Source organism: Hyla sarda, chromosome 2 (assembly GCF_029499605.1).
Source record: "Hyla sarda isolate aHylSar1 chromosome 2, aHylSar1.hap1, whole genome shotgun sequence".
Taxonomy (NCBI): Eukaryota; Metazoa; Chordata; class Amphibia; order Anura; family Hylidae; genus Hyla; species Hyla sarda.
In genome coordinates this window covers 282491238-282635416 of record NC_079190.1, presented here as the reverse complement: position 1 = coordinate 282635416, position 144179 = coordinate 282491238, and the positions used below count along the sequence as shown (strand labels likewise).

General features: G+C 43.9%; 3 protein-coding genes, 1 non-coding gene and 1 pseudogene across 12 annotated transcripts; 2 read left to right on the top strand and 3 right to left on the bottom strand.

The window, feature by feature from the left end:
- The first annotated feature begins 1801 nt into the window (after positions 1 to 1801).
- On the top strand, positions 1802 to 5412 carry LOC130357892 (protein spinster homolog 1-like). Its single transcript, XM_056560634.1, has 2 exons — positions 1802 to 1912; positions 3816 to 5412. Exon 2 carries the CDS (start codon positions 3841 to 3843, stop codon positions 5353 to 5355), a length of 1515 nt encoding a protein of 504 aa, XP_056416609.1. The 5' UTR covers positions 1802 to 1912; positions 3816 to 3840; the 3' UTR covers positions 5356 to 5412.
- Positions 5413 to 28752: 23340 nt separating this feature from the next.
- Positions 28753 to 47069, bottom strand: TMEM200B (transmembrane protein 200B). 3 transcript variants are annotated; one of them, XR_008888798.1, is made up of 4 exons: positions 46540 to 47069; positions 32030 to 32264; positions 30574 to 30688; positions 28753 to 30189 (listed from the first exon to the last, which is right to left on the bottom strand). XR_008888798.1 is itself a non-coding variant. In XM_056557262.1 (4 exons), the coding sequence occupies exons 2-4, from the start codon at positions 32044 to 32046 to the stop codon at positions 29371 to 29373; spliced, it is 894 nt and encodes a 297-aa protein (XP_056413237.1). In that variant the 5' UTR covers positions 32047 to 32264; positions 46540 to 47069; the 3' UTR covers positions 28753 to 29370. The 3 variants fall into 3 exon arrangements, 2 of the variants coding, with proteins under 2 accessions (XP_056413237.1, XP_056413238.1); XM_056557262.1 differs by having other exon boundaries at positions 30631 to 30688; XM_056557263.1 differs by lacking the exon at positions 30574 to 30688.
- Positions 47070 to 48102: 1033 nt separating this feature from the next.
- L3MBTL3 (L3MBTL histone methyl-lysine binding protein 3) lies at positions 48103 to 132671 on the bottom strand. Of its 7 annotated transcripts, none has more exons than XM_056557258.1 (22): positions 132079 to 132098; positions 123023 to 123125; positions 122782 to 122908; positions 122640 to 122697; positions 120628 to 120793; positions 119940 to 119994; positions 118417 to 118526; positions 117471 to 117575; positions 115894 to 116029; positions 113507 to 113598; positions 113205 to 113368; positions 112684 to 112760; positions 106134 to 106219; positions 105422 to 105532; positions 104014 to 104128; positions 97861 to 97960; positions 92863 to 93030; positions 83089 to 83184; positions 77673 to 77728; positions 68830 to 68996; positions 67999 to 68061; positions 48103 to 48995 (listed from the first exon to the last, which is right to left on the bottom strand). In XM_056557258.1, exons 2-22 carry the CDS (start codon positions 123110 to 123112, stop codon positions 48873 to 48875), a joined length of 2265 nt encoding a protein of 754 aa, XP_056413233.1. In that variant the 5' UTR covers positions 123113 to 123125; positions 132079 to 132098; the 3' UTR covers positions 48103 to 48872. The 7 variants fall into 7 exon arrangements, with proteins under 7 accessions (XP_056413233.1, XP_056413232.1, XP_056413231.1 ...); XM_056557257.1 differs by having other exon boundaries at positions 132039 to 132081; XM_056557256.1 differs by lacking the exon at positions 132079 to 132098 and adding an exon at positions 131875 to 132027.
- LOC130359901 (U2 spliceosomal RNA) lies at positions 78158 to 78280 on the top strand (annotated as a pseudogene).
- Positions 102346 to 102532, bottom strand: LOC130359797 (U2 spliceosomal RNA). Its single transcript, XR_008890470.1, has one exon. It is a non-coding gene; the product is annotated as a U2 spliceosomal RNA (small nuclear RNA).
- Positions 132672 to 144179: the final 11508 nt, after the last annotated feature.

Sequence of the window (144179 nt, the reverse complement as noted above, 5' to 3'; positions counted from 1 at the left end):
TTGCAGTACTGAGTCCAACCACTCGCATAGGTGCTCGTTATGGGATCCGATCCCCGCCACGATCAGACGCATCGGCGGCGGGAATCGGTCCTTATGCAGCTTGGGTAGCGAGTGGAAGATAGGAATAATTGGAGCAGGCACGAAAATATAATCCACTTCTTTTTGGGTCAAAATAGATCTGGCTTTCCCCTCTTCCAACAGAGTCAACAGTTCTTTTTTAAAAGGCTCAGTGGGATCCCCACAAAGTTTAAGGTAAGTTTTATCATCAGATAGTAGATTTTCATTTAAATTGATATATAGTCCCGTGTCCATACATACTACCGAGCCGCCTTTATCGACGGATCGGATCGTCAAATTTTTGTTTTTCTTTAATTTCTTTATGGCAGCAGCCTCCTTTTTATTCAAATTAGGACATTACTTTTGATTGTAGATTAACCAAACCTTTCATGATAAGGTCCTGGAACCAATCAAAAATTGCTGGTCTGGTCTGTATGGGGTAAAAATTTTGGTTTTTAGTGGAGAAGGTATGTGCAGTATTCACTTCATCACAAATTGATATCCCACTATTTTCAAGGAGACAGAGATCTCTAAAAGCAATTTGTTCTGCTAACGTATGCATTAGTGGTAAATCAGGGTTTATAGAAAGTTGAGGTGGGTCCGATGGTTCATCAGCATTTTCCACAAAAAATTTTTTCTTAACTGTTAAAGTTCTCACAAATTTATTTATATCCAAAATTGTCCGATAAACATCAAAATGATGTGTAGGAGAGAAACCCAGTCCTTTCCACAGGACCGAGGTTTCTTCATCTGTAATGATTTGTGCAGAAATGTTAATGACTTGAAAATCCTCTTTTATTACTTTTTCCGTTTGTCCTTGTTACGCTCCGAAGCTCTTCTTCCTATGTTTTCTGCCACCGCGCCTTCCTCGTTTTTTGACTGTCTTCTCGCATTGCGATTCTTGTGAGTGTTCACATATTGCGGTTCTGAGTCCCCGCTAGTGTCCGTGGTATCTGAACAATCTGAATTTTCAGTAAACTTCTGGTCAGAAGAACTAAATTCACATGGAGCGATTCTCTGTTGTGGCTTACTTGCGACATTGAATCGCTCTATTCCAGTATTCCACAAAACCTGGCATTATCAGCTATCTCGGAAAAAAGGAAAACTATTTATTCATCCCAAATGTGCAAAGAGCAACGTTTCAATGGTCTCACACCATCATTATGAAGCCACTTGATAATGATGGTGTGAGACCATTGAAACGTTGCTCTTTGCACATTTGGGATGAATAAATAGTTTTCATTTTTTCACCATACCTTGAGTGCCACAGCATTTTCCTTGGAACTACGTATGCAGAATCCTGGACACGGACCCTAGCTGGAGGCAGCTACTCACGCTTGGAACTATATATATATATATATATATATATATATATATATATATATACACAAATCAAAAAATATGTTGCAGTCTCTTGTAATACCTTTTCTATTGGACTAACAGAATTTTGTAGAGACAAGCTTTCAGGATTCCTCCCTTTATCAAGTCCAATAGTCAAGGACTAATGATCAAAGGACTTTATAAATTATCAGGGAGGAATCCCGAAAGTTTGTCTCTACAAAATTCTGTTAGTCCAATAAAAAAGGTATTACAATCTGCATCACTGGACTAATATGGCTACTCACATTTACTATACAGATATACACATACCTGAAGATGGTTTAGAACCCTGTGATGTCACACATGCTTGTGATGATGTCACCGTAAGCTGTACAAGGAGGTGCGCGCCGGCTGCAGTCTCTTCAGTGTGTTTTGCATTCACAACCTGTGGTGCAAAGTGTTTGTTAGAGAGTTTCTATTTGCAATAGAGAATTCCAGATTTTGACCGTTCCTTGTCTGAAGAGAGAACCACAAGGTAAGTCTCAGCCTCTTCTATTCATACATACACAGGGCTTTTTGTTTGACAGATTTTTTTTATTGTTGTTGCTTTTTTTTTTTTTAGCAAAAAAAACCAAGAAATTAATTTCCAAAAGAAATAACAAAAGTTATATTTCTCATAGCATTGTGACAATACTTGGCTTAGGCATTAAACATAATAAAACGCACATATAGTATCATGACCAGAGCTTTTTCTTGCAAAACTGCTAAAATGCAATTATGTCCAAAAAAGCCCCCAAGAAAAAGAGTCCTAATTCATGAAGTTCTGAAAGATATAAGTCTATGAGAAAGATTTGGTGGTGTAGTAAAAGAATAACAGAAAAATTAGGGCAGAAATATAATATTATATAATAGAATTCTGTGTGTACTAACAATAGAAATACTCTGGGTACTCCGAAAGGGAAAATTTTCAAATCAACTAGTGGCAGAAAGTCATATAGGGGACGGATAGATCCCAATGAGGTGGGGTAGGTTCATTATTAGTAAATGTATATAGCAGGATAGCCCAATTGTATCTACAGTATGAAGTTCACATGGCCCAGTGACCATACAGCCAAGCCCTTATAATCCGCCATTACTAGGACAGATTCAGGGTTGTCAGATATTACTAGGACCGGACAGGTTTAGGGTTATCAGATATCACTAGGACCGGACAGGTTCAGGGTTATCAGATATTACTAGGACCGGACAGGTTCAGGGTTATCAGATATTACTAGGACCGGACAGGTTCAGGGTTATCAGATATTACTAGGACCGGACAGGTTTAGGGTTATCAGATATTACTAGGACCGGACAGGTTCAGGGTTATCAGATATTACTAGGACCGGACAGAATCACGGTTGTCAGATATTACTAGGACCAGACAGGTTCAGGGTTATCTGATATTACTAGGACCAGACAGGTTCAGGGTTATCAGATATTACTAGGACCGGACAGATTCAGGGTTATCAGATATTACTAGGACCGGACAGGTTCAGGGTTATCAGATTTTACTAGGACCGGACAGGTTCAGGGTTATCAGATATTACTAGGACCATACAGGTTCAGGGTTATCAGATATTACTAGGACCGGACAGGTTCAGGGTTATCAGATATTACTAGGACCGGACAGGTTCAGGGTTATCAGATATTACTAGGACTGGACAGGTTCAGGGTTATCAGATATTACTAGGACCGGACAGGTTCAGGGTTATCAGATATTACTAGGACCGGACAGGTTCAGGGTTATCAGATATTACTAGGACCAGACAGGTTCAGGGTTATCAGATATTACTAGGACCGGACAGGTTCAGGGTTATCAGATATTACTAGGACCGGACAGGTTCAGGGTTATCAGATATTACTAGGACCGGACAGATTCAGGGTTATCAGATATTACTAGGACCGGACAGGTTCAGGGTTATCAGATATTACTAGGACCGGGCAGGTTCAGGGTTATCAGATATTACTAGGACCGGACAGGTTCAGGGTTATCAGATATTACTAGGACCGGACAGGTTCAGGGTTATCAGATATTACTAGGACCGGACAGGTTCAGGGTTATCAGATATTACTAGGACCGGACAGGTTCAGGGTTATCAGATATTACTAGGACCGGACAGGTTCAGGGTTATCAGATATTACTAGGACCGGGCAGGTTCAGGGTTATCAGATATTACTAGGACCGGACAGGTTCAGGGTTATCAGACATTGGTAACCTCAGGGAAGTGGTCTCCTTATAAAACACTTATAGAGAAGCGTCTTCTTCTGAGGCTGCGATGGTCTTAGTGTTATCTTGTGGTTCTGTGCTGGACATTTCTGCTCTGTATGAAGGATCTATTGTATAATGACAGGAATGATGACATGTTGTCTAATGTGTTCACTTATCTCTCTCTCTCTAGTGTTTTCAGGCTCTGACCTGTGACCATGGCCTCTCCACAAGACCCATTGCTGAAGGAGGAGGAAGAAGCAATGGAGGACCATAGTGATATGGATGTAGAAAAGGGCGATATCCCTGAGAGGCAGAACCTGCCATCTCTAAGCGTGATGTCCACCGCACGTTCCATCATCACCGTAGTGATCCTCGCCTTTGTTAATTTGCTCATCTATGCAAATCGCTCCAGCGTGGCGGGGGTGCTGCCTTATATACAGAAAGCATATGACACCAATGCTAGTCTGTCCGGCTTATTGAATACATTGTTCATTGGAAGCTACGTGCTGGTCGCACCAATTGCCGGATATTTGGGCGACCACTGTAATAAGAAATATACTGTTTGCGCAGGAGTCATCGTTTGGCTGAGCATGACACTTACCCTGTCATTCATCCCTGACGGGTACTTCCTGCTCTTCCTGCTGACGAGTGGACTGGTTGGGGCCGGAGAGGCGACTTTCTGCACCATCGCCCCCTCCATCATTGCAGACCTTTTTACAAGTGACCAGCGGACCCGCATGCTGAACGTGTTTTACTCCGTCATACCTGTAGGCTGCGGACTAGGATACATCATCGGGCCCAAAGTGACTGATGCAGCAAGGGGCGATTGGCACTGGGCATTTCGGGTCACCCCTGGCCTGGGCCTCATAGCTGTGGCTTTGATGATTTTGGTCACAAAGGAGCTTCCAAGAACGACTACAAACGGGAAGAAGAACAACAAATCCCAGAAGTTTGCCCAATGGGCGACAGATCTGAAAAAACTATTTAAAAATCGAAGCTTCATGTTAACCACCATGGGATCGACGGCTGTATCCTTCATAGTGGGAGCCATAGGTGTATGGGGTCCGTCATACCTGACCCACGCACGAACACTCCTACAAGAGAAGGACCCTTGCCGTGCTGAACCGTGTGACTATCACGACATCCTAATATTTGGTGTGGTTACAGTCGTTTCCGGCATTCTGGGAGTTGTAGCAGGGACGGAGATAAGTAAAAGATATCGCAAATCCAACCCACGGGCGGACCCGCTTGTGTGTGGATGCGCGATGATGCTCTCCGCCCCTTTTCTTCTGTTGGCATTGACTTTTGGCAACATCAGCCTCGTTGCCACCAACATCTTCATCTTCATCGGAGAGACGCTTCTGTCAGTAAATTTCACCCTCATATCTGACATTATACTAAAAGTAGTAACTCCGTGGAGGAGATCTTCAGCCCTGGCCGTGCAGATGACAATCTATCACCTCCTAGGTGACGCCGGCAGCCCGTACCTCATCGGCCTGATATCTGACACCTACGAACGAGGATATGCCAAATCCCCTCTTCTGAAATACCGCAGCCTGGAGTATGCCCTCATGACCTGCACCATAATGGCAGTCATCGGAGGGGCCTTCTTCATGGCCACGGCCCTATATATAGAGAGGGACGAAAAAGAAGCAGAGATGGAATCAGAACCTCCGTCATCCTCCTCCTCCTCACTGCTTCCTGCCGATGAGGACCGCGCTTCAGACTGAGGAAAAGTCATTGCTTACCTTTATCTCGTTTACTTCATTAAAAAAAAATTAAGAAAAAAATAACTGCATTTGTTCTATGTTCCACTTTACCCCTTATTCTAGACCCAGGAGCGGACACAGACAGCAGAGGGCCCTTGTGCAAAGAATGTGCCTGTGCCCCCCCCCCCCCCCCAAAACAGCAATTGTTCAGCACCCCCCCTCCATGTGTCACTTACTCAGGTGGACCCCCATATGTCACTTGCTGTATAAGTTTCTAATTATTTATTAAGGCCTCCCATATGCCGCAGCTCATTCAAGCCCCCCACATTAGGTAGCATAGATTCCCAACATTAGGTAGCATAGTTTCCTCACATTAGGTAGCATAGTTTCCCCACATTGGGAAGCATAGATTCCCTACATTAGGTAGCATAGTTTCCCCACATTAGGTAGCATAGTTTCCCCACATTAGGTAGCATAGTTTCCCCACAATAGGTAGCACAGATTCCCCACATTAGGTAACATAGTTTCCCGACATTAGGTAGCATAGTTTCCCCACATTAGGTAGCACAGATTCCCCACATTAGGTAACATAGTTTCCCCACATTAGGTAGCATAGTTTCCCCACAATAGGTAGCATAGTTTGCCCACATTAGGTAGCACAGATTCCTCACATTAGGTAACATAGTTTTCCCACATTAGGTAGCATAGTTTCCCCACATTAGGTAGCATACTTTCCCCACATTAGGTAGCATAGTTTCCCCACATTAGGTAGCACAGATTCCCCACATTAGGTAACATAGTTTCCCCACATTAGGTAGCATAGCTTCCCCACATTAGGTAGCATACTTTCCCCACATTAGGTAGCATAGTTTCCCCACATTAGGTAGCACAGATTCCCCACATTAGGTAACATAGTTTCCCCACATTAGGTAGCATAGATTCCTCACATTAGGTAGCCATAGCCCCCCCAAACACACAGACAGACACAGACACACACAGAGACACACTTACCTGCCCTGCACAGCGCTTCTCCTCTCCGGCAGCGGCCTGACAAGTGACGTCAATGATGTCCTCCTGAGCGGGTCTGCAGAAGTACGTCACTTGTGCGATGTCCCTCGTCAGACCCCGGTCGGCCGGTGGCAGACTCACTGTCTAAAGTGCCCGCTGCGCTATTATACCCCGCAGCTGCTTTAGAACAGTGAGCAGCGGCGGCGCCAACCCTACCATGAACCTACTAGGCACAAAAAAAAAGGGGGCAGCAAAATGCCGCCCTTGAAAAGTGCCACCTGGGACCAATGGTCCCACCGGGTCCCATGGTAGGGCTGACCAGAGGCGGCTCTAGACTTTGTAAGGCCTTAGGCGAAACTTGAACATGAGGCCCTGCTTTATTTTCTGCTGAAATTACATGGTGGTCCGGCTGTAACATCACTGTGTATTATCCCTGTACTGTGACATCACTGTGTATTATCTCTGTACTGTGCCATCACTCTGTGTATTATCCCTGTAATGTGACATCACTGTGTATTAACTCTGTACTGTGCCATCACTGTGTATTATCCCTGTATTGTGACGTCACTGTGTATTATCTCTGTACTGTGCCATCACTCTGTGTATTATCCCTGTACTGTGACATCACTGTGTGTATTATCCCTGTACTGTGACATCCCTGTGTATTATCCCTGTACTGTGACATCACTGTGCATTATCTCTGTACAGTGACATCCCTGTGTATTGTCCCTGTACTGTGACATCACTGTGTGTATTATCCCTGTAATGTGACATCACTGTGTATTATCCCTGCACTGTGACATCACTCTGTATTATTCCTGTACTGTGACATCACTGTGTATTATTCCTGTACTGTGACATCACTGTGTGTATTATCTCTGTACTGTGACATCACTGTGTATTATCCCTGTACTGTGACGTCACTGTGTATTATCCCTGTACTATGACATCACTGTGTATATTATCCCTCCCTGTACTGTGACATCACTGTGTGTATTATCTCTGTACTGTGACATCACTGTGTGTATTATCTCTGTACTGTGACATCACTGTGTGTATTATCCCTGTACTGTGACATCACTGTGTATTATCCCTGTACTGTGACATCACTGTGTATTATCCCTGCACTGTGACATCACTGTGTATTATGCCTGTACTGTGACATCACTGTGTATTATCCCTGTACTGTGACATCACTATCTATCTCTCATATCTATCTATCTTTCATCTATCTTTCATCTATCTCTCATCTATCTGAGATAGATATGAGATAGATAGATAAATAGAAAGATAGATAGATACATAAATAGATGGAGATAGATAGATAGATGGATAGATAGATATGATATAGATAGATAGATATTAGATGGATAGATATGATATAGATAGATAGATATTAGATAGATAGATATGAGATGGATATGAGATAGATAGATAGATATGAGATAGATAGATATGAGATAGATAGATAGGAGATAGATAGATAGGAGATAGATAGATAGGAGATAGATAGATAGGAGATAGATGGATAGATAGATTAAAAAAAAACTCCAGAAGAGCAGCAGAACAAAATGAAGAAAACCAATGCAATGGTGCACGCTGGGTGTGGACCTTGGTGAGAGCTTCACTTGTACTAGAAAAAATCAAGAGACCAGCAGCACACAGAAAAATGAGTGCAGAAAAGGTGGAGATTTATTGCATTATCCCAGTGTACAAGCTCCTTGAGAACGGCGACGAGAGGTCGCTGAAACGTCGCTTCTTTTCTACACTGGGATAATGCAATAAATCTCCACCTTTTTTGCACAAATTTTTCTGTGTGCTGCTGGTCTCTTGATTTTTTTTTTTTGGATAGATAGATAGATAGATAGATAATAGATATATGATTGATATAGATCAGTGTTTCCCAACTAGGGGGGCCTCCAGCTGTTGCAAAACTACAACTCCCAGTATGCTCATAAAGCCAAAGGAATGCTGGGAGTTGTAGTTTTGCAACAGCTGGAGGCCCCCTGGTTGGGAAACTGATCTATCTATCTATATCATATAAATGTATCTATATCATATCCATCTATCAATATCATATCCATCTATCTCCTATCTATCTATCTATCTAATCTATCTGTCTATATCATATCTATCTATCATCTATCTATCGATATCATATCTATGTATCTATTATCTATCTATCGATCTGTCTATCATCTATCTATCCATCTATTTATGTATCTTTCTATATATCATCTCTCTATCTATATATCATCTATTTATCTATCTTTCTATCTATCTCATATCTATCTACATATATATATATATATATATATATATATATATATATATATATATATATATTTATGTATCTATCTATCTATATATCATTCATCTACCTATCTATCTCTCATATCTATTTATCTATCTATCTTTCATCTATTTGAGTTAGTTAGATAGATAGATAGATATGAGATAGATAGATATGAGATAGATAGATATGAGATAGATATGAGGATAGATAGATAGATATGAGAGATAGATAGATAGATAGATATGAGATAGATAGATAGATATGAGGATAGATAGATATGAGAAAGATAGATAGATAGATGCATAAATAGATGGATATAGATGGATGGATGGATGGATAGATAGATAGATAGATAGATAGATAGATAGATAGATAGATAGGAGATAGATATATAATAGATTGATAGATAGATAGATCAGTGTTTCCCAACCTGGGGGCCTCCAGCTGTTGCAAAACTACAACTCCCAGTATGCTCATAAAGCCAAAGGAATGCTGGGAGTTGTAGTTTTGCAACAGCTGGAGGCCCCCTGGTTGGGAAACACTGAACTACCTCCCACTGTCTCCTACAACTTTCCCCCTCTCCCCCAAGCAAGTTACTTACTTTAAAAGGGCAGCATCAGCAGTGGGCACTGGGCAGGTAAGTCTTCCATACTGGTGGTGTCCGGGCCTGTATACACACAGCGGGCCTGCTCCACAAGGTCCAGCAGCAGCATACAGGGGAGTGAGAGAGGGGGAGGAGCTTCCTGTCTGCTCTTCCCAGTCTGCATAGCGCGGCCCCTGCGGGGTGACAGGGCTGCAGGCTGAAGATTTATTTAAAAAAAGGATGGCGGAGTAGATGGTCCAGGGGGCGGGGGGTGCAGCGGGGGCTCGGGCCCCTTACTGGTGAACTAGCTGTACCCCCCTGATGGCCATGAGAGCTGCTAGTGACCTACTGCTGCTAGGGGGGCACAAGGGGGGGGGGGGCAATCATGATGTAGGGGGGGCCGTGGCCCCCTCTGGCCCCCCCTAAACCCCCCCCCCCCCAGAGACGCCACTGGCTGCAGGGGTGGTTGAACGCAGCGTCGATCCGGGTTCTGTCAAACATGCTGTGGTCGGGGAGTATGCGGTGGTATGTGGCCTAATGCTCACCTCTGGGGCCGGACCTGGAGAGGGCAGCGGGCCCCCTCTCACGCTGGGCCCCTGTGCAGCTGAACCGGCTGCACAGGCGATATGTCGGCCCCTGCTGTACCCTCTGAATATAAATCTGGTGGTGTTGCTAGTGGATGATGCAAAGTATCACCCCCATCATCCATCGGCAGGATCATCCTCCTGGCAGGAGCACCGCCATCATCCACCATCAGGATCTGCTGATGGAGGTGCTGCTGCTGGGGGGTTTTGCTGGTGGATGATGAGGGTGCTACTGCGAGGGGGGGAGCATTAGGTAGGCAGCAGTTCCCCCACTTAAGGTAGGTAGCAGATCCCCCACATTAGGTAGGTAGCAGTTTACCCACATTAGGTAGCATAGATTCCCCACATTTGGTGCCAGTTACCCCACATTAGGTAGTAATTTCCCCACATTAGGTAGCACAGATTCCCCACATTAGGTAGCACAGATTCCACACATTAGGTAGCAGTTTCCCCACATTAGGTAGCACAGATTCCCCACATTAGGTAGCAGCTTTCGCACATTAGGTAGCAGTTTTTCAACATTAGGTAGCAGTTTCCCCACATTAGGTAGCATAGATTCCCCACATTTGGTAGTAGTTTTCCCCATTAGGCCGCAGGTTCCCTTGCATGTTCCCCACAATAGGTCAAAGTCTCCCCACATTACATTGCTGGTTCAAACAACCCCCCTCCCCCCACACAAAAAAAAACCACACACACACACAACACAGAGACACACACACAGTCAGAGAGACACACACTCACAGACAGAGAGACACACACACACACAGACAGTCACAAACAGTAACACACACACACACAGAGTCACACAGAGAGCCATACACAGACAGAGATAGCGACAGACACACACACAAACACACATACAGAGAGACACACACACACACACACACAAACAGAAAGTCACACACAGTCACACACACAGTCACACACACACAGTCACTAGTGTTGAGCGGCATAGGCCATATTCGAATTCGTGAATATTCGCGAATATATGGCCGAATATTCGTCATATATTCACGAATGTTCGAGAATTCGTAATATCCCCGTTTTATTTTCGCATATGCGAATATTCGCGCATGCTAAAATTAGCATAACAGAAAATTCGCATATGTGAAAATTAGCATATACAAATTTTTGCATATGCGAAAATTCGCGCCCCAGTCTCACATAGTAGTATTAGAGCCTTCTTTACACCACATAAGTTGAAAGCAGAGAGGGATGATCACTGTGATGTGTACTGTGGGGAAAAAAAAAAACAATATTCGTAATTACGAATATATAGTGCTATATTCGCGAATTCGCGAATATGCGATATTCGCGAATAAAATTTGCATTGCGAATATTCGTGAGCAACACTAACAGTCACACACACACACACACACACACACAGAGAGTCACACACACACACACACACACAGAGTCACACACACACAGACAGAAACACACAAACAGAGATAGAGTTGAGACAGACACACACTCACCCATCCAGCGCAGCGCTCCTTCTCTCCGGGCGCTCTGCGAGAGACGTCACGTCCTCCCGCGCGGCCCTGCGGAGGCACGTCGGGCCGGTGCAACAGAGAATGTGGGGGCGCAGGCTGGTTCACTGTGCAGGTGACGGAGGGGGGGATGGTCCTACTAGTATGGAGACAGCGCAAGTGAGGACGGGGGGGGACAGGGGGTGCAAGTACAGAGACAGCGAAAGTGAGGACGGGGGGGGGGGGGGGTGCTGCTAGTACGGAGACAGCGCAACTGAGGACCGGGGGCGTACTTGGTGTCACCCCATCAGGATGTTGTCACCCGGTGCGGGCCGCACCCCCCGCACCCCGGTCGCAACGCCACTGGGTATATGCAGAGCACCCCTCTCTCCCTCCCTTTCCCATAGGTATATGCAGAGCACCCCCCCGTCTCCCTCCCTTTCCCATAGGTATATGCAGAGCATCCCCCCCTCTCCCTCCCTTTCCCATAGGTATATGCAGGGCACCCCCCCTCTGCCTCCCTTTCCCTTAGGTATATGCAGAGCACCCCCCCTGTCCCTCCCTTTCCCATAGGTATATGCAGAGCACCCCCCCTCTCCCTCCCTTTCCCATAGGTATATGCAGAGCACCCCTCCTCTCCCTCCCTTTCCCATAGGTATATGCAGAGCACCCCTCCCCTCTCCCTCCCTTTCCCATAGGTATATGCAGAGCACCCCCCCTCTTCCTCCTTTTCCCATAGGTATATGCAGAGCACCCCCCCCTTCCCTGTAGGCAGGGTTAAAAAAATAAAATAAAAAAAGGATGCTCACCTGATATCCCACGCCGCGATCTCCTCAGCATGGGCCCGCATCTTCTCCCCTCCACAGTACATGCGCCGGATGAGTGACATCATCGGCGCCTTTGCTGCGTGGCGGGCGGAGGTCACGTCTCCTCTGTGTAGCTGCAGATGCGGCTCACACAGAGGGGAAGCCTTCTCCTGTATGTGCGTGTATCGCGCATACAGGAGAATGTAGCGCTGTAGTTGCGGCGGCGGGTCAGTCCGCCCCTGGCACCCCCCTTGAGAGTGGCACCAGGGGGGGGGCACCCCCCCCCCTTGGTACGCCACTGGCTGTAGGTGTCCCTCGCATGGCAGAAACGTACTGGGTGCTATAACCAAATTTCCTTCTGCTAAGCTTCTGGAAATGATCTTGACAGAGACAAGGGTGTGTTATGAAGGTACCACCTATGCATGAATTGTGGACAAGGAAACTGTAGGATCTGCTTGTGCTTGTCAGATCAAACAATTCACTCTACTGGTAGTCTGTCTGGGCTGGCCAGAGCCTGTTTTCCTGTGAACCTGAAATGACCATCCTGTTTCTTTTAATTATCCCCCTTCTCAAAGTATATCAACTGAGTAAAATGCCTTCAAGTGCTTTATTAAGGTATGTCTACCAGTCAAAGATTCCTCACCAAGATGTACACTACCCAAAAGAAGCATTTGAGAGCCTTTTTTCTGGGGCAGTGGGGAAAACCCTTTGTGCCCTCTTGTGGTAAGACCCAGTGTCTAATCATATCTGCCTGATACAATAACTGCCTTCCTTGTCTTGCAGCAATCTAGACATTGCTATCAGGAAACATTTTCTTTTGTTAATTAATGTACTTCTGGACATACTTCCTTCCTACTGGACATACTTCCTTCCTACTGGACATACTTCCTTCCTACTGGACATACTTCCTTCCTACTGGACATACTTCCTTCCTACTGGACATACTTCCTTCCTACTGGACATACTTCTGCCTTTGGCTTAAAAAATGAATGAAAAACTGCCACCAAAAGTTGTGTGTGTGTGTAAAAAAATTTAATGAGGCTTCCCTCTGGTCCTGGTTCACTCCGCTATCTGCTTCAAGGACATCTTACCTGGATGCACCCAATCTTATGCATCACAGCTGGGCCAAGTAGTGGTGTAGGACCCCTGCGAGGTACAACCCAGAACACAACTGGGAAGATTCTGAACAGTAAGCCCTAAAATGTTATCTTGAGCTAGAGAGCCCCAAGATCCTAAGTCCTACAGAGTACAGGAATATGTAAAGCTATAATATACTAGGGACCAAAAGAAGTCTTAGAATAGACTCTACCACTGAGTCTGTAGCTCTAAAATCATTCCTATCTACATTATCTCTGCAAGTTTTTTCAAGTAAAATTTGAGATTTTCCTACCCTTGATGATGGAAAATATAGATTTTATTAACCCCTTAAGGACCGGGGGGTTTTCCGTTTTTTCATTTTCGTTTTTTGCTCCTTGCCTTTAAAAAATCATAACTCTTTCAATTTTGCACCTAAAAATCCATATGATGGCTTATTTTTTGTGCCACCAATTCTACTTTGTAATGACGTCAGTCATTTTGCCCAAAAATCTACGGTGAAACGGAAAAAAAAAATCATTGTGCGACAAAATTGAAAAAAACCCGCAGTTTTGTAACTTTGGGGGCTTCCGTTTCTACGTAGTACATTTTTCGGTAAAAATGACACCTTATCTTTATTCTGTAGGTCCATACAATTAAAATGATACCCTACTTATATAGGTTTGATTTTGTCGGACTTCTGGAAAAAATCATACCTACATGCAGGAAAATTAATACGTTTAAAATTGTCATCTTCTGACCCCTATAACTTTTTTATTTTTCCGTGTATGGGGCGGTATGAGGGCTCATTTTTTGCGCCGTGATCTGAAGTTTTTAACGGTACCATTTTTGCATAAATGATATAAAAAGTGACCAAAAATGCACTACTTTGAACTTTGGAATTTTTATCAGGAGAGCAGGACCAAGGGCGTACCTGTACGCTCTTGGTCCTTAAAGGACATCTGCAGTGCTGGGCAAAAAACTTTTTTTTTACCTCATTTAATAGGTCTTTGAAAGACCTTTCCAACGATGTCTCCCCCATCAAAATTGGCCCAGTCTTTCTCCCGTTATCAGCACACGAATTACGGAGGAGAAGTGAAAATAAAACTACATCTCCCATCATGCCTTGTGCTTACTTCCTGTAAGCAGCTGCCCTCCCCCTGTTCTATCCCCCCGAGCAAATTATTATATTGTAACGCCCACATCTCCCTCCCCTTCTGCTCATCTCCCCCTCCCCATGCTGCTCCTGTCCAGTGATGAAGCAGCTGCCTCCGCACTCACTGTAGTGTGGAGAGTGGAGAGTGAAAGGAAAAATGGTAAAAAAAACATAATTGTTTGTCTATAAAACTGTCCTGATATTGGTCCCTCCATCTTTTTCACAACTACAACTCCAAGCATGCCCAGTTATTTTATATGCTGTTCGGGCATGCTGGGAATTCCAGTGGTGCCTCCAGCTGTTGCAAGACTACAAATCCCAGCATGCCCTGTCAGCTTTCTACTGTATGTGCATGCTTGGAGTTGCAGAGGTGACTCCAGCTGTTGTAAGACTATACATCCAAGCATGCCGTGTCAGCTTTCTGCTGTTTGAGTGTATAAAGGAGTTGTAGTTCACCAACACCTCTACTGTATCAGGAGACTCCTGGGAGTTGTAGTTCACCAACACCTCTATTGTATCTCTGTAGTCTCCTGGGAGTTGTAGTTCACCAACACCTCTATTGTATCGCTGTAGTCTCCTGGGAGTTGTAGTTCACCAACACCTATATTGTATCTCTGTAGTCTCCTGGCTGGGAGTTGTAGTTCACCAACACCTGTATTGTATCTCTGTAGTCTCCTGGGAGTTGTATGTCACCAACACCTCTATTGTATCTCTGTAGTTTCCTGGGGGTTGTAGTTCACCAACACCTCTATTGTATCTCTGTAATCTCCTGGGAGTTGTAGTTCACCAACACCTCTATTGTATCTCTGTAGTCTCCTGGGTGTTGTAGTTCACCAACACCTATATTGTATCTCTGTAGTCTCCTGGGGGTTGTAGTTCACCAACACCTCTATTGTATCTCTGTAGTCTCCTGGGAGTTGTAGTTCACAAACACCTCTATTGTATCTCTGTAATCTCCTGGGAGTTGTAGTTCATACACCAGTGTTTCCCAACCAGGGTGCCTCCAGATGTTGCAAAACTACTACTCCCAGCATTCCCTGGTTGGGAAACACTGGCATACACACACACATAACAGGGACTACAACTCCCAGCATGTGTCATTCAGTAGTCCCCCTCCCCCCATCTCACACACAGAATCATCTCCAGTATGATATTTATTCCCTGTAGTCTATACACCACCAGCCCCTGCAGTGTAATATGTCTCCCTCACACACACGTCCTCCCCTCCCTGCTCTGTGGTTTGCTCTGTGTTTCCCCCGTGATAACTTGAATCCTCCCGGTGATAAGTGAGGTCCTATGTAGACAGAGCAGGGGAGGGGGGAGGAGCTGGGGACGTCCTCATTCTCCCCCTGCTTGAATCTTATAGATAGGGGCGTTTCTGAGGATGAGCCTATGGCTGCCTCAGAAAGCACCCGCTCATGCATATGCATAAGAGGGAGGAGCTGACAGAGGCTAGGGGGAGCACAAACACTGCTGGGAGGAAGAGATCTCCGTCCCCAAGATGGCGGCTGCAATGTAATGAATAGGGGACGGACGCAGGACTACTGGGCTATGCTGGCAACTCTAATATCTCAGAAATGGCTGCATATAGGTAAATAGGACTAATTGACTGAATTGTATAACTTTTGTTTGGGCAACATTTGGGCAGGGATTTTTGACCACTACAGTTGTCCTTTAAGAGGTTAAAGACAGGAGACGAACATTATGCTATTTTTTCTTTACTGTTTTCTATAGCAGCAAACAAAGGGTTAATAGTATATTCCAAGAAAAAAGTTTAACAGGTGTTAACTAATGTCTAGTGTTCGGTTAACAATGGTATACTCCAAATAGATATAATGGCTCATCAGGATAGGCTCCTCCTCTTTCTTTGCTGTAGTGTAGAATAAGGAATTCCAAACAAACTCTTGACATAAATGGCATTCTAAACTGTAATAGTGAACTGGAACGTAGGATCATCTTGGAATCGATTAGATTAAGTGCCAGAGAAAAAGGATCCAACTTGGAAATATAATTTCAATGGAATCCAGAAATAATATTAACAGATAGGGTTGGGTCAACTGGGTGGGATAATGTTCATCTCCTGTCTTTAATAAAATCTATATTTTCTGTCACCAAGGGTAGGAAAATCTCCAATTTTATTACAATCCTGGAGACTCACATTATGCTTGTTCAAAGCTTATAAACAATTGAAACTGATAAATGTAAAATATGTTCTAAAATACAGTCATAGAAACATGAGTACTGGGTCTAAAATAAAAAGTAGACTCTGTGGACCAATTAGCAGTTTTTAGTATGTCTGATAAAGAACCACCAGCTTGTCTAACCTTAGTGGACATGGCACCTCTGGTAGAGGGGGCTCCAAAAATGGATGTATCTATACCTGCTAAGGGCATGACTTGTTTTATCCACCTAGCAAGAGTTGGAGGGGATACAGGTAAGTGAGGTTTACAATATGAAATAATTAATTGAGAGTTTGAGGGGTTTCTAATAGTGTTGAGTGGCATAGGCCATATTCGAATTCGCGATATTTCGCAAATATATGGACGAATATTCGTCATATATTCGTGAATTTCGAATATTCGTTATATTCGAGTTGATTTTTAAACATTGCGAATTTTCGGCAATTGCGAAAATAACTGATTGCGAAAACTCCGTCGCTCGCGCGCATGTGCGCTATTACATCACGCGATAACAGAGATCGTTTCCTGGACGCTTGCCAGTGAGATCGCGAATAAGCTAAGCGAAGCGAAGATGGTGGGAAGTAATTTCAGCGAAAGTGAGGAGAGAGTTCTGATTTGTGTAAGTATTTTCACCACTGTTAGTTAATTTTATTTAACTGCATTTTAGACTAGATTAAAAGTTATGAATCATAACTTTTAATCTAGTCATGATATAAGATCATATAGCGGTGTTTCCCAAACAGTGTGTCTCCAGCTGTTGCAAAACTACAACTCCCAGCATTCCTGTACAGCTGGAGGCACACTGGTTGGGAAACACGTCTGTTGCCTGGACAGTCTGGCCATGCTGGGAGTTGTAGTTTTGCAACATCTGCAGGGCCACAGTTTTCAGACCACTATACAGGGGTCTCTAAACTGCGACCCTCCAGATGCTGCAAAACTACAATTCTCAGCCTGCTAAACTATATGTAAACTAAAACTTTTTTTTGCTTTTCACAAAGACAAGGACACAGACAACAACTACTAAACTGGAACTAAAACTAAACTAACAGCTAAAACCAAACTTTTTTTTTTAAAGCTAACAGACAGACGCTGACACGGACGATGAAAACAAATACTAAACTAATATAAACTAAACAATAACTCTACTTACACAAACTAATATATGACTAAACAAAACTAAACCTAATTTTTTTCTTCTTTTTTTTTTTAACACAAAACACACAAACTAAACACACACTAAATTAACCTACCTTAAAGAAATTTACACCTAACCTAACTACACAGAAATCTAACACTAATCTACACTAACCTAGACAAAAAAAACAAAGATATGTGCTTTGAAAAAAGCAGTTGGGTCTAAGGTAGTACTATGAAGCACAAAACTCAAAGCTCAAAGGACGCTGGAAAAATGACAGAAGCCGCTCCACTCTCAAAACCACCATGTGAATCTGCAAGGAAATACTGCTGGGAGTGATCTTATATACTGGTCGTGCCAGCAAGTTTCCATTGGTTGCTAGGGAGGTTGCTAACCTCTGACAACTGTGGTCGCAGAACTATCATTGGCTCAGAGGCATAAGAAGGGCGTGGAAAATATTCACGAATATTCGCAATACGAATATTCGCATGCACAAACTTATCGCCTTAGATTCTCCCCCCCATGGTCTCTAATCATACCAGCAATGCAATTATCCGTCGATGGAGATCACTATAATGTGATCTGTGTTTAAACAAGTTTGGGAAAAAAACGAATATTCGTAATCGCGAATATTATTCGCAATGTTCTAAATATTTGCGAATTTGCGAATATGCTATATTCGCTACGAATATTAGTTTCTAATAGATTCAGTTTTATGTTCATAGGATTCAAGACAATGAACTACGCAAAGATTTTTGTGATCAGGAAAAAACGGATAAAACGCCTTCTAAATAGTGTTAGTTTTTGTACGTTTATGTATAATAAAAAAACAACTTGAGGAGTGAATTGTCTGTGGGAAATGTCTAAGGCTTTAACATCAGATACTCGTTTGAAAGATATTAGACGTAAAAGCATTGTAAGTTTGTAAGATAGAAGTTTTAATGGTAAAAGGTCATTATCTCCCAAAGAATTAATTTAAAGGGGTACTTCGGCGCTAAGACATCTTATACCCTATCCAAAGGATAGGGGATAAGATGCCTGATCACGGGGGTCCCGCCGCTGGGGACTCCCGTGATCTTGCACGCAGCACCCCATTATAATCAGTTCCTGGAGCATGTTCGCTCCGGGTCTGATTACTGGAGATCATGGGGGACGGAGCATTGTGATGTCACAGCCCCGCCCCCGTGTGACGTCACGCCCCCCCCCCTCAATGCAAGCCTATGTGAGGGGGCGTGACAGTTGTTCCCTGGAGGGGTGCTGGAATTATAGCTTGAATGGATGAGTAGAGCAAGCCTACAATCCAAGTTATCGTGCAAAAGGACACTTATTGTTTGTTCAGAACTGAACGTATTTCCCTTCTGATTGTCCTCAATCTCCTCAAGGGAAGTGCTGATGTTGGTGCTGGTGCTGAAGAGAGACCGAAAGGTAGGCATGTAAATTGCCATTTCTGATTTTCCCATACAAACTGAAGGTATGGCTGTGATGATGGGTGCATGGGCACCGTGAGAGAGGCGTCTTTTAGGTCTATTTTTGTCAACCAATCGTTTGGTAATAAGTCTCTCAATAGATGGATACCCTCCATTTTGAAATGTTTGTACACAACAAAATTGTTGAGGTATCTCAGATTTATCACTGGTTGTGGCCCCCATCTTTCTTTTTTACTAAAAATAAATTGCTTAGAAATTGAGAGGCATTGGTATGATTGCTATTCTGTTGCTATCTTGTTTTGAAAATTATATCGGCTGAGGGTTTTGAATTTGATAAGGAGGGGAAAAAATTCTATTTGATATCCCGGAATTGTATTTAGAATCCATGTGTCCGCCGTGATCATAGACCAGACGTGGATAAAATGTGGAATTCTCCCTTCTAGGGGAATGTGAGAAAAATATGGAAGAAGTCTTACCTGCAGAGCATCTCATTCTCAGATATTCTCTTTGGCCTCTAGCCCTCCAGGGCCTTCCTCTAGAAGGGAAGAATGGTGTGAATTGGTAAGTGGTTCTGACACATTGTCCATCCTGGGTGGTTGGTGGCCTCTATAAGATTGTCTATCTTGAGATTGACGGCTGGGGAACCGGATTCTTCGTCTGCCAGCCTTGCTACATTCTTTGCACAGGGACCCTCTGTTGTCTGTGTCTGCCCCTGGCGCCAGGCATTGGCTGCATCCCCCCCCCGCCCTATTGCCCACCACTTCAAAAAGAAAAAAGCGCAGTTCACATGGCGCTTCTTTCATCGCTGCTCCTGCCCGGCAGGACTGTGTGCGCCATTAAGATGCACACAGCATTCAAATGCGCTGGCAGCTGGAGCAACAGGAAGGAGCCAGCAGCTTCATCCTGTCACTCCAGCCTGGGCTTCCTGTGTGGCAGCGGCTTAGCATGAGGCTGTCTGCATAGGGAGCAGAGAGAAGAGGAGCAACAGCAGCTGCAGGGGAACGAAGGAGAGGTGAGTGTTTTTTCTTCATGAAGACCCAGGACAGATGGAGAAGAAAGAGAAAAGTGAACGACTCTGATCAGAGAAGACGCCCCCATGAGTATGTAATTATAATGACTTATATGGTCTGCAGCACCTGTACAGCTCAAATCTACTTCTATATAGGGGTTATTGATCTTTTGTATAGTGGTTTTTATTCAATAACAATATAGCAGTGTAAGGCTGGGTTCACATCACGTTTTTCAAGTACGTTTCCTGTATGCGTTTTCATTATTGGGGAGGGGGAGCCCAGACTACAAGCCGTGTAAGGGGCCCCAAAATTTCTGATAGCAGCCCTGTGGGTCTAGGACATTCAGACTTTAACTTGCTCCTTGCCGCTATGTCAAGTTTTTATTTTAACCCATTTGCAAACAAATTTTGACACCTGTGGGTTGGGGACCCATTCTTTCGACCACAGGTATTTTATATGTCCTGGGTAGAGATGAGCGAACTTACAGTAAATTTGATTTGTCGCAAACTTCTCGGCTCGGCAGTTGATGACTTTTCCTGCATAAATTAGTTCAGCTTTCAGGTGCTCCCGTGGGCTGGAAAAGGTGAATACAGTCCTAGGAGACTCTTTCCTAGGACTGTATCCACCTTTTCCAGCCAACCGGAGCACCTGAAGGCTGAACTAATTTACGCAGGATAAGTCATCAACTGCTGAGCCGAGAAGTTCATGACAAATCAAATTTACTGTAAGTTCGCTCATCTCTAGTCCTGGGTCGAAGTATGGGTTGCACCATCAAGAATAATCGGTTCAGAGGAATGATCTTCCAACAGGTCATCCTCTCCCTCTGATATGTCTTCGTATTCTGAGTCATCAGAGTTAGAAATTATACTTTCCTGAGATGAGGAGTGATCAGAGGATATATTATGAGAGGTTAGTTTAATCTTAGAAGATACCTTAATTGCCCCTTTTTTATGTGCTTCCTCTAGGGCTGAGGGTTTGGGGGGTAGACTAGATACCCCTAGAAATGAGCTTTTCTGAGAAGCTTTAATTTCAACCTGATCCCCTGGATGTATAAATTTTTTCTTTGATTTTGTCACAGAAGGATCGGTATTTAGGTTTTGCCTTTTCTGATGCACCTTACCTCTTTTTAGACCTGCCATCATGTGGAAGGTCAAGTCTTCAGCAGACCAGAATATATTAGAAGGGGGTGAAGGACCCTTCATAGGAGAATCATGTGGATTATTGTGATTTATCGCAGATTACACTGATTTGGTTATCACATCTTGTATTGAAGACATTGCGGATTTGACTGCTGATTGTACAGATTTATTCAATGACTGATCCACCAATGATTGCAATAAATTCTCATCAACATAATCAAAATTTTGTGTCTCAGACATCTTAGTGGTTTCTTTGTTTGCCATGACACTGAGGCTGATATCTATGTAATGATATATATATATGTAGAAAATATATCTAACCATTTATATAAATATACACACACATTCTGTGGGTGCAAGATGTAAAATAAATAAATAAACTAAATAGATTAATAAGTATATATATATATATATATATATATATCTATATCTATATATAGATATAGATATATATAAATTATAATCATTAATAGGATTAATTAATTTATTGTACAAATGAATTCATAAATATAGGAAATTAATTATTGAAATTTATTCTCTAAGAAATAAATTATTCAGAATCATGTATTATGAAATAATAAGTAGTAGTTAATTAGTTAGCAGTTCATTTGTTATTATCAGTTAATATGATATATCACAATCAGGAGGGAGTAAGCCTGTAAATTATAGTAACAGAGTCTAGATATACATATCCTGTACATGAATTAGAAGTATACTGGTGATAAGGAAGGTCCCGGGCAGTGTTTATTATTGTCGAGGAGAAGGAGAGGCAGAACAATGCTGAGGTAGCGTTCCGAGCTGATGACGGGACTCAGTGGGAGGACGCGCGTCTGAGGAGAATGACAGCGCGAGCCAGACGTCAACCAACTGGGGCGGGAAATACCTCAAGGATGCGGACAGTGTATGAGGTATTAAGATGAACAGAGGATAATGGTGACGTAGGTGATATAGAGTATATAGATATATCTATAAAGTATAATAGAAAGAAAATAATGAAAATTAAATGAAGTAATGAATTAGATATATAATTTACAGATATGAATATAATGTAGTGACCAATGGACTGAAATGTACATATATACTGTAGTGAAATAACCAGAATATATGGCTATTATGAGAAGGTGAAATGCATGGTGGTTGATGGCCGATATGTGTCACCAAGGCTCCTGGCCTTGGTGACATAAGAGCCGATATTTATTCAGTGTCTGTGCTGTGATGCAGATTGACACTGTAGCCGTAGTTTGGCTGGAAGGCCAATCCTGGATGGCTCTCACTGGGAATGGTCAAGTGTAGGGTGGGGGCCATTCCCCACAATCCAGTCCGCCTTTTGTTGGCCTTAAAGGCAGCTTGCTTTACCAGCTGGAGGGATTTGCTAGTTGCGGCTTACACTGCCAGAGGGAGCTGAATGTGGAGTTCTTCACTGAGAGATTAACCCCTTAAGGACCGGGGTTTTTTCCCGTTTTTGCATTTTCATTTTTTGCTCCTTGCCTTTAACCCCTTAAGGACTCAGCCCATTTTGGCCTTAAGGACTCAGACAATTAAATTTTTACGTTTTCATTTTTTCCTCCTCGCCTTCTAAAAATCATAACTCTTTTATATTTTCATCCACAGACTAGTATGAGGGCTTGTTTTTTGCGCGACCAGTTGTCCTTTGTAATGACATCACTCATTATATCATAACATGTATGGCGCAACCAAAAAACACTATTTTTGTGGGGAAATTAAAACGAAAAATGCAATTTTGCTAATTTTGGAAGGTTTTGTTTTCCCGCCGTACAATTTATGGTAAAAATGACATGTGTTCTTTATTCTGAGGGTCAATACGATTAAAATGATACCCATTATTATATACTTTTATATTATTGTTGCGCTTAAAAAAAATCACAAACTTTTTAACCAAATTAGTACGTTTATAATCCATTTATTTTGATGACCTCTTACTTTTTTATTTTTCCGTATAAGTGGCGGTATGGGGGCTCATTTTTTGCGCCATGATCTGTACTTTTTTTTGATACCACATTTGCATATAAAAAACTTTTAATACATTTTTTATAATTTTTTTTTTAATAAAATGTATTAAAAAAGTAGGACTTTTGGACTATTTTTTTTCGTTCACGCCGTTCACCGTACGGGATCATTAACATTTTATTTTAATAGTTCGGACATTTACGCACGCGGCGATACCAAATATGTCTATAAAAAATGTTTTTTACGCTTTTTGGGGGTAAAATAGGAAAAAACTGACGTCTTACTTTTTTTATTGGGGGAGGGGATTTTTCACTTTTTTTTTACTTTTACATTTTTTTACATTTTTTTTTACACTTGAATAGTCCCCATAGGGGACTATTCATAGCAATACCATGATTGCTAATACTGATCTGTTCTATGTATAGGACATAGAACAGATCAGTATTATCGGTCATCTCCTGCTCTGGTCTGCTCGATCACAGACCAGAGCAGGAGACGCCGGGAGCCGCACGGAGGAAGGAGAGGGGACCTCCGTGCGGCGTTATGAATGATCGGATCCCCGCAGCAGCGCTGCGGGCGATCCGATCGTTCATTTAAATGGCGAACTGCCGCAGATGGCGGGATCTGTATTGATCCCGGCACCTGAGGGGTTAATGGCGGACGCCCGCGAGATCGCGGGCGTCGGCCATTGCTGGCGGGTCCCTGGCTGCGATCAGCAGCCGGGATCAGCCGCGCATGACACGGGCATCGCTCCGATGCCCGCGGTTATGCTTAGGATGTAAATGTACGTCCTGGTGCGTTAAGTACCACCTCACCAGGACGTACATTTACGTCCTGCGTCCTTAAGGGGTTAAAAAATCATAACTCTTTCAATTTTGCACCTAAAAATCCATATGATGGCTTATTATTTGCGCCACCAATTCTACTTTGTAATGACATCAGTCATTGTTCCCAAAAATCTACGGTGAAACATAAAAAAAAATATTTGTGCAACAAAATTGAAAAAAAAATGCAGTTTTGTAACTTTTGGGGGCTTCCGTTTCTACGTAATACAAATGACACCTTATCTTTATTCTGTAGGTCCATACAATTAAAATGATACCCTACTTATATAGGTTTGATTTTGTCTGACTTCTGGAAAAAATCATAACTACATGCAGGAAAATTAATATGTTTAAAATTGTCATCTTCTGACCCCTATAACTTTTTTATTTTTCCATGTATGGGGCGGTATGAGGACTCATTTTTTGCGCCGTGATCCGTTGATAGGTATTATTGATCGCTTTTTATTCATTTTTAAATTATATAAAAAGTGACCAAAAATGCACTATTTTGGACTTTGGAATTTTTTTGCGTGTACGCCATTGACCGAGCGGTTTAATTAATTATATATTTTTATAATTCGTACATTTCTGCACGTGGTGATACCACATATGTTTATTTTTATTTACACTGTGTTTTTTTTTTTATTGGAAAAGGGGGGTGATTCAAACTTTTAATAGGGGAGGAGTTAAATGATCTTTATTCACTTTATTTTTTCACTTTTTTTTGCAGTGTTATAGCTCCCATAGGGACCTATAACACTACACACACTGATCTTCATCATTGATCACTGGTTTCTCATAAGAAACCAGTGATCGACGATTCTGCCGCATGACTGCTCATGCCTGGATCTCAGGCACTGAGCAGTCATTCGGCGATCGACAGCGAGGAGGCAGGTAGGGGCCCTCCCGCTGTCCTGTAAGCTGTTCGGGATGCCGCGATTAGCAGCGGCTATCCCGAACAGCCCGACTGAGCTAGCCGGCAACTTTCACTTTCACTTTTAGCCACGATCGGTGCTGCGCGCTATTAGAGGCGGGTCCCGGCTTCACTATGACGCCGGGCCCGCCGTGATATGACGCGGGGTTACTGTGTAACCCCGCGTTATATCAGGAGAGCAGGACCAAGGATGTACCGGTACGTCCTTGGTCCTTAAGGGGTTAAAAGTTGTGAGCAGCCTGCCTGGAGGCTTGGAAAAGACTTTCTTGATGCCGCATGGCATGGACTCAGGCATGGCATGGCATGGACTTTTGTTACGTTTTCCTTTGTTCTGCATTTAAAGACTGTTTGCTGCTTGCCAAGTGTGAATAAAACACTGAACTTTGTTTCCTTGCCTCTATACTGCAAACGCATCTATCTGCAAGAGCGAGTCATCACACTATGTATAATATATTAGGATAAAATGTAATGAAAATAAATGGAAATAACATTAAATATATATATGGAATTATGAAAAATTGTTATGAGGTATATGAAATAGAAAACAGTAAAGAATGAATAGCATAATTTGAGTCTCCTGGATTGTAATAAAATTGTGTTGCATCTTCTCCTCATCTCTCTGTGTCTGGTTTCCTGTACCCACAACACCAAGGACACCCGATTTCATCAGCCATCCACGGTACAGAGGGGTGTGCCCCAAGGGATCTGGTTTATACTCTAACACCCACTGCAGGCCCTTCATTGCAAAGGCTGTTTGTAGTCTGAGGGAGAGTTACATTACAAAGCCACACATGATCTAACAATCCCATCAAAGTACCCCAAGTCCCAGCAGACCCCTGGGGTGGCATAGCAGAATATGGTGCATTGTGGTAATGTGTGGACTTTTATAAAATACTTTATAATATACTGTCTTACCAACACTCAATTATTATTGAATACATATTAAATGGAAAGGGGTATGCTGTCTTCATTCAATTGTGGTCCTACAAAGATTGGAGGATGCATATCACATCAGAGAATGGATGTTATATTAAAGAGATATTGGGGAGATTTATCAAAACCTGTCCAGAGGAAAAGTTACTGAGTTGCCCATAGTAACCCATCAGATCGCTTCTTTCATTTTTGAAAAGGTCTCTGAAAAATAAAATAAGTGATCTGATTGGTTGCTATGGGAAACTGAGCAACGTTCCCCCTGGACAGGTTTTGATAAATCTCCCCTATTATCCCTATATTATAGTTGTATGGAAGAACAATAAGTATATACCCAGCTGTTTACACTTGTATCCATGTTTATACTTGCTTTTAAGGGCGTGAAATAAAAGTTGGAAACACTTTCTATGGACTGAAATGCTGGATATTTTAGGTTCTTAGTGTTAGTGGACATTACCCTCTGTAGTCGGTTCTGGCATCAGCCTGTGGAAGGTCCAAGGTGGTAAGCTGAACTAGCTGGTTAGTTCTATTTTATGGTGAGTACCTATTGATTCATAAAATATACCAGAAGTCACACTGTATTCTGATGTACAGGTTTAGTGCATGAAACTATGGCCTATGTATAGGCCTAGTGTTATTCCTATGTAGCTCTTGCTTGACATTAGTTTTAATCTGCATTATTTTGTATTAACTTGCACAATGCAAGGGTTACCATATTAACATATCATGACATATTAGGAGTGATGTCCATAGACACAAAGAGCATAGTAGATCACACCAAAGCTATAACTGTATGGAAGTGTAGTAGAAAATGAATCAATTGATTCAAATCATACAATATATAAAAGACTAAACTTTAACATACCATTGCACAATTGTTTCTCTAGGACGGTAAAAAGTTTTTTTGAGATTTGACATTTTTGTGGAGTTTTAGGTTGATCCTATGTAGATACTAATAGGGAGATCATTGGAGTAACCTGTATTAAAAGGCATATGTTTATGTGTCAGGTTTATTAAAAGGTACAGAGCTATTTATACATTTGACAAATTGTGATCTGCTTAAGGAATCTGTCACCTCTAGATCATGCTTAGAGCCCAAGTGTCAATAAGGCTATTTTGAGGTGCAGCATGCACGCCTCCTCCCTCCCCCACCCCTCCCTGCCTTGACTGACTGACATGCACAGCTCAGTGCTGGAATAGGAGCCTTGTACATCAAATAATCAAAACAGGGAGAAATGGGGGAGGGAGGAAGTGGTCATCTTGCATCTCAGCTCAACCTCTTTGACACTGGAGCTCTGAGCATGATAAAGGGCTGGCAGATTACCTTTAAAATCACCTGCTATGAGCAGGTATAGAGTAATGCTGCAGTTTATAAAGATCGTACCCACTCTTTTTGAACCCAATACTCTTTAAAAAATTGTTGAGTGGTGAGAAAAGTAGCATATGTTTATGAAAATATTTCATGTGACATTATGTGTGCCTCTTTATGCCACGAAACTGGCAACAATCACTTGATAAATCTCTTCTTTCTGTATGAAAGGACCAAACCAAAAGTATATACATGCCAATATGAAATAATACATTATGGCATACTATCATAAAAGAGCTGTGAAGCTGAAGTACAATAATCATTCTGTATTATTGTTGGGTAAACACAAACACAGCCAAACTATAGCACACATAAACATATGAAATACACAAAAGAAAAAATAGTGGTATCACATTCCACATTTCTACATTAGAATTTTTTTTTTCCGGGAGAACACCTCTGTAATCTTGAGCCATTCAGAAGAACCATACAGCAGTACATTAAATACCTACATCTTTATGAATGCAGCTCTGTATGCACGACACTTAGGAACCCAAACACAGGACTGATGCAGTGTGATGCGTGTATATATATATATATATATATATATATATATATATATATATATATATATATAATTCTTAAAAAGTGCATGGCCTTATTAAAAAAAAAAGTACAGAGAAAAAAAATATATTATGATGTAACGTCCTTTAACAGAGTCATTACAAATGACACTTTCCAAAATAGACACAGGTCTATTTGGTGCAAATTGTTTAAGATCTATTATAATGGCATATATGACATAATGCACCTGACTCCACCATCAAGTGATACAGATATATTATATAATCTTTTCATAAGTACAAGCAAACAGGGCCAATTCAAGAATAGGTGCAATTGGTGCTCCTGCAGTAGACCCCCTGGCAGCGTCACCACATTCAAATTTATCATGGTTTGTAGGACAACATTTGTTCCCTGCCCCTCCCAAAACTAATAGTGGTCACTTTGCACTGGGAAATTCAGGCCACAGATCCCTAGGTGATTTACAACCACAGTTTTACAACTGCAGGCATGACTTAAAGATGATCATGTAGTTAAAACTAATGAGCATTAGGGCAGTAAGCAACTGGCACTCTACCCTGCCTCTTAGTCTTGTAGACCGCAGGCTACTTCAGGTCTGCAGCCTACAAAAGCCAAAAGGAAACATGTCTGCATGATGACCTTATAATGATATCTGCTTTGAAGGAAGAGGAACCAGCAGAGTTGTAAAAAGGAGGTAAGTTACAGAGGGTTTTTGTTGCACAGGTAGCACTATTAAGAGGGGGTGCCTGTCTACCTAATAGGGTTGTCTGCCTACTTAATGGGGACAAAATTATTGTGTGGTGGGGGGGGGGGGGGGACACTCAAGGAGGAGAGGAAATTAATGGCGGTCTACCTACTATATGAGGAAGGTATACCTATCTACTGTATGGCGACACAAAAAGGGGCATATTTTTAAGTAGTAGCACAAAAAGAGGCATTATTAGTGTGGGGTTACTGTGTGCACTTTTCTTGTGGGGGCACCAAGGGGGGGGGGGGGGGGGGGGGAATTATTACTATTTGGGCCCCTATAGATGGGGAGTTTGTATAGAGGTGGGGAAGCTGTTGTAAAAGTGAGTAGTTTAAGATGTTTGTTTGGCAATTCTGAAAAAAACAAGTCATGGCTTGAAAAATCCTGGTGGTCTGGGCCAGGTGGGAAAGAAAAGAAAACAACATCTGTGAGTTCAAACCTTTCCAAATGAGGGCACTATTACATGTAGCGTTTGCAATCAAAAACACGTGTTATTCAACAATATAAATCATTATCATTGATCAAGACACATAAAACACATTTGGAAAATGTATTGGAAAACGTGTCTGTTGAAATAGTTTGTGTTTTATTGGGTTTAAGCACAATAGGAAACACTACTAGTAATAGGACTCTAATGTGTCTAAAATTGCCTCATAGAAAAGCTCAGAATTTTGCAGCACTAATAAAAACTTTGCACTGGGCTCAACAATGTGTTACAACTGCCCTGCCTGCATGTACCCATGAACATTTTGCATGCCCATTCAATTGTTTCATTCAGTGGTTAACTTTTGCCATGATAAACAGGGGTAGCTCATATAAGATGTAAAGGGATATAGTCCAGGGTCTTCATCACTTCCTGTATTGTGACATTTTATGCCACTTCAGGTACAGTCTCCTGGCTACTCTCCCTGCTCTCCTTTAACACTTCCCCTGAGGCTTCATGTAATTTTGCACAACCATCATCAACAATTTCCAGTCTTGGCCAACTACGACACTTTTGACCTCTATGAGGAACCTCCAAGATGCCTTCTTTTACTGGTCTCATACTCATATTTAACTTGACATCAGAGCTGTAGCACCTCTCTGCTGCTTCTTTGAGTTTGACTCTCTCCCCCATTGTTGGTAAGGATGAAATACAAGGATCAGAGTGTATGCTTACAAGAGAAAGAGAGAGGTCATTAATGGGTGGACACAAAAGCTGTGCCCTGATTAATATATTTCTCCTGTTGTCCAGTTCTCCAGAACTGTCACTCCATGTATTCTGGGTTTGAACTTTTACCCCACTATTAGCAGATAAAGCCATGTCAGCATGTCCCTGGGTGACTGCGCTGATTTGGAGGAGCCTTCTTGTTTCCATATCCCGGTTTTCATACAGAAGTGTGTTAGCACATATGAAGACAAATAGTCCAAATCCCATTATGACGGGACCAATCAGCTTTAGTTTTTCTACTGATTGGCTGTTGGATTTGTGAGGCCAGTAGCCAATAACGGCCACGGTTAGGCCTATTAGTACTAGAAATATACCTACAAATACAAAAACTCCAGGAAGTGAGCGAAGACGTAGCTTCCCTTTAGGAGGTGCATCAGGTGGTTCAGGAGAAGATCGACATCTTCTAAACAGACTCAAAAAACAGGGGAAGAAATGCATATGCAGATGGGGAGTTCTTAGACGCTTCATGACTAAAGAGAGCTATATGGAGAAAAGAGAGAGAAGAAATCTCTAATAATAATGTGAGGACAGTAGACTTGTATTTAACTTGACTGTAACAATTGTCTAGACAATCAAACTAACATGTATCATCCTAGTTTATTCTCAGGAATCACCACCCAAAGTTCTGTTGTTGGACATCCTCCAAGGTGAAGTAAAACCTGGTTAGTCTCCTATATATTTCTACAATTATAAAACCTTCTGCTACAGTGACCACTTTGCTCCAGTACAGCATCACTATAGGTTACTTATAGCTAGTTATGAAGTATATAGGAAAACACAGAAAAAATCCCTTGGGAGCAGTTCTAATATTCTCACCCCCAACACACCTCAATAAAACAAAAAAGGCTTGTAAGATAAACTTACACTTGGTGAGTGTTTTTTTTACAAACCACTCACACTCTTCAAACGAATGTGTCTCACAATCTCTAATGTAGATCCTTCGTCCGCTTCAATCCTATTCGGCAGGCTCCAAGCCGCCCTGGGAAAAATAGAAAAAATAAAAAAATTGGAAAGCGGACGATTTCCCCTTAGCATATGCACAGATTCATTAGATAAATTCTTGGCACTTACTTCACTGAGAGGGGTATATACGTCTGTTACCCCCCTCAAATCCTACCAGCCTTACTATAAGCCTCCCGAGGTCTCCTCAACATTCTGACTTCAGCCACAAGCCGATCCTCCTTTCCTCCACACGTGCCGTTCCCCAGCAATCGACCTCCACACACTTATTTTTCAGTATGGATCATATATCAATTTATTACCAATTTTTTCAATACAAAAATAATAAAACCGTACTAGTACATCAAGATCCGACACGTTGCTGGGATTATTCCCCTTCAAGATCTGACGCAACGCGTCGGATCTTGTTGTAAAGGAGGATCGGCTTGTGGCTGAAGTCAGAGTGTGGAGGAGACCTAATAGTAAGGCTGGCAGGATTGGAGGGGGGTAATGGACGTATATATCCCTCTCAGTGAAGTAGGTGCCGTTATCTAATGAATCTGTGCATATGCTAAGTGGAAATTGTCCCCTCGCCCATTATTGCATTTTTTGTATTTTCTTTTATAGCTAGTTATGACAATTTTATAATGTTATAAAGTTTTATCTTTATATGTCGTGGATGAGTTTATAATTTATTTAAGTTTGAAAAGCCTCAGTAAAGTACAGCAGTTGCTACAGGGTCTCAAATGAAAGGTAACACTGAAAAAGCAATGGAGGCCAAAAAAACTCTCTAACTACCAGCCATTTATCTTTGGGCATAAAACATTCCCACACAACGAAGGTCAGCTGGGTCCAGGGAAGCACCAGATAAAGGACCTTATATGGCATTAAAGAGTGCAAGAAACGGGATGTAATAAAAATAGATAAATGTGAAAAAACTTCAATAAGTGAGATCTAAAACTGTGATCAGGAGATACCAGTGCTATGTAACCACATGTTATGTACAGTCAGGAAGGGTCTCCCACCACATACTGTACATATGGCCTAGGATGGCAATCTTGTAATAACAGAATACTGCCCTAAAGGCATAGCCCATCTTACAAGTGCAATAATGTAAAGGACGAATGTTGTATGTCTTTCTTTTGTTCCATTGTGTAGCAATGATATAAAAACTCATGGCGAAAACCAATTAATGTAACCATAAATCTTAATCAGTTGTTGACAACTCTATAAGCAAACAATACGTACCCACGACCTATTATTACTTTATGGTATTAATAATCAACCTTTTAAGGAACATGCAGTGTCTAGTCCTGACCGAAAATTACAGTTACTTTGTCTACATATTCAGAAACGAGCGCATACACAATATTGTACATACCTTAGTGTGTGATACATGAATCTAGTCCAGATTGTGTGCCAGCAGCTGGTTCTCTTGTAAAGTACTATACAAAGATTTATTTTGAAATTCTATATATTGTTACTTCTTTCCCATGTGGAGTATTCATATCCAGGCAGAACAAAGACATTGCTTTCTTTTATTTCTTTTTATTTTGTTTCCGATCTCTTGTAGCAACTGTCCCAGGACTGAAGGTTTGGGTTAAGAATCAGAGTTTCTGGAATTAGGAGGAGGCGAGAGATGGGGGAAAAGGGAGGAGGGCAGTGTTAAAGAAACAGAAACACATATGGTTTTCTTCTGTGTTGTAAAATACTCCATGCTGCTATAGTCTCCACACAAAAACTCTGATCTAAAATCTAGAAATGGCCTGACAGATTGTGAACAATTGTGCTAAAATAACAGGAGTAATAGAAAAGAATATACAACTTTATTTGCAAGGGTGGTGAACCTCTATGAAGACAGCTCTAAAATGTGATAATATAAAACTCTCTCTATTATTCTGTCATTAGAGTAGTTAGGCCAGATTGGGCAGTATATCAGCTTATTATGGGACCATTATGTCAGAAAAAGAGGGTCAGATCCTGGTATGACATGTACTAAAAAAAGGCTTTCCCAAGCTGTACTACAACCACTGAAACACACAGTTCCACCGGACAAGCTCAATTATTGCAGTTACGTAGTTTCGTCATAAATTCTGGAGTCTGGAAAATACCACTATGTACTGTATTAAATTGTGGTGGTATGTGTTTTAAGACAATGCTAGAATGTTACATTTGGTCTATATTAAGACAACAGTAAGGCTAGGTTTCCACACAGGTTTCTTTTCTGGTATTTTTTGGGAAAACTGCCACTGCAGTTTTTGAGCCAAAAAGGAGAAGTATAAATCCTTCCTTCATATTTCCCATTCCTTTTAAATACACTTCTAGCTTTGGCTTATAGTGGAAATGCAGCCTAGGAGATATAAAATAATAACATAAGAAAGCATATAGCAGAGGATGCCAGTTAACCGCCCTTTGGTTAATAATGCCTAGCTTGCATTGTGGAGTCTCCGCAAATACTTCAGATTTATGCCTTACTGTCCATACCAATGTTGCTTTTAACCTTAGTACAATCCTATGTGTTCAGCCTGAGTACTTAGAGGTGGCATTAAGCAGACCTGAACTGGGACCAAAAATTGGCCTGGGCATTTTAGATTAAAGGGGTACTCCGGTGGCTAATTTTGTTAGTGAAGTAGCTCCCTGGTTTTTCAATGTATCCGTGACTATCGTCCACACTGGCAGCCATGTTCGCTTCATGCTGTGGACAACACGTAGCTGTTTTTTTTCTTTTCCCGCCTCAGAGAGTGGGCGTTCTTTCACAGGCCCTACTTTTGAATACGTATGTTGTTTGTTTGCCGGGGCTGCCTTGATTGGTGTTCCGTTTTGTTCGGCCATTTAAAGGGTTACTCTGCTACCCAGCATCCGGAATATTGAGTTCCGAACGCTGTGTGCTGGCTTCCATGTTCAGGCCTGCCCCCTCGTGGCTTCACACCCCGTCATGTGATGTCACGCCCCCCCCCCCCCCCAATGCAAGTCTATGGGACGGCCGTCACGCCCCCTTCCCTCAGACTTTCATTGAGGGAGCAGGCCGTGACGTCACGAGGGGGCGGGCGTGAACACGGAATCCTGCACACAGCATTCGGAACTCAATGTTCCGGACGCTGGGGAGCGGAGTAACCCTTTAACCCCTAATGTATGCCCCCTGTGCATATTTATAATAAATTACTGGCCCCAGTGTGCAAAATAAGTTTATTCCATTTATTTTATGTCATTGTGCGCTGGAGCACAGAGCAGAGGGGGAAGAGAGGACTACTAACTATGGGAGACAGGTGAGTATCTTTGTCATTTTTTTTTTTACCATTGTGAAGGGGGCTTCCGCTGCTGCCTAAAGGGGGCGGCTGCTGCTGCTACCCAAAGGGGGCTGCCGCTGCTGCTAACCTAGGGGGGCTGCTCCTGCTTTTACCCAAGGGGGGCTGACACTGCTGCCTAAAGGGGCTGCTGTAACCTATCGGGTGCTGCTGCTACAAAAAATGGGTCTGCTGTTGCTGATGCCTAAAAGGGGTTGCTGCTGCTACCACTACTACTACCTAAAGGGGCCTGCTACTTCTGCACCTAGCTACCTAATGGGACACCCAGGGGGTTAATATTACTGTATAGAACGTTATAACTGCTGGAAAAGCGTAGGCTCTGAAATGTTTGTCTGGCAGGTTCTGTGGAGACGAGTTGTCGATGGAACAAATCGTCATGACGGTCTGGGTCGGATGGAGAAGATAAAGGAAAGTTAACCACTTCAATTAGAGAAGACATCACCTGATGTAACTTTATGTAATCACATATATGGTCTGCAGAGCCTGTGTAGAGCCAAGATCACTTATGTCTATGTACAGTGGTTTATTCAGTATCAGTATGGTAGTATTATCCTGTTGCTATGTGAAGGTAATGTGTAGTCATGGTGTGGTATAATTATTTGTTCCTTGTAAAGTGGTGTCATTGGTGATACTGGTTTGTGTATAGTGGTGTTATTCAGTATCTGTATGGTGGTATCATCCAAGTCACTACATGGTGGTAGTGGTGGAATTATTTGTCTTTTGTATAGTGGTGTTGCTGGTGATGCTGGTCTGTGTAAAGTGGTGTTATTCAGTATCAGTATGGTGTTATCATCCAGTCACTACATGGTGGTAATGGTAGTGGTGGAATTATTTGTCTTTTGCATAGAGGTGTTATTGGTGATACTGGTCTGTGTATAGTGGTTTTATTAAGTATCAGTATGGTGGTATTATCCCGTCACTATATGGTGGTAATGGTGGTGGTCATGGTGTAGTAGAATTATTTGTCTCTTGTATAGTGGTGTTATTGGTGATACTGGTCTGTGTATAGCAGTTTTATTCTGTACCAATATGGTGGAATTATCCTGTCACTATATGGTGGTAATGGTAGAAGTCATAGTGTTGGGCAATTAATTATCCATTGTATAGTGGTGATATTGGTCTGTCTATAGTGTTTTTTTTTATATAACAGTATGAAGGTGTTAGCAGGAGTAATATGTCATCCTGGTGTGGAGGTATTATTTTGCAGGAGATTTATCAAAACCTGTCCAGAGGAAAAGTTGCCAAGTTGCCCATAGCAACCAATCAGATTGCTTCTTTCATTTTTGAAAAATCCTCTGAAAAATATAATAAGCAACTTTTCCTCTGGACAGGTTTTGATAAATTTCCCCCTATTAGTTTTCAAACCTCAACCTATGAGAAAATCCTGTGTGTGTCCTGGTGAGCGGCGATAAATACACTGTAGGCTCCGCCATTCTCTTAAGTCTGTAGGCTGGGGGGAGGGGGGGGTTCATGATTGAGTTTCGCCTAAGGCCTCACAGAGTCTAGAGCTGCCTCTGTTCATTACCGCTAGAGATGAGCGAACTTACAGTGATTCGATTTGTCACGAACTTCTCGGAAGTTGCTGAAATTAGCCTGCATAAATTAGTTCAGCTTTCAGGTGCTCCGGTGAGCTGGAAAAGGTGGATACAGTCCTAGGAGAGAGTCTCCAGCCCACCGGAGCACCTGAAAGCTGAACTAATTTATGCAGGCCAAAGTCCGCAAACGCCGAGCCGCGGGGTTCCTGACAAATCGAATCACTGTAACTTCGCTCATCTCTAATTACCACTATAGACCATAAAAATGATTACAAGATTGAAGATGTTCACATTCCTTATTCTTTTCCATCCAGCTCAGAAAACAACATTCTAGGCTCAGAACTTTTCCAGCACATATAGTGCCCCAATCTGTTATTATGCCTTCTTGGTGTCCAACATAGGGGGGGTATTCATCAAGATTGGTGTATGAGGATGTCTATTTACCCCATTAATTCATGTGGTGGAAACTTTGTACCTGCACCAAATTTATGACATGGTGCAGGGCATGTGATAAATCTGGTGCTTATCACATTTCTTACTTTAGTACACTTTATGTGGTACTCCTTTTTTTGTGCGACTATTTAATAATGCTATTTGCAGTCAGTATTGCAAGCCAAGTCAGGGCTGGTGTAGATTTGCGCCTAAGTTAGCGCAATTACGACATCATAAATTCCTGACCACTGCATGATAGCAACTGAACTCATGACTTGGTATGTTATTTTTGAATAACCTTTTATAGCAAAAGTTGCAATGAAAAGTTTCAAAACAGCATCTGAGACAAACTTTCTGACAAATGTACACCACAAAACCCGTAAAAACAATGATAAATTTCCATTATAGAGGGGTAGATAAATGGGTTGATGAGTACACTAGTAAATAGACTGGTTTGTTCTATAGTTTCTCCCATTACGTGGGTGCCCCGAATAGGTAGACCCCCCCTAGATAGCTGCTCCCTGTAAGCAGAACCCTCTAGTTACCCTCCATAGGTAGCAGCCACCCTGTAGGTAGCAGTCCCCATGTAGATAGCAGCCGCTCTGAAGATAGAAGTCTTCCTGCAGGTAGAAGTCTATGGATAGTTGCCCCCCTCTAGGTATCATCTGCTCTGTAGGTAGCAGTCACCTTTGTAGATAGTTGCCTCCCATAGGTAGCAGCCACACTGTAGATCATTGCTACCCAGTAGGTAGAAGTCCCCCCTGTAAATAGTTGCTTCTCTGCAGGTAGCAGTCCCTTGTAGATAGTTTCTCCTCTGTAGATAAAAGTCACTATGTAGATAGCAGCCCCCCTATAAATAGTAGCCACTCTGTAGATAGCTGACTCTGTAAAGTTTCCACTTTGTAGACAGCAGCCCCTATAGATAGTTGCCATCTGCACACAGCAGATGCCCCGTAGGTAGTAGTCACTGTGGATAGCGGTTCCCCTGTAGATAGTAGCCCCCTGTAGGTATCAGCCATTCTGTAGTTAGCAGTCCCCCTGTAGATAGCAGCCACTTGATAGGTAGCAGTCCCCTTGTAGATATCTTATACCAATTCCCTTTTGGGCCTAAGCCCAGCCGGGACTGAATCCCTAGGGATCCACCCTAAAATTTCAATTTTATTATTTATCACTTAAAAATAATTCTTGTAGACCCTATGTGTTCATATATACAATGATATAGAAATGTAAATTTGAGAAATAACAAAAAATAATTAATTTCAGGGGGGGTTCCCTAGAAATTAGTCCCAAAAGGGAATTGGTATATATTGCAACCCTGGGAATCCTATGGGGAATTTTGGAATATAGATGGATCCCTTGTAGATGGATCCCTTGTAGGTTACAGTCCCCCTGTAAATAGTTGCCTCCCTGTAGGCAGCAGCTGTTCTGTAGGTAGCAGTCCCCCTGTAGATAGCAGCTGCACTTTAGGTAGCAGTTCCTCTGTTGATAGTTGCCCCCTGTAGATAGCAGCCGCTCTGTAGGTAGCAGTACCCCTCTAAAGAGTTTCCCCCCTATAGGGAGCAGCCACTATGTCACCTGGGCCTGATTTACTGGTCTAATGACTTCTCCACCCGATGCTCGCTTTGGATATAGAGAAGGCATTTGACTGTGCCTCTTGGCCTTACTTTTTTGCTGTTCTTTCTTAATTTGGTTTTTCAGGCCTCTTTATGCACATCCTCTATTTGCTCTACTAGTCTGCAGCAGCTCACTTAAAACTCCCCTACTCTACTTCTACCCTGATCCATTTCTCTAGGGGTACCCACCAGGGATGTTTACTCTTCCCAGCCTTGTTTACCTTAGTGATGGAGTCCTTGGCGGCCCTCATCAGGGATCATCTACGGGGTTACCATAGTTTCCTCTGTATATAAAACTAATCTTTTTGCAGATGATCTGCTGCTGACCCTCACTGATCCAGTAACTTTTCTGCTTAATTTGCTCCGCCTAATCACAGAATTTTCCAAGCTGTCAGGCCTACTGGTGAATGTAGCTAAATCGGAGACATTGTTCTGTAATTTTCACGTACCTGCCCTAATTTTGGTTTTCATGACTTGTCTTAAGGCCTACCCTACTTAGGTATTAAACTTAACCCTGAACATTATATAAATCCAACTACGCACCGCTATACCGCTTCATCTGAGCAGATTTACGTCAATGGATTTTGCCCCACGTTTCTTGGTTAGGTGGGTAAATGTCGTGAAGATAGGACTCCTCCCTCGCCTACTCTATTTGTTCAGTGCCATACCAATCCCTATAGTTAAACGTGATCTTCAGCTGTTGCAGAAGGATGTTTTTGATATATATGGTCTTATAAACGACCCAGTATTTCTAGGGCTGTGATGTTTTTTCACAAGAGGGTAGGAAGTCTGTCGGTGCCACATTTTCTCAAGTATTATTATGCTGCTGGTATAGCACAACAGTTTAAATTTACTTATCGAATTTTTTTCTTTCCCTGAGTCCCAAGGCATCACACAAAGGGTTAACATCTTTCCTTTTCCTAATAGACAGAAGTGACTCACAATTAATTCATTAATCTATCCATTAACCTAGCCACACCTCAATACTGCACCTCCCCCTAAGGTATAAATCCCCAAAGAAACATGGACACACTGTGTTGTATGCAGCAATATATCATTTAATAGGGTGGGAAACTTGTGCTGCCTCGGGACTCATGGAAAGATAACATTTCAGTAAGTAAATTTAAACCTTCCATTTCGTCCCTCGGCAGCACACAAAGGGATATAAAAAGCAATATGAACAAAAAAAAAATACAAAAAAAAAGGGGGGGGGGGGGGGGGGAATCAAAGTGTAGCCATTTCCAGCACTTGTCTGCCAAAGGATGCCTCCTTGCCAGCCATGAGATCCAGCTTGTAGTGATGGACGAAAGTATCTGAAGATGACCACGTATCTGCTCGGCAGATTTGATCCACCGAAACTTCTGCTAGGTTAGCCCAGGAAGTGGACATAGCTCTGGTCGAGTGTGCATGCACATTGATAAGGCAATCTTTACCCAAGATCGAATAACAAAAAGAAATAACATCTTTGATCCATCTTGCAAGAGATGCCTTAGAGGCTGGTTTTCCTCTATTAGGGCCCTTAAATTGCAAAAAAAAAAAAAAGTGCATTAGACTGCCTAAAGGCCTGGGTCTTATTGATATAACACAAGACCCCAATTGATGATCATCTTCGGGACGAGGAAAAAAATCCGGAAGACATAACTCCTGATTAAGATTTTAGACTGAACAGACCTTAGGTCTGAAAGATGGATCTAGGTGAAGAACTAAACAGTCCTGAAGTATTTTCAAATACGGCGTCTGTATAGACAGAGCCTGGAGTTCCGACACTCTCTTTGCTGAGGTGATAGCCACCAGAAAAAGGACTTTCCAGGAAAGAAATTTGATTTCTTCTTCTTCCATAGGCTCAAAGGGATGTGACATTAGAGATTTGAGAACAGATGGTAGATCCCAAGAAGGCAGAGGTGGAATAACTGTAGGTCTGAGGTTTGAAATGGCTTTGAAAAACTTCTTTATTAACGGATTGTTTGATAGAGAACCTTGTAGAAAGTCATTTATAGCTGAAAACTGTACTCTGATAGCATTCGGTTTAAGACCTTTGTCAAAGCCTTCCTTGAGAAATTGAAGGACTTGTGAAATCTTTGGATCAGTGACATGATGAGCTGCGCACCAAGCCAGAAAGGTTTTTACCACTCTGGAATAGACTTTAAGCGTAGAAGGCTTTCTTGCCACAGATAATAGAGAGATCAGATCTTCTGATAGATCTTGAGAGGCCAGGGTTAAACCGTCAGGAGCCAGGCTGTGAGCCTCAATTTGTCAAGAGCAGGGTGATACAGACCTTCCTGAAGAAGGTCCGGCTGAGCTGGTAGCTCCCAATGACAGCCTCTCGAAAGTCTCAATGCGAGCTGGAACCACGCCCTTCTTGGCCAAAATGGGAGAATCACTAGCACTCTGGCCTTGTTTTGCTTGATTTTGAGAAGCATCCGAGGAATCATTGGAAAGGGCGGGAATGCATAGAGAAACTTGTTGCTCCAGGAAAACTATAGGCCGTCTAGATTGTCTGGGTGGTCTTTCCGATAAATGGAGCAAAAGCGAGGAAGTTTTCAATTGGCTCTGGTTGCCATAACATCTATCTCTGGGCGACCAAACTTCAGGACTATCTGATGAAAGACTGATTCCTTCAAGCTCCACTCCACTGGATTGATATCCTTCCTGCTGAGGAGGTCGGCAGGACCCTCTGATGTGAACCGCATGCAAATCGATGAGGTGGTCCTCCTCCCAGGACATTAGGAGACTGCATTCTTCCATCATCTGAGACGATCTCGTTCCTCCCTGCTTGTTCAGATAGGAAACTGTTGGGAGGTTGTCTGACTGGACCAGGACCTTTGTGATCCTGTAACAGAGAAACAAAATGAGACAAGACTAGACGTACCACTCTGAGCTCCCTACGGTTGGATGACATTAACGATTCAGATCTGGACCATCTTTTTTGGACCCAGGAGTTGTCCAAATGCACTCCCCAACCGCTGGCAGAGGCATCTGTAGTAAGGAGAACCTGAGGGACAAAGGACAAAGATCTTCCTGACCCACCTTGTCCGGACGCAACCACCAGTATAGATCTTGTTTTGTGGAGGTGGACAAGGATATCATCCTGTCTAACCCCCACAACCTCCTTTTCCACTGGGCTAAGATGTCAGTCTGTAGAGCCCGCATGTGAGCTCTTCCCCAAGGAACCGCATCCAGTGAGGATGTCATCAGGACTAGCACGCTTATAGCCGACCGGACCGATATCTCTGTGCTGCTGATCAGTCTGACAACCTCCGAAGAAAGCTTCTGGATCCTGTCTTCCGAAAGCATCAGCTTCATGGTTGATGAGTTGATCCTGAACCCCAGATATCTGCCTAGAGATGTCGGAGTAAGCTGGGATTTCTGATAGTTTACCAGAAACCCATGTTGTTCCAGAACCTGGATGGTGATCTGTACATGATGAAGCAAGAGATCCCTGGAGTGAGCTAGAATGAGCCAGTCGTCCAGGTACGGGATGATGTTCACTCCTTGCAGTCACTCCTTAAGTGTGCCGCGAGGACCACTGCCACCTTTGTGAACACTCTTGGAGCGGACGACAGACCGAAGGGAAGGCAACTAAACTGGAAGTGTTTGATTTGATGATCCACGAAGAGCGCTTTCCTTAGAAACCTTCTGTGAGACTTGAGGATTGGAATATGCAGATAAGCGTCTCTCAGGTCGATTGTGGCCATGAGATCGTCTTGCTCCAATGTGGTCACCACCGACTGAATAGATTCCATCTTGAATCTTTTCTTAATTATGTAAGTATTTAGATCTGATTGATCTATCACCAACCTCCAAGTACCTTCCTTTTTTGGTACAGAAAAGACCCTGGAGTAAACCCCAATACCTCTTTGGCCGATTGGCACTGGCACTAGGGTGCCTTTTTGGATAAATTCTGAAACAAGATCCCTTACATGACCATTCTCTCTGTTTATTAGGAAACTGTCCGGAGGATGTTCACCTCGGTTCTAAAGCATAACCTCTCGACATCACAGATGTCATCCACAAGTCGGAGGATGTTAGAGACCAGATCGAGGAATAAAGAGATAGTCTGGCACCAACTTTGGGGATTGTGCTGTTGGCGTCAAAAGTCCTTTGACTCTCCTCCTCCTGGGGGAGACTTCTTTTTAAATGAAGTAGCCTGATTTCGAGCCTGCCTTTGTTGTCTATTCATTTGCCCAAAGTATCTCCAATGCTGAGGAGGAGACTTAAACTGTTTCCTGCCTTGGCGGAACTGAGGCTTCTTCGGGGCATTAGGAAAAAAAAGGCTCCTTTTTTACTGCTCATACCCTCCAGAATTGGATTGAGAGCCAAAAAGATTACCCCCTTCAAAAGCTAGGGAGCAAAAATGATTTTTAGCCATACTATCTCCGGACCATTCTTTGAGCCAGAGTGCTCTCCGGGCAGATGTTGAGCTTGCTAAAATTTTAGAATTAAGCCTTAAGATGTCAAGGGCAAAATCAGAAAAGGATCTTCCAGATATGAATCTTGCAGCGGATTTCTTAAGAATTTCCTCTCTAAGGAACTCCCTCCTGGAGATCTCTAGTAATGCGAGAGAGCCAAATCCAGAGAGCTCTACCCACTGGGACTGATGCAAGCGAGGCCTTGCAAGACATGGCGGTAGCTGAATAAACCCTTTTGAGTGAACCTCAGATGGAAACAGACTTTTTAGAAAGTCTCGCTACCGCCAAGTCAATCTTAGGGATAGAATCCCATGCCTCTGAGCTCTCCGGATCCATATTATAAGGGACTTTAAACCCGGACCCCATATCCGACTTTTTCTCCGGGTTCCGACACTCCCCCTTAATCAGAGACTCCAAGAGAGGTTGACCTGGAAGGGACTAAGGACCAGCTGCGGGAAAATAGAATAATGCTTCCTTCTGAAGGTTCACCTCCTACTGTCTTTTTAACCGATTTGATTAATGAATGAGCCTTTTCCTTTTTAAGCAAATAAAAATCCTCTGGAGCCCCTCTATTAGGGACTACCGACCTGCTAGAAGTAGCCATCTCTTCCTCATCAGAGGGCGATGAGGCCGAAGATGAAAAAACTGGTTGGGCAGAGGATTTAGGGACTTTAGAGGAAATCGCCCTGAGTTGAGCCGTCACCTCAGATAAGGTAGACTTAAGGGTAGATTTAAACCAACCAAATAACTCCTTAGCTTCAGACTGCAATGCTGTAGAAGGTGGTGCTGTAGCTGAACATGAATTGCATACATCTAAGCAAAACTCATCTGGCAGTGGTTGATTACAATGCAGACACATCTTATGATGCTCCTTCCTTCTTTTTTTTAGAGGAATGTTCTCTTGAACCATCCATTGTGAAAAATATAAAGTAAGCAGTGACCAAGAGATGGTACAGGAGCATTTAGAACAGTACATCAGGCTTTCAACAGAAATACAGATGCCCAAAAAGATGCAGCATAACACACCCAACAACTGCCTAGCACCACCTAGGCTAGACAACGCCCAGCATAGGGACCCCCATGTGACCCCATGCCCAAACCAGAGTGCTTTGAGATAGATAAACAGCCTACTATAGCTGTATAACCATGCACTTACCTGAAGGCTGGCAAGGACACGCACCTGGCTAGTGCAGGACTGTGCTGCATCCCTTGCCTCTCCAAATATAGCCTCAGGAACCTCCCCCTGGATCGTGGGCTCCATCCCCTGTGCTGCCGCCGGAAGTCGTCATTCCGGGCGGAAGCGCCTCGTGGCCGCAGCCAGAGTGTACGCCGGGGGAGCCGGTAAGACAGCAGATACCACACATATCAACAGAGGCAGGTTCCGACACTAGACCTGTCTCTGTAACTTACCTGGGCTGTCCTCATACGCTTCTCAGGTCATTGGGAAGAGACATGAACCGGGAGGAGCTGGAAGCTTGCTAATACCGCAAGCAGAGCCAGTCCTCCAATCCAACAGTACTATATCAGTAAAACACAGAAAACTCTTTATAGTCACAACCTGTCTGCAGGACAGAAGAAAAAAAAAAACAGTGTGTCCATGTTTCTTTGGGGATTTATACCTTAGGGGGAGGTGCAGTATCCAGGTGTGGCTAGGTTAATGGATTAATTAATTAATTAATTAATTGTGAGTCACTTCTTCTGTCCAGTAGGAAAAGGAAAGATGTTAACCCTTTGTGTGCTGCCGAGGGACGAAATGGAATGGCGCTTGTGCATATGACGGAAAATGCGCCCTGAAAGGTAGGCCCGGAGTCTACCTTGATTTTTCCTTACTCTTTTTGGCCCTCCTTTGGTCTTCTTGTCATGTAGCTTCTTTACCATCATCGGCTCAGGTGTCTGTCTACTCTATCTCTCGGTGTGGAGGTTGGTGTGCTTCAAGTTCTTTCTGCAATCCTCCCGTCTAACTTTTTTTTCTTTCTAAAGCCTTATTTCCGCAAGGCACGTCTCCCACTTGTTTCAAATGATTGTCGGATAACAGACTCATGCGGTTTCATTATATATATCCTTGTCTTTCCCCTTTGTTTTCAGGGCTTCACACAGCAGGGTACCATGTTTCATATTTGGTGGTGCTGCCCTGTAGTGGTTGCCTTTGATCTTTTAACCAATGTCTTGTCCCATTGTTTACCTTGAACACCTATCTGTCTCCTTGCCTATAAACCAAGTAGGATGACAAACCATACTTTCCTCCTGGCTCCACATATACTTCTTGCTGCCCACATCTATAGTCACCCTCTCTATCCTTTCCATTATTTTTATTATGTTGAATGAGGGCGATCCGGGAGGATGCCATGGAGCGCTTTAATAATGTTTGGGACCCCTGTATGTCACGATCATATTGTCCGGACATGCATCATTGTATGTTCCTATACTGACCTTTATAGTGCAGAATTTGGGGGAGGGAGGTAGCTGATTCATTTTCTGTTTACTTCACATGCTCTGTCATTTCCATCACTTGTATACTGCTGTATTATTTTACGCTTACTTACTAGAAACTTTGTATTGTATTATCATTTTGTATCCATGCTATGTCTATGTTGGGCTCTGTTTTGATTGATATATTGACGCTCTCTTCTACCAGCTAAAAATAAAAGCTTTATGGTTTAACTGTTAAAAACCACAATATTGTTAAAAGACATGTTACAGATATATATTAAAGATATTATTAGAATTACTATATTAATATCATATGTTAATGACAGTGCCTCTTTAAGCTTTATTTATCCAATGCTGTGTGGGAGTATATAATATCAAAGTTGGGATTGGATCCCATTGTCTGTGTATATCATATTCTTTTTACCCTTGTTTGCCATGGCATGTCTTGTGTACTTTTCCCACATTAATAAAATAGGTGCCTGTTCTTCATAACTCTATGGAAAAACTACTTCCAGCAGCTCAGAAGCACAGCGATGGGGAGTACCTGTGCTCCCACATATGCAAATTTGCATTCTGTGATGACCTTGAACAATTTAGTGGCAAAACCTTTTTATGCTTTATAGATTATATTTTTGGTCTTGTGGTCAGGGATGGAGAAAGAATTTGCCATCTTTGTTGCCTCCTTAAAGGGATGCTCCGGGGAAGTTAATAAAAAAAAAAATGCACCAAAGCCACCACAATACCTGTTCTGTGTCCCCTGTAGTTATCCATGTGATTTTGCCAGCTCCTGTGGCCCTTGTTGTCTCCGGAATATTCTTTTTCCTTGCTTGCAGCCCAAACTACAATTGGCAGCAGTCTGTGCAGCTCTGTGTAATAGCTGACAGCCAGTTGCTTTTGCTATCTGTGTGCATGCTGTGTTGTTGTAAACACACTGTACATGTCTTTTCTTTCAAACTATCCCCCCCCCCCCAACAATAAATCATGATATATTCTGAATGGCAGTAGTCAGTGATAAGATCTACAGCAGGAAAAGAGCAGATTTATATGCAGACTGGGCTCCTCTGCTGGCAAGATCACAGGGAGAGGAAGGGGAGGTGTGGCTGTGAAGCCAGAGCAGACAGAAATCACAGCTGAAAGAGGGAAACTGCTCTATATAGCTAATTAATTATATTTAGACAAATACATAGGTTGGTGAGAGTAAAGGGAAGGTCTATGGATTTAGTTCCCCAGAGTACCCCTTTTAAGCATCAACTGCACTGGCCTGCACTTTATGTTTGAAACAAATACTAGGTCTCTACACTTCCTTGATAAGGAAAGTGCGCATCTCTGCAACTGCACAAGTACCATTTTCAGACATCCTACATGACAGGAATGTACTTGGTATAGGAGTAAGGTGTTCAGTTGTTAACACGAACCATCCCTCCCAACTGCCAAGTTTATTCTTCATTGACCAAATCTGCTTTTACTAAACAAATTTGTGTACTAGGATGATTATTACCCATGTACAACTGCTCCCTATACCTGGGAGAACTAGTGGACTAATATTTGTGGTAAATATTTATTGACTAGTACATAGCATGTGGAAAAAAAATTCTGATTTTGAACCTTTTTTCCTAAACAACCTACAAAAGAATTAATATCTGCTCCAATTTAAAATAGTTACAAAGCCCAATTTAATTTACAGCCGTTAAAGTTACAACTGTTTTGTTCCCAGTTTTTATACAGTAAAAATGTTGTTTTACAGGTCTTTTATGGCCCCAAAAAACGGGGCACAATACTGTGTGTGAAAGATTGAAAAGATTTGCTGCCTTCTGTTTGCTTGCTTGCTTGCTTTTTTTTTTGTTTTTAACACTTCTCGTTTTGGTAAGACTAACCGAATTGAGGATCAAAATAAAGCACAAAATTCTGTCTGTGAACCAAGCCTCAGAATACAGCATTCCAAAAGGTGAACGTTTGCTCTTGTCATGAAGGCTCAAAAAATACCCCATAAATGTTACATAAAAAGGTATTAATCTGCCCACTGAAGACATTTCGGAAATTTAAGACTTCATTTACCCATTGCAAATTTGGTCAGTATTTTACATCCATATTTGTAATCTAAACCCATTAGTGGATTAAAAAAATTACAATAGAAAGTTAAAGAGCCCGTGTACACTACGGAAATTACCTGGAAAAATTTGGACAGAGATTCAGGTGTAGCAGCCTTTCATTGTCTTCACTGGGATTTTGTGGCACTTCTGGAAGCCGTAGAAGGAATGATCATGTTCATCCTTTCGGCAGAATACTGCGTGGAACTGCATTGCTGTGAAAGTAGGCGGCGCAGTTATTGCAACGATTCATTGCAGATATTCTGTAGTGTGCATGGGCCCTTAAAACTTCTCTTTTTTTTTTACATACATTTCTGATAATATATTAAAGGGGGTTATTCAAAAACCGCTCCCTGTGTCTCCAGGTGTGGTTGCGGCTCTTTAGCTCAGTTCCATTAAAGTGATTGGAGCCAAGTTGTAATACCACACCCAACCTGGGGACAGACGCTGAGCTGTTTTTGAAATACCGTATATACTCGAGTATAAGCCGACCCGAGTATAAGCCGAGACCCCTAATTTCAACCCAAAATCCCAGGAAAAGTTATTGACTCGAGTATAAGCCTAGGGTGGGAAATACCTCATCCCCCCCTGTCATCATCCAGACCCGTCATTAACATCCTCATCATCATCCCCTTGTCATCATCCCACACATCCCCCCTTCATCATCCCCTTATCATCCCACACATCCCCCCCTTCATCATCCCCTTGTCATCATCCCACACATCCCCCCTTCATCATCCCCTTATCATCCCACACATCCCCCTTCATCATCCCCTTATCATCCCGCACATCCCCCCTTCATCATCCCCTTATCATCCCACACATCCCCCCTTCATCATCCCCTTGTAATCATCCCACACCCCCCCTTCATCATCCCCACCCCCCTTCATCATCCTCTTCTCATCATTCGCCCTCAGTGGTCTTCAACCTGCGGACCTCCAGAGGTTTCAAAACTACAACTCCCAGCAAGCCCGGGCAGCCATCGGCTGTCCGGGCTTGCTGGGAGTTGTAGTTTTGAAACCTCCGGAGGTCCGCAGGTTGAAGACCACTGCGGCCTTCAACATCATCCAGCCCCCTCTCACCCCCTTTAGTTCTGAGTACTCACCTCCGCTCGGCGCTGGTCCGGTCCTGCAGGGCTGTCCGGAGAGGAGGTGGTCCGGAGAGGAGGTGGTCCAGTGAGGAGGTGGTCCGGGCTGCTATCTTCACCGGGGGCGCCTCTTCTCCGCGCTTCCGGCCCGGAATAGAGGCGTTGCCTTGACAATGACGCAGAAGTACGTTGGCAATGAACGCACCTCTGCGTCGTTGTCACGGCAACGTGACTATTCTGAGGCCGGGCCCGAAGCGCTTAGAAGAGGCCTCCCCGGTGAAGATAGCAGCCCGGAACCACTATCCCACCGGACCACCTCCTCACCGGACAGTCCTGCAGGACCGGACCAGCGCCGAGCGGAGGTGAGTATTCAGAACTAAAGGGGGTGAGAGGGGGCTGGATGATGTTGAAGGCCGCAGTGGTCTTGAACCTGCGGACCTCCGGAGGTTTCAAAACTACAACTCCCAGCAAGCCCGGACAGCCGATGGCTGCCCGGGCTTGCTGGGAGATGTAGTTTTGAAACCTCTGGAAGTCCGCAGGTTGAAGACCACTGCAGGTGGGGGGAGTTCACTCGAGTATAAGCCGAGGGGGGTGTTTTCAGCACGAAAAATCGTGCTGAAAAACTCGGCTTATACTCGAGTATATACGGTAAATTTGCTCTGATTCTTTATTCCTGGATAATCTCTTTAAGCAAATATAAATGAGGCCTTAACAATGTTTTAGCTAATGTATGTTTGAAACTATAATTTAATTGATTTTAAGGAATTGTCGACAGTGTTTATCATCAGCCATTGAGATGATTGGCTTCAACAGTACTTTGCTTTATCAATTTAGATTTTGCTTAATAGGGTAATTGGAAATGGGTTTTTAAACCATGACAATCCCTTTTTTCCCATCAGTTTACTACAGATATACTGAACATCAAAATAATGACACATTTTCTTCATTCATGAGGAAACTGAAAAAAATCTCTTTTACCATTGACTCCTAGTGGACAAATCACTAGGAATAAAATCAGTAAGGCACCACAGCAGCAAGTTTCTCATGCTCTTCAGTTCGTGAGGTCACACTTACTTTTAAGAAGCAGGTTTCATAGCAATGGAGCAAACAAAGCACATTGTCCAAACAACATGGCTGATTTAAAGTTCAGGACTGTTCAAGTCTTCTAGAAACGTCTTTATATTATTCTATAGACAAAGGCAGTCTTAATTCACGTATGCCAGACTTCCCTTATTCCCCATGATGGGGAGAAGCCAAACAGTTTATAGTTTCAGACATGGATATTTCTTTATCACGCTTATTCTTATTGACAACTTATTGTTTGTCTTAAGCCAAATTGTGGAACATAAGAATAGAATTGTAGATTTTTAGAGCAGGCCCCAATTTAAGTCCCAAGATCTTCACCAAATCTGTCTGAGTAAGCAGAAGGAAGGCCTCGCCATCTATTTGCTGTGAAAATGAAAAAGAAAACAAAACACAAAAATGTTACCAAGATTTAGAATTTTTTTTTTAAGTTGATATGGCTATGTAATTATTTAAAGGAATGTGTCATATGAAAATGACCTGTTTAAAGGGGTTCTCCGGTGCTTAGACATCTTATCCCCTATCCAAAGGATAGGGGATAAGATGCCTGATCGCAGGAGTCCCGCCGCTGGGGACCCCCGTGATCTTGCACACGGCACCCCGTTTGTAATCAGTCTGATTACCGGCGACCACAGGGCCGACGGCGTGTGACGTGACGCCTCCGCCCCCGTGTGACGTGACGCTCCGCCCCTCAATGCAAGCCTATGGGAGGGGGCGTGATAGCTGTCACGCCCCCTCCCATAGGCTTGCATTGAGGGGCTGAGCGTCACGTCACACGGGGGCGGAGGCGCGACGTCACACGCCATCGGCCCTGTGGTCGTCGGTAATCAGACCCGGAGAGAACACGCTTTGGGGACTGATTACAAACGGGGTGCCGCGTGCAAGATCACGGGGGTCCCCAGCGGCGGGACTCCCACGATCAGGCATCTTATCCCCTATCCTTTGGATAGGGGATAAGATGTCTAACACCGGAGAACCCCTTTGAAAAGACCACTGTTTAGTTAAGGCAGACAAAGTGTGCTGGGTTGCTATTATGTGTGTGAAAATAGAATAAAAATCTACAAGCAGGAAATAAAAACAGGTTATAAAAAGAATGTGGTCCAAGTTATTTGAAAGGAATATAGGTGACACGTGCCCTTTGTGTGTGTAGTTATTCTTCAAATAGTTCTGCCACCACATACTGTGAAGTAAAATTCCATATTCATGTACGTAGAATATACAGGAAAGTTGGAACAACATTAACCCCTTCATGACCCAGCAAATAGTTTTTTTTTTTGGCTTACATTTTTTTCCTCCTCATTTCAAGACCCATAACTTTTTTATTTTTCTACTGATAACGTGGTATTAGGGATTCTTATTTGCGGGACAAGTTGTATATGTCATTGGCGCACTTTATTTTATCATATAATATATTACGGTGCCAGAAAAAAATATATGTAAAGCATCATTGGGGCATGGCCTGGATGCGGAGCTGAGCGGTCGCACAAGCCGGAGCTCCCGCCGCTCAGCACATATAACCCTGTAAAATCACCCTGTAGGGCGGCCGGTACTTACCCCTGCTACTCCCTGGGACTGGCTGAGGAACGGGGGACCCTTATGGTGAGCTGCGGAGGCACGGGCGGAGATGCGCAATTCTGTGCGGTGCGGCGGTCTGGGCGAGAGACGGCCTCTGGTGTCGGACGGTGGCTGGCGGGCAGAGGCAGCAGTGCAAGGTTCCTGCTGGTCAGTGGTGGTCCTGGGCCGGAGACTGAGGACGGAGCGCCGCCATTAGGGGCTTCATGGGCGTGGCTTCCCCATTGCCCAGGTGACTCCCGGGATCTGCCGTGCTCCTGGCTGAGGCTGTGGCATCAGGAGTGGTGGGATCGGTAACCCCTTTCTGGCCGGACTCTGTGGCTCTTGCTGTCTTATTAAGGGTGCCTGGCTGCTCTGCAATCCTGGACTGCTCCTCTCCCTGGGGTGAAGCTGCTGCCTGCTTTTGGAGACTTTTGCTGGTGGTGCCTACGGCTTCTGAGGTCTGTGAGTGCTCTGAGACTGGTAGGTGCATTGCTGGGACTTGTGGTGCTCTGCTGTGGCGCCAGTACTCTGCTTCTTGCCCTGTGTGCCTCCTCTGCTACAGCCCTTGAGGTGGGCCTGTGACTTTTTACCTTTTCTCTGTTGGGCCCTGCTGACCATGGGTGGCCCCCGAGGCAGCCAGAGGCACAAGAAATCTAAACTGAATGTTGAAGCTCCAAGACCAACCTCGGATAAGGATGCCTCCTCTGATGAGGGGTCCTCCCGTTCTGGGGGCCCCTTGCACCTGGGTCCCGGCACCCAAACTCCGTTGGCTGCTAAGGTGTCTGAGCAGGCGGCGAAGGTGCTGAGCCAGTTCTCACAGGATCCGGATCGCCCCGGGGGGTATCTACTGACCCTCCGCTGTCTTTCTTCGAGGGCTCGCTGTCTCCTCAGCAGCAACAGTCTCCTGCTCGTTCAATGTATGATGCTGTGGCGCTGGATCAGCAGTTTTCTGAACTTCTAGCTGCTTTTACATACTTTCAGTCCGTCATGGTGACCAAGGTTGATGAGCTGAGGCAGTAGTTTGCTATTCTCCGACATGAAAACACAAAAGATTTGTGAGCGCACTGTGGAGGTGGAACGCAGAGTTTCTACGCTGGAAGATACCCTGCACCTGCTCCCGGAGAGGGTTGACTCGCTGCAGAGACAAGTCAACGGGGTGCTGAGCTGTCTGGATGATATGGAGATATCATGTGGGCCTCCCTGAAAAAGTTGAGGGGCAGGATCCTGTGCAGTTCCTAGAGGATTGGCTGAAGGAGATTCTTCCGGCAGACACTTTTTCTCCTTATTTTTCTGTTGAGCGGGCTCACAGAGTCCCGGCTCAGCCTCCTCCACCTGGCGGCCCTCCTTGTCCTTTCCTGGCCAAGCTGCTGCATTTCAGGGAAAGAGATGCCATCCTCAGGGCTGTGCGCCTCAAGGGCGAAATTATTCGGGATGGAAGCAGAGTGTCCTTTTACCTTATTTTTCGGTTGAACTTCGCAAGGAGCGGGTGCAGTTCACGGAAGTCCGGGCGAAGCTGAGAGCCAAGGGCTATCGTTATTCAATGCTGTATCCTGCACGCCTACGAGTGGTAGATGGGACTTTCACCAAGTTCTTTACCTCCCCGTCTGAAGCTCTTCATTGGATTGATGCTGCCCCTCCTGCCAGACAACCGGACTGAGCTGTTCTATTCTGGCCTGCTGATGACTATTCCTCGTGAAAGTTTGTAGCTAGATGATAGGGAATTAGCTCCTTGTGCAGGGCCTCCGTAGGTTCCTGTATCCATAGGTCCTCTTGGATCAGTTTTTAGTTACCGGCCGTATTAGTTTTTGCTGGGGTGGTGGGAGGGATTGGGGTTAATTAGGCTACTCTTCCTCGGGCACCCGTAGTGGTTCCAGTTTTGGGTATAGGTCTGCACTGTGTTAGGGATTATCGGTTTAGGGTTTCCCGGTTAATGTTAGACAGGGTCTACATGGGGTTGTTTAATTCTTGCTATGTTGCATTTGTTTTTCTGTTCTGTGTATGTGCTATGTCTGTGTATGCCTGTCTGCTGGATGAATGGGGTGTGGGTGGTCCCGGTGCTCGATCCTCCCTGGTCCTGAGTTGGTATCCAGATGGGGACTTTGAAGGTGGTTAGCTGGAATGTTAGGGGGCTCAATTCCAAGTTTAAGAGGGCCCTTAGTCTTGATTTTGTTAAGAGTCAGTCTCCTCACATTATCTTCTTACAAGAAACTCATGTTACTGGCCAGAAGATCCTGGCCTTGAAAAGGGCCTGGATTGCGAGGGGCTACCATGCTACCTATTCCACGTATGTTAGAGGGGTTTCTATGCTGATTACCAAATCCCTGCCATTGACTGTCTCTCGGGTTGCCTGTGATCAATTCGGGAGGTTTGTCCTTGTATATTGCTCTCTGGGGTCTGTCTCTTTTGTTCTTGCTGCTGTGTATGCCCCCCCCCCCCAATTTCAGGTCTCAGTCCTGGAGCTCATTACTAATGAACTGCTTTCTTTTCCCTCTGACCCTGTCCTCTTTGTAGGAGATTTCAACGTGGTTCCTGATCCAGTCCTCGACCGCACCACAGTTGCTGACCACAGCTCCTCTGCGTTTAATACCTGGCGGTTGGCGATAGGCTTGACCGACCTCTGGAGGTGGAAATACCCTGCTGGGCCCTCTTTCTCCTTTTATTCTGTGGCCCATAGGTCGTTTTCTCGCATAGATCTGGCTTTGGCATCCGAGGATCTTCTACCGGCAGTAAGAGACGTTTCCTATACCTCTAGGGGGATCTCAAACCACTCTGCCATAGTGGTAGTTCTGCACCTTGCCCCTACCCCTCCCTCCCGCATATGGCGCATGCACCCTGGCTGGCTACAGGCTGAGACGGTTGTGGAGGCTTTAGGGGTAGCTCACACTGACTACTGGGAACACAATACTGACTACCCTGAACCTTTAGTGCAGTAGGACGCGTACAAGGCCACGATTGGGGGAGCTTTCATTGCGGGAGTTGCAGGTCAAAGGAGGCTTAGGAGCGCACGGTTGCAGAAGGTGGGGGTTTTGGAGGCTGAGTACGTTCGGAATCCCGTCCCCTGAGAGGGCATGTGCTAAGGTACAGAGATCTTTGCTAGTTGCCCAGAAAGATAGGGTTCAATTGAAATTAGCGGATAGGGAGGCTGCCCTGTTCGAATTTGGTGATAAGAATGGTAAATTATTGGCTTATTTAGCAAGGGCTACTCGCCTGACGGCCTTTATTCCCTGTATCGTGGGAAGTGACAGGGTGGTAGTTAATGATCCTCAGGGGATAAATGCAATTTTCCAAGACTTTTACTCTTCCCTATATGTTGCCTCCTCTATGCCCTGTCAGGGGGAGGTTTTCTCCTCCTTGCAGGATTTGTCTCTTCCCGCGCTTGGGTGGACTCAGGTGGAGGCATTAGATGCCCATTTTCCAGTGGAGGAGGTGGCTCAGGCTATTAAGGATCTCCCTAGGGGGAAGACTCCGGGCTTGGATGGGATGGTAGGCGATTGGTACAGGATGAATGAGGAGCGTCCGGCCATTATTCTGTGTAAATTGTTTCACTCCATTGCCACTGCTGACGCCCTTCCAGATTCTATGAGAGAAGCGCTCATTGTAGGGCTTCCTAAACCCGGGAAGGATCCAGTGCTCCCTGTATCCTATAGACCTATTTCCCTGCTGAATGTTGACATCAAAATTCTGGCCAGAGTACTGGGCACTCGATTGTATGGAGTTATTGGTACTATCATTCATCCTGACCAAACGGGGTTCATGCCAGGTGGGCTACATATATAAATGTGAAACGTCTGCAGTTCAATATAGCAGCAGTAGATAGGGGCTTTCCCTCGGGGGTGGTAGTGAGGTTGGATATCTATAAAGCCTTTGATTCAGGTTTTTTGTGGCCTTATCTCTGGGAGGTGCTAGGGTCGTTTGGGTTTGGTCCTCGCTTTTGTGCATGGGCTTGCCTGCTGTATGATCAACCTATGGCCCGGATCTGCACTAACTTCGATGTTTCTGCCCCATTTTCCCTGAGTCGGGGGACTAGGCAGGGGTGCCCGCTCTCTCCCTTTTTATTTGTGCTTGCGATAGAGTCATTGGCAGCTGCCATACGGAGGGATCCGGATAGTAGCGGCATTCTTATTGCGGTCTATTGTGGAAAAGGTCTCCCTATATGCTGATGATACTCTGGTATATATGGCGGATGCTGAGGGTTCCCTACTGTCACTTATGGATTTGCTTACCAGATTTGGTGCAATTTCAGGCCTGCAGGTTAACAGGGCCTTATCCTCCCGAATGGCGCTTTCCAAGGGGGTCCCTCTCCCATCCTCTCTCCCGGCTGGGGTGCAGGTGGTGCCTCATTTTCGAGTGGAGGTTACTCTATCCCTGTTAGACTATATGCCTCTCAACTTGGAGTCACTACTGCACTCCACTGTGGAGCGACTGATAGCATGGTCTGCCCTTCCTCTCTCCCTGGCTGGTAGGATCAATTTTTTTTTAATTATTTACCTCCCTAAATTTCTATATCTATTTCACCTGCCCCCTGTCCTTCCCCCCCAAGAGGTATTTCAATGCACAGTGCGATGCTCTGGGATCCTTCTATTGGCAGGGAAAGCCTCCCAGGCTGGGTCGGGCCCTTCTCCAGGCCTCCAAGCAGCGTGGTGGCTTGGCTGCCCCTGATGTCTTAATATTTTCTTGCCTCCCAATTTGTCTATGCAGCGTGGTGACTAGACCTTGATTTGTCGAACTCGGCGACAGCCCTGGCTTGTGCGATTATGGGATCATATGAAGCTCTGACCAATACACTCTACAGGTATCACTCTAGCTCTTCCTTCCCTACCCCTCTGTTAACTAGGTTTGGTCCGTGGTGTCGAGTAAGTTTCCGCAGCCTCTGGTATCTCCTAGGGCACCCCTGTGGGGGAATGTTCATTTGCCTCACCTGCATGGGTTACAGGAGGCCAGTTTTTGGTGGGTTCATGGAGTCAGATTTGTGATCACTTGTTCCGGGAGGATCAGGTTTTCCTATCCTTTGTGGAAATGCAGGAACGTTATGGTGTCCCTGGGAATGCCTTGTTGCGGTTCATGTGCAGTTTGGCTCCCTGGCGTTTACCCCGTTTTTTTCTTAGGTGGAGCTTCTTCTAGGCACCACGGATCTCTCTAAACCTCTCACCCAGTCATATGCCCTTCTCCAGTCACTAGGGCCCTTTCTCCCTGGCCTTTTCTAAATGGGTGGCTGATATCCCGGATCTGACGGAGTGTCAGTGGAAGGAGGTGGAGGGCTCATATTATGCTACTGTGGTCAGCAGCAGAGATAGATATGCTCTGCGGTAGTACTATACCCCTGCTAAGCTTAAGCGTATGGGACTGTCTCCAACTGTTCTCTGTTTTAGATGTTCTTTGGAGGTTGGTTCCTTCTTGCATGCAGTATGGGAGTGCCCTGTTATTGCAGCCTTTTGGAGGGAGGTGATGGGTTTCTTGGCTGACCACCTGGACTTTCCTTTAGTATTTAGCTCTATGGTGTGTTTATTGGGGGTACTGAATGATTTGATTTCCAGTACTCATACGGTTGCTAATTGGGTTCTTGTTGTTTTGTGCCCGTAAGGTGGTTGTCATTACTTGGAAGGATACATACACCCCCCCGCTGTCTCGTTGGATAACCTTGGTGAATAAATATGTTCCGTTGTATGCTCACGCTCTTTATGTTAGTCGTAAGCGCCCTAAGAAGTTTGATATGGCGTGAACCCCCTGGTTGTTGCTGGCGGTGTCGGCTCCGCCGGTTGGATGGAGTCAGTAGGTCATTATAGGATGTTATTGTCTGGTTAGTACTGGTGCTGGAGTGGGGGCGGGGGGGGGGGGGCTGGGGGGTTGCGAGGGGGGTGCCGGGAAGTGTGTCTGTCTGTCTTGGGACTCTTCCAGGGGTCTCGGGGTTGCCCTCTGTGCACATTGATGATCTTTTTGGTATGCCTTATTTCCTTGCTATTGCTTACTGAGGCTCAGTGGGACCTCCGGGAAGTGTTGTTCTGTCTGTTTGTTATCATTACTTGCAAGTAACTTAAATACTTTTAACCCCTTAACAACGCCGGACGTAAATGTACGTCCTGGTGAGCTGGTACTTAACGCACCAGGACGTACATTTACATCCTATACATAACCACGAGCATCGGAGCGATGCTTGGGTCATGCGCGGCAGGTCCCGGCTGCTGATAGCAGCCAGGGACAGGTCAGTAATGGCGATTGAGCAGACCAGAGCAGAAGACGACCGATAATACTGATCAGTGCTATGTCCTATGCATAGCACTAAACAGTATTAGCAATCGAATGATTGCCATAAATAGTCCCCTATAGGGACTATTAAAGTGTAAAAATAAAAGTAAAAAAAAAAGTTAAAATAAAAGTTAAAATGTGAAAAACCCTCTCCCCCAATAAAAACATAATTGTCCCATTTTCCCTATTTCACCCCCAAAAAGTGTAAAAAAAATATTTTATATACATATTTGGCATCGCCGCATGCGTAAAAATCTGAACTATTAAAATAAAATGTTAAGGATTCTGCACGGTGAACGGCGTGAACTTAAAAAAAAGTCCAAAATAGCTGCTTTTTTTTATAACATTTTATTCGAAAAATTTAAAAAAAAAAAAATTATATGGTATCAATAAAAAGTACAGATCACGGCGCAAAAAATTAGCCCTTATACTGCCGCTTAAACGGAAAAATGAATAAAGTTATATGTCTTCAAAATAGGGGGATTTTAAACATACTAATTTGGTTAAAAAGTTTGCGATTTTTTTTTTAAGTGCAACAGTAATAGAAAAGTATGTTAGCATGGGTATCATTTTAATCGTATTGACCAAAAGAAAAAAAAGAACACGTCATTTTTTACCGTAAATTGTACGGCGTGAAAACGAAACCTTCCAAAATTTGCAAACTTGCGGTTTTCTTTTTAATTTCCCCAAACAAATAGTATTTTTTTGGTTGTAAAATTATAACGGACAACTGGTCACGCAAAAACAATCCCTCATACTAGTCTGTGGATGAAAATATAAAAGAGTTATGATTTTTTTGAAGGCGAGGAGGAAAAAACGTAAAAATAAAATTGTCCTTAAGGCCCAAATGGGCTGAGTCCTTAAAGAGTAGCTCCCACCATTTTTTTTTTATTCTGTCCCTACCTATTGCCCATCTATCCCTAACCCCCTCACTGCCTTTAATTTTATTTTTTTTTTTAACATATTAAAAATGCCTTTTTGTCTGCCTGGTAATGTGCTCACTTACCAGGCAGACTTTCCCAGCAGGCGCGACGTCCCTGATGCCTGCTGGGGGGGGGGGGGGGGGACTTCCAACCTTAGTTCACCTATACAGTGTACCTCCAGCTGTTTCACCACAACAGCTCCCAGCTTGCCCTGACATCTATTGGCTGTCAGGGCATGCTGGGAGTTGTAGTGGGGAAACAACTGGAGGCACACTGTGGTGCAAACAGTATATGCGATGGCCGCAGCTGCCGAACATCCCACTCCCCCGAACCCCACCGCCCAACCCGCTCCCCCCGCCCGCCCGAAAAAGAATAAAGTGAAGCCAGTCCTAGCGCAGCACTGCTTAGCAGCAGCAGTAGCGCATTAAATTTTACTTGTCACCTTGTCACCGGGAGCCGAGGCCAGGGAGCCTGCGCGCATTCTCTCTGTTCAAAGCGCTCGTTCCTGCCTGTCTAATTGACAGGCAGGGAGCGAGCGCAGCCTCAGTGAATTAGGACCAATTGCCCGGCCGGCATTGGTCCGAAATAAAACGTGACGTCACGCCAGGCTGCAGCCGGCCACTAGAAGGGAGACCCCTAGTGGCCAGTTTTCAAATGTAAAACTATTTTAATGACAAAAAAATTAATGAATGTATATTAGAGATATGTTATAGTACATAAGTACTACAACATGTAAAAAAAAAGGTTTGGTGACAGTGCCCATTTAAGGGGTTAAAAAAAAGTAAAGCATCATTGAAAAAAGTATGAAATTGTGCAATTTTATGGGGCAATAATTTTTTCAGAGTTCACAACACTGACATGATAACTTTATTCTATGTGTCTGTACGATTCCAAGGATACCAAATTTGGATAATTTTTTTTTGTTTTACGGTTAAAAGAAAAAAAAGAAATTAGAAAATTTTAAAAGAAACAAAACTAAAGTTTGTTCCATGTCATGTTTTGATAACTATCTTTTTACATTTTGCACATACGGAGCTGTATTAAAGTTTATTTTTTGTGCTTATGTGATCAGTTTTTATTATGTTTTTTCTGGGATGTGATCAAAAATCACCAATTTTGGCATTTGGAATTTTTTTTGCGTTAATGCAGTTCCCAGTGTAAGATCAGGAACATCATAATTTAGTAGTTCTGATAATTACACATGAGGGGACACCAAATATCTTTATTGGTTATGGTTTTTTCAGTGTTTTATTTGAAAAATGGGAAAAGGGGGGGTGATTTAAACCTTTATTGGGGTGGGGGTCAAATGATTACTTTTTTTTTTGCCCCCCCCCCCCCTTAGGGGCCTATCATAAGCCATTCCGTTACATCGATCTATGTTAATGGCGTTTAATTGCTAAGGACAGTCTTAAGCAATCGCCGATCCACTGAGCACCAGAAAGAAAGGATACAGTCAGCCACCAATTGTGCAACTTCTCCCACATAAAAAGATGAGAGACCTGTCATTTTCATCAAAGATATACCTCAACTATGAGATAAATAATGAGAAAAAAAATCCATAAAATCACATTGTCTGATTTTTAAAGAATTTATTTGAAAATGATGGTGGAAAAAGTAAGTATTTGATCACCTACAAACAAGCAAGATATCTTCTTCAAGAGTCTCCTCTGTCCTCCACTCATTACCTGAATTAATGGCACCTGTTTGAACCTGTTATCAGTATAAAAGACACCTGTCCACAACCTCAAACATTCACACTCCAAACTCCACTTTGGCCAAGACCAAAGAGCTGTCGAAGGACACCAGAAACTAAATTGTAGACCTGAACCAGGCTGGGAAGACTGAATCTGCAACAGGCAAGCAGCTTGGTGTGAAGAAATCAACTGTGGGAGCAATTATTAGAAAATGGAAGACATACAAGATTACGGATAATCTCCCTCGATCTGGTGTCAAACCCCGTCAAACACCCCGTGGTGTCAAAATTATCACAAGAACTGTGAGCAACAATCCCAGAACCACACGGGGGGGGACCTAGTGAATGACCTGCAGAGAGCTGGGACCAAAGTAACAAAGGCTACCATCAGTAACACACTACGCCTCCAGGGAATCAAATCATGCAGTGTCACACGTGTCCCCCTGCTTAAGCCAGTACATGTCCGGACACGTCTGAAGTTTGCTAGAGAGATTTGGATGATCCAGAATAATATTGGGAGAATTTCATATGGTCAGATGAAACCAAAAGTAGAACTTTTTGGTAAAAACTCAACTTGTGTTTGGAGGAGAAAGAATGCTGAGTTGCATCCAAAGAACACCACACCTACTGTGAAGCATGGTGGTGGAAACAACATGCTTTGGGACTGTTTTTCTGCTAAGGGACCAGGACAACTGGTCCGTGTACAGGAAAGAATGAATGGGGCCATGTATCATGAGATTTTGAGTGAAAAACCTCCTTCCATCAGCAAGGGCATTGAAGATGAAACGTGGCTGGGTTTTTCAGCATGACAATGATTCCAAACACACCGCTCCGGCAACAAAGGAGTGGCATTGCCAACAAAAGTGTATATAACAAAGTATTGAGATGAACTTTTGTTATTGACCAAATACTTATTTTCCACCATAATTTGCAAATAAATTCTTAAAAAATCAGACAATGTGATTTTATGGATTTTTTTTTCTCATTATGTCTCTCATAGTTGAGGTATACCTATGATGAAAATTACAGGCCTCTCAACTTTCTAAGTGGAAGAACTTGCACAATTGGTGGCTGACTAAATACTTTTTTGCCCCACTGTAAATCCCCGTTCTTAGCTGACGATGGGTCCCATAGACTTTAGGGATTACCAACATTTGATGTTTAAATGCTATGATCGTGGCAATTAACCATTCAAATGATGGACATCAGAGCCAGCTGCGATGTCAGTCATTATCGGCAGATGCTAGCTGCTGATAGCAGTGGGCATCTGCTGGTTATGACACGGACCCGACCCGGTACATCATGGGTCGCGAAGGGTTTCATTTCTTGTGACATATCATAACTTATAAAATATGGGGAAAAAAAAGGATAGTGCTTAAAATGTAACCTTTAACCCCTTAAGGACGCAGCCCTCTTTCACCTTAAGGACTGAGCCCTTTTTCGCAATTCTGACCACCGTCGCTTTACGCATTAATAATTCTAAAAACGCTTTTACTGAATATTCTGATTCTGAGATTGTTTCTTCGTGACAAATTCTACTTTATTTTGGTGGTAAATTTTCGTCGTTACTTGCATTCTTTTTTGGTGAAAAATCCCCAAATTTCATGAAAATTTAGCATTTTCTAACTTTGAAGCTCTCTGCTTGTAAGGAAAATTGATATTCCAAATAAATTTTTATTTTTTTTCACAAATATAATATGTCCACTTTATGTTGGCATCATAAAATGGACATATTTTTACTTTTTGAAAAAATTAGGGGGCTTCAAAGTAGAGCAGCAATTTTAAAAAATGTCATGAAAATTGCAAAATCTGAAGGGACAGATGTTACAGAACTACAACTCCCAGCATGCCTGGGTAGTCTAGGCCTGCTGAGAGTTGTAGTTTGGCAACATCTGGAGGGCTACCGTTTGGGCACCACTGTAACACTGGTCTCCAAACTGTGACCCTCCAGATGTTGCACAACTACAACTCCCAGCATGCCCAGATAGCTTTTGGCTGTCTGGGCATGTTGGGAGTTGCAGTTTGGCACCTACTAGGAAGGGAAGCAGTACATATCGCTTACTACCCCCTTCCTTCCTCCCCCACAGTAATTTCCCTACCTGCGCCGTGATCTCCGCTGTCTCCAGCGACGATCGGCGGTCCCCACACATCTTCTTTGCAGGTACCGGCCTCCATCTTCTCCCCCGACATCCAGGGGTGGGCAGAATGGGGGGTTGCCATGGCAACCCAGTGTCCTGCGCTTCCATTGGTCAAAATCAGTTCTGACCAATGGCAGGGGATAGGAGGAGATCGCAGCACTGCGATCTCACTCCTATCCCTCAGGATGATCGGGGCTGTCACTGACAGCTCCGATCATCCCTATTTTCCGGGTGATCGGGTCACCAGAGACCCGATCAGCCTGGAATAGCAGAAAATCGCATGTCTGAATTGACATGAGATTTTCTGTAATCGCCGACATAGGAGGGTCTCAGGACCCCCCTCAGCGATGTGCCGGGATGCCTGCTGGATGATTTCAGCAGCCATCCTGGTCCGGTCTCCAACCGACTAGCAGCAGGAACCAGAATTGACGCTTGAAAAGCACTATCGCAAGCAGTAGTAGCAGGATCGTGATGGCTCCCTGCTGTCAAGCAGGTTCTGCTCAGCACCAGAGCGATAATTAGAGCATCATAGCTGTGAGTAACAGCTCAGCTGTATAAAAGCTCTTTTTACAGGTACTCAAGGAAAGGAAAGTGGCAAATGTTGGTTTTCCTTTTGTCTTCTTTCCTTAAGTATCTCACTCTAAACGTGCAAAGCAACATGGAGGCTGTATATACCAGATGATAGATGTGCAGAGAACCAGCACATGGTTGAATGCATTCCTTCAGTTGTGTACCTATTGTTGCACAAACTTTTCTTGCAGGTTTTCATATTTGAGATTTTTGTACTTTTGTACTATTGCTGTAATACTATATTAACACGCCATCCTGATGACGTCAGCAAATACTAGCTGACAGAAATGCGTTGTAGGCGGTGTATATATATTTTTTCATGTGAAATATTTGGTTACAATCTGAGAGATTTTGCTGGAAATCCTGAGAGTTGGATATTACTCAGGTAATCCAATTTAATAAGCAGTTCTTGTCCATTTAAGACTGTCTTGGACTACTGCTTATTGCTGCATATCCTAATTTATATGGTATGGGACTCACGTATTTGGTGTAGTTTTAGAGAAACGTATTAAAGGTTAAAGGGGTATTCCAGGGAAAAACTTTTTTTATATATCAACTGGCTCCAGAAAGTTAAACAGATTTGTAACTTACTTCTATAAAAAAATCTTAATCCTTTTAGTACTTATGAGCTTCTGAAGTTAAGGTTGTTCTTTTCTGTCTAAATCCTCTCTGATGACACGTGTCTTGGGAAACGCCCAGTTTAGAAGCAAATCCCCATAGCAAACCTCTTCTAAACTGGGCGTTTCCCGAGACAGGTGTCATCAGAGAGGATTTAGACAGAAAAGAGCAACCTTAACTTCAGAAGCTCATAAGTACTGAAAGGATCAAGATTTTTTAATAGAAGTAATTTACAAATCTGTTTAACTTTCTGGAGCCAGTTGATATATATAAAAAAGTTATTTCCTGGAATACCCCTTTAAGTTTTAAGAACTATCCTTTTTTTCATATTTTTTGATCTTGACTGCAGGATAGACCGCACCTAGTGTCGTTTATGGGACCAAACAACAAAAACCCCAAGGGGGGATACTAGGGTCAATTTATTCACAACAATTTTAGGGGAACCCCCCTAGGGGAACCCTAAACTAAATACCCCCCAATTAAAATATACCTTTTATTATTCCATCTAAAATGTAGATTGTGATGCACATAATTGTGTGATTCTGCAAGTGGATGTAATGACACCACCACTAACTTTTAAAACCACAGTTGCCACCGTACTCCTTGACTCCTGTACTTGTCTTTTGTAAGCTCCTGAGTGCTACAGAGTGAGCGTGGGTAGCTCAATCTCCTATCTATTGGGAGCCGGTGGCTACTGCTTGTTAAAATCACCAAAATTTAGCCCTCCCTTCCAACGTTTCACTGGCTCCCCAGCTTCGTCAGGAAAGTATGGCGGCTAATGGCCAGCGGGCGTCTCATACTGCCTTTTATATCATCGCGTCTGACGTTGAATGTGACGGCCGCGGCATGTCATCCAATCAACGGCCGGCTTCAGATAGTTCTGCGTTTCGTTATGATGGCCGTTCGTCCTATCATAGTCTCAATCGTTGGTCATGTGAGTAAACATACTAGACGTCACTAATGGACGCCCGCATGTGATTGGATATAGTAGTATTCCTAAGGGAAGGTCCATGGCACATGTGCCAATCTCGCGCATGTCCGTGAACTTAGACGTGTCTTATGTTCTTTGCATCTCATGCGCAGGCGCCGGTTCCTGCGCATGTCATTGCACTTAATAAATATCCTCTACTATGTGTTACTGACTGCGCATGTCAGTGGACTTAGACATATTGTCAAATTGTATCCTCCAATTCAAATATTAAGCTGGTTCCATCCTGGGTAAGTATCCTTTAACTAGATAGGGTTTGTATCCAATCTTGTGGCAGGTAATATTTACATATGCCACTATTCTGTTGGAATATTTTCTGCCAGAAAGATCTGTAATGCAACAGGGGGGGAGGGGGTTTATGACACTACGAACTTGCCTATTATGTCATCTCCGCTCACTCCCCCTACAAGATACTGTCTTAGATGGACCATGTCAATCTTAATATCCATTAGTTTACCATGACGTCCGTATCGTGTCGTCAGAAACTATATAATAAAGTTCCCAAATATATATTGTTGTTAATATACATTTATGTGTGCACTTATTGTAGTCAAAATGGCAGATATAAATGAGATGCCCTATCGGGTGGTGTAATTATTTATAATCTTGATATTTATTCTAAAAACGCGTGATATGAAAATCCCTCATTTAACCCATGAGGGTGCCTGCAATTAAGTCGGTAGATCCATCTCGCTTCCTCTCTCAACAGGATACCATCAATGTCTCCTTTCCTTGGTCCCAATTTCATCTGGCGAATACCCCAGAAGGTAAGTTCTTTTAAAATATTTTGATGTTTATCTTTCATATGTCTGGCTACAGGTGTGTCCGTAAATGTTCTTATAGTACTCACATGTTTGCCAATGCGACGCCGTAATTCCTGAGTAGTTTTGCCTATGTAGATGAGTGAACATGTACATTGAATCGCATAAATCACGTTTCTGCTAGAACAATTGATGAAGTCAAAAATTGTGTAATTTTTCCCATTTTGAGGATCACTGAAACTTTTAGTCTTGCGTGTATATTGACACATGGTACAGTGACCACAGGGAAAGGATCCTTCTGGTTTATTTGGTAGCCAACTGTTAGTACTAACAGTCTGTTGTGTCAGATGGCTATGAACCAGGATATCCTTTAGGTTAGGACCTCTCCTGTATGTAATGTTTGGTCTCTGGCTTAACCTTTCTTGAAGATCCGGGTCTGATCTAAGTATATGCCAATGACGTTCTAATATACTTTTGATCTGTGTGGTATATGCATCAAAAGTGCCAATACATCTGATAGCATTATCTGGTGTAGGAAAAATAGGTTTGGAGGATAGTAAATCTGTCCTATTGCTCCACAGTGCCCTATTATAGGCAATTCTAAGGTGTCTTTTTGGATAACCCCGATTGGTGAATCTTGACATGAGTTTACTGCTTTCTTGTTGAAATTGATGTTCTTCTGAGCAATTACGCTTTGCCCGTAAATATTGCCCTATTGGTATACTTTTTTTCAATGAGACGGGATGGTGGCTGTTCCAGTGAAGTAAGCTATTTGTAGCTGTGGGTTTACGGTAGATGTTAGTTTGGATATGATTGTTACAATCTATATATATAGTGAGATCAAGAAAATGTAATCTCTTGCCACCAATTTCTGAGGTAAATTTCATACCTATTGAATTGGAATTGAGTTTGTGTACAAAATCCAAAAATAAAGAAACATCCCCATCCCAAAAAATCTAAATGTCGTCAATATACCTCCCCCAATAAAGAATGTGCTCTGTGTAGAAAGAAAATTCATCACCAAAAACAAAATTGTGCTCCCACCACCCCAAAAATAAATTAGCGTAAGAAGGTGCACAAGAAGTCCCCATAGCGGTGCCCTTCATCTGCTGATAGAGGGCACCGCCAAAGAGAAAGAAATTGTGAGTACAAAAAGTAATAGTTGTGTTACAAAGGAATTGTGTCTCGTGAATAAACTATTTTTAGTGTCCAAAAAGCTTGAAATAGCTGTGATACCAAATTGGTGCTGGATGTTACTATATAGATTCGTCACACCATTCGTCTCTACCCTCCCCTCTTTCTTAAAGGACACTAAGGACACAGTTCTTAAAATCACGGATCTCACTGTCACTGACAGCACTCTATTGATGAGTTTGGATGTCGAAAATCTATATAGTAACATCCAGCACCAATTTGGTATCACAGCTATTTCAAGCTTTTTGGACACTAAAAGTAGTTTATTCACGAGACACAATTCCTTTGTAACACAACTATTACTTTTTGTACTCACTCACAATTTCTTTCTCTTTGGCGGTGCCCTCTATCAGCAGATGAAGGGCACCGCTATGGGGACTTCTTGTGCACCTTCTTACGCTAATTTATTTTTGGGGTGGTGGGAGCACAATTTTGTTTTTGGTGATGAATTTTCTTTCTACACAGAGCACATTCTTTATTGGGGGAGGTATATTGACGACATTTAGATTTTTTGGGATGGGGATGTTTCTTTATTTTTGGATTTTGTACACAAACTCAATTCCAATTCAATAGGTATGAAATTTACCTCAGAAATTGGTGGCAAGAGATTACATTTTCTTGATCTCACTATATATATAGATTGTAACAATCATATCCAAACTAACATCTACCGTAAACCCACAGCTACAAATAGCTTACTTCACTGGAACAGCCACCATCCCGTCTCATTGAAAAAAAGTATACCAATAGGGCAATATTTACGGGCCAAGCGTAATTGCTCAGAAGAACATCAATTTCAACAAGAAAGCAGTAAACTCATGTCAAGATTCACCAATCGGGGTTATCCAAAAAGACACCTTAGAATTGCCTATAATAGGGCACTGCGGAGCAATAGGACAGATTTACTATCCTCCAAACCTATTTTTTCTACACCGGATAATGCTATCAGATGTATTGGCACTTTTGATGCATATACCACACAGATCAAAAGTATATTAGAACGTCATTGGCATATACTTAGATCAGACCCGGATCTTCAAGAAAGGTTAGGCCAGAGACCAAACATTACATACAGGAGAGGTCCTAACCTAAAGGATATCCTGGTTCATAGCCATCTGACACAACAGACTGTTAGTACTAACAGTTGGCTACCAAATAAACCAGAAGGATCCTTTCCCTGTGGTCACTGTACCATGTGTCAATATACACGCAAGACTAAAAGTTTCAGTGATCCTCAAAATGGGAAAAATTACACAATTTTTGACTTCATCAATTGTTCTAGCAGAAACGTGATTTATGCGATTCAATGTACATGTTCCTCATCTACATAGGCAAAACTACTCAGGAATTACGGCGTCGCATTGGCAAACATGTGAGTACTATAAGAACATTTACGGACACACCTGTAGCCAGACATATGAAAGATAAACATCAAAATAATTTAAAAGAACTTACCTTCTGGGGTATTCGCCAGATGAAATTGGGACCAAGGAAAGGAGACATTGATGGTATCCTGTTGAGAGAGGAAGCGAGATGGATCTACCGACTTAATTGCAGGCACCCTCATGGGTTAAATGAGGGATTTTCATATCACGCGTTTTTAGAATAAATATCAAGATTATAAATAATTACACCACCCGATAGGGCATCTCATTTATATCTGCCATTTTGACTACAATAAGTGCACACATAAATGTATATTAACAACAATATATATTTGGGAACTTTATTATATAGTTTCTGACGACACGATACGGACGTCATGGTAAACTAATGGATATTAAGATTGACATGGTCCATCTAAGACAGTATCTTGTAGGGGGGGTGAGCGGAGATTACATAATAGGCAAGTTCGTAGTGTCATAAACCCCCTCCCCCCCTTTTGCATTACAGATCTTTCTGGCAGAAAATATTCCAACAGAATAGTGGCATATGTAAATATTACCTGCCACAAGATTGGATACAAACCCTATCTAGTTAAAGGATACTTACCCAGGATGGAACCAGCTTAATATTTGAATTGGAGGATACAATTTGACAATATGTCTAAGTCCACTGACATGCGCAGTCAGTAACACATAGTAGAGGATATTTATTAAGTGCAATGACATGCGCAGGAACCGGCGCCTGCGCATGAGATGCAAAGAACATAAGACACGTCTAAGTTCACGGACATGCGCGAGATTGGCGCATGTGCCATGGACCTTCCCTTAGGAATACTACTATATCCAATCACATGCGGGAGCCCATTAGTGACGTCTAGTATGTTTACTCACATGACCAACGATTGAGACTATGATAGGACGAACGGCCATCATAACGAAACGCAGAACTATCTGAAGCCGGCCGTTGATTGGATGACATGCCGCGGCCGTCACATTCAACGTCAGACGCGATGATATAAAAGGCAGTATGAGACGCCCGCTGGCCATTAGCCGCCATACTTTCCTGACGAAGCTGGGGAGCCAGTGAAACGTTGGAAGGGAGGGCTAAATTTTGGTGATTTTAACAAGCAGTAGCCACCGGCTCCCAATAGATAGGAGATTGAGCTACCCACGCTCACTCTGTAGCACTCAGGAGCTTACAAAAGACAAGTACAGGAGTCAAGGAGTACGGTGGCAACTGTGGTTTTAAAAGTTAGTTTATGGGACCAACAAAACACCCAAAAAAATATTCTTATATCATACCTCATCTCTGAAGACAGAGGCTTGTTCCATACAACCTGGTAGCTGCTGCACGAACAAAGCAACCTGCAAAATAGAGAAAATAAAAGTAGTTAGAGTAGAAAACTTTACTTACAAAGTGAGTCTTTTGCATATTGTGGCAATGGAGTGTTTCATTGTGTTCTCTGGCATGTACAATCATCTCCAGTGCACTCACCCATTTTTTTAATTACCAGACAATGTATTATCAGAAAACGACAGTTAAATGAACTTATTCTAAAAATAATAATACCAGTTTTACGAATATCTACAAAGTGAGATATTTTTACACAGGCTGCTACAGCAGTCACAATAAGCTGACATTTACCATTATCTGCAGCTCACTTTTAGCTTTGCTGTATAAGCTGGGACAGAATATGCAGAATAATGTCACTATCATGGACCAGGGTGGTCAAGATAAGCAACAAGATGGAAAGAATATATATTCCATAAAAAAGTGAATGCTTTGCGTGCATCCTTTATGTCAATCTCCAGGCCTTCCTGGAGACTGTAAACATATATGGAATAATATATGACCAAAAAGTACACATGCTATGCTGTGCTGTCTGTACTAACTAGGAATCATGTTGTTGCAACAAGGCAAATTCCTCTCCTCGGCAGAAACTTTTTTTAAAATATTTTTTTAACATTAACTAAAAAGCACAAAAGAGGACAATATTTACAGTGAAAGCCTAATAATGTTTAAATGATTAACCCTTGTTTGCCCAGAACTCAATCACTCTATAGACCAACTCTTGCAAATGAAAAGTATGCAGAAATGGCGTTTACAATCATCCATAAATTACATAATCTTACTTCTTCAGTATTCCACTTGCTAACAATCTTGGCAGTATATGCGGACACTTCAGGAAGCAGATGGCATTGCTTTTCCCAGCAAAGATGAATGCGATGACCAGGATCAGAGGACAAGGATGTCACGAATACTGACTGATGAAGGGCTTGCTCTAAACTCAGCTCACAATCTGAGGAAATTCATACAATCCCAATTACATTTAATACTCAAACAGGCAGATTTAAAAAAAACAAATAAACAAAAAACTACTTATAAACTGAGGTAAAGAATAAATATCTTTTTCCTCTACTGACCAACACATTATAAAGTGAGAATTCTCTGCAGTTGATATCTTTTAACCCCTTGGGGACCGAGCCCATTATGACCCTAAGGCCCAGAGCGTTTTTTGAACATCTGACCACTGTCACTTTAAACATTAATAACTCTGGAATGCTTTTACTTATCATTCTGATTCCGAGAATGTTTTTTCGTGACATATTCTACTTTAACATAGTGGTAAATTTTTGTGGTAACTTGCATCTTTTCTTGGTGAAAAATCCCCAAATTTGATGAAAAATTTGAAAATGTTGCATTTTCCTAACTTTGAAGCTCTCTGCTTGTAAGGAAAATGGATATTCCAAAATAATTTTTTTTTAATTCACATATACAATATGTCTACTTTATGTTTGCATCATAAAATGTATGAGCTTTTACTTTTGGGAGACATCTGAGGGCTTCAAAGTTCAGCAGCAATTTTCCAATTTTTTCACAAAATTTTCAAACTCACTATTTTTCAGGGACCAGTTCAGTTTTGAAGTGGATTTGAAGGGTCTTCATATTAGAAATACCCCAAATAAGACCCCATTATAAAAACTGCACCCTCAAAGTATACAAAATGGCATTCAGTCAGTGTTTTAACCCTTTAGGTGTTTCACAGGAATAGCAGCAAAGTGAAGGAGGAAATTCACAATCTTCATTTTTTACACTCGCATGTTCTTATAGACCCAATTTTTGCATTTTTACAAGTGGTAAAAGGAGAAAATTTAAACTTTTATTTGTAGCCCAATTTCTCTCGAGTAAGCACATACCTCATATGTCTATGTAAATTGTTCGGCGGGCGCAGTAGAGGGCTCAGAAGGGAAGGAGCGACAAGGGGATTTTGGAGAGTATGTTTTTCTGAAATGGTTTGGGGGGGGGGGGGGCATGTTGCATTTAGGAAGCCCCTATGGTGTCAGGACAGCAAAAAAAAAAACCACATGGCATACCATTTTGGAAAATAGACCCCTTGAGGAACGTAGCAAGGAATTAAGTGAGCCTTAATACCCCACAGGGGTTTCACGACTTTTACATATTTAAAAAAAATTATTTATTTTTTTTCACTAAAATGTTGGTTTTCCCCTAAATTTCAAATTTTTGCAAGGGTTAATAGCAGAAAAGACCCCCCAAAATTTGTAACCCGATCTATTCTGAGTATGGAAGTACCCCATAAGTGGACCTGAAGTGCACTGCGGACGAACTAAAATGCTCAGAAGAGAAGGAGTCATATTTGGCTTTTTGAGAGCAAATTTTGCTTGGGGGCATGTCGCATTTAGGAAACCCCTATGGTTCCAGGACAGCAAAAAAAAAAAAAAAAAAAAAACACATGGCATACCATTTTGGAAACTAGACCCCTTGGGGAACGTTACAAGGGGTACAGTGAGCATTTACACCCCACTGGTGTTTGACAGATCTTTGGAACAGTGGGCTGTGCAAATGAAAAATTACATTTTTTATTTTCACGGACCACTGTTCCAAAGATCTGTCATACACCAGTGGGGTGTAAAATCTCACTCCACCCCCTCATTACATTCCGTGAGGGGTGTAGTTTCCAAAATGGGGTCACATGTGGGTGTTTTTTTTTTTTTTTTTTTTTTTTGCTTTTGTCAGAACCGCTGTAACAATCAGCCACCCCTGTGCAAATCACCTCAAATGTACATGGTGCACTCTCCCTTCTGGGCCTTGTTGTGCGCGCCCAGAGCACTTTGCGCCCACATATGGGGTATCTCCGTACTCAGGAGAAATTGCGTTACAAATTTTGGGGGGCTTTTTCCCCTTTTATCGCTTGTGAAAATGAAAAGTATAGGGCAACACCAGCATGTTAGTGTAAAAAATTTGATTTTTTTACACTAACGTGCTGGTGTAGACCCCAACTTCACCTTTTCATAAGGGGTTAAAGGAGAAAAAGCCCCCCAAAATTTGTTATGCAATTTCTCCCAAGTACGGCGATACCCCATAAGTGGCCCTAAGCTGTTGCCTTGAAATACGACAGGGCTCCAAAGTGAGAGCGCTGTGCGCATTTGAGGCCTAAATTAGGGACTTGCATAGGGGTGGACATAGGGGTATTCTACGCCAGTGATTCCCAAACAGGGTACCTCCAGCTGTTGCAAAACTCCCAGCATGCTTGGACAGTCAATGGCTGTCAGACAATACTGGGAGTTGTTGTTTTGCAACAGCTGGAGGCTCCATTTTGGAAACAGTGGCGTACCAGACGCTTTTCATTTTTACTGGGGAGGGGAGGGGGGCTGTGTAGGGGTATATGTGTATATGTAGTGTTTTTTACTTTTTATTTTATTTTGTGTTAGTGTAGTGTAGTATTTTTAGGGTACAGTCACGCCGGAGTTTGAGCTGCCACGCTAAATTTGCTGCATCTCAAGCTTGCAGCCGGATACTCGCTGTAAGCCCCTGCCCAAGTGAGTGTTCCCTGTACATTCTCGGGGGGGGGGGGGGGGGATGTCAAACCTCCAGTTGTTGCCTAACTACAACTCCCAGCATGTCCTTTGGCTATCAATGCATGCTGGGAGTTGTAGTTTTGCAACAACTGGAGAGACACTGGTTGGGAAACATTGTCTGTTTCCTAACTCAGTGTTTCCCAACCCGTGTGCCTCCAGCTGTTGCAAAACTATAACTACCAGCATGCCCTTTGGTAGTCTGATCATGCTGGGAGTTGTAGTTGGTGGGTAAGTGGACGTCGGCGGCGTTGTTAGTAGCAACAGTGAAGATCCGGTGATCTTCACTGTTGCTGCTAACAGTTTGAACACTACAACTCCCAGTATGCCTAGGCAGCCTTTGGATGTCTGGGCAGGCTGGGATTGTAGTTTTGCAACATCTGGAGGGCCTCAGTTTGAAGACCACTGTATAATGGTCTTCAATCTGTGCACTTCCAGATGTTGCAAAACTACAACTCCCAGCCGAGACTGCCCAGGCATGCTGGGAGTTGTAGTTCTGCAACATCTGAAGGGCCAGATGTTAAAGATCTACAACTCCCAGCATGGGTGGGCAGGCTGAGATGTGTAGTTTTGCAACATCTGGAAGAGCACAGATTGAAGACCATTATACAGTGGTCTTCAAACTGAGGCCCTCCAGATGTTGCAAAACTACAATCCCAGCCTGCCCAGACAGCCAAAGGCTGCCTAGGCATACTGGGAGTTGTAGTGTTCAAACTGTTAGCAGCAACAGTGAAGATCACCGGATCTTCACTGTTGCTACTAACAACGCCGCCGACGTCCACTTACCCACCAACGGTCCACCGCCGCAGACGCTCCTGGTCCTCTGCTCCTCCTCAGGTACCGCACGTCCCCGCCGCCATCTTCTTTCTTCAACCGGTCTCCCCGCACGCCTAGGGGCGGGGAGACCAGGGGAAGTTAACCCTGACCCCGGCCTGAGGCCTGTGATAGGCCATCTATTGTGATCGGCCTATCACAGGTGATAGGGTGCCAACTCGCTCCTATCAGTTAGGATGATCGGGGTAGTCTATGACAACCCCGATTATCGCCATTTTTCCCAGCTGATCGGGTCACAATAGACCCGATCAGGCCAAAATCACCGCAAATCGCCTGTGCGATTACACAGGTAGTTTGTGGCGATCGCCGATATAGGGGGGTCTCAGGACCCCCCTCGACGATGTCAGGGGACGCCTGCTGTATGATTACAGCAGGCAACCCCCATCAGATCACTGCCAGCGCACGCCAGTGATCTGTTTTTGCCATGACGTTCGGGTACGTCATGTGTCCTTAACTACTGGACATGCATGGCGTTCCCGAACGTCATGTGCCCCAACAGGTTAATGGATAGTTAAGGCTTTATTTATCAGAACGGTCTAAGAAAAACTGTTTTTGTTGCCCATAATGTATGTATCAAAGCACAGCTTTCATTTTAACATGGGTTAAGAAAAGGAGATTTTTTTTTTACTTACCGTAACGTCTTTCTCGTAGCCCTTATTGGGGGACACCTTACTGTTGGGTACATGCTCTTGCCACTATGAGGCGCTGACACTAGGAAAAAAAAGTCTGCTCCTCCCTGGCAGGATATACCCACCCACATGCAGTGAGGTAATCAGTTTTGTCACAAAGCAGTAGGAGAATCCAACAAAAGAAATACGTCCGAAGGACCCTAGAAAGGAATCCTGGATAAACAACCCAAGAACCGGAAAAATAGTCCGGAAAAAAGATTAACAAATGGGTGAGTGCGGTGTCCCCCAATGAAGGCTACGGGAAAGAGATTTTACGGGGAGTACAAAAACAATCTCCTTTTCTCGGTCGCTCTTCATTGGGGGACATCTTACTGATGGGATGTACCAAAGCAGTCCCCTAGGGTGGGAAAAACAGAAAAGGAATCAGTCCCGAGACTGAATTCACGTGTCCACAAGGCCTGCGGACAAGCCCCCAGGTTGGAGACACACTAGGCCCAGAAATTGAGCTCCCGGAAGATCTCCTGTCCAAGGAAATGGACTAGGACGCCAAAGGAAGGGCCGTCCTCTTTATAGATCCAAGACACCCGGGTCATACGGAGAGACAAGAAACCACAGGAAAAAAAGAAGATTGAATTGTGCTAAAGAGAGGTCCGGTGCATGAAAGCAAAGACCTGCACAACCGCAGACCCAAAAACCCCTGTCCCAGGGGCCAGCGATGAGCACCCAGAAGGCGACAATAGCCGTACTGGTGTAATGAAGATAGCCTGAACGCGCTCCAACCTGGGAGGAAATGGACCCCGAAGGAAGAAGGGCGACAAACTTCTATGAAGTGAAGGAGTGCAGAACAGAAAAGACTGCCACAACTAATGGTATTGCGGAGAAGTCTTGGCCGGATCACTACACATGCCCAAGACCTGAACCATCACCAAAGCCCAAGGAACCGGGGCCACGCCGGATCCCGCATTTGGAAACACTCAGTGAAGTGAGATATCGGCCTGTAGACAGAGTAGCAGGCATGCAGGTCCAGAGAGGGGCCTGGCCAGGTAGGTAACCCTGTAAACCAGTATGTGGTGCATTGTATAAGGCCCATGGGGAAACATGTGGTGACTCACTTGAAACTACACCATGGCAGTCGGTAACCTGAACTACCGTCCACGGGGTGAAAGTGTATGGTAGTTGACCCAACGTAGTAGTAAGGCATGCGGAAAACAGTCAGGCCGGCAGGCATAGGATTCCTGAGCACCCAGGGTCACTCCCTTCAACCTTCCACATAAAGCGGGGCACTAGAGTGCGGCCTATCCAACGGGCGACCTGGTGGTGTAGAAAAAGCCAACAGACTTGTCCGACTGGTATAAATCCCGTATACCTGTAGGGACCCTACTTCAGATCCCTCACCCAGTCGTGGGGTATGGGGAACCTGGCTATGTCCGCGGCAGCCCAGAGTTCAGAGACCGATGGCGGCGGAAAATGTGTAGACAACAGTCTGGCTGAACAAGAACACCCCCAGGCGTTTGGCGAAAAGGGAACAGTCAGACAGGCGATAACTGTGCCCCTTTGTCATAGGTGGTAGGGTGGGGAGGCCGAGAAACCCCACCCCCTGGGAGATAGAGGGAGGCAGAGGAGCCGTGGAATGCATTCCTGACATCCCGTATAGTGTCTGTGGGACATGCTGGGTCAGTTCTACGTATACCGCGCACAGCAGTGGGGTACAGGAACTCCAGCCGCAAAAACATCAGTCGTGCGACGTGTGACAGGTGGCAGAAGAAAACATGCAGACAACAGTCTGACTTACTGGCATGGATCCACAGTGGACAGCGAGTCACTCTGTCGGGCACCCCACACAGCGGTGAGGCACCGGAACTACAGCCGCAGACACAACAGCCGTGAGATGTGTGATAGGCAGTGTAGTAAACCATGCAGACAGCTGTCTGGCTTACTTGTATGGATCCATAGTGGACAGCGAGTCATAACATCGGGCTCCTCGCACAGTAGTGAGGTAACGGAAGTCCAGTCGCAAATACACCAGCCATATGATGTGTGACAGGTGGTGTAGGCAACCATGCAGACCACTGTCTGGCTTACTGGTATGGGTCCATAGAAGACAATGAGTCAATTTGTCAGCACCTCTCACAGTAGTGAGGCACCGGAACTCCAGCCGCAGATACATCAGTCGTTTGTTGTATGACAGCCGGTGTAGGAAACCATGCAGACCTCTGTCTGGCTTACTGGTAAGGGTCCCTAGGAGACAACGGGACACTCCATCGGACGCCTCACACAGTAGTGAGGTACCGGACTCAGATACGTCAACCGTGTGATAGGTGACCGGCGGAAGTGAAAAACCATGCAGACCACAGTGTGGTTTACTGGTAAGGGTCCACAGTATACTGCAGCCATGAAATAAGTAACAGGCAAGACTACTGTCTGGCATAATAATATCAGGTCCAATCCATGCCCACGCAGTAATATAACCCTGAGGGCCGTGCGCTGGATGAGGGGATCCGTAGCACTAGCCGCGTATGTGATAGCCTGTGGAGAAGGGAATCCCATAGCATGACCTGCCAAGAACACCCCTAGATGGATGGCTAGCAGACCTGACAGATGAGGAATCTTAAAAGAAACCTGAGCGTCTGGCAGGAATGCAAAGAACTTGCTTACTGTATGCCACTCAGTGGTAAAAGGGAACATATTGCTGGAATATGACCCCCGGTTTCAAGGAGACTTGAATCCCTGGTAACAACCCGCCACGGTGGTTTTCATATGCTTCATGACAGGGAGCAACAAGGTCGGATTAGAATAGATAAGGCCGGCTAAGGCTGCCATAGAACTTAAATCACAATACCAGTATTGGCCACAAGAGGGTGCCAAACACCACCAAATGGTCTGAGACACCAAGAAGATATACAATTTTTTTTAACCATGTATTAAAATATGATGTGGGAGGGAACATTGGGCACAGGGTACCCTGCAAGTGCTGTCCGCAGTGACTATAACCGTCAGACAGCAAGCCCCTGGAGAAGCAACCGCTCATAGCAGTGTGCTATAAGTGCCTGCTAAGTTGCTCCGGTATGGGAGAATAACAGGACAGACCTCGAGCTCTTGCGGGCTGCTGTCTCGGGAGCCAAGGCGCTTTTGCGTGTGCCGAGCCCCGGCAACGGGAAAGGAGGGCGGCGCTAGAAACTGCAGCAGCGTGCAAGCCGTGGAGGAGGAGCTGTCTGATCTCCCGACTCGCGCACTGACCGGGGAAAGAAGAAGGGCGGAGCTATGCTGCCATAGTTCCCAGTTAAAAAAGTAGAGGAGGTGCAGTCTGGCCTCCTGGAGTGCTGATTCAGGGCAAAAATAAGGGTGGCGATGTGCTGCCAGGGCCCTGGACTCCCGCCAGCAGAGCAGACCCCTCAGGGAGAAAATCATAACTGGAGGAAGCAAGAACAGCGAGGCTGTTCAGAGGTGAGCCGGCAGAACTCCTCTGGAGGGAGCGGCTGCAAAATGTCAGCGGCTGTCCTCAACAGGACCTAGTATGCACAAAACACAACCTCAAGCTCAGCTTTTAAGTCACCTGCATCACGTCATGCTGCAACAGACAGGATGAGCAGGGAAAATAGGGGGACCCGGACCCTAAGTGCAACCCCAGGCGCTGGCCGTTGGTGGGAAGGGGTTAACGGTGCATTTTGCTCTGCCCCGTGCCCCTTAGCTGCATATGGGGAACAGGTTGCGCCATGCTCCTGAACCCCCACCTTAAAAAAGGAAACAAAAGGGAGTAAAGAACCTAACTAAACAGCCCTTACTAGAAAATAATTTAAAAAGACCAGGTCTGGGGAGCTCCCAGACCTGTGTCTTGCCTCCTGCTGACACTAGCTATAACTGATTACCTCACTGCAGGAGGGTGGGTATATCCTGCCAGGGAGGAGCTGACTTTTTTCCTAGTGTCAGTGCCTCCTAGTGGCAAGAGCATGTACAGCTGTCACGGCCCCTCCGATAGGCTTGCATTGAGAGGGCGGAGCGTGATGTCACATGGGGGCGGGGCCTTGACGTCACAATGCTCCGGCACTTGTGATCGCCAGTAATCGGACCCGGAGCAAACGTGCTCCGCGGACTCATTGTAACAGGGTGCTGCGTGCAAGATCACCAACGGCGGGACCCCCGCGATCAGGCATCTTATCCCCTATTCTTTGGATAGGGGATAAGATGTCTTAGCGTCAGAGTACCCCTTTAAGTCACTTTGGATGTAGCTAATTGTATCCTACATCATTCTCATTAAAGGGGTTGTCCCAAAACTTTTTTTAAAGTATGAGAAAGTAAATGTGAATGCAATAACTGCTAGTACTTTTAGTCCAGGGCCCTATTTTAATTGTCTGAAAACAAAGCTACACAATGTTAAAAATATAATTCATTAGAAAATTTTATACACCGGGGAGGAGGATTTTTCATAATTTTTTAGAGACTAATATTCTGCAATAATTTTCTGTTAGCTGACTTCTATTCATTGCAGTTACAATAAAGCGTGCGCACACACACACACACACACACAACCATTGTGCCTACACAGACTAATAAACCAGCACACAGACTAAATCAAATGCAACAAAAATTAAGGAAAACTTTTTGCCATTGTTTTAAATAAAAAGGCAGAAAAACAGATACCTGTGCCATCTGTCTCTTGTTTGATCAGCTGCAGACGGATATAAGTGTGTGCACCTCTAGAGGAAAAAAGGATTATCAAATTAAAATATGGTGGTTACAGTAAAGTAATAATCAAAATATAAAGATTTATTAAAAACATAGGTAAACCATTGCTGAGGTTAGCTGAACGAATTCTAATGGGGACTGGCATTTGCCAAATAGCCTTGGCCGTACGGTAGAGAGAAGGATGACTTCACAAACCTGCTCTTATTGCGTCACCCCACCCCCAAAGACATACCCATGAGTCTTTTGGAGGGAAGGGGTTAAAAAGTCCAATCGAGACAAAAATAGTACTGTTAAAAACTACAGATCGCAGCATATAAAATGAGCCCTCATACAGCCCTGTATACAAAAAATATAAAACAGTTATAGGGGTCAGAAGCGGACAATTTTAAGCATACAAAATCTCTTTATACACACACATATAAAACATAAATATATAAATACTCGCTTCTTGGCCTTTTGGTTAAGATCAAGTGTAGTATCTGTTCTTATCAGTGGTTTGGTCTTCGCCGATTGATATAGGATGGATGCTGCATGGAGGGGACAGGTGCACCAGGGCATTTTTCGGGGCTGGTTTTGTGGAATCAGCTTGATGGCTGCCCCGATGTGACCTGTTTCCTCCGGGTCTCGCCATGAGGCTGGGAGGATATAGAGCCGAGGTACTTATGTGCCTCGCGGAGTGGTGACCCTGAGGTGCCGAAACTCACCGGGTGTTATAACTCACTGCACCACACACTCTTCACCTTTGGCACTCACCCTTGGTATCCCGGCCATCTGGCCAGGATCTGGAAAATTTTTATAGATCCGGCCGGATGACCGAGCAGTATATCTGCACTCATCCACTTTTTTTTTGTATGTCACTGTAACACTTTTACGTGTTTGTACACAAGATTTGTCAGGATGCGGTAGCCCTTCTGGGTGTACCTCCTGGCGGTCTAGGGGAGGTATGTGTTGCCATCAGGTTTCTCACCTCCCTGCATCCCCTGGGCATCTTGGCTTCAGTCAAGATGCCATCAGTATACAGCTCCTTGGCTGATACCTTGGTTAACGCCTAGGTTGAAGCCAGGTGCATTTGCGGCCCCTTAGTAGCTTCGGCAAAAAGCGGCATCGAACCTGGATCCTTGCAGGTGCCTTTTGGCTCGGAGGTGAAGGGTAGGTTTGTTGGGGGCCTCTCTCCTGTTGGAGAAGGGCTTAGCGATAGACCGCATCTTTTGTGCACTTTTTTTTGTGTGTGACACGTTTGCACTTTTTCTTGCACTTTGGGTAATAGAGAGCACTTGCCTCGGCTCTTAAAAAAAAAAAAAAACACGACGACGACGACGACGACGACGACGACGACGACGACAGGTATATACTAATATTACACCTGTTTACAATAGGGTAGTTGCGATTTCAGTGCGTTATTTGAGAATTTCTTACATAAGTTGCTCTCACTCCAAATACTACTTAACTCGTATCATCTCTACCACACATGCAGATAATTACTGATATTCCACAGATTTACTTAAATGGGCACTCTCATTAAAACTAATTTTTGCTATTGCACTTCTTATGGTAAATGAAAAATATTTCTAATATACTTTGTTTAAAAAAAAATTACGTTTTCTATGTTTTATTTGTGCTTAAAAAAGCTCAAGAGCACATTTTCCCCCAACTCATACACAGACTTTGGACCAAAGTCCGGACACAGGAAGTGCCGCCTGGAGTGCTGAGAGGGGGGGGGAGGTGTCCAGCCAACAGCATATGGCAGTTATGTGTGAGAGGAGCTGTGATTGGATGAGGCTGGACAACCACCCCCCCCTCCAGGCTGCACTTCCTGTGTTCGGACTTTGGTCCAAAAGTCTGTGTATGAGTTGGGGGAAAATGTGCTCTTGAGCTTTTTTAAGCACAAATAAAAACATAGAAAACTTCATTTTTTTTTAAACAAAGTATATTAGAAATATTTTTCATTTACCATAAGTAGTACCATAATTAGTATTAATGAGAGTGACCCTTTAAAGGGGTACTCCGCCCCTAGACATCTTATCCCCTATCCACCATAGAAGATCTTTTCGTACTTCGAGAGGGATCTTCATCTGAGAGTCCAATGACTGGAGATGAGGACTGGATGCAACAATTTCTGTTTGCAGATCTCTGAAGTGGGCCTTTGCCCATGGAACCGCCTCTATTGTGGCTGTCAAAAGTCCCAGAATGCTCATAGCTTTCCTGACTGATAGTGATGGTGTCGCATATAGTTTGCGGATTTCATCCCTTATCTGTATCATGTTCTGATTGGGAAGAAAAAAAAATTCATTTCCAGTAGATCTATAATTATTCCCAGAAACTGGATACGGCTTGTAGGAGTTAGTTCTGACTTTTGAATATTTATGATGAATCTCACATTCTGTAATAAAAGGATGCATAACTGAATATGTCTTGTCACGGTTTCTGGAGCACTGGCTATAATTAGTATAGGGACGAATCTTATGCCTTTAAGCCGCAGGGCTGCCACCAGTACAATTACAACCTTTGTGAAGATCCTGGGTGCGGGTGATAGCCCAAATGGAACCGCACGGAACTGGAAATGAAATATGTGGTCCCTTGATTCCACTGCAACCCTTAGATATTTTCTGTCCTCTTGTCTGATGGGCATGTGCAGATACGAGTTTTTAAATCGAGGGATGCCATAACTTCTCCTGCCTGAACTAGACTGTAGACTGATCTGATGGTTTCCATTTTGAATTTAGTTTTTACCAGATATTTGTTCAGGAATCTGAGGTCTATAATCAGCCGCCATTTTTGATCCGGTTTTGGAACCGGAAAGACGCGGGAATAGACTTCCTGAAATACTTCTCCTTCTGGTACAGGCTCCAACGCTTCTTTGGCAAGAAATTCTGAGAGTAGAGAAAGAACTCTCTGATCCTTGTCTTGATTTAGATAAAACCTGTTCCTTGGTGGATGATGGAACTCTAGAGCATATCCAGTGCGAACAATATTTAGGACCCAGACATCTGTGGTGATCTTTTTCCATTCTTTCAGAAACTTTAGTAGCCTTGCACCCACTTGAACTAAGCTTCTGGTGTCAGAATTCAGATTTATGACCAGTTGAACCTGGAGGCTTTTTGTTTCCTTTAGTTGGAATTTTGGTCGGAATATTCTATCAGATTTTTCTTAAACTTAACGTTTCCGAAAACTGCCTTTCCCTTTCTGACCCCGTGCTCCCCTGAAGGGTTTGCAAAATGAATGGGGCAGCACCAAGACTTTGTCTTTCTTGTTTTCTTTTAATACTTTGTCCAGCTGTCTTCCAATAAGGCGACCTGGCTCAAATGGAAATGCGCAAAAATGTGTTTTAGTGGAATTGTCACCAGACCAATGTCTATGCCAGACAGATCTCCGGACCGGATTGGCAACAGCCATAGACTTCGATGCAATTTTTATGACATCTAGAGAGAAGTCACAGAGGAATTCTGCTGCTGACTTTAGTGGGGATAGTTGCTCTTTTAGTCGACGTTTCAAATATTTCTCCTTCATATCACGTGACAAATGGCTTAGCCATAATCTCACGGCCCTGGAGACTGGTACAGTCAAGAGCGCTGCTTTATTTAAAGCAGCCTTATTACCATGTATTCTGTTTAACAAGGTTTCCACCTTCTTATCCATTCCCATCCTTCAATAATATTGAATCATCAGCAGGAAAAAATGCATTTTTAGACACCCTGGCAACCGCTAGATCAACTTTTCCAGGTTGCTCCCATTCTTCAGCAACCAAAGGATCTAGCTTATACATCCTTCTTAACCTGGATCCCATGTCAATGCGTTTGTCAGGCTTTTTCCATAATATTCTGTAATACCTGATGACCTGGTAGTACAGTAGATTTTCTTTTAGGGAAATAAAACAAGCTTTATCAGGTGGCGAGCAGGATTTACATAAATTAGACGCCCATTTCTCTGCCAGATGCTCCAGACAACTGTTGCATCTTCTTGTTTTATTCACTCCCAGAATGTCAGAATTAGACCTTTTATAACAGAATTCACACTCATCAAAGGCCAAAACATCAGGTAGGGGTTCATCACAGGACACACAACATCTGTGCTTTGACTTGCTCTTTTTCTTCCTGCCAGAATCAGAAGACATCTGAAAAGACAGGAAGAAAAAGTCAGTCTGACTGACTAGCAGATAAATACACCACAGAACCTTGAAAATAAGAAGGATTACCTTACTAAACCAAGAGCCCGGCTGCCCAGCACAAGAAGCGGCCAAACACACCAAGCTCTCAGTCTAACAAGGAATCCTGCCGGACCCCTGCAGTGCCTGGACCAATCGTGACGTCACAAGCGCGCACCCCGAATGTGGGACCAGCACACTGAAGCCGGAGTGCACAGAACATTCCAGGTAAGCATAGTGCCTTACTTACTGTTCTGCAGCAGTTGCGGGAGCACTGGTTCTGCTGTAGCTGTGGCCAGGATACTTCACCAGCATTAATATAGCGCAGCTTCTTGGTCTGGACTCTGCTCCCGCTCTAGATACCCGCCAGCATATTACAAGGTAATAGCGTATAATGCTTGGGTTCATGATAGTTAACCCAGGCCCCGCACTGAGACAATAAACCACCAATCATAACCCATTTAACCGGGAACCTGTGCCGGTTATATCGCTGCCATCAGTTAAAAACACCGGGACCCTGGTAAAGATTATGGCAGAGACAGGTGCCAGGACCCCACACTGACTTATACTTACTTTTAATATGTTGCAGCCAAGAACCCCGCAGGGCTGAATTAATAAATGGGCAAAAAATTATTTGAAAAATACATCCCATAGCAGAAGGAGGACCAAAAAAAAAAAAAATAATAAAGTGTGGAGTGTGTTCAGGGGTACTATATAGGGCTGGTTGGTCTGTATCTAATTAATTATGTTAATTCTAGATGGGTGGTCCTGGTGGGCAGTCTAGAGACCGGAATTTCCCTTCTGTGCTGCCGTAGGGACGATGAGGAAATATAAGTGATAGTGATACTGTGCAAACTGTGTCAGTACACAGGGATATACACACACACACACACACATTATATATATATATATATATATATTATATTATATTGAACACATCCTCTTAATCATAAAGTGCACTGCATTAAAAAAAAAAATTCCACACTTAATATTTTTCCCAAAACAATTGTGGCCTTGCTGTTGATTTTGTAATAAAATGAACGATGTCAGCATAATAGTCCAGCATAAAACAAGCCCTCATATGGCCCTACTGATAAAAACTCTAAAGAGTTTTGGCTTTTCAAAGGCAGAGGAGGAAAAAATGAAAATTTGCTGCATCGTGAAGGGGTACGTTTTGCTTCACTAAAAGGTTTTTAAGAATATATACATAAATAAAATAAAAATGCTCACCTTTTAACTGGTGGCTTCGTGTCTGCTTCATCTTCTAGCCATTCAGCCATTTCCCACATGGTGCCCTGACCCCATTGCTCCTCTGTAGGAGACTTTCTGAAGTTTAAAAAACAAAACAAAAAAAACTTTAAGGTAAAGTATCTAATAAGCACAAAAAAGCTGTTCATATTAAGAGTCATCTGAAACTTATAGTTTTTCATGATAAACGGATTTTGAAGATATCATTGTTTTCAAACGTATGGCTTTTATATGCCAATTTTTTTTTTAAACTTACTTTTGCTTACATGCGACCTATTTATCAAATAGTCGCACGATCTCGATAAATAAATCCCACGTAAGCAAAACCCGGGAAACCCGCTTACAAAAGCATTTTTTAAAGCAGAAAAGTTTTCCCTTATGCTAATAGCCAAAGTTCTTTATCTACCCTTTATTACCAGTAGCGTTACTAGAGAGTGACGGGGAGGGGGGGAGGGGGCATAACGCATTGGGTGACACCCTGATTGGCCTGCCTGGAACTAAATAGCTGCACTCCAACTATCCCGCAACAACCCATCCTCCCTCCTCAGAAATAAAAAAAATATTTAAAAAATACTATGCTGCACCATGAATATCCCTACTCTGGAGGCTTTTTTGTTTAATTTTGAGCCTGCATCTTGTGACGTTGGTGGGCGGAGTTTTGCGTCACTGCGCTGAGGTCGGAGTTTACATGACTAACAGGCACATACACAATAGTGAAGCCACTAAAAAAAAAAAAAAAAAACTGCTCTGTACGTTACCCACCCCAAAATGTGCATAGAGCTGTATTACTATGGAGGTTTCTTTTTTTTTGAGGAAATATTTTAGTGCCACATAAAGTGGGGATCAAAAGTTTGAGCACCCCGGTAAAAATTTGTATTAATGTGCATAAAGAAGCCAAGGAAAGATGGAAAAATCTCCAAAAGGCATCAAATTACAGATTAGACATTCTTATAATATGTCAATAAAAGTTAGATCTTATTTCCATCATTTACATGTCTGCAAAAGTTTGGGCACCCTGCAGAATTTATAGCATGCACTCCCCCCTTTGCAAAGCTGAGACCTGCCAGTCTCATGGCTTGTTCTCAATCATCATCTGGGAAGACCAGGTGATGTCAATATCAAAGGTTTTAAATGCCCAGACTCATCTGACCCCAACAATCAGCACCATGGGTTCTTCTAAGCAGTTGTCTAGAAATCTGAAACTGAAAATAGTTGACACTCACAAAGCTGGAGAAGGCTATAAGAAGATAGAAAAACGTTTTCAGATGTCAATATCCTCTGTTCGGACTGTAATTAAGAAATGGCAGTCATGAGGAACAGTGGAAGTTAAAGCAAGATCTGGAAGACCAAGAAAAATATCAGACAAAACAGCTTGCAGGATTGTGAGAAAAAACAATTCAAAACCCATGTTTGACTGCACAATCCCTCCAGAAAGATGGCAGACACTGGAGTTGTGGTACACTAATCCACTATAAAGAGATACTGGTACAAATATGGTCTTCATGGAAGAGCCATCAGAAGAAAACCTCTTCTACGTCCTCATCACAAAAATCAGCATTTGAACTTTGCAAATGAACATATGGACAAGCCTGATGCATTTTGGAAACAAGTTCTGTGGACCGATGAGGTTAAAATTGAACTTTTAGGCCGGAAAGAGCAAAGGTATGTTTGGAGAAGAAGGCGAACAGAATTTAATGAAAAGAACCTCTGTCCAACTGTTAAGCATGGGGGTGGATCAATCATTCTTTGGGGTTGTATTGCCGCCAGTGGAACAGGGAACATCTCACAAGTAGAATGAAAAATGGATTCAATAAAATTTCAGCAAATTTTGGATGCTAACTTGATGCCATCTGTGAAAAAGCTGAAGTTAAAGAGATAATGGCTTCTACAAATGTAGAAAGATACTAAACACACCTCGAAATCCACGGGGGATTATATGAAGAGGCGTAAACTGAAGGTTTTGCCATGGCCTTCACAATCTCCTGACCTCAAAATAATTTAAAATCTATGGATAGACCTTAAAAGAGCAGTGTGACAGACAGCCCAGAAATGTCAAAGAACTGGAAGACTTTTGTAAGGAAGAATGGGCAAATATACCTCAAACAAGAATTGAAAGACTCTTAGCTGGCTACAAAAAGCATTTACAAGCTGTGATACTTGCCAAAGGGTGCAGTACATGATGTTAACTCTGCAGGGTGCCCAAACTTTTGCAGATGCTATTTTTTTGTTTTCTGTTATTTTGAAAGTGTAAATGATGGAAATAAAATCTAACTTTTGTTGACATATTATAAGAATGTCTAATCTGTAATTTGATGCCTTTTGCAGATTTTTCCATCTTTCCTTGGCTTCTTTATGCACAATAATACAAATTTTTACCTGGGGTGCCCAACCTTTTGATCCCTACTGTATATATATGTATGTATTTATATATATATATTAAAAATAGATATATGCTAATATTCTGCAGAAAAATATTATTTCTCTAGTCGTCTCCACGACAGCACCGAGATTGCCTCCGCCTGATTGGACAGGGAAAAACACTGAGAGGTTAAAAGACCCTCCCCTTCCTCTCCCCTTCAGTGTTTTTCCCTGTCCCGATCCGGGCAGGCAACCTGAGAGGTGTGGCAGACGGACCTGCGTTAGTTTGTTTTTCACTATATTTTACTTTACTTTCCTACCTACTCCTGTCGGGCTGATGCGGAGTTAGGAGCAATAGTGAGCAGATCAGGGCTCCGGTTTCTCTTCCGCTCCCGTGCTGTCTTTTTTTCAGCGTCGCGCGGGGCCTTCATCCCGGTCCCGTGGAAGCAATCTCAGTGCCGGACGGCGTCTGACCTCACTTCCGGGGTTGTGGGGTCAGTTCCAGCCGGATCCCCAGTCCTCTGCGTGCATCTTACGTCACTTCCGTCGGGGGCAGTGTCACATGACTGGCCTGCTCTATAGGATTTGGAGGCTGGCAAATTCGAAATTGGGATCACTTCCTGAGCGCAGACAGGATCCTCTATTAAAGGAATCTTAGTCTAGCATCTCCCGCTTCATTCAGGCTGCTGCATGGAACTTCCAGAATCCAGGATGGCTACTCCAGTGAAAACCCCTGAGGGTGAAACGCTGCAGAATCCCGGATCCGTGAGTACTGAGGGCTATGTGGTTTTCCCAGAGCCTATCTACGGTTGTTCTTTTCTGATCCTTTCCTCCCTTATTTCATTTCAGGGAGAAAAGGATATTACTACATGGAAAAGGACTTAGGAGTCTTAGTCAACAGTAAATTTAGCTGTAGTGACCAGTGTCAGGCAGCTGCTGTCAATGCTAATAAAATCATGGGGTGCATCAATAGGGGCATAGATGCCCACGACAAGGAAATAATTCTACCGCTGTACAAATCCCTAGTCAGATCACACATGGAATACTGTGTACAGTACTGGGCACCAGTGTACAAGAAAGATGTAGTGGAGCTGGAGAGGGTTCAAAGACGGGCAACCAGAGTAATACGGGGAATGGGAGGACTACAGTACCCAGAAAGATTATCAGAATTAGGGTTATTTAGTTTAGAAAAAAGAAGGCTTAGGGGAGACCTAATAACTATGTAAAAATATCAGGGGACAATACAGATATCTCTCCCATGATCTATTTATACCCAGGACTGTATCTCTAACAAGGGGGCATCCTCTACATCTAGAGGAAAGAAGGTTTCTACACCAGCACAGATGGGGGTTCTTTACTGTAAGAGCAGTGAGACTGTGGAATTCTCTGCCTGAGGAGGTGGTCATGGTGAACTCTGTAAAAGAGTTCAAAACGGGTCTGGATGCATTCTTGGAGAGTAATAACATCACTGGTTATGTATACTAGATTTTTAGGGACAGAACGTTGATCCAGGGATTTATTCTGACTGACATATTTGGAGTCGGGAAGGAATTTTTACCTCTAGTATGAGGGTTTTTTGCCTTCCTCTGGATCAACTCAGTAGGGACTCATTAGGGATATAGGTTGAACTTGATGGACTCTGGTCTTTTTTCAACCTCATGAACTATGTTACTATATTACTATCCCCAAACCTAGACATACTAAAAGGAAATGTTTATTATGTAATAAGGACTGTATTATTTCGTCAAGAAAGCCAATTTGTAAGAAATGTTTGGCAAATTTAGTTAGGGAGGAAACCCCTGACCTGATGACAGAAATGAAACAGCTTATCCGCACAGAGATGAAGGCTTTTAAAACATCTCAACCTGTTGCCTCTACCTCTGCTGTGGTTAAAGCGCCAAAAAAGCCGAAGATAATTACCTTTTCTGATTCAGAGGAAAGTACAGCTGCTCAGGACATTGAAGGAGGAGAAGTGGTTGAATGTCCTGAGGTAGAGGAGGACCTTGGTTTCAGAAAATTCCTGTTTAGCCCAGAGGATACAGAGGAATTAATCAAAGCCATGGGTACAGAGGAACAGAGGGTACAGAGGAAGTTCAGGACAAACTTTTTGGAGGGCAAGGAGATTAAAAAAAAAAAATGCTTTCTTTCCCAGTCCATAGCAACATTCACAAGATCATTAAGGATGAATGGTCCAAACCTGAAAAGGGTTCCTTCATTCCAAAAGGGATTAAGAGACTCCATCCTTTTGAGGAGAAGGATTCTGAAGATTGGGACACAATCCCTAAAAGTAGATATCCCTATTGCGAAGGTAGCAAAGCGCACTTCCTTACCCTTTGAGGATGCTACCCAGCTCAAAGAACCCATGGATAGGAAGGCTGAAAGTCTTCTTAAAATGACTTGGGAAGCTGCGCCCTAGTGTTGCTTGGACCCTGGGTGTATGGCTTGATCAATTACACCTGCATCTTCAAGGGGATACTCCTCGTGAACAAATTCTTGAGTCTCTCCCTCTCCTCAAAATGGCCTCAAACTTTTTATCATATGCTTCTGCTGAGTCTGTCAGATTATCTGCACGTACAGCGGTATTATCCAACTCCATAAGACGTGTATTATGGTTAAAATCCTGGTCTGGGGATCTAGCATCAAAAACTAAGTTATGCTCACTTCCCTTTCACGGTCAGTTTGTATTTGGCCCTGAGTTAGACTCCACCTTAGCTAAAGCATCTGATAATAAAAAAAAGGTTTCCTTGAGAAAACACGGACCCAAAAAAGAAGACTCCTTTTCGTCTCCTATGCCAACCAGGTCAAGCTTATAGAGGAGGGAAAGGAAAGACAGGACGCTGTTCCTATAGCAAAGATGGCAGAGGTAGAGGATTAATTCTCAATCCTTCCCAGAATGAATCCGATACCAAGAAGCAATGACGCCATCCCTGTGGGGGCTCAGTTGACCTCTTTTGCCCCCCACTGGGAAGCGTTAATTCCCAATCCCTGGATTGTAAATATTATTCGGGAAGGCTACATAGTGGAATTTACCTCCCCTCCTCCTCAAAAATTTGTAGTGACTCTAATCTCAAACCATTCCTCGCAGATTCTTCAGGTTGTTTAGGATTTATTAAAGTTGGGCGCGGTCGTCCAAGTTCCCTCTCACCATCTCAAACAGGGACATTACTCTTGCCTGTTTGTGGTGAAAAAAACGAGTGGGAAGTTCAGAACCATAATAAATTTGAAACCCCTGAACAAATTTGTAGAGTACAGAAAATTCTAAATTGAGACGGTAAAATCAGCAGTAGCTCTTATAAAAGAAAATTCAGTAATGGCAACTATAGATTTGAAAGAACCTGCTCTCTCAGGGACCAGTCCTACACAGACAAGTGCAGAACCTCAGTCTATCAGCATGGATTCTGAAAGGTTCCTGCTAGAGAAAAAGGGATTCTCAGATAGAGTGATCAATACCCTCTTGGCAAGTCGTAAGCTTTCTACTTCTAAAATGTACACTAAGGTGTGGAAAAAATATGCCTCTTTGTGTGGGTCATCTTTTTCGTTTGATTCTCCTAATATCACTAAAATTCTTGACTTTCTCTAAGATGGGTTTGATCTGGGCCTCTCTCCTAACACTCTTAGAGTACAGGTCTCAGCCCTAGGTGTCCTCTACCAGACCAAACTGGGAGAGGATATCTATAAATTTGCAGGCCCTAATAGAGGCAAGAAGGCCTCTAAAAGCTCTCTCTCTAGGTGGATTCGTTTAGCCATATCAGAATCCTATACAGCTAGTGGAAAGGATCCCCCCTCAGAGATATGGGCTCATTTAACTCGTGCAGTATCCTCCTCTTGGGCAGAAAAAGCTTCAGCCTTGGTGGAACAGATCTGCAAAGCTGCTACTTGGAAAAGGTTGCATACCTTTTCCAAACACTATAGACTTGACATAATGTCAGGTCAAGACATGGCATTTGGTCGTAAAGCCCTAGGTGCTGTGGTCCCTCCCTAATAATTCTTTGGTATTTCTCAGGGTGCTGTCGTGGAGACGACTAGAGAAAAGGTGAATTATACTCACCGATAATTTGTTTTCTGGGAAGTCTCCATGACAGCACCCATACATCCCACTCTTGGTGATCGCTTTGGTGCTGGTTTTTAGTTACCACTTTTTCCTTTTCTACTCTGTGTTCTTTATAAAGACACTGAAGTGTTTTTCCCTGTCCAATCAGGCGGAGGCAATCTCAGAGTGCTGTCGTGGAGACTTCCCAGAAAACAAGGAAAAATGTGAATTATACTCACCAATAATTTATGAGACATATCAGCTTGCTATTTGCGTGTAACTACGCTGAAGACCTTGGACGAGGCCAAAAGTAGCAAGATAAAGAAGAGTTTGGAAGGTAGAGACAAAAACATTTCTTGTGTCCACACTCAGCAGTATACAGCGGCAGTCACTCACATTTTTAAGGCCTAAACAGCAGCCAACCTTAACACTATCAGACAGGAGAGAGCACAGAGAAGTGCTAGCCCACCCTCACTTACAAGACTTTGCCTATGCCTGTGCTTTAGCTTGGACAAAGCAATGGTTTTATAAGCTATGATTCCTTTAGAAAGGAAAGGAAATAACATTTTATTATGAAGTATATTAGAAAGGTTAATGTTTGGCCAAGATATACAACATAAAAAAAAAAGTTTTTGAATCTGACAGTGCCCATTTAAAGTTAACCATACACATACACATTAGGTCGCTTAAACAATAGCTCAGCTGCTGTCCCCAAAATTTTGATAAGGTCTGGTTGCCTTGGTTGCTTTTAGAGTCCTTGACAGACCCTCCGGTTCGGACAGGGTCCCCGGCTTAAGATGGCTAGTGTACTTTTTTGTAGAGAGGTGGGTGGGGCTTTCTAGGGGCGGTGTGTGTTTGTGTATGGGGCTTGTGCTCTCTGGAGGTTGAATGGGGCGGGGCTGTTTCTGTGTGAAGTTTTAATTTTTTTTATATGGTTCTGATATGGGACTTTTTTCCTGTTCTTTATGATGTGGTATTGTATGGTTGCCTGTATCATCTGATTTTTGCCCTTTTGTGATTGGGGCGCTCCCTGTGTGACTTCTAGATGTATTGTTCTGTTATTATAAAATGCCAAAAATAAAAGTTTACAGGCAGTAAATAATGTGAGGTTTTTTTTTATGTCATAGGTAGGTGGTATAGTTTAAAGGAACACAAAGGCTGGGACCATACTATCACTTTTTGTAGCACTACTGTAGCTGTCACTAAGTCAGTAGTGTTACAAAGTGTAGCCCTATCCTTGAAGTGAATACTGCTAGCATGCAAGAGATACATTTCCTCCTATAGTTTGTTTAAGGAACATACAAGGGTTAATATTCTCTTGAATTTTTATATTTTTGGTTGAGAACTTAGAAGGCATAGCTTAAAAGGGTACTCCAGAGGAAAAATGATGTACGGTATAAACCCTTTACACGCCGTGATCAAAGTGGATTGCGGATCTAAAATCAATGCTGGTTAGCTCAGCGGAGCTGTTCGGGACTGCCACGGTGAAATCGCTCCATCCCGAAAAGCTGAGAGGACAGCGAAAGGTACGTTACCTCACTCCACACTTTCCGATCGTCGTTTGATTGCTCCAAGCCTGAGATCCAGGCATGAGCAATCGAGCAAAGATTACACTGATCAATGCTATAACATAGCATTGAACAGTGTATGCCAGTGGTACATAGGTGCACAAAATGAACAAAACCATTAGGCGCAGGCAGTGTTCCCCCACACATTAGGAGCAGGCAGTGTTCCCCCACAGACATACAGCCTCCAGTCATATACAGTGTATGGCTGGAGGCTGTATGCCTGTGTACTGCCCACTTCAATGCTCCGACACCGCTCCGGCTATAGCAGTAGGTATCGGGACCGGTGGTCGGAGCACCGAGGATGATGTGCCACTGATAACTTACCAAGCTGGCCAGCGCGCGTCTTCCTTCTTCTCTATCCTTCGGTCCTCAGCGCCTCGGTTTCTATGCTATGGTGCTATGTCCTGGTGGCCCCTGCGTTTTTAAACTTAACGTGTGGCCGCAGGGAGTTAATAGTGATGGGGAGAATTGCCCCGTTGCTACAGGAAGGGCAAACATCAGCTCTGCTCGGGGCCCCAGGCCAACTCGGGGCCCCAAGCAATTGCTTGGTTTGCCTGTCCTGTTACGACCTCTCTTGCCGAACCCCTGAGACTGACTCACCGAACCCCTGGGGTTCGATCGAACCCAGGTTAAGAACCACTGGTGTATGCAATCAAAGGATTGCAAGTAATAGTCCCCTATGGGGGCTAAAAAAAAAACAAACAAACAAAAAAAGCGTGTAAAAATTGTTTAAAAAAAAATAAAAAAAGAAAAGTGAAGTGAATGTGATTTAACCCCTCCCTAAATAAGTTTAAATCACCCCCCTTTTCCCATAAAAAAATAATAATTTGTAAACAAAAATAAACATGTGGTATCACCGTGTGCATAAATGTCTGAACTATAAAAATATAATGTTACTTAAACCGCATGGTCAATGGCGTACATGTAAAAAAAATTCCAAAGTCCAAAATTGCGTATTTTTGGTCACTTTGTATTCCCTAAAAAGTGATCAAAAAGTCTGATCAAAACAATCATGGTACTGATAAAAACTTCAGATCACCCCATATACGGAAAAAAAAAAAATAAGTTATAGGTGTCAGAAGAGGACAGTTTTAAACATACTAATTTTGGTGCATGTAGTTATTTTTTTTATAAGTAGTAAAATAAAGAAAAACCTATATAAATAGGGCATCATTGTAATAAAGATATGGGGTAATTTTTACCGAAAAGTGCACTGTGTAGAATCGGAAGCCCCAAAAGTATTAGGTTAAGGTGCGGTACGATTGCCCAGTAAATGATGGTGAGATTTCATCAAGACCTGTGTAAAGGAAGTTGGTGCAGATGCCCATAGCAACCAATCAGATTACTTCTTTTGTTTTAAGTTATACCTCTGAAGAATGAAAGTAGTCATCTAATTGATTGCTTTGGGAAACTGCACCACTTTTCCTCTACACAGGTTATGATAAATCTCTCCGAGTGGTCAGAGATGAGAAGGAAGCCTTTACTTTTATGGAACAGTGTACATCATGTTCAGAAGGCAGAATGGCTCATAGACTGCAGGTACACAGCCCAGACTTTCAGGCTCTCTCTCTTCCTCTCCTGCACAGAGCACAAGGTAATCCCCCTTGTTGGCCGATCATCCTTAAACTTATACAGAAGATTTATTTCTCTGTTTTAATTGTAATAGGAGTAAAAAATCGGAATGGCAAAAATTAAGAGGTTAAGATAGGACCTTGCTGATATTTTTGTGATTTCACTAGTGGTCCTCTAAATGTAATTAATTAAACAAAAATACAAATAAGATATCCTCTTTAAAATTACCTAGACTGTGGAGAATCAGGTGGGGGGTCAGGGACAGGGTTGGGTGTCCCTGGTCTCCGAGCCTTTAATGTGTTTTGAGATGATGGTAGTGGTCGTTCCCCACTAAGACGATCTTGCAAGAAAATCTCTCTGTTGAGGTTTACATCTGAATAGGGACATCCAACAGCACTATAACAGAACAATGTAAAAAGCAATACAAGTTAAAATATGGAAACTTAAAGTATACCAGCCATTTATTTAAAAAAACATTTTTGATCAATTTGTCTCTCAGACCCCAATTATCAGGAGAACAAGTGAGAAGAAGCAAACGGTAACTCGCTTCACTTTTCAGCTTACAACAAACTCCCATCCAGCTTCTCTGGACGTCCCCATTATAAGTCTATGGTTGTGTCCAATGAAGCTGTACAGAGATCACTGCAAACCAGGGAGTGAAGACACTACTGCTTGTTCTCTTAAAGGGGTACTCTGGCCCTAATACATCTTATCCCCTATCCAAAGAATAGGGGATAAGATGTCTGATCGCGGGGGTCCCACTGCTGGGGACCCCCACAATCTGTCATTCAGCACCCACCTTTATGAGCTCTCCACCCCGCTGGAGGCTCAGAGTGTGCAGTGTGACGACCACGGGGCCGGAGTATAGTGACATCACAACTCCGCCCCCCGCCCCCCCCCGTGTGATGTCACGCCCCGCCCCAGCGCTGTGGAGAGCTCGCAAAGGTGGGTGCTGAATGACAGATTGTCGGGGTCCCCAGCAGCTAGGGGATAAGATGTATTCGGACCGGAGTACCCCTTTAATCAGTGTGGGCCTCAGTGTTGAGACCCTGACTGATGAAAACATTTGACTTTTATTAACCTCTTAAAGAGGTACTCCGGCGCTAAGACATCTTATCCCCCATCCAAAGGATAGGGGATAAGATGCCTGATCGCGGGGGTCCCACCGTTGGCGACCCCTGTGATCTTCCACGCCACACCCCATTAGAATCAGCCCCCGAAGCGTGCTCGCTCCGGGTCTGATTACTGGCGATCACAGGCACGGAGCATAGTGACGTCAAGGCTCCGCCCCGTGTGACGTCACGCTCCACCCCCTCAATGCAAGCCTATGGAGGGGGTGTGACAGCTGATGTCCGATATTATCCCCTTAGACGCGGCGATCAAAGTTGATCGCCACATCTAAAATGAAAGAAAATGCTTCCTGGCAGCTCAGTCGGTCTGTTCAGGATCCCCACGGTGTCCTGATCAGCTGAGTGGACGCAAAGAGGGTCCCTACCTTCCTCCTCAGCGTTTGATCGGCGATCTATTGCTCCATGCCTGAGATCCAGGCTGGAGCAGCAGAGCATTGATCAGTGTCTGAAATTAGAAGATTGCATGTTATAGCCCCCTCTGTGGGGGGCAATAAATGTGTTAAAAAAATAAAAAAAAGTTACTAAATGTGATTTAAACCTTTCCCTAATAAATGTTTGAATCACTCCCCTTTTCCCCATTAAAAAAAATAAAATAAATGTAAACAAAAATAAATATAAACATGTGGTGTCGCCGCATGCGTAAATCTCTGAACTATAAAAATATTTTTAATTAAACTGCATGGTCAATGGCGTACATGTAAAAAAATACCAAAGTCCAAAATTGCGTACCTTAAAAACATTTTTTTTTATAAAAAGAGATCAAAAAGTCCCATCAAAACAAAAATGGTACTAGGAGTGTGAATCGCCAAGAATTTGGCCATACGATTCGAATTGCGATACCAGTGTGGTGATTGGATATATCCCGATATATCGCGATACCGTCTAGGTGACGATACATCACGATATATCCCGATACATCGCCCACCAGGGAGCATTCACAGATCCCTTTAGATGCCGCTGTCAGTTTTGACAGCGGCAATCTAGTAGTCCAACGCGCACTTTTCTTATTTTATCCCGTCCGGGCTGCAAAATAAAAGAAAACACACTTTCTCTTACCTGCCAACGAGCCCCCGTAGCTCCGGTACACTCTGGTACAGGTGTTCGGTCCCCGGGCTGTATTCTTCTTACTTCCTGTTAGCCCGGCACGTCACACGGAGCATCAGCCTATCACCAGCAGAGGCGGGACATCGCTGTGGCCGGTGATAGGCTGAAGCTCCATGTGACGTGCCGGGCTAACAGGAAGTAAGAAGAATACAGCCCGGGAACCGAACACCTGTACCAGAGTGTACCGGAGCTCCGGGGGCTCGTTGGCAGGCAAGAGAAAGTGTGTTTTCTTTTATTTTGCAGCCCGGACGGGATAAAATGAGAAAAGTGCGCGCCGGACTACTCCTTTAATAGCCAGCCGCGGCGATTGCCGCATGCTGGCTATTAGCGGCGGCCCCCGGCTACTGAGAACAGCCGGGGACTGCAGAGCATGGAGCGGGCACGAGTCCGGAGCCCGCTCCATACACAATGCAGAGCACCGCATGCTGGATACTAGCGGCGGTGATGCACCAGCGGCCCCCGGCTACTGAAATCAGCCGGGGGTCGCAGAGTACGGAGCGGGCACGAGTCGGAGCCCGCTCCGTACACCCAGAGCGCCGCCGCGTCAGATCCGGCCTGCCCGGCTCCACAAATGTGGAACTTGTATTTCCTGATGCCCAGGACATGCTGTTCCAGGCGTCAGGAGATACAAATTCAACATCCCTAAAAGAATAGATTCAAAAATATTTTTAATCGATTCAGTATCGCCAAGTGAAAAAAAAAGCGATAATCGCGCAAATCGATTTTTTTCTTACATCCCTAAATGGTACCAATAAAAACTTCAGATCATGGCACAAAAAAATTAGCCCCCATATGCGGAAAGATAAAAAAGTTATTGGAGTCAGAAGAGGCCAATTTTAAAACGTACAAATTTTCATGCAAAAATTATTATTATTATTTTTTTTTTTTTTTAACAGTAGTAAAACAAAATCAAACCTAAATAAGTTGGGTATCATTTGAACCCCTTAACGGAGTACTCCAGAATAGGAAAATTGTACTCCATACTGCCAGCAGTATAAAAAAAAAAAAAGAAAGGAGGTACATACCTTCCTTCGCTCCCCCGGTGCTAGAGCTGGGTGATTTGACCAAGACCAAAAATATGTATCACTGTATTTTTGTAACTTATGGCAGTTCCACGGTATATAACGGTATTTCTTTCACCCCCTCCCCAAATCATGTGATCCGCCAGTGCTGTTCTGCTCCCCCCCCACCCCCCCAATTAATTATCAGCCCAGCGGGGTACTACTCACATGTCAAGCACTGCCCTCCTCCTCTTTGTTGCAGACCGACACCGGCGCTGGAACTCTATACTGTACACCAGTGGTCTCCAACCTGCGGACCTCCAGATGTTGCAAAACTACAACTCCCAGCATGCCCGGACAGCCAACGCTGTCCAGGCATGCTGGGAGTTGTAGTTTTGCAACAGCTGGAGGTCCGCAGGTTTGAGACCACTGCTGTACGCTGTATCCCTATGCCCAGACTGCAAAAGAAAGAAAATAAACTTTAACTTACCTACGTAGGCCTTATGCTGGGGACTGGAACGTCTGAAAGCCGTCAGCCTATCACTGGCTGCAGCGATGTCCCGCCCCGGCCAGTGATAGGCTGAGCCCACTGTCATGTAAGAAGCCGGCTTCATACATAATAATGGGCTCAGCCTATCACCGGCCGGGCGGGCCATCGCTCCGGTCGGTGATAGGCTGACGGCTGTCCGACGTTCCAGTCCCCAGCGTATGGCCGAAGTAGGTAAGTTAAAGTTACCTACGGCACTGCAAAGATCAGTGTTATCGGCGGTCCATTGCTCAAGCCTGGATTTCAGGCTTGAAGCAATCAATCGCCGATCGGATGCGAAGGAGGCAGGTAAGAGACCCTCCTGCTGCGTCCTAGCTGATCGGGACATCACGATTTCACCACGATGGTCCTAATCAGCCCGACTGAGCTGCCGGAAGGCTTTTACTTTAATTTTAGACACGGCGATCAACTTTGAACACCACGTCTAAAGGGTTAATAGAGCGTGGCAAAACGATCGATGCCGCACGCTATTAGCCAAGGGTCCTGGCTTAAATTAGCCGCCGGGACTGAGCCGGTATATAACGCGTTATATACCGGTACACCCTGCGTCCTTAAGAGGTTAATCATATGGACCTACAGAATAAATATAAGGTGTCATTTATACTGAAAAGTACACTGCATAGAAACGGAAGCTCCCAAAATTTACAAAACTGCTTTTTCTTTTTCAATTTTGTCACACAAATAATTTGTTTTGGTTTCACTGTCTATCTTTTTGGTAAAATGACTGATGTCATTACAAAGTAAAATTGGCAGCGCATAAAAAAGGCCTCATATGGGTCTGTAGCTGGAAAACTGAAAGCGTTGTGATTTTTAAAAAGGTGGAGGAAAAACAAAAGTGCAAAAACAGAAAAAGCCTGAGTCCTTAAGGGGTTAAACAACAGGTACACTGTAAGGCTAGGTTCACACGTCCGGAATGTCCGCACAGAAAATCTCAGTGCGGATATTCCAGAGACTGCGGGACCACACTGGAATGCGCAGTCTCACAGATGGCTATGCATTCCGTGTGCAAAGCGCAGCAGAATCACGCTGAATTCAACAGGACTCTGCTTTGTGCAGAATTCCCATGCGGAATTCTGCATTGGCTATATTTAGAGCGAAGAACTGCAGACACCATTGGTGAGCTGTTCGGTATAAAAACGCACTGTACTTTTTCCTGGAGCTGATGGAGTTTGCCAAACTTAGGAAATGTCAAGGAGGCATGGCCGAGCTGCTCAAGTGCCACAGCCTCGCACACAATCTAGCTTCTTTTAATCTCCCAGTCCCTCCTTGACTAACACTGACAAATAAACCAAAAGAAAAAGCCTTTCTATAAGTTTTGCAACAACTAGCAGCTCCAGGAAACGAACACTTAACTTTTATAACCTAACAGCTGTTTGCAAATAAAGCAGACAGATTCCCTCTAACCACAACATTATCTTCTTAAACTATGCACATTTATACATACGTATAATGGGTGCCATATTTTGGTCCCCGCACATGTCCAATTCCTTTACATCCAGCAATGGGACAGCCTTGCCCTGGCACTGGGGATGCGTCTGAGACACCTGGAAGAAAAGTGGTTGTCACAGAATACTAAATAAGCTAACAAGTTTAAAATAAAACTAGAAACTTTTAAGGCTATGGAGACCAGTAAACATTTTTGGTTTGTATTTAACCTTAAAGATGCAGCCTATTTTAGACTTTAGAACACAGCCCTATTTTTCAAATCAGACGTGTTACTTTATGTGGTGATAACTTTGGGATGCTTTTACTTATCCACGTGATTCTAAGATTTTGTTTTCATGACACATCTTGCTTTAATTTGGTAATAAATGTTGCTGAATATGTATTTCTCTAAATCACAAACTTAGAAAAAAGTTTAAAGGGAAGGGAATATGTCACTAGTCTATCGCTTCTTAAACTATAGGCAGCATAAATACACTGATAGGCTACATTATCACAATCATATAGGCTGTACACAATGGCTGTGTGGTTTCAGAGATTGCATAGTAACTCCGTGCTTGTAACCATAGACTGGGGTCGGTTTACTTTAACTGGATAAAAAATCATCCTATCATGTGATGGATAAGCAGGTGCTGGAGTGATAACCGTTTCAGTGAAAAATTTATCTTGAAACCATGTGGATATAAAGTATACTAGAAATCCATATAATATTTTTTTATTAAGTAATTAATAAATGAATTGCTGAAACCAGAAAAGGAGATTTTTTTGTATTCTCCATAAAATCTCTTTCTCTTAGCCTTCATTGGGGACCCTTACTGATGGGTAGATGCTCTTGCCACTAGGAGGCACTGACACTTGGAAACTAAAGTCGGCTTCTCCCTGGCAGGATAAACCCGCCCAATGGAAGTGAGGTAATCAGTTTTGTCACAACGCAGTAGGAGAAGCCAACAAACACATAAGTCCGAAGGAAAAAGAACCAGGAAAGATCATCCGGACAAAAAAGGAAGATATGGGTGGGTGTGGTGTACCCCCAATGAAGGTTACGAAAAAAGAGATTTTACGGTGAGCACAAAAAAAAAAAATCTCCTTTTCTCGGTCGCTCTTCATTGGGGGACACCTTACTGATGGGACGTACCAAAGCAGTCCCCTAGGGTGGGAACAACAACAACCACTAGAGAAAGGGAAACAGTCAGAGACCGAACCCACTCGTCCGTAAGGGGTGTGCAGATGAGACCCCAAGCCAGAGACAACCGAGGCCCAGAAACTGAGCTCCCGGAAGATCCCCCGTCCATGGAGATTGACTAGGACACCAAGGGAAGGGACAGTCTTTTGCAGAGGCTAAACCTACGATCCATACAGAAAAACAAGAAAAAGGTCGACTAGGAAGCCAGCTGGGCCAGAACCATCCTGGAAGGAAGTAGGAAATCAACCCCAAGGAACACAGAACCAGACAGAGGGCCAGTCCGGCTGGGAAACAAAAATGGAAAAAGGGCACAACAAGAGAACCCCATCCAGGGTTGACCAATTCAAGAGAACATGGAGGAAAGACACCAGGGAGAGCAGCGTACACCTGAGCAGGAGAGCACAGGAGGTGGAGACCAGAAAACCACTGGAAAAAAAGAAAGACTGAAACCGTCCTTCGAGAGGTCTGGAGAATAAGAGCGATGACCCGAACATCTGAAGACACAAAACCCAAGTCCCAGGGGCCCGCAGAGAAAAAGTCTGGGCAGGATCGCTACCCATGCTCGAGACGGCAACCATAACTAAGGCCCAAAAGAACCAGGAGGGCCAACCCAAAAAATAAATAAATTTTAAAAAAAGGGCACGCCACAGCAGTCTAGGATAGTGTCTAATCCAAGGACCCTAACCAAAGTTGGACCCCAGCAGCCCGAGAAGACCAGAGCACTCCGAAGCAACATCCCATCAGGATGGGAACGGAGGGAAAAAACAGAAGGGAACCCAACAGAGGCTCCCAGGTACGGGGCACAGGAAGATCACTCTAGAAGACTGTGGTGTCAGTGTCGCACAACCGCCACTGTCAAGGGAAGGATAAACACACCCTTCAAGGGAGATTGCGCCAAGGAAGGAGAAGAGCAATGGCACGACCCGAACAACAGATGGTGGCTAGACTGGCTTTCGATGAGCCATACATGAGTACGTAAACTCCTCCAACAGAGGAGATTGCCAAGGCTGCATGAGCAGCAGTAGATATAAAAAAAAAAAAAAAAAACAGGAGAAGAGAGAAAAACAAGGGGTGGTCGAGAGAAAACCCAGGCACCAACCATGCCAACACCTTGATCCTCGTACCCCCTGTGGAAGTGGAATTGACAAGTGCACCAGAAGGGAAATGCCACCCTACGGCAATGGGACAAAGTACTGGGTGGACGTAGCCCCCCAGGAACCCTACAACAACATATAAATATATGGTGGGATCGGAATCCTGGACACAGGTGCTGGGCAAAGAAACAAAGACATGGCTAGCACACGCACACAGCAACCAATAGCGTTGAGAGGAACACCCCATCAGGGTAAAACCCTGGACCAGATGGGTGCCAACTGAGCCATCCTAGACGTGTCTAAGGCAACAGAGCAGACGCCTGAGCCACCCTGCATAGGAAACCAGGAAAATACCTGGAGGCAGAGGGGGGGCTGAACAGACTGTGTTGCCCCAACAGGCCCCCTGGCAGAACAGAGGTGCTCAATCGTCACAGATCTTTAGAACAAGATCACAGGAAGGCCCTAGGCACACCACACCGAAAAGAAAGGAGGGTGGGCTCTACACGTGCAGAGGACTTTAGCATACATAGGGACACAGACATGGTTATCTCACGATAGTAGTCGGGTACCAAACTGCAGACACAAAAGGAAACCGCAGACATCCAAAAGTCTGGCAGAATGGAAGACAGACTCAGCAACCAATGGTGTGTCACAACCATGCCCCTAGCAGACCAACGTGGCACTCTTAAAAAACGGGGAACAGAGAGTGCAGCTGTAGCCATGAAAAGCCATGGAGCCTGCAGGAGACGCCCACACCCCATCTCCTAATGGTGCTACACACCAGGACTGCTGTCGCAGATGCAAGAGAAGAGGGATGCATGTGGGGCAGGAAACATGTAGACACAGAAGAGGTCCTATGAGGCATACCTTGTGGAACTTCACATGGAAGGAGTCACCGGACTGCAGTCGTGGAAGTGGCAGGAATGGGGGAGGTGACCTGGTGGATTAGAAAGCCATGCAGACACAGTCTGGCTATCTGGCATAGGGACCATGGCCACACCGGGTCCCTCATTCGGAACCACACACTAAAAGTGGGCTACCTGCCTGAAGCCATGAGAGCGGCAGGCATGTGGAGAGGGACCTGGTAAAGTAAGGAACCTCACAAACCAGCATGTGGCGCATTGCAGAGGGCCCATGGAGCAACATGGGGAGACCCACTTGGAACTACGCCTAGGCAATGGGTTAACCTGAACTTCCGCCACGCTGTGGGAAGTGTATGGTAGTTGACCCAACGTAGCAGTAAACTACGGGGACAGCCGTCCGACTGACTGCAGGAACCCTCTGACAGAGTCCTCACACCAGTAGTGAGGTACGGGAAGCCACAGCTATGCACACGGCAGCCCAGAGATGGGAGACCGACAGCAGGGGAAACTGTGCAGACAACGGTCTGCCGTAATGAGTACCCCTTCAGGCGCTGGTGATAAGGGGACACAGTCACATAGGCAATAACTGTGCCCCTTTGATGCATGTGGAACGGCAGTGAAGCCTAGAAGCCATGAATAGAATCCCCTTCACCATGAGAGATCGGGGGAGCCTTAGGAACCGTGGATTGTATCCCCTTTGCCCTGCATAGGGTCCACAGGACACGCCAGGTCACTCCACCGGACACCGCACACTAGCAGTGAGGTACCAGAACTTCAGCTGCAGATACATCAGCCCTCTGAGAAGTGACAGGTGGCAGAGAAAACCATGCAGACCACTGTCTGGCTTACTGGTATGGGTACCGAAATCCAGCCATGGTCGCGGCAGTTGTGAGATGAGTGATAGGTGGGACTGTCTGGCCTAATGAGAGCAGGTGCAATCCATGGCCACGCAGGGAGACTTCCACAGAGACCTCACACTGGACGTGGGGATCTGGGACAGCAGCCGCGTATGTGGCAGCCTGTGGAGGAGGGAATAATGTATGTCCACGTCAAGAACACCTGTGGCTATGGCAAACATGTTATGACAACTGGTGGTAGAGGAGAAAAAGTCCTGACTGTAACCCCAGTATCTTCCAAGGGATCCTGAAATCCCTAGCACGACCCGCTACAGCGAGTCACATATGTCTCTGACAGAGTGAGAACCCTGGTGAAAAAAGGTATGCCAGAGGCATGCCTCAACTGACTTAATGCAATGTGTCATATCAGGTCCCGTACAGGGTGATGGAGACAATATAGGGGGCCCTGTATACAGTGCCAGAAAAAAAAAAAAAGAGCACAGCAGATATTTTTGGTGCACTGTACCCAAAGATACTGCCATATCGGGTTAATGCATGGGGCGACGAAAGCAAGCAATCGGCCCCCATTACCAAAAATCCATTTAATATATGGTCCCCAGATAGAGAGATGTATCAGATATTAAACTGATAAGAACAGATACTACACTTGATCTTAGCCAAAAGGCTGAGAAGCGATAGATAGTACATGCTAAGGCTGTAATTTTGTGTGCCCAGAGGTCACACGGGTGCAATGAAAATAAGGCACAATTTAATTATAAGCCACAAGAGGGCGCCAAAACACCACTAAATGGTCTGAGAGACTAACAGCTGATTAAATTATTTTTTTTAAATACACACACTAAGTAAGGAAGCAGGGGGAACAAGACGCCTTGAGCTGAATCTGTCCTTATGATCCCCAAGGTAGAATGGGCTAGGAAGCCCCCACCATGTCCCTCATGCAGGGACACTAGAAATACTTATGCTACAGCCTTGGAGCGGCGAAGGTACAGAGCAGCACGCTTGGAAGTGCCTGCCAAGGTGCACAGCTCCAAGGCTAGGGGACAAGAAGGGGCCGGACCCAGGTAAATGGAGCCGCTCAGAGAACGGAGCGCCGCCGACCCCGCAATGAAGGAGGGGCGGAGCAAGACACTGATGGAGGGGCGGAGCTAGACATCGCGGGAGGCACCCATCATAAAGTCTGCGGGTAAACAACCTGCTACAGGAATGATCCGTGGGGCATGCGAACCTGTGGAGGAGGCGCTTCCTGGCCTCCTGGTCCTCGCGCTCTCAGGGGGAGAAGAAGGGCGGAGCCACGTGCCACCATAGCCCCCTGAAAAATGGAGAGTAGGCACAGCCTGGTCTCCTGGGGCACGCTGGCTCAGGGGAAGAAGAAGGACGGCCATGTGGCGCCAGAGCCCTTGACTCAGCAAGGCTGTCCAAAGGTGAGCCGGAAAAGAATGCCTGTGGAGGGAGCTGCTGCAAAAGGCGGGTGGTTGTCCTCCACAGGACATAGTATGCAGACACACAGCACTCCTATGAAACCCTGAGCGAGCCCTGCAATAAAGTACAGAGTCCCTTTTTAAAGAGGGGAGGGGGGGGGGTACATACTCACCTGCGGACGCCATCTTCTATACCCACCTCAGGCGTCTTCAACCAGCTTATGGCCACGCTGCATCATACCAGGCTAAGATAGCGGGGCGAGCAGGGGCAGTGGGGGACCCGGACCCAGGGTACAACCTCCAGGTGCTGGCCGTTGGCAGGAAGGGGTTAACAGTACATATTCTATGTCTGTGCCCCTTCATCGCATATGGGGGAACCGGTAGCGCCATGCTCCTGAACCCCCACCTGAAAAAGGGAAACAAAAAGGATTAAACAAATAAAAATAAATAAACTAAACAGCCCTTACTAGAAAATAATAAAGACCAGGTCTGGGGAGCTCCCAGATCTGTGTCTTGCCTCCTACCGACACTAGCTAAAACTGATTACCTCACTTCCAGTGGGCGGGTATATCCTGCCAGGGAGGAGCTGACTTTTTTTTCCTAGTGTCAGCAACTCCTAGTGGCAAGAGCATATACCCATCACTACGGTGTCCCCCAATAAAGAGCGACCAAGAAAATCCCTTTTACAGAAGGTTAGGTAAAAAAAAATTTAGGATACAGTTAAACAATCTTCTCTTACCAGGGGGTAATTGTAGAGAGTGTCCGGTCTTTGCACACCAACCTACTGGGTGAATGTCTGGACTGTCAGCATCTACCCAATAGTCGTACAGAGAGCTCCAGCCATCAAAATGTAGCTAAAAAAAAAAAAAAAAAAAAAAAAAGATTGTAAACATGTGTATAAGTTGTGATTGATTCATAAAAAAGCTTGTGTATTCTCTGAAATGTATTTCTAATAAAAAGCCATGTTACCAGTGTATTTGGGGTTACCAAACTTTTAGGAACATTTTCTTTTGAGAATGACGCAAATTTTGGTTATCACAAAGTTTGCTGCTTCAGTGTTTCTATGGTGAAGTACCATTAAAAAAATTTCAAAAATTGTCAAACTTATATTGACAAATACATCATAAATGTATGCAAAGAGTTAATATTTACAACGTTGGCCATTTTTTTCCACCACAACTTCTGCAAATCTCTCTGGCATGAGGTTTCATTTGTCCCCCCTACTTTTTGAAGATCACAGGTTCTCGATGGGATTAAAATCTGGGAAGTTTCATGCCCATGGACACCAAAGTGCTCCTGGATCACTGGAGAAGTTTTTCTGGAGGATGTTTACATATTCTTTATTTCAGTTTACTTATGCAACAATTGTGAATGAGCCAACTTCCTTGAAATGAAATTGAGATGAAAAGCAACCTCACACATGAATGGTATTAGGATGCTTTACTATTGGCATGAAACAGGACTCATGATAGTATTCACGTTTCTTCTTCAGACAATCATTCTTCCAGATGTCCCAAACAGTCTGAAATGGGCTTCATCTGAGAAAATAAATTTACCCCAATCCTCTGCAGTCCATGCAAAATATTAGTCTGTCCTTGATGTTTTTACTTGGAAAAGAGTTTCTTTTGCTGCCCTTTTTGACACCAAGCCAGCCTCCTAAAGGGTTTGTCTCACTGTTTGTACAGATGTACTGACACCTGTCTGCTGCCATTCCTAAGCAAGCTCTGCACTGGTTTTGAACCGATCCCTTAGCCGAATCCACGGTCCTGGCACTTCTTGGGCGCGCTAAAGCTTTCTTCACAACAATTGAACTTCTCTCTTTGAAGTTTTTGAACAATCAGATAAATGCTGCTTGTAAGATTGTCCCTAAAATCAACCAATGTCCTTGTCTGTAAAGCCATATTGATGCAAAGCAATGATGACTACATGTGTTTCCTTGGAGAAAGCCATGATTAACAGAACAATGATTACTAGCACCCCCCCCCCCTCCTTTTAAAGCAACCAGTCTAGTCTTGTAATTCAATCAGCATTACAGAATGATATCAAAACTAAAGAACAACTTTTGTGAAAACCAAAATTTGAGTTAGTCTTAAAACTTTTGGCCCCAATTTCTAGGAAGGGCTACTTCAAGTTTATATTTCAATCACCATGATACGATTTTCCTCTCTTTCGACAACAGTGCAGACTCTGATTAACATGGGATTCCTTTTGTCAACAGCTTCTAGTTTCATCTGTGGCTGGAACCCATGTGGTGGGCGCTGAAAACAAAATAGAAAGTGCAAAGCTTCAATAAAATGTCTGAAGACATAGGATCAAAAATGTAACCCCTTTAGGACACAGCAAGTTTCTTTTTTTTCTTTTTTTTTTTCTCCTCGCCTTTTAAGAGACACGACTCCTATGTCGTTTTTACACATTGCGCTTTAGAGTAAAAATGATATGTTCGTTTTATTCTTTGGGTCAAAACTATTACAATGATAACCATGTGTACATAGCTTTTCTATTACTGTATTGCTTATATTTTTATGCATACGGGGCTGCCTTACTGGGATGTGATATGATCAAAAATTTGCAATTTTAGTGAAATTTGGTATTTCTCTTTAGTCTATGCCGTTCAGAGCAGGGGATCATAAAAATTATGTTTTAATGGTTCTGACATTTCAATAATAAGTCTATGGAGCCTGTTTCCTGTAACAAGAAAAGGAGAGCAGTGAGCTGGGAGGAAAAGCACTCAGCTGACCACTTCTTCCTGCTTGTTCTAACAATTTCTGGGGATACGAACACACAGACCAATCAATATTTTGAAATTTCAAACATTTCTCAAATGAGGGTGACACTAAAAACATTTGATCAAATATTTACCACTTTGAATGCCCTTGCTGGTGCCGCCTGAGTGCCAGTCTTCTCCAGATAAGCCTCCCAGGAGAAACTTTTAGGATCTTTATATTCTAAAAAAAATGGAGAAACAGATGTTTTGTATAAGAAAGATGTTTTGCAAAGAAATTCATGGCATGACAATTTGATAAAAAAAATCTGCACAGAACACGAAGATACCTGCATCAAAATCTGCACCTAAACCTGTCCCAGTTTCCCTGTATAAATGCAGGGCAGGTTTCTGTGGTCAATAAACAAAGTTCTCGTAGATCAGAGTGCATTTAAGAATATTTCAGCATAGGATCAAAATATCGTACACAAATACAGCAGGTGAAATTAGTGTTGAACTTGTCACCATTTGTCTCACTAAATATATTACGGATATTAAATTTACACCAGATGTTGGTAAAACACCAAGTAATACATACAAAGAAAAAAAAAATAAGCTCAGAAATTAAGTAATGTTAAATAATTTGAATCACACAGGGAAAAAATATCAAACACACTAACATATTTATTTAATACTTTGTACAAAAGCATTTGTTGGTAATGACAGCTTAAATACATCTCCTGTATGGAGAAACTAGTCACATGAATTGCTCTGGTGTGTTTTTGGCACATTCTTCCACACAGTCAGTCATCAAATCTTGAAGGTTCTGTGGGCCTCTTCTATGAATCATGATCTTTCGTTCTTTACATAGATTTTCAAATGGGATTTAAGTCAGGTGATTGGCTGGGCCATCCTAGCAGCTTTATTTTCTCTTTTTTTAAACCAGTTGAGAAGCTGTGTGTTTGGGATTATTGTCTTGCTGAAAGGTCCACCCTCATTTCATCTTCACCATCCTGGTAGATGGCAGCCGATTTTAGTCAAGAATGTCTTGGTAAATTTGCCCATTTATCCTTCCTTCAATAATTAGAAGTTTTCCAATACCATTTGCTAAAAAAGCAGCCCCACACCATGATGTTCCCACCTCCAAACTGCACTATTGGCATGTTTTAGGGTGATGTGCAGCGACATTTTTCCTCTAAATATGACGTGTATTCTGGCATCTAAAACAGTTTAAATTTTCTCCCATCTGACCACACTATATTCTCCTAGTATTTTACTGGCTATGTTGTGCAGCAAACTTGCTGCAACATGCTTTTCATTCAGCAATGAAGTATTGCATGGTGAACAAGCATGCAGGCCATGATGGCAGAGTGCATTACTTACTGTTTTCTTTGAGACAACAGTACCAGCACAAGTAGTCCTTGGCTCTTGGACAACTTTTCTGATATTTCTTTTCACTCCTATCAGAAATCTTGCAAGGAGCACCTGGTCGAAGCAAATTTATGGTGAAATGTCTTTCCACTTCCGTATTATGGCTTCAACAGTGCTCACTGGAACATTCAGAAGCTTTAAAATGCTCCTGTAACCAACACCATTGTTATGTTTTGTAACAATTATGTTGCAAAGGTCTTTAGACAGCTATTTACTTTCACCCATCATGAGATGAGTATTGTGTGACCCCCCTTAGCAATGAGATGTTTCTGAAGGCAATCAGTGGAGACTGAACTAGCTGATATTTTCACTGACAAGGGTCTGGATTGCTTTTTTTTTTTTTTATTACTAATAGATTTCAGCTGTTGTCTTGGTTTTCCATGCCTTTTTGCACCTCCCTATAATCATGTGTTCAATTCCTGCTGTTCAATATTTCCCTGTATCATATCACATAAAACTACGTAACTTTCTGACATTTTTTTTTTGGTTTCTTTGTATGTATGGATTTCTTGGGTTGTCACCAACTGGTGAAAATTTTGTGTCAATAGCACCTTTAAAAAATTTTTTTATTGAGACAAATGATAACGTGTTCAATACTTATTTTATGCAATATATATCAAACTGTCCATAAAAAGATAGAGTCATATATGCCGTATATTTTTCTGCAGCTGATTTTGCTACCCATTGACCTCAATGGGTAGGAAAATGCACAGCAGCAAATGCACAGCAAAAACACAAATTTTTTTTTCCCTCATTATTATGATGAGTTTTTTTCCTCTCTTTTAGAATCATTACCTCATCCCACTAATAGTGTAAATCCCTTTATGTTAAAATAATAGTACATTTAAAACCATGATCAAAGAGTTTCCTGTGAAATTGGTAAAAAAAGGTGATATTTTGGTGGTCATATAGTTTACAGATTGGGATAAATGTAGGTAGCATCCAGCAGTCTACATTTATCTTAATATAATAAAACGTCTTCCCTCCCCATACAGCTCTATGGGAGAGGCGGGGATGCAAGAACGCTGCATCACCGCATCTCCCAGAAAACTCCATGGAGGAACCAACCAAGGACACCAGAACAAATAGGTGAGAGCTGTATCCACCAATGGATCCTCTGAGAAAGAGATTTTACGGTAAGCAGAAAAATATGTTCTTTTCTCTTTCGGCTCCATTGGGGGAGGGGGGGGGGGGGACACAGAAACCGTGGGACGTACCAAAGCAGTCCCCGGGGTAGGAAAAAAACTCAAGCAACTCAGGTGGAAGGCTGGGCCACAACCGCCTGCAACACCTTGCGACCCAAACCACAATCAGCGGACGCAAAGGTATGCATCTGGTAAAATTTTGTAAATGTGAGCAAGGACGACCAGGTGGCTGCCTTACAGACTTGCAAGGCCGAAGCCCTGTTGCGGAGAGCCCAGGAGGCCCCGACATAACAAGTGGAATGAGCTGAGACCCGGAAAGGAGGAGTCTTCCCCTTGCAGCAGTAAGCTTCCGAGATGGCAGAACAGATCCACAGCGAAATGGTCGCCTTCGAGGAAGGAAATCCCTTATGACTACCCGCCATAAGCACAAAGAAAGAGTCACACTGGCAAAAAGGATGAAGTGACCGAAAGGTAAATCCGAATGGCCCGTACCACATCAAGACCATGAAGCAAACATTCCCTGGGATGGGACAGAGCTGGACAAAAGGACGATATCCTCATTTTAGGTGAAAAGCGGAGACCACCTTAGGCAAAAAGGACAGGACTGGAAGGAAAAAACAACTTTGTCCTAGTGTAAAACCAAGTAGGGGGAATGGCAAGAGAGAGCCGCCAGCTCCAAAACTCTCCTAATGGAGGTGACCGCAATGAAGAAGGCCACCTTCCAGGAAAGGATATGAAGAGAAACATCTCTGAAAGGTTCGAAGGGAGTACCCTGCAAGGCACTAAGAACCAGATTCAGGTCCCACGGGGGAGTAAGGGATCTGTATGGGAAGCCGCATGGGCAACACCCTGCAGAAAGGTGCGGATGTGAGGGTCAGACGCCAGGAGATGCTGAAAGAGAATGGAGAGAGATGACACCTGACTCTTAAGGGAACTGAGAGCCAAGCGTTGTTCCAGCCCAGACTGTAAAAAGGAACAAAGTCGTGGGAGGGAAAACACAACTGAAGAGAAGGAGTGAGATTCACACCATTGAAAGTAGGACCTCCAAGTACGGTGATAAATCATTGCAGAGTAAGGCTTATGCACCCTGATCATTGTGTGGATAACCTGGGAAGAGAACCCCCTGGCCCTCAGAACCGCGGTCTCAACCGCCACGCCGTCAAATGCAGCAACAGTAAATTGGAGTGGCAAAGTGGACCCTGAGAGAGCAGTTCGGGACGAACTGGAAGGCACAGTGGGACGTCGTCCACTAGGAGAACAACGTCGGCGTACCACGATCCCTGGGCCAGTTCAGAGCCACGAAAATGGCGGGGATGCCCTCCACTTTGAGATTCCTCAGGGAAGATATAAGGGAGGAAGAAGTGCGACCAGGGGATTACTTGGGCCTCTATGGCTAGGGCCAGAGGATCTCGGAGCTTCGCGACAAAGCGAGGAACTTTCTGGTTGTGGCAGGACTCGAAGAGTGGGACGTCATCCACTAGGCAAACAACGTTGGCGTACCACGATTGCCTGGGCCAGTCCGGAGCCAAGAAAATGGCGGGGATGCCCTCCGCTTTGAGCTTCCTCAGGGAAGACGTAAGGGAGGACAAAGTGCGACAAGGGGATTACTCTGACGTCTATGGCTAGAGGATCTTGGGGCTTCGTGACAAAGCTAGGAACTTTCTGGTTGTGGCAGGACGCGAAGAGGTCTACGTCCGGAGTGCCAAAAGAGGTTGCAGATCTCTGCAAACACTTCTGGATGAAGAGACCACTTGCCGGGATCGGCCAAAGAGCGGCTGAGGAAGTTTGCCTCCCATTTTTCCACCCCCGGAATGTGAATCGCCGAGATGGAGGAAACCCTGAGTTCCGTCCAAATAAGGATCCTTGAGACCTCGGCCATCGCAGCGAGACTGCGAGTGCCGCCCTGGCAATTGACATGTGCCACAGCTGTGGAGTTGTCCGACTGGACACGAACAGGATGGTCATGGAGAAGGTGCTCCCAATGGAGGAGGCAAAGGTAAATTGCCCGAAGTTCCATGATGTTTACGGGGAGGAGAGCTTCCTGGGAGGACCAACGGGCCTGGACCGTCCGATCCCTGAAGACTTCCAACCCCCCTCCCAACCACCGAGACTGGCATCCGTCGTGACGACCTGCCAGTGGAGGGGCAGAAAAGTTCGCCCCTGTCGAAAAAGAGGAGACTGAAGCCACCACAGGAAGGACTGGACAAGAATAATCCTGCCATCGAAGGATAGCGGAGACTTGAACTCCTGATGACAGAGCGCGGCGCTTGTCCGGCGGGAGCAGAATCCGGGAATTCGCCGTGTCGAACTGGTCCCAAATAGATCAGAGACGGAGACTCTCCTGATTCTGGGCTCTTGTTGGAGCTTAGACCAGGAGGTCGTCCAGGTAGGGGATCACGGACACACCCCGGGCTCGCAGGATGGTGATCACTGCCACCAGGATCTTGGTGAAGACCCTTGGGGCCGTGGCCAGGCCAAAAGGAAGGGCCACAAACTGAAAATGTCCCTCCGGAACTGCGAAACGGAGATAGTACTGATGCGCCGGAAAAATTGGGATGTGAAGGTAAGCATCTCGGATATCCACCGAGGAAAGAAACTCCCTTGATCCATGGAAGCCACCAAACAGAGAGACTCCATATGGAAATTACACAGAAGTAGGTGGCGATTGAGGAGCTTTAGATCCAGGATCGGGTGGACGGAACCCCCTTTTTGGGGGACAACGAACAGGTTGGAATACAACCTCGAAAAACGCTCCTTGGGAGGAACTGGGACAATTACTCCTTGAGCGAGAAAGGTCCGAAGCGCAATCCAAAAAGCCACTGCCAAGGAAGGAGAGCAAGGATCGAAAAAAAGCGACCCTTGGAAGGGAAGCAAACTCGATGCGGGTGCCCGACTTGGCCGCAAAATGACTGGAACAGTTATCAGACTTCCAGGAGGGACAGGCCTTAAAGGAAGGAGCCTTCTTATTTTGTGAGATGAGAGCTATAGAGATGAGAGCTATAGAGATAGAGAGAGAGATTAGAGATAGATAGATAGATTGAAGATAGATAGATAGATTGAAGAGAGAGAGAGAAAGACCCTCCCAATTAAAGACCCCCTGTGCTCCAGTCGCTTTACCTGGAATGCTGCCAGAGAGAAGAAGAAAAAACGCCGGCCATGCGCATGCTGCGCAGCCGACTGAGAAACAGACCCCCGGCGCTCCAGTCGTCTCACTTGTGGAGGTGGCCGAAGCCAAAGTAAATGCCGGCCGTGCGCGCATAGTGCAGTAGTCGGAGTGTAGGGCTATGAAAATGCTCCAGTGAAAAAACACAGTCACAATGCCCTCCCCTCTGCATCAGGATGGCCGAGCAGAAACTGTCCCCAGAATGAATAAAAAAGGAGTGGGCCCAAAACGGGTCTGGAGGGACTACAGAGGTTGAGAATCCTGAAAAAAAGATAGATTCCTAGAAAAAAAAAAAGAGGGGGGGGGGGGGGGGGGGGATGGAGAAGGAAATACTTACCTTGACCCCGGAAAACGTACCTACTGAAGTCGTCAGCCAGCTATTATACACCTGCATCATGCCGGGCTGAGACAAAAGGGTAGGTAGGGGGACCCGGACCCAAAGGTGCAACCCCAGGCGCTGACTGGTGGCGAGAAGGGGTTGACCGTGCATAACTCGATGCCTGTACCCCTTCTTCGCAAATGGGGGAACAGTGAGCGCTATGCTCCTGAACCTCCACCTAAAAAGAGAGAAATAAAGAAAAGGGAGAAAAATAATCTACATACACGTCCCTAAGCTAAAAATTAGGAAAATAAGAGACCAGGTCTGTGTCTGCCTCCTATGGACACCAAGTTAAAACTGATAGCTCAGAGTCTGTAGGTGGGGTATATCCTGCTGGGAGGGGCTGACTTTCTTTTGTTGCCTAGTGTCAGCCTCCTTGTGGCAGCAGCAAATACCCATGCTGTGTCCCCCAATGGAGCTGAAAAGAGTTTATTTTACTGAATATTTCCTTACAGACGCCCATGACTGTATATCTTCAATATTTTCAAAGGTCTGGCAGTGAAAGTATTATTAAAAATGATCTACATTTTTGCCAACTATGCTCTTTAATTTCTTTCGTGCAATACTAAAAATATTAATAAATTCATTACCTGGGGGAGGAGTCAGAGAAATATCAGCCTCCTGACAGTGCCCAACTGGTCTTATGTATGGACTGCTAGCATCACACCTGGGAACGAACAATCAAAGTATATTGAAAATAGAATTTTTTTACAGTAAAAAACAGTTTTTTGCCCCAATTCCAGAAATCTAGTAACCATAGCTTGTATTATATTTATTTATCAAGGAAGGCATCTAGGCCTCTCTTGAGCTTGTTCAGCATGTATTAACCAGCACAACATCCTGTGGCAGAGAGTTCCATAGTCTCACTGCTCTTACAGTAAAGAATCCCTGTCTGTAATAATGGTAAAACTTTCTTCTAGATGTATCGCATTCCTCTCATGGTTACAGGTTTGGTATAAAAAGTTAATTATGAAATATTCAGTTTACTTAACAGCAATTTGTACCATGTACACACACTATATCCATGACAAAGCTCTGAAAAGAGAATTAGTTAAGATCTCATTGCATTAAATTATGAAAATATTTGCTAAGAGAAAGAAAATTAACATGCCATGAACAGTACCAGTAATCATAACTGTGATCCCAGTTGTCAAAGTGAATGAGCAATCTGTTTTCCACAATATCTGAAACTGTAGCCACACAGAGCAAGGAAGGATTCTTACGATCCACAGCTTCCAATTTCATGCCAACCCGGAACCCAGATGGAGTAACAGGCTGTATGTGAAAGAAAACAAATAGAATAGAAAAAGAATATGACTGATGTGACAATCAGATGCTAAGAAAGATACAATGAACACATTAATGGTTGAAATAAGGTAAGTGTTTAAGACTGTATCAACTTTGCCTTCTCACCGTGTTGTAACTTTTAAAGAATGTTTTGGGAGCCGCCTGAGCTTTACAATGTTTCAGGTATGTAGGCCAGCTAAACTCTCCATCTTTGTAACCTAGAAATGCAATGTAAAGATCACTGAATAATTAAAAATACAAAAAACATAGCCAAAACATACACAGTGTGTAAGTAACAGAATAATAGGGATTAAGGCATGTTCACGCAGGACTGAAAAGCTGAAGATTGTGACTTCCCTATTAAAGGGGTACTCCACCCCTAGACATCTTATCCCCTATCCAAAGGATACGGGATTAGATGTCTGATCGCGGGGACCCTCCAGCACTTCCGGACAAGAAACAGGTGGGTGCCGCATGCAATATTGCGGGGGTCCCCAGGGGTGGGACCCCCGCGATCAGACATCTTATCCCCTATCCTTTGGATAGGGGATAAGATGTCTAGGGGTGGAGTACCCCTTTAAGGTTAAAGAAAATCTGCAGCTTTCAGTTCTGAGTAAATATACTCTTACAGAGCATGGTCACTACTATTCTCATGTAAGACAAACATAAAAAAGCAGTGTAGAGGTCTTTTAGACAATGCTAAGGAATACAAATACTTTATAAGCAAGACAAGGTGCCAAAATCTTTTCTACTGCCAATGGTTGTTATCATGGCAGGAGTCCAGCACAGCATTCATTTTTGTAGCAGCTCATAATTAGGAAAAAGCTGCATATGAAGCAGTAAGACTCCCCTCAGAGTGATGCATAGCCATTTCTCATTCTCTTCATTTCAAGCTCTTGGTTGTTTGCTAGCAGTACACAAACAGGCGCTTCCTTTGCCTTAGTAGTCTGACGAATTACAGCACCTTAGTCCTACCTGCTATATCGTGACACAGTGCTGGTGAAAGTGCACTTGACTGAACAAGCTGGCACTATGCTGGGAAATTATTTACTATACTACTATAGATGACATGTTAAGGGAAAAATGTTACTGATGCACTGGGTTTACTGGATGCTGTGCAAGTAGAAATGAAAGAAAAAGCAGGTGCCAAGCAAGGAATATATTACCATGCACTGAACTGCAGAGTGAAAAGACTTGACTTACCTTTCAGGGGCAGGTCTCCATCCACTTGGGGATGGAGACAGAATTACAGATTACAGGTACACAGCCAAGGCTTACTTTTCCATTGTTCTGCACATAGCACTAGCTATTTTGGAGAGAGTTCAGATAAGAGCTACTAAACGAGCACAGTTGCCCCTCAACATACGATGGTAATTAGCTCCAGGCGGACCATCATATTTTGAAACCATCGTATGTTGAGGGATGCAGTACATGGAGGCTCAATGATACTCACATCCCCGCCGCTCCGGCCTGTCAGTTCACCGCTCCTCTGCTGCCATATCACTACGTCACCGCTGCCCTGCGCTGTCGCAGTCATCATATCGCCCCTATTGGACAACGGGGCGGCGTGAGCGGTGACGTGATGACGGTGACAGAGGAGCGGCGGGGACATGCAAGTATAATTGAGCGGGACACATGGTGCACAATAAACAGCTGAAGCAGTCAGCGCTGCTGGATAGCCGTTTTTGCGATGGCCCCGACACACAGAAGCATCATATGTTGATGCCCGCATTCAACAAACGATGGCCTCTGAGAGGCCATCATATGTTGAAACGATCGTGTCGGGGCCATCGTATGTCGGATGACCACTGTACATGAGTTGCAGGATAAAACTGATCAGGAAAGGTTAAAAGGACCTTTACATGTATAGCTTGGAAGAAAGACTTGACAGAGCATATGATAGAGACTTTTAAATACATAAAAAGGGGATCAACACTATAAAAGGAGGAAAGTATATTTAAAAGAAGAAAAACTACTACAAGAGAATATAGTTTTAAATTAGGGGGGCAAAGGTTTAAAAGTAATATCAGGAAGTATTACTTTAATGAGAGAGTAGTGGATGCATGGAATAGCCTGCCTGCAGAAGTGGTAGCTGCAAATACAGTGAAGGAGTGTAAGTATGCATGGGATAGGTATAAACCTATCCTTCATATAAGATGGAGATAGGTATAAGGCTATCCTTCATATAAGGTAGGGACAAGGACTAATGATAGTATTCAGAATATTGAGCAGATTAGCAGATCTGCTGACACATTCTATGTTTCTAAGCCCCATTCCCACTTCAGGAGTTGTGTCTTGGTCTGTTACTAAATATGGACTGAGCCTAACAAAAGGCAGTTAATAGCAGATTGCAGTGAAGTGAGACACCTAGTGGCCAAGATTTTAGAGCTTTTTTTCCTATCATTTTTGGTAAATTAAGTGATTTACAAATATGTTACAGATAACATCAAGGGAAGTGACAATTTAGGATAGAAGACCTATTCACTTAAAAACAAAATGTTGCAGTCAGTTACCTTTTGGGAGCATAAGCTTATGTCCAGTTTTTTCACACCATCCAACGGGATGTATATCCAAAGAGTCAGCATTAACCCAAAAATCATAGTAGTCAGGATATCCATCAAAATGAAGTCTAATTCGGTAGCCTTGAACCTTTAAGAAATAAAACGTTATGGATATTTCTACTAAGCCGAAACAGAGATGAAAAAGACAAGGGGGGAGGGGAGGGAATTTATCAAAACCTGTTTAGTGGAAAAGATGCTGAGTTACCCATAGAAACCAGATTGCTTTTTTTTATTTTTGAAAAGGCCTCCGAAAAATGAAGCGATCTTATTGGTTGCTATGGGCAACTTTTCTTCTGGACAGGTTTAAATAAATCTCCCCCAATATATGTTTATTTTAAAGGGGTACTCCGGTGGAATTTTTTTTTTTTTTTTAAATCAACTGGTGCCAGAAAGTTAAACAGATTTGTAAACTACTACTATTAAAAAATCTTAAAGGGGTACTCCGGTGAAAACCTTTTTTCTTTTAAATAAATTGGTGGCAGAAAGTTAAACATATTTGTAAATTACTTCTATTAAAAAATATTAATCCTTCCAGTACTTATTAGCTGCTGAATGCTACAGAGGAAATTCCTTTCTTTTTGGAACACTGATGACATCACGAGCACAGTGCTCTCTGCTGACATCTCTGTCCATTTTACCAACCATGCATAGCAGATGTATGCTAAGGGCAGCATGGTGGCTCAGTGGTTAGCACTGCTGCCTTGCAGTGCTGGGGACTTGGGTTCAAATCCCACTAAGGACAACAATAAATAAAGCGTTATTATTATTATTATTATTATAATAACGTCAGCAGAGAGAACTGTGCTCGTGATGTCATCAGAGAGCATTCCAAAAAGAAAAGAATTTCCTCTGTAGTATTCAGCAGCTAATAAGTACAGGAAGAATTAAGATTTTTAATAGAAGTAATTTACAAATATGTTTAACTTTCTGCCACCAGTTGATTTAAAAGAAAAAAGGTTTTCACCGGAGTGCCCCTTTAATCCTTCCAGTACTTATTAGCTGCTGACTACTACAGAAGAAATTATTTTCTTTTTGGAACACAGGACTCTCTGCTGACATCACGAGCACAGTGCTCTCTGCTGACATCTCTGTCCATTTTAAGAACTGTCTAGAGTAGGAGAAAATCCCCATAGCAAACATATGCTGCTCTGGAGATTTCCTAAAATGGACAGAGATGTCAGCAGAGAACACTGTGCTCGTGATGTCAGCAGAAAGCACTTTGTTCCAAAAAGAAAAGAATTTCCTCTGTAGTATTCAGCAACTAATAAGTACTGGAAAGATTAAGATTTTTTTATAGAAGTAATTTACACATCTGTTTAACTTTCTGGCACCAGTTGATTTAAAAAAATTCATAAAGTTTTAAAAAAGGAGTACCCCTTTAACAGTGTCCAGTTTTGCAACCAACATTCTCTGATACAGCTCATTTCTTAGGGACCGCAACAAGTTAGGTCCTAATTACTGCAACTTGCTCACATTATTAATGCACTAGACAACACAATTGGTTGGCAGCTAAACTTAGTGGCTCTCACCTCTACAACAGTCAGTACACAGTACAAGGATGGATGTTCTGGATCTATTCCTTCAAGCTTTAACCCCACTTTAAAGTTATTTCGTGACTGGGGAAAAGACTGATGCTGAATGCAAAAAACAAAAACAAAAGTTAGAAAGTCCTAAAAAAAACAACCAGAAACCCTTGTAATTTAGGAAAGATTTCAGCTTTTCGCTACACAGACAAAATTAAAAGTCTAGATACTGATTACAGATAGCAAAGACAGTAAGAAGAAGAATCCCAAACCAATATAATATAATTTGAGTGCAACAGAAAACCTCCAGTACTACTCCTTTATTTGGAATGGCTAACAAAATAAGTGTCTTAAGATCCACGAGATCTTGACACTTATGTCCTGTTCCAAATAAAGATGGAATCTTAAAGCATACCTATCAGATACCACAAAAAAAAAAAAAAAATTATATAATGAATATATATAGATCAATACCTTATCCTGACCATGTACATCAAGATTTTTTTTGCCTCTCACCTTTATTTACTATAAAAAAAAAAAACTATTTTTGTTAACTCACAGTGTTAGAAATCCTCTCAGGGAAAAGGGGGGGGGGGGGTGTCCCTCCTTTGTGATGGTGGGAGGCGATAGGTGTCTCAGCTTATGCAGCCTTGTCCATGAGTCATCTCTTGTCCATGACTCATGGACAAGCCTGATGCTGCTGCAGGACTGATTAGTGTCCCAGTAGGTATGGGGACCCCTAGTGGTGGGATTTTTAGGAGCCATTTTCTTTGATAAATATTAAAATTTTAAACAACCATATTACAAAAGGTCTTTACTTTTCATCAGTAACAACATGTAAAATATTTTTGGATCTGACAGCGCCCATTTAATGGATGGAGTATTGGATATTTTTTCTGTTTCATATCTTTTGGACTCCCATACATTTGATTACAAATCATGGTTAGCTAACCTTTAGTTCTACAAAAGATACCTCTTTGAAGAGCTTAAGTGGCGCAGCTGGCATCTTCTCCTCTTCCAGGTATGAAACCCAGTTCCATAGCTTCTTCTTTTGTGAAGATGCTTATTAAGTAAAAACAAAAAATGTATGCTATTCAAATAAGAATTATTACTCTAAAGCAAACAACAAGAATAAAACTAGCCTACCCTCCATAGTGCTTTTAATAATCTGAATTTTATGCTGTACAGAGGTAAAGGTCAATTTGGTACCTGAACCCCCCCCCCCCCCCCCCCCAGATACCAGATGATGCGAGTTACTTTCTATTCTTTTGTCAAACTTTTAAACAGCGATAGAAAGGGAAAGATAGCAATGTTTGTACACAGAGACAGTCCGACAGTCCCTATAGCAACCAGATTCCAGCTTTTATTTTTAAAAAGGCCTCTGAAAAATTTAACAAGCAATCTGATTGGTTGCTATGGGCAACTGCTCCACCATTCCTCTGCACAAGGTTTGATAAATCTTCCACAGAGTCTTTGAGAAATGTAAGAGGAATTGGTTCTCTTTCCTGCTCACAAATTGTGAAGAGGTATAATAATTCATTATAGCCACGATTGTTAATGTCATAGACGCATTAGTACAATGTAAATGCCTAAATAGAATAATTATACACCAGAGAGATTGTTTAAATGGGGTCTTAAGCCAAATAAGAGTTTATTCACATGTACAGTATCCTGTGCAGGATTCTATGCTGCAGATTTAAATTTAAACAAAATGACTGAACACAGTATCATACTCATCAAATCCTGCGTTGGATACTGTACGTGCGAATAGACCGTAAGGGTAGGATCACGTGCCGTATTTTGCTGCTGTGCATTTTCTTACCCATTGAAGTCAATGAGTATCAAAATACACAGCTGATTTTGCTATCTATTGACTTTAATGGGTAGAAAAATGTGCAACAACAAAATGCGGCACTTGTGACCCTTCCTTAAAAGGTACTTTCTTGCATGCAGTTTTAGGAGGGAGAGTCACAAATTTGCTCCATTTAGTGTCAGCTTTTAGTTTTCCAGAGTGGTCTCCCCACACGATTGCCTCCTAGATCTCAGATTATACAAGTTTCTTGGGTTCCACTTTGTTGGCCTGACACATAGAATAAAGTTAGCATGTCAGATTTACCGTATTGCAAACCCTGAAAAAAAATTACGCAATTCCATTTTTTTTCTGCTTCCGTAATACATACAACTTGTCCCACAAAAAAGAAGCCCTCATACGACCTTGTCAGTGGATTAAAAAAAAAAAAAAAAGTAAATTGGTCTTAGACTGCGAGGAGCAAAAAAAACGTGAGCAAAGAAAAAAAATTACTCAATAAATAAAAAAATCACTGGGTCATGAAGGGGTTAAAAAGAGAATGAATAAAAGGTTGGAAGCTGTTGTAATTTTTATGTTATGAAATTTTAAACAATATTTAATTAAAAGGGAAAAAACTGCGTATACAAGGAAGGAAGATACATTTTGCACTTCACATGCCTATCTACCTGTTTTTACTTGCTTGACAGCTTTTCCTCTTCTATGGTGCCCTTTGATTCTATCCTAATAAAGAAATGACATGTTAAAAAAGTACATAGAACAGTTTGCCCCAACTCAGTGGCAGAGGTGTTTTCATTTTTTATACATGTCGTTCATAGCCAATAAAGCACAGAAAATCAATTATAAAATTATTTCCCATTGGTACCGCGTCCCTGCACAACTTCATCATTGGTACCCAGCGGTCTTAAATGTTTGCTGGCTCCATGCACTCTCAGTTAGCACCATGTCTTCTTTTTGACCTTCCTCAGTTGGGATTCCTGTATGTTAAATCTTTCTCAATCCCCATGATTTCTCCCTTCTTTTATCATGTCTGGATTTCTCTTTGTGTGGCCTGTTTGCCACCAGATGTTTGTTTATTTTTGCTTTGATAATAATAAAGCATTTAATGCTGATGTAGTTACTGGAAGCTGTAGATGGAATACAATTGAATTCACAATTGATCATGTAAAATATTATTTCAAGGCCTTTAGAGTAAAAGGCTGACAACTTTTTCCTGTGGATAATGGGGACCAAATGAAACAAATCACTTTACAAGACTGTGTTGACACAAAAGAGGAGGGCCAAGAAGATTGTCATAATGTTTTAGAGTCATGAACACCCCCTTGATGGTTGTGTCATATGGATTTTGCTTTTTACCTCATCCTCCTCAATGACATCTTCCTCATCACCTGAATCCATTAAAAGTTTTCTCTTCTTCCGCAACCTCTGAGGTCGCTCGTTCTCTGTGCTGGGTACAGGACCTGTAGGCCCAGTTGATGGAGTTGGCATAACTGACTGAACTTGTAAAGACTCTTTTTTTGTACTGAAACAAACAAGAGATCATTTAATAGTAAAGCTTATCCTTTTAAGGACTTTTATAGTAAAGCAAAGCGAGGTACTGCATTTACCACAGAAATTCATAAAATGACCACCCATGCATACACATGTCTCTGACAAGATTAGAGACCCACCAGTTCTCAGGATCAAGCATTTCTGCCAAAAATTCTTTTTTTTAGCATAAATATTTATGATGGGGAAAAATTGCTTTAAAAGGAGTTATCCGACGGGAAGGGGGAGTTCATATGCCCATTATGTGTTATATAATAATGGTATAGAATTAACTGCTACTTACCTCCAGCACTTCCACAATGCCTCCGGTGTCCTGCTCCGATCTACTGATGCAATAGTCTTCCTGAGCTGTAGCATGAAAGGTTGGATCTGGGAAGCACCCGGGCCCAATGTGTCATACTGATGCTCAGCGAATTGCTGGCTGCAGCAATATCCCGTTTCAGCAGCAATTCACTGAGCAGCAGTATGATACATTGGGCTGGGGTGCTTCCTGTGCCCAACAGTCATGCTGCAGCTCAGAAAGAATTGCCTGAGGGGACCAGAGCAGGTTACTCAGAGGCATCATGGGAGTGCTGGAGGTAAGCAGAGTTTTTTTTATTCCACACAATGAGCATAGTTTTGAAAATCCCCAACTCCCACCAGATAACCCCTTTAAAAATATACTGTGGATGCGCTTCTTGTGACCCTACCCCAACTAGGTGCATTAGCCATTCAAGAATCTTGAAAGTTGATTAATGTGTTGGAAGCTATGTTGGAGACCATATTGTCTGTCACTCGTCTTGTCTAGAAGCATACAATGAGCTGTAAAATTTCCTTTAGTATGAAGCAGTATCAGACTGAAGTATTACCCCATGGGTGTATTCATACTACTTATATTTGATGTACAGGATTTAATGCTGAAGATTTGAAGCTGTGTTCAGTTATTTAGTTTACATTAAAACCTGCAGCTTCAAATCCTGAACATCAAATATGCGCAGTATATTGTATGTATGAATAGACCCAAAAGAGGATTTCCAGTAACTCAGGACAGGTCAACAATATCAGATTAGGGGGAAGAGAGGGTCTCTTGCATATTTTCATTGGGCTCTGTTACTTTTCCTTCAGTGATGGCGATCCATACATCCACATTACTGTTAAGGCCTGTTGTTGGCTACAGCTGTGATGCCAGTATGTATGGCACATGACCACTGAGACCAGTAGGAAAGTAAAAACCAACAGGGAACACCAGAGCATCAGCAAAAGGAGTTGTGCATGATTTAACAGGATAGTGACCTCTAATATTTTTTTATTATCTTAATATTTTAATAATTTTTTTAATACAAATTGTTTCAGAAATATCAGTTTAAAAAAAGCCTCCAAACCCGGGTAGTCACGGAGAAGCGGTCCGCACAAATTATTTTATCTGTATATATGGAGCGACACGTCTGACAGGGCTGGTTGGGTAGAGAGCATCCCCCGTGACTACTTAACTGTGTCTTGGAAAGTTTTTAATACTATGCATCCGCAGTGTATTTCACTGGCAGCAGTCAAAAGAGCGAGCTCCCTGCTGCGGCTGGGTAGTTCTGTGTGTCCGCTCATTGGGCAGATTTCCCACTGAAGAAACAGTGCCTGTGTCCGCCGCTTTGAGCGGACACAGAGCTACCCAGCCGCAGCAGGGAACCTCGCTCTTGTGACTGCCATCAGCGCATCCGCATCATGAAATATGCTGCTGATGCGCTCCGTGTGACCCTACCCTAAATGTGTATATTTAGAGAATCGTGCAGCCAGGGATAGGAGTGAAAAAGTCTCATGTTGTGAACTAATTTAATCCACAAACTTACTCATCATCTACAGTTTCCTTTTTCTCCATGTTATCAGGTTTTTCTTCACTTTTTATTTCTGTATAAATTAAAGTAAACAGTTAATATTTTATCATGAACTTTCTAGGAAGCAATTTTGGCACATGAACATAATCATCCATACCTTGTTCAGGGACAGTACTGGTGGATCTCTGAAAAGATTTCTCTGTGTTTTGGATACTGGAGGAAGAGCCCAAGGTATTGTCAGAATCTGTAATGATTTCCAGAGTACCAAACTCACTGAGTCGGAACTAGAAACAAAAACCAACCAAGAGAAACTAGAGCTTTGTCATTCAAAATACAGTAGGAAAAGTAAGGGAAAAATGTTAAAAAGGTGGGTCATAGAAGGTTTAATAGGTTCTGACCTGTATTTGACTTCCAGGAAGGGTAGCAATGCCGTTACTCCAATCCAGAGCATTCATTAGGTCAAAGTCTGAAGAAGATCCCTGAGACATCTCCCTTTACCACCTGAAGACAGACAAATCTATTATACAATCTACAAAAAAAGTTACACACAATACTAAAACATTACTGAAATAGAAGTAGTTTCCTGTAGATGCAACAAAGTGCAGGGTAACTATACTGGTACCACTGGTGATCATATTTTCAGTATAAAAGATTGCCATATTGGCTGTACCTTTAAAGTTTGTTTCTCAGAATTAGATGACCTTGTGTTTTGTTATTCGATCAATAAAAAGTGGATCTTTTCGGCTAGGTTTACACTACAGAATTTCCAAGCGGACATCCTCTTGAAAATTCTGATACAGCAGAGTCCCATTGCTGCCAATGAAATTCTGCTGCACAGTGCACATTATGGAATTTTAGTGGTTGAGCTTTATCCACTTAAATTCATCTTCCGAAAGAATGAACTTGATCATTCTTTTGGCGGAATACATAGCCCTCTATGGGGACTGGCAATGTTCACAAGGTCCTGGCGCCAACTGAGTTGGTGCCATGTGCCCTCAGAATCTCTGGCTGGAATATTTCCAGCTGGGGAATCCATAGTGTGAACCCAGACTTACCCTTAGATTTTAAAAAGGTAGCTAAAGTGGAACAACCAATATGGCTGCACTTACTGTCATAATTGAAGCAAAAATGGTTCTGTTCTCAGATGTTGCAGTCCTATGTAAAGGCAAAATAATAAAGCCACAAGTCCATACTTCATACACTGCCTCTGTGAGGTATGCCTCTCCCTGAGAAACATATCTATGTCCTCCATAATGCAGCATGCATTGAAGCATGACATGATTAAATTTTTAAAATAAACTGTCTGCATGAATCAGTGAAAAGGATTCGGTGGAAGTACAGTATATGTACATAGCAACTGCCAGAATCCAAAGACTATGGGGGACATTTATCATTGTATTTAGTGCTTGTTTTTGCTTATAATCAGTGCATGACATGTTGCATATGCACTAAAGCATTTTTACGCAGTTAGCAAAAAGCTACACATGATCTGGCAAAAAGTAGATTTTTTATGCTTACCGTAAAATCTCTCTCGGAGGATCCATTGGGGGACAGAGACCGTGGTTATATCTTGCTGCCACTAGGAGGCTGACACTAGGCATACAAAAATAAGTCGGCCCCTCCTGGCAAGATATACCCCGCCTACTGACTGAGTTAATCAGTTTAGTCCCAAAGCAGTAGGATAGGACAGACAGAAAAGGAACCCAGCAGGTGTCCGAGGGAACCAGACAAAAAAAGAACAGAACACAACTTCTCAGACAGAAAAACCCGAACCATAGTAACCAAAACAAAAGGGGTGGGTGCTGTGTCCCCCCAATGGATCCTCCGAGAAAGAGATTTTACGGTAAGCATAAAAAAAAAAAAAAAAAAAAAAAAAAAAAAAAAAAAAAAGGAAAATCAACTTTGCTCGGTCGGCTCTATTGGGGGACACAGAGACCGTGTGACGTACCAGAGCAGACCCTGGGGTGGGAAAAGTACCCAAAACAGAATCAGGCAGAGGCCACTACCACCTGCAACACTTTGCGACCCAAACTGGATTCAGCGGACACAAAAGTGTGCACCTGGTAGAATCTGGAGAAGGCGTGCAAAGATGACCAAGTGGCCGCCTTGCAGACTTGCAAGGCTGAAGCCCTATTGCGTAGCGCCCAGGAAGCCCCAACAGAACGTCTGGAATGCGCAGTCACTCGAAAGGGTGGGACCTTCCCCTTACGATGGTACAATTCCAAGATGGTGGAAAAGATCCACTGTGAAATGGTCGCCTTGGAATCACAAAGAAAGCACCACCCTGCCGGAAAGAGGAGGTGACTGAAAGATAGATCCGGACAGTGGGAACCACATCCAGACAATGAAGGGAACACTCCTTAGCGTTGGATAGAGCCGGACAGAAGGAAGGAAGGAAGAACGATCTCCTCATTCACGTGAAAAGACCACCTTGGGAAAGAAGGAGGGAGGCAGCCAAAAAACAACCTTGTCCTGGTGAAGGACCAAGAAGAGAGAGCAACAAGAGAGATCCGCCAGCTCAGAGATCTCCCTAAAGGAGGTAATGGCGATGGGGAAGGCGACCGTCCAGGAAAGAACGCAAAGGGAAGCGTCCTGAAGAGGTTCAAGCACAGCTTCCCTCAAGGAAGGTGTGGACGTGAGGGTTGGAAGCCAACGGCAGTTGAAAGAGAATAGAAAGAGCGAAACTTGACCTTTAAAGGAGCCGAGCGCCAAACGCTGATCCAGACCAAATTGCAAGAAGGCAAGGAGGCGCGGAAAGGAAAAGATAACCGGAGAGACGGACTGAGCCTCACACCAACGCCCATCAAGTGCGTTGGTAAATCCTAGCAGAGGAAGGCTTACGAGCCCACAGCATGGTGCGAATCACCCCGGAAGAAAACCCCCGAGCCCTTAGAACAGCAGTTTCAACCACCACACCGTCAGAAGCAGCGACAGTAAATGGGGTGGCCGAGAGGACACTGGGAGAGCAGATCAGGGCAAACCGGAAGACACAGAGGTACGACGGCATACCACACGCATCTGGGCTAGTCTGGGGCCATCAGAATGGCGGGAACGCCCTCCGCCTTGGAGTTTCCTCAGAACCCTAGACAGGAGAGGCAGAGGGGGAAAGAGGTAGGGAAGACTGAAGGATGACCATGGAATTATGGGCATGCCAGAGGGTAGCGTGACAAGCAGGGAACCTGTCTGTTGTGGTGAGACATGAAGAGATCCACGTCCGGGGTCCCCCAAAGAGCGCAGATCTGCGCGAATGCCTCCGGATGGAGAGACCACTCTCCTGGATCCGCAGTGGAGCAGTTGAGAAAATCCACATCCCAATTCTCCACGCCTGGAATGTGAATCGCGGAGAGAGTAGGCACTTGAGTGTCGGCCCAGAGCAGAATTTGGAGACCTCCTTAATCGCTTAGCGGCTGCACGTGCCACCCTGGCGATTGATGTAAGCCACCACCATGGGGTTGTCCGATTGGACTCGAATGGGACGACCCATGGAGGAGGCAAAAAAAAAAAAAATGGCACGGATCTCCAGAAGATTGATGGGGAGGCGAGCCTCCTGAAAGGACCAGCGACCCTGAACCGTCAGGTCCCGAAACACACCTCCCCAACCAAAAGGACACTCGCATTGGTCGTGACGACCTGCCAGTGGAGGGGAAGAAACGACTGCCCCTAGAGAAGGAGGGGAGAGTGGAGCCACCACAGAAGAGACCGACGAACGGAGGGGGGGCAGAAGAATACGGCAATCCAAAGTGGACAGCAACTTGTCCCACCCGGTCAAGATGGCCAGCTGGAGAGGGAGACAGCGGAACTGGGCTAAAGGAACCGCCTCCATTGCCGCCACCATCCGGCCCAGCACCTCCATGCACAAGTGAATCGGAACAGGAAAGGGGTGCCGTAGTTGACAGACACCCTCCGACAGGGAGCGCCACTTGTCCTGCGGAAGATGAACACCACGGGCAGCTGCTGTGTCGAAAAGGTGGGACTTTTCCCGGTTGACACCCAAACGAAGGCAGACAGAGACTGCACAGTGAAATGAAGGTTCTGCGAGTTTTGGGACAGAGACGGAGCTTTAATCAGAAGATCTTCAAGGTAAGGGAGGCTCGAGATCCCCCCGAGCCCAAAGAATGGCAATCTCCGCTGCCATGACTTTGGTGAAAACCCTGGGAGCAGTGGCCAGGCCAAGCAGAACAGCGAAGCGGAGGAATCGCTGATGGGTGGGAAAAATGGGGATGTGCAGATAGGAGTCCCAGATATCTACTGAGGAAAGAAACTCCCCTTGATCCATGGACGCCACCACCGAGCAGAGGTACTCTATGCGAAAGTAGCGTAGCTACAACTTGAGGTCCAGAATGGGGCGAGCAGAGCCCCCTTTCTTGGGGACTACAAACAGATTTGAGTAGAACCCTGAGGAACTGGAACAATCACCCCCTGAGCAAGGAGGGTAGTCAAAAGCGACCTGAAAGGCAGCCGCCAAAGAAGGGGAACGAGGAGAACGGGATCGAAGAACCGGTCCCAGGGAAAAGAAGCGAACTCTATCCGGTAACCATCGGATATGACGTCCCAAACCCAGGAGTCCTGAACCTGCGCTAGCCAAATGTCCCGAAAAAAAGAGACAGACGTCCTCCCAAGCAAGATGATATGGGTGGGGGCATCCCTTCAGGAAGAGGGAGGTTTACGGTTACCGGACTTGGCTAAGAAACCGCCAGCATGGTTGTCTTGTTTCCAGGAAGGACGTGCCTTGAAGGAAGTGTGCCTTGAAGCTTTGAGTGCTTGGGAAGACCCGATGCAAAGGAACGAAAGGAAGTGGTCTTCTGACGGGGGTCGGAGCAGCAGGGTTTGTTCTGCGGCAGCAGAGAGCTTTTACCTCCAGTAGCTTAAGATATGATCTCATCTAGCAGTTTCCCAAAAAGCCAAGAACCCGAAAAGGGCAACTCAGATTTTTTCAAGACGGCCTTGGATACCCAGGTGGAAGCGAAGGGACGTAACAAGGACAAACCTGCCGCTTCAAAGGCAAACTTCGACAAGTTCTCAATCTTCTTGTCTGCCGGATCCTTAAAGGACGCTGCATCCGCCAGATACAGAGTAGTCCACTTAGAAATTAGATCCTGAGGGAAGGGAAACTGAGCTTGGATCTTCTTGGTCCCTTGAAACCACTTGTCCGGATGCTTCAAGCCGCGTCTAGCAAGGCATCAAATTCAGCATGAGATCTGAAATCCTTGAGGGGAAATGAAGAGAGCGGCAAAAAGAAACTTCTGGATCAGGATCCGAAGTTCTTGGGTCCTCTAGATTAAACGTGTCACTGATGGCTGACACCAAACTGTCCACCATTTCAGACACGGCAGTGTTCCTCTTGATCAGAGGTGGTGTCCGACACGTCATACGCCAATTCCCCTGGAGAGTGGGAGCGTGCGGAGGCTGCCTTAGACTGAGTCGTATTGGACCAGGAACGGTGAGTCGGAGACCTGGGATGATCCTCGGGGGAGCGGCCCCTAGAGCGGGGGCGCTGTCAATGAGCTGGGGAAGAGGAATGAGATCTACGGGAAGAGTGTCTATCCTGATTGCATGGCTCAGGGGAAGAGCCTGAAGAAAGCACTTTTGGGCGCTTGTGAGAGCGCTGGAAGTGGGGGTAAGGAGAAACTGAGCGTGACTCCCTGGGGGAAGAGCACAGGGAAGACCATTCCAAGGTCGAAACCACTGTCCTGGAGACCCTAGCCAGATCGGAGATCAACTGGGAAAGGGAGGAAACCCACTCTGGAAGGGAGGCGGATAACGCGCATTCCAGGGGGCATCCTGAGAAGTAGGTACAGAAGGAATGGTGCACGTGGTGGAACAGGTGGATTCAGTGGAACCACCAGGCATTTTAGTCTTGCAGCCCACACAAGAGTAGTAGGTGACTAGGGCTGCGGCCGCCTGTCTGGGAGGAGGATCGGGTCTGGGGTTGGACAGAAGAGCTAGTAAACAGGGAGACAGCAAATAAAATGGAGCAATCTCACCCAGGTCCTGTGTCCTGCAGATGGAGCTGAAAAGCAGGCTGTAGCTGTCCTGAGACCAGAGCTGAAGAGGCAGGCAGCTGCTGAAGTCAGATGTTTCCGCAGAGCAGAGGATGGAAGGGGAGGTGTGAGCTGCACAGACCCAAGAAGTGACCTCCACACCACCCATTGGAGGAGGAGAGGGAGGAGTACAGCAGATGACCCCCCCCCAAAGCACGTGCACCCAGCTGATAGGCGCATCAGTGACCCCTCGTGCGCGAGCAAGAAGACTACAGGCTGGTAGCAGGAGTAGGGTGGGAGCCCCGCCAGCACGCCCGAATACAGGGAGGGGGTGGGGCTAAGTCTCAGACCAGGCCGTGGACTCAAGTAATCTCCCACCTGCCATGCGCACTGCCTGAGAAGCGGGCGAAAGTGATAGTAAAAATGTGGCCGGCCGCGCAACCGCGTCCCTGCTGACAGGGGCTGCGGTCAGCACACAGAAGAAAGAAAAATCACAGGCTGCTGCAGCCAGGAAGTACCGGGGAGTGAGAAGGGGAGTGGGAGGGAAGCTTCCCCGCGATTCCCGAGCCCCAACGGTGCAGATAGAGAGCCCTGCCAGATCAATATCCCCAGCCCCAATAAAGACTGAAACAGTCCCCCAAAGGCCCAGAGAGGGATAGGGAAAATGAGGAAAGGAGGGAGGGTAGGGGAATTGGGGGGTAGTGGAATATACTCACCCTGCATGCAGCTATACTCACCTAAGATGTCTTCAGCCAGCTATGTTCACCTACATCATATCAGGCTGAGACAGCGGGACAAGCAGGGCATATAGGGGGAACCGGATCCAACGTGTAGCCCCAAGCGCTAGTCATGGGGGGGGGTTAACGGAGCTCTATGCCCTGTGCCCCTTAGCCGCATATGGGGGAACAGGTAGTGCAATGCTCCTGAACCCCCATCTAAAAAAAACTGAAAAGGAAAGAAGAACCTAATTACAGGCCCTAGATAGAAAATAGAAAAAGAAAAAAAAAAAACACAGAAGACCAGGTCTGGAGAACTCCAGACCTGTGTCTGCCTCCTATTGACACTAAGCTAAAACTGATTAGCTTAGGTTTTTAGGTATTCGGTATATCCTGCCAGGAGGAGCAGACTTCTTTTGTTGCCTAGTGTCAGCAAGATATACCCACGGTCTGTGTGTCCCACAATTGAGCCGACCGAGAAAGTACATTTTAGTTTTCAACTTGCAGTGGTGATAATATCCAATGAAATAATTGCCACACATTGGGGGACATCAGTAAAAGCAGTCTAAAAGAACAAGTCTTTGTTGCCCATAGCAACCAATCACAGTTCAGTTTTTATTTTGTATTCTGCCCTTGAAAAATCACAGCTGAGCTCTGATTGGTGCAAATCTTTCTAGTTTCTTTCTGTGTTGGTTCCACTCCTGGTTTTGGCTATGAATGGAACTGGTACATGGCACTCAGCTGAGCATGGACTTATGTGGGTGCACCCAATGGCCCCCATAATAGTAAATGGGAGCAGTCGGGACCCATTGTTGCCCGTTGCTCCCAGTCCCGAGAATGGCCATTAAAGTCACACACAAAAAAAAAAAAAAAGTACTTAAACGTCCGTTCTTGAAGGGGAGCAATGGCAGTGTGAAAGGGGCCTCATCCTGCTGGTGATAGATTAGCCAGCATTATTAACCTCTTAAGCACTCAGGGCGTACCTGTACGCCCTGAGCCCGGTCCCGATGTGAAAAACGGGGTCACGCCGTGACCCCGCATCACACCGGGTTGGTCCCGGCTGCTAACGATAGCCGGGACCCTGGGCTAACAGCGTGCGGCACCGATCGTTGTGCCGCGCGCTGTTAACCCTTCAGACGCGGCGATCAAAGTTGACCGCCGCGTCTGAAAACGAAAGTAAACGCTTCCCGGCAGCTCAGTCGGGCTGATCGGGACATCGTGATAAAATCGCAATGTTCCGATCAGCTGGGACGCAGGCGGAGGTCTCCTTACTTGTTTCTGCGGCGTCCGATCGTCGATTGATTGCTCCAAGTCTGAGCTACAGGCTTGAGCAATCAAGCCCCTATCTCACTGATCCGTGCAAAGCTATGGCTTTGCAGGGATCAGCATAGGAGATCAGTGTGTGCAGTGCTATAACTCCCTATGGGACCTATAGCACTGCAAAAAAAAAAAAAAGTAAAAAAAAAAAGTTAACAAAAGGTCATTTAACCCCTTCCCTAATAAAAGTTGGAATCACCCCCCTTTTCCCATAAAAAAAATTGTGTAAATAAAAATTAACATATGTGGTATTGCCGCGTGCGTAAATGTCCGAACTATAAAATTATATCATTAATTAAACCGCACGGTTAATGGCGTACGCACAAAAAAATTCCAAAGTCCAAAATAGCGTATTTTTAGTAACTTTTTATATAATAAAAAAAATGAATAAAAAGCGATCAAAAAGTCCGATCAACACAAAAATGGTACTGATAAAACTTCAGAACACGGTGCAAAAAATGAGCCCTCATACCAGCCCGTTTGCGGAAAAAAGTTACAGGGGTCAGAAGATGACAATTTTAAATGTATACATTTTCCTGCATGTAGTTATGATTTTTTTCAGAAGTGCGACAAAATCAAACCCATATAAGTAGGGGATCATTTTAACCGTATGGACCTACAGAATAAAGATAAGGTGTCATTTTGACCAAAAAATGCACTGCATAGAAATGGAAGCCCCCAAAATTACAAAATGAAATTTTTTCTTCAATTTTGTAGCACAATGAATTTTTTTTTTTCCGTTTCGCCGTGGATTTTTTGGTAAAATGACTAATGTCACTGCAAAGTAGAATTGGTGGCGCAAAAAATAAGCCGTCATATGGAATTTTATGTGCAAAATTGAAAGCGTTATGATTTTTAGAAGGTGATGAGGAAAAAATGAAAATGCAAAAACGGAAAAACCCTGCGTCCTTAAGGGGTTAAGAGGAGCCACCACCAAATAAATCTGACATACCAGCTGATGCCCTGTTGCCCGCTTTACTGTACAATTCAGCTATAATCCACCCCTCCCTTATGCCAAGCACTGCATGCTTATGTTGGCTGAGCAACGTAAACTTGCTAATAAGGCGGACATTTTTTGTCCAGAAGCCTGTAAATCAGTAATAAATCCCCATGATGGGAGTTTTGCAGGAGGAGTGAACTTCCACTACTAGTCATCCTGTCCCCAACCATAGAATGCTGCCTACAGACAATAGATTTCCTACAAAAGCAAATACATATGCATAAGACAGGCCCTACCAGAGCGATCTAAAGTTTCCCTATGCGCCTTATATAAGAGCTAAAGGTAAATAGCTCTTAGGCTGCAGTAACCACTACTGCCCACTAGAGCGCACACATTCCCTCAGGTGGGAAGATGTAGCCCCGGAGTTGCAGTAGTGTAATAGTGCCCTTCTATACATTACTGCAGTCCCGTAGAGCAGCACGTTAGTCGTTCTCCATCACCTCTACCGGGCAGAACAGCGCTCGGGACACACAGTGTGACATGTCCGCCGCTATGTCACAGCGCAGCTCGCGGCTCCGCTCTCCTGCACAAACAACTCGTTTGCTATAAGCAAAACTCTTTAACCTGCTGCCCGCGCCCGTAAATGCTTATTCTTATTTCTTCTGAATATAAAGCAAAACTCCCCTTTCACTTTGCTGGGCATCACTCCTCACCACTCCTGTCCCGGGGCCGCCTCTTCCACCATAAGATGGCGTCAACGGGCGGAGCTAGCTGGCGCCCCGCCCACCAGGCTCTTATTTCCAAGGCAACCACTCTGTAGCCCTCGCTTCCTCATCAGCTGGGCCGTTCCTCGGTGTGTGAGCTCCCGGTACCTGTGTTTACCGGTGGCTCTATGGAGAGTGCGGGGAACAGTCTGTGGCCCCTAAATGACACTGCAAAGAACTTTTAACCCTCTAAAAGCCTCCTTTTTCTTTTTAATATAATTTTCATGTTTCCCTCTTCACTTTCTGATAGCCGCAACTCTTTCAGTTTAAAACCTTCAGACTCATGGTTTTTTGCTCCACCAATTGAACTTTGTGATGACATCAATCATTTTACCACTAAATCTACGGAAAAAAAAAATATGTGTGAGGTAAAATTGAAAAAACAAGACCCCATTTTGAAAACCCCGTTTTGAGGGTTTCTGTTTCTACGCAGTGTATTTTTTTGTTAAAAATGACACGTTCTCTTTATTCTGTAGGTCCATACAATTACAACAATACCCAATTTATGTAGGTTTTATTTTATTTTACTACTTTAAAAAAATACTTTTTGTACGAAAATGAGTTGTGATCTGTAGTTTCTACCATTTTTGTTTTGATAAAACTTTTTATGAATTTTTTTCCTCACTTGTCCATTTTTGTCATTTTATTAAAAATAAATATTGAAAAGGAGTAAAAATGGGGTGATACAGGGGATGGGATTATTCATATTTATTAAAGGATAAGTCTCATGCTTTAAAACGTATCCCTTATCCGAAGGATCGCGGGGGGGCTCTGAGCACTGGGGCCCCCGGGATCTCCTGTTTGGAGCCCCCTGTGCGCTAGCACAGGAGCCCGTCACGACCCCCTCCCAAAATGGAGGTGTCCACGCCCCCTCCATATAGTTCTATAGGAGAGACGAATATTGCCGAACGACTCTCCCATAGAACTATATTGAGGGGGCGAGGCGGCCTCCGCTTCGGGTGGGGGTCATGACGCGCTCCTATGCTAGCGCATGGGGACTCCAAACAGGAGATAGCTGGGGGCCCCAGCGATCTAAAACTTAGCCCCTATCCAAAGTTTTTGAGCATGAGACTTATCCTTTAACGATTGTTTTGTTACATTTTATTCACAATTTTTTAGTCCCCATAGGGGACTATAACTGAACAATGCATACACTGAACAATGCTGTCCCGTAGCACAGAATTGATCAGTGTTATCGGCATTCCATTACTACAGCCTGCTGAAGCTGCCTACAGTAAGGGAACACCGACTGGACAAGCCAAAAGCAGGTAGGGACCCTCTACCCATCCTCTCGCTGATCGGGACCTCTTGATTTAGTCACTGTGGTTCCGATCAGCTATCTTAGCTAACTGCCAATGTTACTTTCCCGTTTTAGACATCTTGATCAACTTTGATCATGGCGCCTAAAGGGTTTATGACTGATATCGGCCCGATCAGCAACGTTTGGCATTAGCTGCGCTTCATACCCAGAGGGTCCCAGTTGCTATTAGCAGCCAGGATGGCAGCTAATAGCAACTGGGACCCTCTGGGTATGAAGCAGGCTCTGCTCCTTTATATAATGGAAGCAGGACAAGCTAGTTTATTTACACTGCATTTTTCTTTCCAGTTTATGCACTTGGGCTTGTTCACATTGGAAAATCAAGGTAGAATTAGCAAGGAACTCTGCCGTGCATTACACTCCTATTGACTTTAATGTTTTATCCGCTTGTCCAATTGTCTTCACACAAAGGAAAATTTGTGTCGGAATTTCTGCCAGGGATCCGAATTCTGGAAGATTGAACAAGTTTAATCCTCTGCCAGAATCCGGTAGTAAAAGCCCATAAATCAATGGGACCTTTATTTTTGCCATGAGATAAAAAGAGAAAACAAGCGACCTGGCACTACTGCTTCACACACTTATAACATGAATCCCAAATAGACACATAATAGCAGCTTGTCAATTGTTGCATATAGATGGTGCTATACTTGTCAGAAAGAATAGCCACTGTAAATTCGATAGTAACAAAGGAGACAAGTGCACTCACCACTTCATATGCTTCTTCTTTATTTACGAAATCATTCGATAAACAGGGACATCGGTTCAGGGGGATACAACGACGCGGTGTTCAGCGGGCAACACCGCGTCGTTGTATCCCCCTGCACCGATGTCCCTGTTTATCGAATGATTTCGTAAATAAAGAAGAAGCATATGAAGTGGTGAGTGCACTTGTCTCCTTTGTTACTATTTTATTTTTGCCATATTTCAACTATAGATCCTTGCCCAAAATAAGCATTGATGGAATAGAAAGTAAAAAAAGGGCATGGATCCACAAATGAATATTCCAACCTGAATTCTGTGTGAACCAGGGGCATTGCTTGGTCTGCAAAAAATCTGAGGTTAGAGCCCATAGCTTAGACCATGCCCCTACCCATGCCCTCATCTGCAGCCAATCGCACACAGCCTTTTCCTTTAACCCCTTCAGGACGGAGCCCATTTTGGCCTTAAGGACCGGAGCGTTTTTTGCACATCTGACCACTGTAACTTTAAACATTAATAACTCTGGAATGCTTTTAGTTATCATTCTGATTCAGAGATTGTTTTTCGTGACATATTCTACTTTAACATAATGGTAAATTTTTGTCGATACTTGCATCCTTTCTTGGTGAAAAATCCGTAAATTTGATGAAAAATTAGAAAATTTTGCATTTTTCTAACTTTGAAGCTTTCTGCTTGTAAGGAAAATGGATATTACGAATACATTTTTTTTGGTTCACATATACAATATGTCTACTTTATGTTTGCATCATAAAATTGACGTGTTTTTACTTTTGGAAGACACCAGAGGGCTTCAACGGTCAGCAGCAATTTTCCGATTTTTCACAATTTTCAAACTCTGTATTTTTCAGGGACCAGTTCAGGTTTGAAGTGGATTTGAAGGGTCTTCATATTAGAAATACCCCATAAATGACCCCATTATAAAAACTACGCCCCCCAAAGTATTCAAAATGACATTCAGTCAGCGTTTTAACCCTTTAGGTGTTTCACACGAATAGCAGCAAAGTGAAGGAGAAAATTCACAATCTTCATTTTTTACACTCGCATGTTCCTGTAGACCCAATTTTTGAATTTTTACAAGGGGTAAAAGGACAAAATTTTTACTTGTATTTGTAGCCCAATTTCTCTCGAGTAAGCACATACATCATATGTCTATGTAAAGTGTTCGGCGGGCGCAGTAGAAGGCTCAGAATGGAAGGAGCGACAAGGGGATTTTGGAGAGTACGTTTTTCTGAAATGGTTTTTGGGGGGCATGTTGCATTTAGGAAGCCCTTATGGTGCCAGAACAGCAAAAAAAAAACACATGGCATACCATTTTGGAAACTAGACCCCTTGGGGAACGTAACAAGGAATAAAGTGAGCCTTAATACCCCACAGGTGTTTCACGACTTTTGCAAATGTAAAAAAAAATAAAAAAATTTTACCTAAAATGCTTGTTTTCCCAAAAATTTTAAATTTCTAAAAAGGGTAATAGCAGAAAATACCCCTAAAAATTTGAAGCCCAATTTCTCCCGATTCAGAAATCACCCCATATGGGGGTGAAAAGTGCTCTGCTGGCGCACTACAGGTGACCCTAAATATGTGACCCTAAACTGTTGCCTTGAAATACGACAGGGCTCCAAAGTGAGAGCGCCATGCGCATTTGAGGCCTAAATTAGGGATTGCATAGGGGTGGACTTAGGGGAATTCTACGCCAGTGATTCCCAAACAGGGTGCCTCCAGCTTGTTGCAAAACTCCCAGCATGCCTGGACAGTCAGCAACTGTCCGACAATACTGGGAGTTGTTGTTTTGCAACAGCTGGAGGCTCCGTTTTGGAAACAGTGGCGTACCAGACGCTTTCATTTTTATTGGGGAGGGGGGCTGTGTAGGGGTATGTGTATATGTAGTGTTTTTTACTTTTTATTTTACTTTTTGTTAGTGTAGTGTAGTGTTTTTAGGGTACAGTCGCACGGGCGGGGGTTCACAGTAGTTTCTCGCTGGCAGTTTGAGCTGCGGCAGAAAATTTGCTGCAGCTCAAACTTGCAGCCAGATACTTACTGTAATCCTCCGCCCATGTGAGTGTACCTTGTACATTCACATTGGGGGGGGGGGGGGGGGGGAAATCCAGCTGTTGCAAAACTACAACTGCCAGCATGCGCTGACAGACTGTACATGCTGAGAGTTTTAGTTTTGCAACAGCTGTAGGCACACTGGTTATGTATCACAGAGTTTGTGACCTAACTCAGTGTTTCACAACCAGTGTTCCTCCAGCTGTTGCAAAACTACAACTCCCAGCATGTACGGTGCATGGTGTACATTGACTGCTGAGAGTTGGAGTTTGCAACAGCTGGAGGCACACCGGTCGTGAAACACTGAGTTAGGTAAAAAAAAAAACTCTAAGTTTCACAACCAGTGTGCCTTCAGCTGTTGCAAAACTACAACTCTCAGCAGTCACCGACAGCCAACGGGCATGCTGGGAGTTGTAGTTATGCAACCAGCAGATGCACCACTACAACTCCCAGCATGCACTTTAGCTGTTTGTGCAAGCTGGGAGTTGTAGTTGTACAACAGCTGAAGGTACACTTTTCCATAGAAAAAATGTGCCTCCAGCTGTTGCAAAACCATAAGTCCCAGCATGCCCATAAGGGAATGCTGGGAGTTGTGGTGGTCTGCCTCCTGCTGTTGCATAACTACAGCTCCCAGCATGCCATTTTTGCATGCTGGGAGCTGTTGCTAAGCAACAGCAGGAGGCTGTCACTCACCTCCAACGATCCAGCCGCATGAGGTCAGTCCCTCGTCGTCGCAGCCGCTGCTCCTGGGGCCCCGATCCCAACATTGACGCCGGGGATCGGGGTCCCCAGCACCTGGGGTGCACGTCCCGCACCCGCTCACGTCCTCCGGAAGAGGGGCGTAGCGGGTGCGGGAGTGACACCCGCAGCAGGCGCCCTGATTGGTCGGCCGGTAATCCTTCCGACGAATCAGGGCGATCGTGAGGTGGCACCAGTGCCACCTCACCCAGCCAGATCGCTGGACTGAATTGTCCAGCGATCTGCGGCGATCGCCGACATGGGGGGGCATAATGACCCCCCTGGGCGATATGCCGGGATGCCTGCTGAACGATTTCAGCAGGCATCCGGCTCTGGTCCCCAACCGGCTAGCGGTGGGGACCGGAATTCCCACGGGCGTATGGATACGCCCTCGGTCCTTAAGGACTCGGAATGCAGGGCATATCCATACGCCCTATGTCATGAAGAGGTTAATATTTTACTACTTCCAGTGGGCCATTGTGCAGTGTGGTTTAAGCAATCTCACTTCTATCACCCAGAGATCTTAGCATGTACACAGTGAATGCGAGTCATAGGAGTGTGATTTCTGCAACCATATACTCCTATCACCCTCCACAACATGTACATGTACTGTATATGCTGAAATATCACAGATAGTTTAAAATAAATATTACTTACTTTCTTGGTAAAAAGAAAAGTAAGAAAATATATGTAATGTTAACATAGTACCCCAAAAAGATAGTCATACAGTTACAAAATGACAAGAGAATACATGGGACGAAAACCACTATGCATATTACCATCATACTGTTACTGGACAAATCGTGTATACTGACTAATATTACCAATAATACCAGTATACAAGGAGGAATACTATCACCATGCATATAACCATTATAATGTTACTGACCAAATGCTGTATATTGACCAATATTACCAATAATACTAGTATACATGGAGGAATATTATCACTGTATATATTACCATCATACTGTTACTGACCAAATCCTGTATACTGAGACCAATTTTACCAATAATACCAGTATATAAGGAGAAATATTATAACCGTATATATTACCATCACACTGTTACTGACTAAATCCTGTATACTAAGACCAATTTTACTAATAATACCAGTATACAAGGTGAAATATTAACACCATATATATTACTCTCATAATGTTACTGACCAAATCCTGTATACAGAGACCAATGTCACCAATAATACCATTATACAAGGATTAATATATTTATCATCATTCATATTACCATCATACTGTTATTGACCAAATTTGACCAAATATATTAATATTACCAGTACAAAAACCAAAAATGGTAATCTTTTCCAAACTAAATTAAATAAGTGCACACTGCTAGTTTTGTGTGTTACCAGTAAGAGATACTGCCACACCTTGAGCACCATTACCATTACCACTGGCTAATACTGCAAAATTGTTACAGAAAAAAAATCCACTATACAAAAGACCAATATTCCCACATACACAGTGGCGTTGCTAGGGTTGGTGTCACCCGGTGCGGTAGAAAATGGTGTCACCCCCATACCTTTCCCCCCCTCAGTAAGTTTTTAGCCTGTTGTGACAGACACCACAGTTGTAGCGCATTGTGAGAAATTCCAGTATAATAATCAGATATACCAGTTGCCACAGAATGGGAAAGTGTTAAAGAAGTTTTCACCATTTAAATATACAGCTCCCAGAATTACTTAAAGGGGTACTCCACTGGAAAACACTTACTTTTATATCAACTGGTGCCAGAAAGTTAAACAGATTTTTAAATTACTTCTATCTAAAATCTTAATCCTTACAGTACTTATAAGCTGGTGTATGCTCCACAGGAAGTTGTGTAGTTCTTTCCAGTCTGACCACAGTGCTATTTGCTGACACCTCTGTCCATGTCAGGAACTGACCAGAGCAGGATAGGTTTGCTATGGGGATTTGCTCCTACTATGGACAGTTCTTGACATGGACAAAGGTGTCAGCACAGAGCACTGTGGTCAGACAAAAAAGAAAATAACTTCCTGTGAATCGCTTATACAGCAGCTAATAAGTATTGGAAGGATTAAGATTTTTAAATAGAAGCAATTTACAAATCTGTTTAACTTTGTAGCACCAGTTGATTAAATTATTTTTTTTCCAGTAGAGTACCCCTTTGAGCAGTGGTGAGGTTATGCTGGGAGTTGTAGTTTCACTGACCTAACTGTAGAACTGACAAGCGACTACAGCTCTGATAGGACACAGAGAGGAGAATACACAATGACATCAGTGACTACAGGTGACGTCTTCTCTATAGTGAGGAGAATACACAATGATATCAGTGACTACAGGTGACGTCTTCTCTATAGTGAGGAGAATACACAATGATATCAGTGACTACAGGTGACGTCTTCTCTATAGTGAGGAGAATACACAATGATATCAGTGACTACAGGTGACGTCTTCCCTATAGTGAGGAGAATACACAATGATATCAGTGACTACAGGTGACGTCTTCTCTATAGTGAGGAGAATACACAATGATATCAGAGACTACAGGTGACGTCTTCTCTATAGTGAGGAGAATGTACAATGATATCAGTGATTACAGGTGACGTCTTCTCTATAGTGAGGAGAATACACAATGATATCAGTGACTACAGGTGACGTCTTCTCTATAGTGAGGAGAATACACAATATCAGTGACTACAGGTGACGTCTTCTCTATAGTGAGTAGAATACACAATGATATCAGTGATTACAGGTGACGTCTTCTCTATAGTGAGTAGAATACACAATGATATCAGTGATTACAGGTGACGTCTTCTCTATAGTGAGGAGAATACACAATGATATCAGTGACTACAGGTGACGTCTTCTCTATAGTTTTCCTTTATCTAATTCAGATGGTACATACCGCCTGGTCCAGCTAAAACTTCTGTAGAATGTGACGCCCAGACGTCTCCTCACTATGTCAGCGCATTCTCATCCTCTATATGAAAACAATTATTATTATAAACCTGACAGACACTGTATCCTCTAAATATAATACTACTATACACTACACTCTTTGATTATAAACCCACCATACCCACTGAATATAATACTACCACACACTATACATTCTGAATATAATACCAACACATACTGTACACTCAATATAAATCTGCCACATACTGTACCCCTGAATATAATACCGCCACACACTGTACCCACTGAATATAATACTACCACCCACTGTGCCCTCTGAATATAATACTACCACACACTGTACCCTCTGAACATAAATCTGCCACATACTGTACCCTCTGAATATAAATCTGCCACATACTGTACCCCTGAATATAATACCCCCACACACTGTACCCACTGAATATAATACTACCACATACTGTACCCTCTGAATATAAATCTGCCACATACCGTACCCTCTGAATATAAATCTGCCACATATTGTACCCCTGAATATAAATCTGCCACATACTGTACCCCTGAATATAATACCGCCACATACTGTACCCCCGAATATAATACCGCCACATACTGTAGCCTCTGAATATATTACTGCCACCCACTGCACCCTCTGAATATAATACTTAGAGATGAGCGAACTACAGTAAATTCAACTCGTCACGAACTTCTCGGCTCGGCAGTTGATGACTTTTCCTGCATAAATGAGTTCAGCTTTCAGGTGCTCCCGTGGGCTGGAAAAGGCGGATACAGTCCTAGGAGACTCTTTCCTAGGACTGTATCCACCTTTTCCAGCCCACCGGAGCACCTGAAAGCTGAACTAATTTACGCAGGATAAGTCATCAACTGCCGAGCCGAGAAGTTCGTGACGAATCAAATTTACTGTAAGTTCGCTCATCTCTAATAATACTACCACAATCTGCGCCCTCTGAATATAATACTACCACAAACTGCGCCCTCTGAATATAATACTACCACCCTCTGAATATAATACTACCACAAATTGCGCCCTCTGAATGTAACGTTGCCATACAGTGCACCCTCTGAATGTAATACCACAACCGCAGTAACACCCCTCAACATCCGTTAGCTTATGCTATTACCACGGGAGGGGGGTATTGGTGGTGTTGCTTGTGGATGATGGGGGTGCTACTACTGGGGGGTGTTGCTGGAGGATGATGAGGGTGCTACTGGCCATCCCCCGTGGCAGTATCACCCCCATCATCCATCGGCAGGATCATCCTCCTGGCAGGAGCACCGCCATCATCCACCATCAGGATCTGCTGGGGAGGTGCTGCTGCTGGGGGGAGGGGGGGGGGGTGTTGCTGGAGAGGGTGCTACTGCCAGGGGGGGAGCATTAGGTAGGCAGCAGTTCCCCCACATTAGGTAGGCAGCAGTTCCCCCACATTAGGAAGGTAGCAGTTTCCCCACATTAGGTAGCATCTTTTCCCCACATTAGGCAGCATAGATTCCCCACATTTGGTACCAGTTCCCCCACATTAGGTAGGTACCAGTTACCCGACATTAGGTGGCAATTTCCCCACATTAGGTACCACAGATTCCCCACATTAGGTAGCACAGATTCCCCACATTAGGTAGCAGTTTCCCCACATTCGGTAGCACAGATTCCCCACATAAGGTAGCATAGACTCCCCACATAAGGTAGCATAGACTCCGCACATTTGGTAGTAGTTACCCCACATTAGGCCGCAGGTTCCCCACAATGGGTCAAAGTCTCCCCACATTAGATCGCTGGTTCAACCCCCCCCCCCCCACACACACACACAAAAAAAACACATACAACACAGAGAGACACACACACACAGTCAGAGAGAAACACACTCATAGACAGACACACACACAGTCACACAGCCACACACACACACACACACAGTCACACATACACACACACACACAGTCACACATACACACACACAGTCACATACACACACACAGTCACATACACACACAGTCACACACACACACAAACATAGATAGAGACAGACACACACACACACTCACCCATCCAGCGCAGCGCTCCTTCTCACCGGGCGCTCTGCGAGTGACGTAACTGACGTCCTCCTGCGCGGCCATGCGGTGTGACGTCACGCCGGCGCAGACGTGGGAGCGGAGGCCGGGCACAGTGCTGTTGAAGGTGAGGGGGGGGGGGTGATGACGGACGGGCGCACAGTGCAGGTGAAAGGGGGGGGGGTGCTGACGGATGGGAGGCCGGTCGGGCACAGATGGGGGATGGGTGCTGCGGAGCGTCTTGGTGTCACCCCATTAGGTTGGTGTCACCCGGTGCGGGACGCACCACCCGCACCCGGGTCGCAACGCCACTGCACATACATTCACCATATAGAAGTCGATACCAGCACAGGGGCAGGAATTTATCAAAGGATTTACCTGTTTTTTTGTGTGGATTACAGTGGATTAATTTGTCACATGATTTGTCTCAGTTTAACCTCTTAAGGACCCGAGGTTTTTCCGTTTTTGCATTTTTTTCCTACTTACCTGTAAAAAATCATAACTCTTTCAATTTTGCACCTAAAAATTCATATGATGGCTTATTTTTTGCACCACCAATTCTACTTTGTAATGATGTCAGTCATTTTACCCAAAAATCTATGGCGAAACGGAAAAAAAAATCATTGTGCGACAAAATTGAAAAAAAAAACGCCATTTTGTAAATTTTGGGGGCTTCCGTTTCTACACAGTACATTTTTCAGTAGAAATGACACCTTTCCTTTATTCTGTAGGTCCATATGATTTAAATGATCCCCTACTTATGTAGGTTTGATTTTGTCGTACTTCTGGAAAAAATCACAACTACATGCAAGAAAATGTATACGCGTTTAAAATTGTCATCTTCTGACCCCTATAACTTTTTTATTTTTCCACGTAAGGGGCGGTATGAGGGCTCAATTTTTGTGCCATGATCTGAAGTGGTACCATTCTTGTATTCATAGGACTTCTTGATCGCTTTTTATTCATTTTTTTCATGATATCAAAAGTGACCCAAAAATACACTATTTTGGACTTTGGAATTTTTTGCATGTACGCCATTGATCGTGCGGTTTAATTAATTATATATTTTTACAATTTGGACATTTCTGCACGCGGCGATACCACATATGTTTATTTTTACTTTTATTTATACTTTTTTTTTTAAATGGGAAAAGGGGGTGATTCAAACTTTTATTAGGGAAGGGGTTAAATGATCTTTATTAACTTTTTTTTTCACTTTTTTTTTTTTACAATGTTATAGCTCCCATAGGGGGCTTTAACACTGCACACACTGATCTTTTACATTGATCAGTGGTTTCTCATAGGAAACCATTGATCAATGATTCTGCCGCTTGACTGCTCATGCCTGGATCTCAGGCACTGAGCAGTCATTCGGCGATCGGACACCAGGAGGCAAGGTAAGGGACCATCCTGCTGTGTATGCCGCGATTTCAACGCAGACATCCCCAACAGCCCCCTGAGCTAACCGGCAGTGATTTACTTTCACTTTAGAAAAGGCGTTCAACTTTGAACGGCGCATCTAAAGGGTTAATAGCGTGCGGAACCACGATCAGTGCCGCCCGCTATTAGCCACGGGTCCGACGCCGTGGCCCCGCGTTATAGAACAGGAGTGGACTCATGACATATCGGTACGTCATGGGTCCTGTAGGGGTTACAATTTGTGGTTTTACACAAGAAATCAAGTAGTGTTGAACACAGATTTGTAGTAATTTAATGCAGTGGTAATGGATCATCATTAGAGAATTGTTGCAGAATTTGTCTCAGTGCCCTAAATATGTCCCAAATCTATTCAAGATCAGACTTGTCTTACAAAACTGACTGTGAACAACATTGGTAAAAAAAAAAAATACAAAGTATAACAACAGCGTTGTGTAGGACTTTAAAAGAACACAGTGCAATGCTCTGCATGTAGCACTATTGTTTATGCTTATACAGTAATACTCTCTGGTGACTGGTGCAATATATCACCAATTTATTTTTACCTTAAAAGGTTCCTGTGTATCTATGTAAATCATGTTTTCATAGTGCAACGATCTGCTGTGCCG

Coding starts and splice junctions, on each gene's coding strand:
- LOC130357892 (XM_056560634.1), top strand. CDS start 3,841: ATGGCCTCTCCACAAGACCCATTGCTGAAGGAGGAGGAAGAAGCAATG.
- TMEM200B (XM_056557262.1), bottom strand. Junction 30,190..30,630: donor AAGGATCTACATTAGAGATT/GTGAGACACATT, acceptor TTCTCCATATAG/CTCTCTTTAGTCATGAAGCG.
- L3MBTL3 (XM_056557255.1), bottom strand. CDS start 123,112: ATGTCTCAGGGATCTTCTTCAGACTTTGACCTAATGAATGCTCTGGAT. Junction 113,599..115,893: donor TAAGCTTATGCTCCCAAAAG/GTAACTGACTGC, acceptor TTGCATTTCTAG/GTTACAAAGATGGAGAGTTT. Junction 112,761..113,204: donor GATTACTGGTACTGTTCATG/GCATGTTAATTT, acceptor GTTCGTTCCCAG/GTGTGATGCTAGCAGTCCAT.